The 139,837-nt window shown below is 48.8% G+C and overlaps 6 protein-coding genes and 2 long non-coding RNA genes across 15 annotated transcripts in view; 5 read left to right on the top strand and 3 right to left on the bottom strand.

The window, feature by feature from the left end:
* Nucleotides 1-52,745, bottom strand: part of LOC307207324 (uncharacterized protein) — a gene marked incomplete at its 5' end in the record, with an annotated part of 58,916 nt that extends 6,171 nt beyond the window's left edge. Inside the window, 6 exons of one of the 5 annotated variants that reach the window (XM_079961094.1) lie at nt 34,617-35,567; nt 39,673-39,730; nt 40,992-41,088; nt 43,753-43,810; nt 50,650-50,740; nt 52,534-52,745. In XM_079961094.1, coding sequence (XP_079817220.1) covers nt 39,697-39,730; nt 40,992-41,088; nt 43,753-43,810; nt 50,650-50,740; nt 52,534-52,745 — 492 coding nt within the window. In that variant the 3' untranslated portion in view covers nt 34,617-35,567; nt 39,673-39,696. Of the gene's footprint in view, nt 1-1,167; nt 1,635-34,616; nt 35,568-39,672; nt 39,731-40,991; nt 41,089-43,561; nt 44,988-50,649; nt 50,741-51,723; nt 51,943-52,533 lie in introns of those variants that run through there. The other 4 variants (XR_013834647.1, XR_013834646.1, XR_013834648.1 and 1 more) reach the window with 4 other exon arrangements.
* On the top strand, nt 1,641-43,461 carry LOC307207327. Its single transcript, XR_013834651.1, has 3 exons — nt 1,641-2,770; nt 3,893-3,944; nt 43,404-43,461. It is a non-coding gene; the product is annotated as an uncharacterized lncRNA (long non-coding RNA).
* LOC307207326 lies at nt 23,665-34,854 on the top strand. The gene is made up of 3 exons (XR_013834650.1): nt 23,665-24,173; nt 33,717-33,801; nt 34,768-34,854. It is a non-coding gene; the product is annotated as an uncharacterized lncRNA (long non-coding RNA).
* A 1,077-nt stretch (nt 52,746-53,822) lies between the features above and the next one.
* On the top strand, nt 53,823-73,841 carry LOC307207379 (zinc finger RNA-binding protein-like). The gene is made up of 19 exons (XM_079961155.1): nt 53,823-53,889; nt 54,575-54,812; nt 58,585-58,699; nt 59,730-59,948; nt 60,316-60,614; nt 62,226-62,411; nt 62,687-62,924; nt 63,737-63,897; nt 64,228-64,347; nt 65,024-65,169; nt 66,247-66,391; nt 67,069-67,247; nt 67,534-67,705; nt 68,571-68,712; nt 70,366-70,463; nt 70,768-70,863; nt 71,662-71,773; nt 72,531-72,628; nt 73,512-73,841. The coding sequence occupies exons 1-19, from the start codon at nt 53,843-53,845 to the stop codon at nt 73,686-73,688; spliced, it is 2,988 nt and encodes a 995-aa protein (XP_079817281.1). The 5' UTR covers nt 53,823-53,842; the 3' UTR covers nt 73,689-73,841.
* A 13,497-nt stretch (nt 73,842-87,338) lies between these two features.
* On the top strand, nt 87,339-94,569 carry LOC307207386 (retinal homeobox protein Rx1). The gene is made up of 3 exons (XM_079961162.1): nt 87,339-87,445; nt 92,669-92,924; nt 93,829-94,569. Exons 2-3 carry the CDS (start codon nt 92,682-92,684, stop codon nt 94,270-94,272), a joined length of 687 nt encoding a protein of 228 aa, XP_079817288.1. The 5' UTR covers nt 87,339-87,445; nt 92,669-92,681; the 3' UTR covers nt 94,273-94,569.
* Nucleotides 94,570-99,282: 4,713 nt separating this feature from the next.
* REEP6 (receptor accessory protein 6) lies at nt 99,283-108,414 on the bottom strand. Of its 2 annotated transcripts, XM_079961145.1 has the most exons (6): nt 108,265-108,414; nt 104,318-104,411; nt 103,303-103,441; nt 102,341-102,509; nt 101,748-101,821; nt 99,283-100,495 (listed from the first exon to the last, which is right to left on the bottom strand). In XM_079961145.1, exons 1-5 carry the CDS (start codon nt 108,377-108,379, stop codon nt 101,796-101,798), a joined length of 543 nt encoding a protein of 180 aa, XP_079817271.1. In that variant the 5' UTR covers nt 108,380-108,414; the 3' UTR covers nt 99,283-100,495; nt 101,748-101,795. The 2 variants fall into 2 exon arrangements, with proteins under 2 accessions (XP_079817271.1, XP_079817270.1); XM_079961144.1 differs by lacking the exon at nt 101,748-101,821 and having other exon boundaries at nt 108,265-108,413.
* A 5,282-nt stretch (nt 108,415-113,696) lies between these two features.
* Nucleotides 113,697-127,847, bottom strand: PGPEP1 (pyroglutamyl-peptidase I). Of its 3 annotated transcripts, none has more exons than XM_079960951.1 (5): nt 127,790-127,847; nt 121,183-121,235; nt 116,413-116,529; nt 115,067-115,398; nt 113,697-114,029 (listed from the first exon to the last, which is right to left on the bottom strand). In XM_079960951.1, the coding sequence occupies exons 1-5, from the start codon at nt 127,821-127,823 to the stop codon at nt 113,837-113,839; spliced, it is 729 nt and encodes a 242-aa protein (XP_079817077.1). In that variant the 5' UTR covers nt 127,824-127,847; the 3' UTR covers nt 113,697-113,836. The 3 variants fall into 3 exon arrangements, 2 of the variants coding, with proteins under 2 accessions (XP_079817077.1, XP_079817078.1); XM_079960952.1 differs by having other exon boundaries at nt 115,067-115,299; XR_013834579.1 differs by having other exon boundaries at nt 113,906-114,029; nt 115,012-115,398.
* A 4,995-nt stretch (nt 127,848-132,842) lies between these two features.
* On the top strand, nt 132,843-138,902 carry LSM4 (LSM4 homolog, U6 small nuclear RNA and mRNA degradation associated). The gene is made up of 5 exons (XM_079961134.1): nt 132,843-132,946; nt 134,288-134,329; nt 135,249-135,347; nt 137,060-137,243; nt 137,755-138,902. Exons 1-5 carry the CDS (start codon nt 132,944-132,946, stop codon nt 137,847-137,849), a joined length of 423 nt encoding a protein of 140 aa, XP_079817260.1. The 5' UTR covers nt 132,843-132,943; the 3' UTR covers nt 137,850-138,902.
* Nucleotides 138,903-139,837: the final 935 nt, after the last annotated feature.

Raw genomic sequence — 139,837 nt, 5'->3', positions numbered from 1 at the left:
CGACTTTCCTGGGTTAGGCTGCAACTAACTTTAAGGAATGCTATTTCTTTTTCTTCTTTCTGAAGCCCTTTCCAAAGAATAATGATGGAATATAAACCTCTGGAAGGGACCTCAGGGGTCATCCAGTCTAACCCACTGCATCGCAGGAACATGTAGGACTCCCTTACGGGGAACAATCCCGCAACCTTGGTTGTGCAGCAAATGTTGCGCTCTTAATTGGCACTTTGAAGGCTGCTTAATTATAGCTCAGGGATCCCCACCTCTCCTGCAGTTGCAAATTCAGCCATGAAGCCAACATGGCCATCCAATATTCTGGACTGTAAACAGAGGAGGTGCTGCTTACATCCTCCCTGGGAGCATTTCAACTGTCAGGGGGAGGCCCTTACCCCTAACCCCAGCCCTAATAATGACCCAAAACCCAACTGCTAGACTTACAACAGCAGACTTACAACTTCTGACCTTTGTCAAAGATAAAGAGACGCCTGACCATTAGGTCCAGTCGCGGCCAACTATGGGGTTGTGGTGCTCATCTCTCGTTATTGGTAGAGGGAGCTGGCGTACAGCTTCCAGGTCATGTGGCCAGAATGACTAAGCCGCTTCTGGCGAACCAGAGCAGCGCACAGAAACGCCATTGACCTCCCCGTCGGAGTGGTACCTATTAATCTACTTGCACTTTGACGTGCTCTTGTACTGCTAGGTTGGCAGGAGCAAGGACCCTGCAAAGGGAGCTCACCCCGTCGCACGTATTCAAACCACTGACCTTCTGATCGGCAAGTCCTAGACTCTGCCATCCCCTTTTGCTGACTGGGAGCAGAGGAGGTGCTGCTTACAGTCTCCCCAGGAGCTTTTCAACAGTGAGGAGGAGGCCTGAAGCCTTCGGGGTGATTGTACATCTGCTGTGAACATTTATACCTCCAGAAAAGGAAACAACCATGAGCCTGCTCTAAGGGAACGCTCATAAGTGTATAAAGTGTTTTTTCTTTAAAACACCTCTTGTAACATTACAAACTGCAGCAAATTTCCAAAATGCATACATCTGTCCCAGTATTTGTCAATGTATATGATTCAACTGGCTTTTGGTTTTGGCCCCTGTTGCAGGGGCTCAGCCCACTTAGTCTCGTGCCATTCGGCCTCCCAGCCTATATGCATAGCAGATGGGTCTTAAACCTTTGCACTGTTGATTTTTAAGGGCTGACACACACAAACACCCCCACCCAAACTGCATTAAGAGATTACTAAATGCGAAGGTTTCCATTTTTTGAAACCGTGGGAAAGTGCAATCTCCCTGACCATCGAAGAATAGAGACTGTTCTCTGGGAGGTTGCCAGGGCTACGGGTGTGAGGAGAGGAAAAGAGACTTTTCAACCAGCTGTTTGACCTGAAATCCACCTTTGAAGAAGGCAGGATGCACCTCTGGAAAAGACCAGGCCTTGTGGAAGTGTAAGGACTGCACGGTCTTACCAATTTAGAGATATAGCTAGGTATTTCCCACCGTTCCCTTGGCTCCCTGCTGCTAAGAAGCTTTTCCGGTGGATGGAGGTGGACCTAGGCAGATGTACCAGCCTTTTGCAACTCCATGGAGATGTCTGGGAGCTGCCTTACCTCTTTTGCTTCTCTTTCCTTTGGCTGCCACACTGCTGGGTTAATCAGGTGTTTGGTTAAAGAAGCTGTTTGGATCTTGTGCCCAAAGATCCCCTTTACCCCTCTCGCCCCACAAGACAGCATCAGGAGGACCCTGGCACTGGCACCTTGTCTCAGAAGATTCCCTCTTCTCCCTCCCTCCGTCAGGTGAAGCTTCCCCTTCTCCTTCCCCTTGTTGGGAGCAGGAATTCAGCACGCCCCATACAGCCTGATAAATAAAGGGGGGGGCGCGAATTATTCCAGAAGAACTGAAAGACGGATCCGTGTAAAAACAGACACAGGATCTGCCAAGCTCAAATTAATGTGCAAGGAAGAATAAGGGAGCTCACAGGAAGCGAGGCGACTTTCCTGTGTTAGGCTGCAACTAACTTTAAGGAACGCTATTTCTGTTTCTTCTTTCAGAAGCCCTTCCCAAAGAATAATGATGGTATATAAACCTCTGGAAGGGACCCCAAGGGTCATCCAGTCCAACCCGCTGCATCGCAGGAACATGCAGGAGTCACTTACGGGGAACAATCCCGCAACCTTGGTGGTGCAGCAAATGTTGCGCTCTTAAATGGCACACCTCTCCTGCAGCTGCAAGGTCAGCCATGAAGCCAACATGGCCATCCACTATTCTTGACTGGAAACAGAGGACGTGCTGCTTACATCCTCCCTGGGAGCATTTCAACAGTCAGGGGGAGGCCCGGATCCTGACCCCTAATCCTAACACCGACCCTAACAATGACCCCAACCCCAACCGCTAGACTTACAACAGCAGACTTACAACTTCTGACCATTGTCAAAGGTAAAGGGACCCGTGACCATTAGGTCCAGTCGTGGCGCACATCTCAATTTATTGGCCGGCGCACAGCTTCCGGGTCATGGGGCCAGCATGACTAAGCCACTTCTGGCGAACCAGAGCAGTGCATGGAAACGCCATTTACCTTCCCGCCGGAGCGGTACCTATTTTTCTTCTTGCACTTTAACGTGCTTTCAAACTCCTAGGTGGCAGGAGCAGGGACTGAGCAACGGGAGCTCACCCCATGGCGGGGATTCGAACCGCTGACCTTCTGATTGGCAAGTCCTAGGCTCTGTGGTTTAACCCACAGCGCCACCCGTGTCCCTTCTTTCTGACCTTTGACCCCTAGTTAAAAACTACTTTCCGTGACCACCTTTACTACAACCCCAAATTGTCCAGGCTGTTGTGCACCTGTCTAGAAGTACCAAACATCTCATAAAGAGATTCTTCTGCACCTGCGGCCTCAGGTGTGCATTGCAGTCCCAAAACAAAACTGTCTTCCTGACCTGGGGTTACGGGAATTAGGGCATTTAGGGTATAAAGACTATACTTCTGTGGAAGCCTGTTGGGAAGTGGTTGGCCATCATACAATTAAGCAGGAGGCATGTTTTTCTAGTTCATCTTTGTATGGCACTTTGCAGCTCTTAGAAATATGCAGGCGTCCCTTATGGAGACCCCCCTGCAACCTTGGTGTTCACAGTACCAAAAGGTGGTAGCATTTAACTGTTAGGTGTCACAGTCTAAACTGAGGCAACTTTGCCATCGTAAAGGTAAAAGGACCCCTGACCATTAGGTCCAATCGTGACCGACTCTGGGGTTGCGGCGCTCATCTCGCTTTACTGGCCTTGAGAACCGCCATTAACCTTCCTGCCAGAGCATTTGTCTACTTGCACTTTGATGTGCTCTCAAACTGCTAGGTTGGCAGGAGCAGGGAGCCAGCAACGGGAGCTCACCCCATGGCGGGGATTTGAACCGCTGACCTTCTGTTCGGCAAGTCCTAAGCTCTGTGGTTTAACCCACAGTGCAACCTGGGTCCCACAACTTAGAGGAATGCTATTTCTGTTTCTTCTTTCTGAAGCACATTCCAAAGAATCATATGATGCTGCATATATATCTATATCTGGAAGGGACCCCAAGGGTCATCCAGTCTAACCTGCCGCATCGAAGGAACATGCAGGAGTCCCTTAGGGGGAACAATCCCACAACCTTGGTTGTGCAGCAAATGTTGTTCTCTTAAGTGGCACACCTCTACTGCAGCTGCAAGGTCAGCCAGGAAGCCAACATGGCCATCCACTATTCTTGACTGGAAACAGAGGACGTGCTGCTTACGTCCTCCATGGGAGCATTTCAAAGGTCAGGGGGAGGCCCGGATCCTGACCCCTAAGCCTAACACCGACCCTATCAATGACCTAAACCCCAACCCCTTGACTTACAACAGCAGACTTACAACTTCTGACCTTTCACCCCTAGTTAAAAACTAGACTTTCCGTGGCCTACTTTACTCCAACCCCAAATTGTCCAGGTTGTTGCACACCTGTCTAGAGGTACCAAACATCTCATAAAGAGATTTCTCTGCACCTGCGGCCTCAGGTGTGCATTGCAGGGCAGTCCCAAAACAAAACTGACTTCCTGACGCTGGGGTTAGGGGAATAAGGGAATTTAGGGTATAAGAACTATACTTTTTTGGAAGCCTGTTTATTCTGACTCATTTCTACACTTGTGTATGCACTGCACACTGGTGTTGGTGAAGAAAACCCTCACCCAGAAGATCCCTGGACAATTTGGCTCCTACCGTTCTCTGTATGGGTGCTGCTCCTCTTCCGGGCAGGCGCTGAAGGTGGGACCTTGTCCGCCATGATTAGGTAGGGAAGACAGATTGGGGGGAGTTGCCACAGCGTTCCCTCTATCTCCCCCTTCTGCCCTGAAGTGTGCGCAGGGAAGCCCACTCAGTTCTGGAATCCTCGTTCTCCCCCTCCCTTTCCTTTTCCATGCCTAAGTAGGCTTATGCACGAAACATATGGGTGATAATAGATCCACAAAATCAGACATTAAGGAACACAGCAAACCTGTGGGCCTGTTTTCTTTCAGATGAACTGAAAGACTAGGAGTATAAAACAGGCACCCATCGTTTGTATTGCAGTGCAAGACAGAATAAAGTAGCAGGCTGGGAAGGGGAAGCTGTTTGCCATCATACAACTAACCGGGAGGTATATTTTACTGCTTATTCTGTGTGCCACTTTCTAGCTCTTAGGAATATGCAGGCGTCCCTTATTTAGATCCCCCTGCAACCTTGGTGCTCACAGTACCAAAAGGGGGAAGCATTTAACTGTTAGGTGTCACAGCCTAAACTGAGGCAACTTTCTCATCATACAACTAACTTAAAGGAATGCTATTTCAGATTCTTCTTTCTGAAGCACATTCCAAAGAATCCTATGATGCTGCATATATATCTATATCTGGAAGGAACCCCAAAGGTCATCCAGCACAGCCCACTGCAAGGCAGGAATAAGCAGGAGAAAAAACACCAACCTTGGTTGTGCTGTCAGTGTTACCTTATAAAATGGCACTTTTAAGGCACTTTAAACTGCAGCTGCAAGTTGCGCCATGAAGCACACCTTGCCATCCCCTTTTGCTGACTGGGAGCGGAGGAGGTGCTGCTTACAGTCTCCCCAGGAGCTTTTCAACAGTCAGGAGGAGGCCTGAAGCCTTCGGGGTGATTGTACATCTGCGAAGGACATTTATACCTCCAGAAAAGGAAACAACCATGAGCCTGCTCTAAGGAACGCTCATGAGTGTATAAAGTGTTTTTCTTTAGAACACCTCTCTTAACATTACAAACTGCTGCAAGTGTCCAAAATGCATACATCCGTCCCAGTATTTCTCGATGTAAATGATTCAACTGGCTTTTGGTTTGGGCCCCCGTTGCAGGGGCTCAGCCCACTTAGGCCCGTGCCATTGGGGCTCCCAGCCTGGGTGCATAGCGGGAGACAGTCTTAAATCTTTGCTTCGCCCCTGCTGTGGAGAACATTGCAGAGTTGATTTTTAAGGGCTGACACACACAATCTCCCCCAAACTGTATTCTGAAGCACTTTCCAAAGAATCATATGCTGGTGGGTGAGTGAGTATATATCGGGAAGGGACCCCAAAGGTCATCCAGCCCAACCTGCTACAAGGCAGGAATCCACCCTTCTGCAGCTGTAAGCTCGGTTCCGCCAGGAAGCCCCCCTTGCCATCCCCTTTTGTCCTGCCTGAAGTTCTGATTACAGATATGCTAACCTCCAGGCAAGGGAAAAACCATGAGCCTACTCTTAAGACTCATACATGCAGAAAGTGCTTTTCTTTAGAGCACCTCTCTTAACATTGGATTCTGATGCAAGTGTCCCAAACTGGTGGGAAGTTGCTGGTTTGGAAATATTAAATATTCCTACTTTATTGATCTGAATTACTCAAACGGCTTTTAGTGCTGCCCACTAAAGCAGGGGCTGGTCCCCATTTATTCTTATGCTGTTCAATTCAGAGTATCTGCTCAAAAAATCAAACATTAAACAATGGAGGGTTGCCCTGAAAGCTGGGGTCTTCTATACCCAAACTGGGTTTTGGATGCTCCATTAGACAAACCAGCCAGCTCTGCCTCTCTAATTCACTGGACCAGCTTGCAAATTAATTATCTTTTTAAATTTATGCCTCTTCCAAAACATTTACCTTAAGATTTAACGTGCAAGTGAACCACTTTTGGATCTCTGGTTGGATTATGTGGATAAATCGATAGATGAAAAATCGGTGCCTTGAGTAATTACCTGGTTAAAGCAATGGTTCATCTGAATAAATTAAGTTTCCAACCCATTGCTTTGTCACCTTTTGATAGCCTAACAAGAACAAGAAAAAGGAGACAAACCTCACCAACATGGGTGAAGCCAGGAGGTGCTAGCCTACCCCAATCAAATAAATAAAATTATTTTACTATATTTTTACTGTACTGTACTGTGGTGGTTACGGGGGATGAGGCCAAGCCCCACTTGGGTGGATGTAATATATCAGGAGTGGGTTTTTTTTAAAATGTTCTTATATGTTATATGTTAATAGATATTTCTATTTTTTCCCTTTTACCTTCATGACTTTTCCTCCACCTCCTCTTCTCCCTTCATCACGCGAAGTTTCCTCCTCCTCCTCCTTTCCAGAACAGGAATTCAGCAGAGCAGACCTAAGAAATATCAATAATGCCAATTATTTTCACAAGAAGGGAAAGAGGGGTCTTCGTCAAAGCAAACATGTATGTCTAGCCCAGATTCCAAGGGAAGAAAGATTCAAGTGGGAAAGGAGCCGCACTTACATAGGAGCCATCATACGGACTAACTGGAAGAAATGTGTTTTTCTTCTTTATTTTTTCTTGTTTCTGCTTTCTGAAGCCCTTCCCCAAGAATCACATAATGGTGCATCTCGCTGGAAGGGACCCCAAGGGTTATCCAGCCCAACCCGCCGCAAGGCAGGAATCTACGAAGGAACCACAAGGGTTCATTTCACGATAATAATAATATTAATAATAAGTGGCGGAATTGGGATCTGGAGGAATTAGCTGGTAACAAAAGCACCGCTTCAAGCCGTTTCCAAGACATTCAAGGTGGCCTGAGGGGGAAAGCAATGGAGATCTGCACTTTATTTCATATAAAGAATAAATTTTTATTATTCTCACAGCCAATTACTCTGGAGTTGCTTCTCCCCCCAATTCAAATAAAAATACTATAGTGTTAATGCTTAGGGGGGGAGAGGGCATGTCCCCCTTGGGTGGGTGTAATTAATAATAATAATAATAATGATAATAATAATAATTTAATGATAATAATGAATTACTCTTTCCCAGCCACCAACAGAATATTTTTTTTAAAATGATAAACCGTAATATACTACAAACATCTTTCACCCTTTTATAATAACAATAACAATAAAACTAATGATAATAATAATGTATTACTCTTTCCCAGCCACCAACAGAAAATTAATAAAAGATAAAACATCATAGATTACAAACTACCCTCACCTTTTTATATTAATAATAATAATTTTAAAAGTAATGATTATAATAATTTATTACTATTTCCCAGCCACCGGCAGAAAATTTAAAAAGCGATAAAACGTAATATACTACAAACTTCCCTCACCTTTTTACAATAAAAACCATTATAATAATGTTAACAATTTAAAAATGAAGGCTAATCCTCATTTATTCCCCTTCCCCAACAGATTATTTAAAAAATCGACAAAACGTAATATATTACAAACTTTACTCAGGTTTTTTAATAATAATAGTAAGAAGAAGAATATAAAAATCCATCATGATAATAATCCTTTATTCTTATTTCCCGCCCGCTCCTCCCAAGGCGACCAAACTCACGCGCGTCCTTCGAGAAAATGGCGAGGGAAACGCTGAGGAGAAGAAGCGCCACGCGGCCGGCACGCCCATACTGCGACTTGGGATTGGCCCACAGGCCGACCTATCGCCGCCGAGTTTACTGCTGCTGCTGAGCCTGCTGGGCGCGTGCGCGGAGCGAGGGGCTTCCTAGGGCGGCCATGTTGGACGAGGGCAAGGGGACTGGAAAGAGGGGGGGGGAAGAAAGGGCAGAAGAGGCGCCACCGCCGCCATGTTGGTGAAGGGCCGTCGTCGGCGATAGGTGGGCCTTTGGGCCAATCCCATGCCGGGCTGTTGGCGGGGCCAGCCCTTTCCCGCTCTTTCTCCTCCCAGCTGTTTCCCAGCTACTTCTCCTCAGCTGTTTCCCACGCCCGGGACGCCGAGGCAGCACTTTTGGCGCGTTTTTATTGCAATAAAGAATTATGCGCAGTACTTAAAAAATTATTTTTATTTTTATTATTTTTATTATTAGAAAAGGCTTCTGGAAATTTGCAAGTACGTTTTCTCGCGTTTTTAATATTCTGTTGGGAGTGGCTGGAGAAGGGGAATAAATGAGGATTAACCTTCCTTTTTAAATTCTTATCATTATTATGATGGTTATTCTTATAAAACTTATAAAGGTTTGTAGTATATTATGTTTTATCGTGTTTAGAAATACTCTGTTGCTGGCTGGGAAAGAGTAATAAATTATTATTACCATTAAATGTTAAATTATTATTATTAATCACACCCACCCAAGTGGGACGTGGCCTCTTCCCCCCTAAGCATTAACAGTATAGTATTTTTATTTATTAGAATTGGGGCGGGGAAGCTCCCCTTGGCTACCGCAACTCCAGAGGAACTAAATAATCATTTATTATTTATATAAAATAAAGTGCAAATCTCCATTGCTTTCCCCCTCAGACCACCCTTAATGTATTGGAAACTGTACCTGAACAATGTATTGTGCAGATGAAGCACTGCTTGAAGCCGTTGTTTTGTAACCAGCTAATTCCTCAAGATCCCAATTCCTCCACTTTTTATTAAATGCAGTTTCTTTGTGGTTCTTTTGTAGATTCCTGCCTTGTGGCGGGTTGGACTGGATGTCCCTTGGGGTCCCTTCCAGCTAGATGCATAATAATAATAATAGTAATAAATTATATGATTCTTGGGAAAGGGCTTCAGAAAGAAGAAACGGGGTAAAGCACATTTCTTCCCGCTAGTCGTCTGCTGGCTCCTTTCCCGCTTGATTCTTTCTTCCACTGCAATCTGGGCTGGGAATATTCTATGTCTGCTTGGACGGGGACCCCTCTTGCCCTTCTTGGGAAAATAATCGACATTACTGATATTTCTTAGGTCTGAATTCCTGCTCTGAAAAGGAGGAGGAGGAAGAAACTTCGCCGGACGAAGAGAGAAGAGGAGGTGGAGGAAAAGTCAGCTGCAGACATGAAGGTAAAAGGGGGAAAAATAGAAATATACACATAACACTAAAGAACATTTTTAAACCCCCCCAGTCCTGATATATCACACCGACCCACCTTAACCAGCACAGTAAAAATACAGTAAAAATACAGGAAAGTGTTTTTATTTCTTTGATTGGCACCTTCTGGCTTCCCCCACGTTGGTGAGGTTTGTCACCTTTTCCTTTTCTTGTTAGGCCATCTAAAGGGGACAAAGCAATGGGTTGGAAACTGAATTTCTTCAGATGAACCATTGCTTTAACCAGGTACCATATTTTTCTGAGACGGCCAGGCTAATCTCGATAGCCTTAAGAGCTGGAAACTTGCATGGGCTGTTTATTTAAAGAGGAAAACATGCGCACACGGGAAAGAAATCCCCCAGGTTCCTGGACACAACCCACGCTTGATATTCACTCAGGTTCCATGGGTGGCATTGTATTTTCCTACTGTTTATTTTCCTATCTATGTCTATTCCAGTACTGGCCACACGAGGGCACTGTTTATTTTCCTATCCATGTCTATTCCAGTACTGGCCTCACGAGGGCACTGTTTATTTTCCTATCCATGTCTATTCCAGTAATGGCCACAGGAGGACACTTTATTTTCCTATATATGTCTATTCCAGTAATGGCCACACGACGTCGCTGTTTATTTTCCTATTGAGGTCTATTCCAGTCCTGGCCACAGGAGGGCACTGTTTATTTTCCTATTGAGGTCTATTCCAGTCCTGGCCACAGGAGGGCACTGTTTATTTTCCTGTTGAGGTCTATTCCAGTCCTGGCCACAGGAGGACACTGTTTATTTTCCTATATATGTATATTCCAGTAATGGCCACACGACGTCACTGTTTATTTTCCTATTGAGGTCTATTCCAGTCCTGGCCACAGGAGGGCACTGTTTATTTTCCTATCTATGTCTATTCCAGTCCTGGCCACAGGAGGGCACTGTTTATTTTCCTATCTATGTCTATTCCAGTCCTGGCCACAGGAGGGCACTGTTTATTTTCCTATTGAGGTCTATTCCAGTCCTGGCCACAGGAGGGCACTGTTTATTTTCCTATTGAGGTCTATTCCAGTCCTGGCCACAGGAGGGCACTGTTTATTTTCCTATTGAGGTCTATTCCAGTAATGGCCAAACGACGTCGCTGTTTATTTTCCTATTGAGGTCTATTCCAGTAATGGCCACAGACGTCGCTGTTTATTTTCCTATTGAGGTCTATTCCAGTCCTGGCCACAGGAGGGCACTGTTTATTTTCCTATCTATGTCTATTCCAGTCCTGGCCACAGGAGGGCACTGTTTATTTTCCTATTGAGGTCTATTCCAGTCCTGGCCACAGGAGGGCACTGTTTATTTTCCTATTGAGGTCTATTCCAGTAATGGCCACAGGAGGGCACTGTTTATTTTCCTATTGAGGTCTATTCCAGTAATGGCCACACGGGGGCACTGTTTATTTTCCTATTGAGGTCTATTCCAGTCCTGGCCACAGGAGGGCACTGTTTATTTTCCTATCTATGTCTATTCCAGTAATGGCCACAGGAGGGCACTGTTTATTTTCCTATTGAGGTCTATTCCAGTAATGGCCACACGACGTCGCTGTTTAGATTAGATAAATTTATTGTCATTGTCCGTATATACACAGTATACACAACAACGAAAATCAAACACCCAAGACCGGATTCACATACACATTTGCACGTATCTCCAACACTCTCATCCTATTCAGACATAATCTATTAAAACATACATAATCCAGAATATAACACAACCTATTAGAAGCATAGCATAACCTAAAACCTATCTCATTCCTTACTACTCACTGCTTGCTATTTCTTACAACTGGCCCTGAGATCATTGTTTAGTGCAATCAGAGCTCTTGGATAGAAACTATTCAGAAGGCGTGTGGTTCGTGTTTTCATTGTCCTATATCTTCTGCCCGAAGGCAACAGTTCAAAAAGGTTGTGAGCAGGATGGGTGGGATCTCTCAGGATATTGTGTGCCTTCTTCAAGCTGCGAGACGTGAAGATCTCATCCAGGGTTGGTAGTTGGAGCCCAATAACATACCACGATAATATACTATAGGTTAAGACACTCTCAATGGTACTATGATAATAGGACAGAAGTAGGTGCTGAGATAGATTCAATCCTCTGAGCATTCTCAGGAAATACAACCTCCCCTGTACCTTCCTCACAACCATATTAATATTTGCAGTCCATGAGAGGTCCTCAGAGATGTAAGTGCCCAGGTATTTAAAACTACCAACCCTCTCCACCTCCTCGCCATTTATGTGCAATGGTAAAAATACACTTTTCTTTCGCCTAAAATCAATTATGAGTTCTTTGGTTTTTTTGGTGTTAAGCATAAGATTATTTTCTTTACACCATTGAATTAACCCCTGTACTTCTTTCCTATAAGCAGCCTCATCATTCTCACTAATGAGCCCCACCACTGTTGTATCATCCGCAAATTTGATGATTTTGTTAGACTTATACAGTGGGGTGCAGTCAAATGTGTACAGGGAATAGAGGAAGGGGCTTAACACACACCCCTGAGGGGCTCCTGTGCTTAATACTAGAGTAGAAGAGTGGTAAGGCCCCATTCTCACTGTCTGCGGCCTATCGGTCAGGAAATTCCTTACCCACAAGCAGATCTTCTGATGTATACCCAAATTGGTCATTTTAAGGAATAACCTGTCTGGTAGAATTGTATTAAAGGCAGAACTGTAGTCCACAAACAACAGCCTTGCGTAGGTTCCCTGTCGTTCTAGATGACTCAGTACAGTATGGACAGCGATGGAAATAGCATCATCAGTAGATCTATTCCTTCTGTATGCAAACTGGAACGGATCTAGAGTGGATGGAAGACCAGCCTTAATATAATCTAGCACCAATCTCTCAAAGCATTTCATAACGACGGATGTTAGGGCTATTGGTCTGTAGTCATTGAGAGATACCACCACTGACTGTTTAGGGACTGGCACTATAATCGATGTCTTCAGGCAGGTAGGGACAGAACCCTGCAACAGGGATAGATTAAAAATGTCCGTAAATACACCAGCTAATTCTGCAGCACAGTCCCTAATAACTCGTCCCATAATTCCATCCGGTCCAGCTGCCTTCCTAATATTAATGCTCCGAAAAGCACGTTGTACGTCGGAGGTCTGTAATAAAAGTGGTTGTTTATCAGTAATAGTTCCTGATGGTGTGCTGGTAGCCAATGCTGTAGTGACGGTGGTTCCAGTTCCCACCTCAAAACGACTGAAGAATTGATTCAGCTGATCAGCCAGGTGCGCACTGCTGTTAGCCAGTTCGTTTTTAATATTTTGCCCTGTAATTTGTCGCAGGCCTTGCCATACACGACGAGGGTCGGAGCTCTCAAAATGCTTTACGATCCTCCGGCAGTACATGGCTTTAGCATCCCTGATGCCCTTTTTCAGTTTGGCTCTAGCTTCTCTATACTGTTGCGCATCGCCAGAGTGAAAAGCAGCATTCCTTGCCTTTAGCAGAAGATACACATCCCTGTTTAGCCAGGGCTTGTTGTTAGGAAACACCCGTATTTGTTTGGTGGTAGTAACGACATCAATGCAGCTTTTGACATAGAACAGTACTATTGAAGCGTATGTGTCCACATTATTCTCCACAAAAAGTGACCATTCAGTGTTCCGAAAGCAATCTTGAAGTTGCTCGGGTGCACCTGCTGGCCACACTCGTATCTCTCTAGTTGATGGTCTAATTCTGCGTACGAGAGGTCTATATGATGGTATCATAAGTAAGGATATGTGGTCTGACTGTCCCAAATTGGGCAAGGGCTTGGTCTTGTATCCATGCATGATGTTGCTATATACTCGGTCTAGGGTATTTCCCCCCCTAGTGGGACAATCAACATACTGATGGAACTTAGGAAGCACAGTCCTTAAATCGGCTCGATTGAAATCACCAGCAACCACAAATGCTCCATCCGGGTGGGCCCGCTGCTGTTTGCTAATAGCAGTTAGCAGGTGACCCATAGCTGTAATAGTGTTTGCATCGGGAGGTATATACACCGCTGTTATTATGACAACATTAAACTCACGTGGCAAATAAAAAGCGCGGCACTTCACCACTAGGTACTCCAAGTCAGGAGAACAATGCGTGTCCATTTTTTTAATGTCCGAGCTCCAGTTGTTATTTATATAAACGCAGATTCCTCCTCCTCTACTCTTCCCGGATTCGGCGGTTCTATCTGCTCTAATTACTGAGCGTCCTTTTCCGTTTATTTTCCTATTGAGGTCTATTCCAGTCCTGGCCACAGGAGGGCACTGTTTATTTTCCTATTGAGGTCTATTCCAGTAATGGCCACACGAGGGCACTGTTTATTTTCCTATTGAGGTCTATTCCAGTAATGGCCAAACGACGTCGCTGTTTATTTTCCTATTGAGGTCTATTCCAGTCCTGGCCACAGGAGGGCACTGTTTATTTTCCTATCTATGTCTATTCCAGTAATGGCCACAGGAGGGCACTGTTTTCCTATTGAGGTCTATTCCAGTAATGGCCACACGAGGGCACTGTTTATTTTCCTATCGATGTCTATTCCAGTAATGGCCACACGAGGGCACTGTTTATTTTCCTATCGATGTCTATTCCAGTAATGGCCACACGAGGGCACTGTTTATTTTCCTATCGATGTCTTTTCCAGTAATGGCAACAGCCTTAACCGTATAGTATTTTTATTTATTGGAATTGGGTCGGGGAAGCTCCCCTTGGCTACAGCAACACCAGAGTAACTGGCTGTGATGATAATAATAATAATTAATTTATTATTTATATAAAATAAAGTGAAAATCTCCATTGCTTTCCCCCTCAGACCACCCTTAATGTATTGGAAACTGTACCTGAACAATGTATTGTGCAGATGAAGCACTGCTTGAAGACGTTGTTTTGTAACCAGCTAATTCCTCAAGATCCCAATTCCTCCACTTTTTATTAAATGCAGTTTCTTTGTGGTTCTTTTATAGATTCCTGCCTTGCAGTGGGTTGGACTGGATGACCTTTGGGGTCCCTTCCAGCTAGATGCATAACAATAATAATAGTAATAAATTATATGATTCTTGGGAAAGGGCTTCAGAAAGAAGAAACAGGGGGGAAAGCACATTTCTTCCCGCTAGTCGTCTGCTGGCTCCTTTCCCGCTTGATTCTTTCTTCCACTGCAATCTGGGCTGGGAATATTCTATGTCTGCTTGGACGGGGACCCCTCTTGCCCTTCTTGGGAAAATAATCGACATTACTGATATTTCTTAGGTCTGAATTCCTGCTCTGAAAAGGAGGAGGAGGAAGAAACTTCGCCGGACGAAGGGAGAAGAGGAGGTGGAGGAAAAGTCAGCTGCAGACATGAAGGTAAAAGGGGGAAAAATAGAAATATACACATAACACTAAAGAACATTTTTAACCCCCCCCCCAGTCCTGATATATCACACCGACCCACCCTAACCAGCACAGTAAAAATACAGTAAAAATACAGGAAAGTGTTTTTATTTCTTTGATTGGCACCTTCTGGCTTCCCCCACGTTGGTGAGGTTTGTCACCTTTTCCTTTTCTTGTTAGGCCATCTAAAGGGGACAAAGCAATGGGTTGGAAACTGAATTTCTTCAGATGAACCATTGCTTTAACCAGGTACCATATTTTTCTGAGACGGCCAGGCTAATCTCGATAGCCTTAAGAGCTGGAAACTTGCATGGGCTGTTTATTTAAAGAGGAAAACATGCGCACACGGGAAAGAAATCCCCCAGGTTCCTGGACACAACCCACGCTTGATATTCACTCAGGTTCCATGGGTGGCATTGTATTTTCCTACTGTTTATTTTCCTATCCATGTCTATTCCAGTACTGGCCTCACGAGGGCACTGTTTATTTTCCTATCCATGTCTATTCCAGTAATGGCCACAGGAGGACACTTTATTTTCCTATATATGTATATTCCAGTAATGGCCACACGACGTCGCTGTTTATTTTCCTATATATGTCTATTCCAGTAATGGCCACACGACGTCACTGTTTATTTTCCTATTGAGGTCTATTCCAGTCCTGGCCACAGGAGGGCACTGTTTATTTTCCTATTGAGGTCTATTCCAGTAATGGCCACACGGGGGCACTGTTTATTTTCCTGTTGAGGTCTATTCCAGTCCTGGCCACAGGAGGACACTGTTTATTTTCCTATATATGTATATTCCAGTAATGGCCACACGACGTCGCTGTTTATTTTCCTATTGAGGTCTATTCCAGTCCTGGCCACAGGAGGGCACTGTTTATTTTCCTATCTATGTCTATTCCAGTCCTGGCCACAGGAGGGCACTGTTTATTTTCCTATTGAGGTCTATTCCAGTCCTGGCCACAGGAGGGCACTGTTTATTTTCCTATTGAAGTCTATTCCAGTAATGGCCACAGGAGGGCACTGTTTATTTTCCTATCGATGTCTATTCCAGTAATGGCCACACGAGGGCACTGTTTATTTTCCTATCGATGTCTTTTCCAGTAATGGCAACAGCCTTAACCGTATAGTATTTTTATTTATTGGAATTGGGTCGGGGAAGCTCCCCTTGGCTACAGCAACACCAGAGTAACTGGCTGTGATGATAATAATAATAATTAATTTATTATTTATATAAAATAAAGTGAAAATCTCCATTGCTTTCCCCCTCAGACCACCCTTAATGTATTGGAAACTGTACCTGAACAATGTATTGTGCAGATGAAGCACTGCTTGAAGCCGTTGTTTTGTAACCAGCTAATTCCTCAAGATCCCAATTCCTCCACTTTTTATTAAATGCAGTTTCTTTGTGGTTCTTTTGTAGATTCCTGCCTTGTGGCGGGTTGGACTGGATGACCCTTGGGGTCCCTTCCAGCTAGATGCATAATAATAATAATAGTAATAAATTATATGATTCTTGGGAAAGGGCTTCAGAAAGAAGAAACGGGGTAAAGCACATTTCTTCCCGCTAGTCGTCTGCTGGCTCCTTTCCCGCTTGATTCTTTCTTCCACTGCAATCTGGGCTGGGAATATTCTATGTCTGCTTGGACGGGGACCTCTCTTGCCCTTCTTGGGAAAATAATCGACATTACTGATATTTCTTAGGTCTGAATTCCTGCTCTGAAAAGGAGGAGGAGGAAGAAACTTCGCCGGACGAAGAGAGAAGAGGAGGTGGAGGAAAAGTCAGCTGCAGACATGAAGGTAAAAGGGGGAAAAATAGAAATATACACATAACACTAAAGAACATTTTTAAACCCCCCCAGTCCTGATATATCACACCGACCCACCTTAACCAGCACAGTAAAAATACAGTAAAAATACAGGAAAGTGTTTTTATTTCTTTGATTGGCACCTTCTGGCTTCCCCCACGTTGGTGAGGTTTGTCACCTTTTCCTTTTCTTGTTAGGCCATCTAAAGGGGACAAAGCAATGGGTTGGAAACTGAATTTCTTCAGATGAACCATTGCTTTAACCAGGTACCATATTTTTCTGAGACGGCCAGGCTAATCTCGATAGCCTTAAGAGCTGGAAACTTGCATGGGCTGTTTATTTAAAGAGGAAAACATGCGCACACGGGAAAGAAATCCCCCAGGTTCCTGGACACAACCCACGCTTGATATTCACTCAGGTTCCATGGGTGGCATTGTATTTTCCTACTGTTTATTTTCCTATCTATGTCTATTCCAGTACTGGCCACACGAGGGCACTGTTTATTTTCCTATCCATGTCTATTCCAGTACTGGCCTCACGAGGGCACTGTTTATTTTCCTATCCATGTCTATTCCAGTAATGGCCACAGGAGGACACTTTATTTTCCTATATATGTCTATTCCAGTAATGGCCACACGACGTCGCTGTTTATTTTCCTATTGAGGTCTATTCCAGTCCTGGCCACAGGAGGGCACTGTTTATTTTCCTATTGAGGTCTATTCCAGTAATGGCCACACGGGGGCACTGTTTATTTTCCTGTTGAGGTCTATTCCAGTCCTGGCCACAGGAGGACACTGTTTATTTTCCTATATATGTATATTCCAGTAATGGCCACACGACGTCGCTGTTTATTTTCCTATTGAGGTCTATTCCAGTCCTGGCCACAGGAGGGCACTGTTTATTTTCCTATTGAGGTCTATTCCAATCCTGGCCACAGGAGGGCACTGTTTATTTTCCTATTGAGGTCTATTCCAGTCCTGGCCACAGGAGGGCACTGTTTATTTTCCTATTGAGGTCTATTCCAGTCCTGGCCACAGGAGGGCACTGTTTATTTTCCTATTGAGGTCTATTCCAGTAATGGCCAAACGACGTCGCTGTTTATTTTCCTATTGAGGTCTATTCCAGTCCTGGCCACAGGAGGGCACTGTTTATTTTCCTATTGAGGTCTATTCCAGTAATGGCCAAACGACGTCGCTGTTTATTTTCCTATTGAGGTCTATTCCAGTAATGGCCACAGACGTCGCTGTTTATTTTCCTATTGAGGTCTATTCCAGTCCTGGCCACAGGAGGGCACTGTTTATTTTCCTATCTATGTCTATTCCAGTCCTGGCCACAGGAGGGCACTGTTTATTTTCCTATTGAGGTCTATTCCAGTCCTGGCCACAGGAGGGCACTGTTTATTTTCCTATTGAGGTCTATTCCAGTAATGGCCACAGGAGGGCACTGTTTATTTTCCTATTGTGGTCTATTCCAGTAATGGCCACACGGGGGCACTGTTTATTTTCCTATTGAGGTCTATTCCAGTCCTGGCCACAGGAGGGCACTGTTTATTTTCCTATCTATGTCTATTCCAGTAATGGCCACAGGAGGGCACTGTTTATTTTCCTATTGAGGTCTATTCCAGTAATGGCCACACGACGTCGCTGTTTATTTTCCTATCGATGTCTATTCCAGTAATGGCCACAGGAGGGCACTGTTTATTTTCCTATCGATGTCTATTCCAGTAATGGCCACACGAGGGCACTGTTTATTTTCCTATCGATGTCTTTTCCAGTAATGGCAACAGCCTTAACCGTATAGTATTTTTATTTATTGGAATTGGGTCGGGGAAGCTCCCCTTGGCTACAGCAACACCAGAGTAACTGGCTGTGATGATAATAATAATAATTAATTTATTATTTATATAAAATAAAGTGAAAATCTCCATTGCTTTCCCCCTCAGACCACCCTTAATGTATTGGAAACTGTAGCTGAACAATGTATTGTGCAGATGAAGCACTGCTTGAAGACGTTGTTTTGTAACCAGCTAATTCCTCAAGATCCCAATTCCTCCACTTTTTATTAAATGCAGTTTCTTTGTGGTTCTTTTATAGATTCCTGCCTTGCAGTGGGTTGGACTGGATGACCTTTGGGGTCCCTTCCAGCTAGATGCATAACAATAATAATAGTAATAAATTATATGATTCTTGGGAAAGGGCTTCAGAAAGAAGAAACAGGGGGGAAAGCACATTTCTTCCCGCTAGTCGTCTGCTGGCTCCTTTCCCGCTTGATTCTTTCTTCCACTGCAATCTGGGCTGGGAATATTCTATGTCTGCTTGGACGGGGACCCCTCTTGCCCTTCTTGGGAAAATAATCGACATTACTGATATTTCTTAGGTCTGAATTCCTGCTCTGAAAAGGAGGAGGAGGAAGAAACTTCGCCGGACGAAGGGAGAAGAGGAGGTGGAGGAAAAGTCAGCTGCAGACATGTAGGTAAAAGGGGGAAAAATAGAAATATACACATAACACTAAAGAACATTTTTAAACCTCCCCCCCCCCAGTCCTGATATATCACACCGACCCACCCTAACCAGCACAGTAAAAATACAGTAAAAATACAGGAAAGTGTTTTTATTTCTTTGATTGGCACCTTCTGGCTTCCCCCACGTTGGTGAGGTTTGTCACCTTTTCCTTTTCTTGTTAGGCCATCTAAAGGGGACAAAGCAATGGGTTGGAAACTGAATTTCTTCAGATGAACCATTGCTTTAACCAGGTACCATATTTTTCTGAGACGGCCAAGCTAATCTCGATAGCCTTAAGAGCTGGAAACTTGCATGGGCTGTTTATTTAAAGAGGAAAACATGCGCACACGGGAAAGAAATCCCCCAGGTTCCTGGACACAACCCACGCTTGATATTCACTCGGGTTCCATGGGTGGCATTGTATTTTCCTACTGTTTATTTTCCTATCCATGTCTATTCCAGTACTGGCCTCACGAGGGCACTGTTTATTTTCCTATGCATGTCTATTCCAGTAATGGCCACAGGAGGGCACTTTATTTTCCTATATATGTCTATTCCAGTAATGGCCACACGACGTCGCTGTTTATTTTCCTATTGAGGTCTATTCCAGTCCTGGCCACACGGGGGCACTGTTTATTTTCCTGTTGAGGTCTATTCCAGTCCTGGCCACAGGAGGACACTGTTTATTTTCCTATATATGTATATTCCAGTAATGGCCACACGGCGTCGCTGTTTATTTTCCTATTGAGGTCTATTCCAGTCCTGGCCACAGGAGGGCACTGTTTATTTTCCTATCTATGTCTATTCCAGTCCTGGCCACAGGAGGGCACTGTTTATTTTCCTATTGAGGTCTATTCCAGTCCTGGCCACAGGAGGGCACTGTTTATTTTCCTATTGAGGTCTATTCCAGTAATGGCCACAGGAGGGCACTGTTTATTTTCCTATTGAGGTCTATTCCAGTAATGGCCAAACGACGTCGCTGTTTATTTTCCTATTGAGGTCTATTCCAGTAATGGCCACAGACGTCGCTGTTTATTTTCCTATTGAGGTCTATTCCAGTCCTGGCCACAGGAGGGCACTGTTTATTTTCCTATTGAGGTCTATTCCAGTCCTGGCCACAGGAGGGCACTGTTTATTTTCCTATTGAGGTCTATTCCAGTAATGGCCACAGGAGGGCACTGTTTATTTTCCTATTGAGGTCTATTCAAGTAATGGCCACATGGGGGCACTGTTTATTTTCCTATTGAGGTCTATTCCAGTCCTGGCCACAGGAGGGCACTGTTTATTTTCCTATCTATGTCTATTCCAGTAATGGCCACAGGAGGGCACTGTTTATTTTCCTATTGAGGTCTATTCAAGTAATGGCCACATGGGGGCACTGTTTATTTTCCTATTGAGGTCTATTCCAGTCCTGGCCACAGGAGGGCACTGTTTATTTTCCTATCTATGTCTATTCCAGTAATGGCCACAGGAGGGCACTGTTTATTTTCCTATTGAGGTCTATTCCAGTAATGGCCACACGACGTCGCTGTTTATTTTCCTATTGAGGTCTATTCCAGTCCTGGCCACACGAGGGCACTGTTTATTTTCCTATTGAGGTCTATTCCAGTAATGGCCACAGGAGGGCACTGTTTATTTTCCTATTGAGGTCTATTCCAGTAATGGCCACAGGAGGGCACTGTTTATTTTCCTATTGAGGTCTATTCCAGTCCTGGCCACAGGAGGGCACTGTTTATTTTCCTATTGAGGTCTATTCCAGTAATGGCCACAGGAGGGCACTGTTTATTTTCCTATTGAGGTCTATTCAAGTAATGGCCACATGGGGGCACTGTTTATTTTCCTATTGAGGTCTATTCCAGTCCTGGCCACAGGAGGGCACTGTTTATTTTCCTATCTATGTCTATTCCAGTAATGGCCACAGGAGGGCACTGTTTATTTTCCTATTGAGGTCTATTCCAGTAATGGCCACACGACGTCGCTGTTTATTTTCCTATTGAGGTCTATTCCAGTCCTGGCCACACGAGGGCACTGTTTATTTTCCTATTGAGGTCTATTCCAGTAATGGCCACAGGAGGGCACTGTTTATTTTCCTATTGAGGTCTATTCCAGTAATGGCCACACGAGGGCACTGTTTATTTTCCTATCGATGTCTATTCCAGTAATGGCCACACGAGGGCACTGTTTATTTTCCTATCGATGTCTATTCCAGTAATGGCCACACGAGGGCACTGTTTATTTTCCTATCGATGTCTTTTCCAGTAATGGCAACAGCCTTAACCGTATAGTATTTTTATTTATTGGAATTGGGTCGGGGAAGCTCCCCTTGGCTACAGCAACACCAGAGTAACTGGCTGTGATGATAATAATAATAATTAATTTATTATTTATATAAAATAAAGTGAAAATCTCCATTGCTTTCCCCCTCAGACCACCCTTAATGTATTGGAAACTGTACCTGAACAATGTATTGTGCAGATGAAGCACTGCTTGAAGCCGTTGTTTTGTAACCAGCTAATTCCTCAAGATCCCAATTCCTCCACTTTTTATTAAATGCAGTTTCTTTGTGGTTCTTTTGTAGATTCCTGCCTTGTGGCGGGTTGGACTGGATGACCCTTGGGGTCCCTTCCAGCTAGATGCATAATAATAATAATAGTAATAAATTATATGATTCTTGGGAAAGGGCTTCAGAAAGAAGAAACGGGGTAAAGCACATTTCTTCCCGCTAGTCGTCCGCTGGCTCCTTTCCCGCTTGATTCTTTCTTCCACTGCAATCTGGGCTGGGAATATTCTATGTCTGCTTGGACGGGGACCTCTCTTGCCCTTCTTGGGAAAATAATCGACATTACTGATATTTCTTAGGTCTGAATTCCTGCTCTGAAAAGGAGGAGGAGGAAGAAACTTCGCCGGACGAAGAGAGAAGAGGAGGTGGAGGAAAAGTCAGCTGCAGACATGAAGGCAAAAGGGGGAAAAATAGAAATATACACATAACACTAAAGAACATTTTTAAACCCCCCCAGTCCTGATATATCACACCGACCCACCTTAACCAGCACAGTAAAAATACAGTAAAAATACAGGAAAGTGTTTTTATTTCTTTGATTGGCACCTTCTGGCTTCCCCCACGTTGGTGAGGTTTGTCACCTTTTCCTTTTCTTGTTAGGCCATCTAAAGGGGACAAAGCAATGGGTTGGAAACTGAATTTCTTCAGATGAACCATTGCTTTAACCAGGTACCATATTTTTCTGAGACGGCCAGGCTAATCTCGATAGCCTTAAGAGCTGGAAACTTGCATGGGCTGTTTATTTAAAGAGGAAAACATGCGCACACGGGAAAGAAATCCCCCAGGTTCCTGGACACAACCCACGCTTGATATTCACTCAGGTTCCATGGGTGGCATTGTATTTTCCTACTGTTTATTTTCCTATCTATGTCTATTCCAGTACTGGCCACACGAGGGCACTGTTTATTTTCCTATCCATGTCTATTCCAGTACTGGCCTCACGAGGGCACTGTTTATTTTCCTATCCATGTCTATTCCAGTAATGGCCACAGGAGGACACTTTATTTTCCTATATATGTCTATTCCAGTAATGGCCACACGACGTCGCTGTTTATTTTCCTATTGAGGTCTATTCCAGTCCTGGCCACAGGAGGGCACTGTTTATTTTCCTATTGAGGTCTATTCCAGTAATGGCCACACGGGGGCACTGTTTATTTTCCTGTTGAGGTCTATTCCAGTCCTGGCCACAGGAGGACACTGTTTATTTTCCTGTATATGTATATTCCACTAATGGCCACACGACGTCGCTGTTTATTTTCCTATTGAGGTTTATTCCAGTCCTGGCCACAGGAGGGCACTGTTTATTTTCCTATCTATGTCTATTCCAGTCCTGGCCACAGGAGGGCACTGTTTATTTTCCTATTGAGGTCTATTCCAGTCCTGGCCACAGGAGGGCACTGTTTATTTTCCTATTGAGGTCTATTCCAGTAATGGCCACAGGAGGGCACTGTTTATTTTCCTATTGAGGTCTATTCCAGTAATGGCCAAACGACGTCGCTGTTTATTTTCCTATTGAGATCTATTCCAGTCCTGGCCACAGGAGGGCACTGTTTATTTTCCTATCTATGTCTATTCCAGTAATGGCCACAGGAGGGCACTGTTTATTTTCCTATTGAGGTCTATTCCAGTAATGGCCACACGACGTCGCTGTTTATTTTCTTATTGAGGTCTATTCCAGTCCTGGCCACAGGAGGGCACTATTTATTTTTCTATTGAGGTCTATTCCAGTAATGGTCACACGAGGGCACTGTTTATTTTCCTATTGAGGTCTATTCCAGTCCTGGCCACAGGAGGGCACTGTTTATTTTCCTATCTATGTCTATTCCAGTAATGGCCACAGGAGGGCACTGTTTATTTTCCTATCTATGTCTATTCCAGTAATGGCCACACAAGGGCACTGTTTATTTTCCTATCAATGTCTTTTCCAGTAATGGCAACAGCCTTAACCGTATAGTATTTTTATTTATTGGAATTGGGTCGGGGAAGCTCCCCTTGGCTACAGCAACACCAGAGTAACTGGCTGTGATGATAATAATAATAATTAATTTATTATTTATATAAAACAAAGTGAAAATCTCCATTGCTTTCCCCCTCAGACCACCCTTAATGTATTGGAAACTGTACCTGAACAATGTATTGTGCAGATGAAGCACTGCTTGAAGCCGTTGTTTTGTAACCAGCCAATTCCTCACGATCCCAATTCCTCCACTTTTTATTAAATGCAGTTTCATTGTGGTTCCTTAGCAGATTCCTGCCTTGCGTCGGGTTGGACTGGATGACCCTTGGGGTCCCTTCCAGCTAGATGCATAATAATAATAATAATAATAATAATAATAATAAATTATATGATTCTTGGGAAAGGGCTTCAGAAAGAAGAAACAGGGGGGAAAGCACATTTCTTCCCGCTAGTCGTCTGCTGGCTCCTTTCCCGCTTGATTCTTTCTTCCACTGCAATCTGGGCTGGACATATTCTATGTCTGCTTGGACGGGGACCCCTCTTGCCCTTCTTGGGAAAATAATGGACATTATTGATATTTCTTAGGTCTGAATTCCTGCTCTGAAAAGGAGGAGGAGGAATAAACTTCGCCTGATGAAGGGAGAAGGGGAGGTGGAGGAAAAGTCAGCTGCAGACATGAAGGTAAAAGGGGAAAAATAGAAATATACACATAACACTAAAGAACATTTTTAACCCCCCCCCCCCAGTCCTGATATATCACACTGACCCCCCCTAACCAGCACAGTACAGTACAGTAAAAATACAGGAAAGTGTTGTTATTTATTTGACTAGGGTAGGGCAAAACCTTCTGGCTTCCCCCATGTTGGTGAGGTCGCCTTTTTTCTTTTCTAAGGGTGACTAACAATTTGTTGAAAACTTAATTTCTTCAGATCAACCAGGTAATTGATTCTTCCACCTATCGATTGGTTTGTCGAATTTGAGAAAGGGGCCAGTCTTTTGGCACGCCGACGGGCAGCTCCACGATCCAGACCTGGTCCTGCGAACGCAAAGCGGGTAGTTCAGGGCCAGGCTGCCTCTGGGGCTGGGGGTGGGACAGGGAGTCCCGGGTGCCAGGGCCTCCCCTCTCGAAAGACAACCTTGCCGATGCCCTCGAACTGGGGCGCCTCTCTTCGTGTGCGCCTGTGTGTCTCTCGAACCCCGGATCCCCCAAGCATTGGACTGCCCTCCCCTTCACTATCGCTCTCCTGGCGGTGCTCCTCGCACCCGCCTCCGGCCGCTTATGCTACGTTGTCCACTGCGATGGCGCCCGCTTCCAGCACCGCATGCAAAACATGGGTTCAAAGCAGCAGCTCCTCCTGCCAGGAAGGAATTTGAATCCGACACCTGCTGAATTTCTCACCCTGAGGCGTTCCAAAGTGGCAGGGAGTCCCAAAGGGGAATTGGGAGTCTCTTTTTCGAACTAAAAAGCCCCACGTCTTGATAGGGCATCCAGTGGCAGACAGTCCCAAAGGCCCCAGACTTTCTGAGATGGCTTACCTGCAACTTGCCACCGCTGTCAAGGAGAAGCCTCTCCTCCCGCCAGACCAGGCGCGCTCCCCCTGCGGGCCGGACAGGAGCACCCGGAGGGAAAGGAAGGCAGAGTCAGATGGGCAGGGGGGTTCAGGTCTCGGAGGCTCCGCTAGAATTCCGTTTCCGCCGCAGGGAGTTCCACCGACCCAAGCCAAACCCAACTCACCGCCTTCTCCCCGGAAAGCCATGCAGTAGCGGAAGCAGCCGGCGCCTTTAAGGGTCTTCTTGGCGAGGCGGGCGGCATGGTGCCCGGCGCCCACCTGGATGGAGATAATCAGGAGAGAAGCCCGGTTTCTCGCACCCAAACCCGGCTCAGAGCAAACCGTTCTTGCGACGCTTCCTTCCGATCCCCTTGGCCCACCTCGCAGGGTCGTAAGCCTCCAGCCCCAGACGCATGGGGGTACCGCGTGCGAGACTCACCGTCGGTGCCCGGCCTGGCCCGGCCCAATCCCAGCTCCGTCAGTCGCCATGGGGCTTCCTCCAGCCGCAGGAGCCGGATTCCAAATCTCATGAGAAGCCAGAGCTGTTGATCCCCTGGCCCTCTTGCACCCAGAACCCTTTGTTCACGCGGCGCTACAACTCCCAAGACTTATCTCCAGGTCATCGGGCGCCACAGGACGGCACAGCCCCTCCATCGCTACCTGCGCCCGAGAGAGGGGGGTGCACATGCTGCCCCAAACTCGAACCCGGCACCGTTCCCCCAACCCAACACCGTGACAATATAAAGAATAGGAAAAGATAATACAAAAATGACAATAAGAAATACTATTTGTTCATTAATATTTCTTCATTGGTCTGTGAACCGCCCTGTATATAAAAATTTCATTCCTCTCATCTGAAAAGTCTCCAGCGACACCACCCCTTCGAGGGCATCCCTCCGTCCGCTGAAATCCCTTGCTAGAGCTGAAGCTGCAGGTTCGAGTCCCGCCCTCTTTCGGGGCGAAAATTCCCTTTGTAAATCTAGGCCCGTCTGCCAGCTGACTGAATAGACTTGCAGCGCTTGCCACCCTGGGAACTCCCTGCCACTGGAGACGAAGAAATCCCCGCGCCTCTGGAGATGGGGAAGTCTGCTCCTTGGAAACTCCCTGCCACTTGATTCGCAGGCCAGCACCTTCTGGCGTCCTGGGCCCACCCAGCCTCTTGCTCTCCAACCCGCACCATCTGGGGAACTGCCCGCCACTTGCTGATCTGGGAAGTGGCAGGCGTTGGACGGTGTCCGCAGAGTTTGGGGGGCAGAGACCAGCCTCGCCGAGGGGAAAGAACCTGTGGGGCAACTGGCTCAGGTCCTGGGTTCGAATTGGAGCCACAGCTCAGCTTGCCCTCGAAATCCACCTCCTTGCCCCCTGAGACTTGCCCTCAAAGATCCATTGCAGAGAGCAGCTCCCTCCTTTGGAACTCCCCGCCAAGGGATAGTTTGGGGGGGCAGAAACAGGATCAAGGATGGATTTTTTACATTTGATTTCCAAAATGAGGTTTGAGAAATTTCCAAAAGGAGGTTTCTTGAGCCATCGAGAAATTCTTGGCAAACTGATAGGAATGGTTTAAGTCATTTGGTCGAGCCAATGTCTATATTTATTATGTATATTTACGTATATATTTATTATGTGTGTGTATCTATATATACGAATAATATATTATATACTATTCTCTCCCTTCCTCTCAGGCAGCTTTGAGAAATTTAGGGTTAGGGTTAGTTCTTCAAATTAAAGCATCCTCCTCGTCATCATCATCATTATTATTGATAATAATATTAATAATAATTATTATTAATAATTATTAATAGCACGCATTCCCAGAAAACCCAGACAGGGACTCCCGGCAGCTTATGGATCCAGGCACCCCCAACCTGCGGCCCTCCAGATGTTTTGGGACTACAACTCCCATGATCCCTAGCAAACAGGACCAGCGGTCAGGGATGATGGGAATTGTAGTCCAAAACATCTGGCGGGCTGCGGGTTGGGGGTGCCTGGATAAAATGACAGGATATATAATTATATAATAACAACAATAATAATACTATAATATAATATATAATAATATTGATGATCCATGGGGTCACAAAGAGTCAGACACGACTAAACGACTAAACAACAATAATGTCTATTCCAGTACTGGCCACACAGGGTCACTGTTTATTTTCCTATCTATGTCTATTCCAGTACTGGCCACACGGGGTCACTGTTTATTTTCCTATTGAGGTCTATTCCAGTATTGGCCACACGAGGGCACTGTTTATTTACCTATCTATGTCTATGTCTAACCCTATATCTATGTCTAGCACTAACCAGGCTCCTCAGGCACTGTTGGGACACCTCCCAGAAGGGATTTTTTTGGGGGGTCCCTCCAGCCTTCCCTCCCCGCAGGGACCACAAGAGGCATCTAGTCTGACCCCTGAAACGCAGAGAGGGAACCCCAGAGGCATCTAGTCTGACCCCTGAAATGCAGAAATCTAGTCTAGGCCCCACTGCCCTCAACCAACATGTCGCCACCACTGCCTCTTCCGCCCTTTCTTTCCCCTCCCTCTTTCCAGTCCCCTTGCCCTTATCCAAAATGGCCGCCCTAGCAACTCCCTCGCTCAATCCAATCTTGGCGACGATAGGTGGGCCTTTGGGCCAATCCCAGGCCGGGCGGTGGGCGGGGCCAGCCCTTTCCCGCTTTTTCTTCTCCCAGCTGTTTCTCAGCTGCTTCTCCTCAGCTGTTTCCTGCGCTCTTTGGGCACCTTTTTCATGCTGGGAAACAACAATAAATTATTATGAGCATTTCATTTTAAATCATGATTATTATTCTTATTATTGTTATTATAAAAGGAGGCAAAGTTTGTAATATAGTATGTTTTGTCGCGTTTTTAATATTCTGTGGGGAGCGGCTGGGAAAGGAGAATAAATGAGGATTCTTCTTCATTTTTCAATTCCTATCATTATTATTATAATTGTTGTTCTGATAAAAGGGTGAGGGAAGTTTGTCGCATATGATGTTTTATCATTTTTTAAATATTCTGTTGGTGGCTGGGAAAAAGCAGTACATTATTATTATCATTAAATGTTAAATTATTGTTATAATTATTATAAACCCCACCCACCCAAGTGGGACATGGCCTTAACAGCATAATATTTTTATTTATTCGAACTGTATCTTGGAAACTGTATCTGAAACAATGTATTTCTTGCAGAAATGACAGACGACATGTTACAAATCGGATGCCTGAGTGTATCCTAACCACTTGACAGAGGTAAAAATCATATCAAATCCCCTCCTTTGCCACTTTCCTCCATTCCAAAACCCTTTTCCACTCAAAAAGGGACTCCAGGAAGGGATTCTTGGCCAAGGAAAGCCTTATTATTAATAATAATAATATTATTATCCCATCCCAAAACTTGCCAACAATTATCATGGTTATTCTTATAAAAGGGTGAGGGAAGTTTGGAGTATATGACGTTTTCTCGTTTTTTAAAAATATCCTGCTGGTGGCTGGGAAAGAGTAATAAATTATGAGTATCATTAAATGTTAAATTATTATTATTATTGTCAGGGCTGCCCAAGGTCCCAGCTCATAAAGGACCAACGCCAGTCCGTTGTTATATACAAAAGTCTTTATTGAAGTTCAGTTTCGATTTCAAAGCCGCGGCGTGCAGCCCTACGTCTTAAACCCTAGACCGCTGAAGCTCCGTCTGAATCTCCTCCCCCCAGACACCAGTTTAAGACTCTAGCCTTGCTCCACCTCTTCCTTTGCTCTTTCCTCCTCTGGGTCCGCCTGTCCGCTGGGGTCTTGCCCTTTCTAGACTCTTCTGACGCCGAGTCCCCTGAGTCTTCCCCCTCCCTCCGGCGGGCTTTAGGACCTGGTTCCCAATCCGGGTTTTCTGCTGTCCCGCACGCCTGTACATTTGAACTTGGCGCGCGCACCCAGCCGGCAACCTTCCTTCTGACCGTTACACTGCTCCTGTCACTGCTTCCCCCTTCAGAGAGGCTAGCTGGACCTGACCTCCCCTCCGTTCCCTCACTCTGCGATGGAGGCGTGGCCAGCCCTGATTCATCTTCTCTCCCTGCTGGAGGAGAAGCTGGCCCTGATACATGGGACTCTTCCCCCCCACTACGCTCTGGTGGAGGAGCTGGTCCTGATCTCTCGCTGCTGCTTTGGGAGTCCCCGCTGGCCCCTTGCTTCTGGTGTGTCCCCCCTGGGACCCCCCTCACCCTGGCCGTCGGCGCCCCCCTCTGGGAATCTTCTGATTTGCTGCAGAAGCTTATGGAATCTCTCGGGCCACTCTCATACTCCCCTACGCTGCCCTCAGATTCTTCCCCTTCGCTCTCCATTTCCTCTCTCCCCTGTGCCTCTGCTCCTGAGCCCCTGACAATTATTATTATTAATCACACCCACCCAAGTGGGACATGGCCTCTTCCCCCCTAAGCCTTAACAGTATAGTATTTTTATTTATTTGAATTGGGGGGAGAAGCAACTCCAGAGGAACTGGCTGTGATAAGAATAATCATTTATTCTTTATATAAAATAAAGTGCAGATCTCCATTGCTTTCCCTCTCAGGCCGCCTTTAATGTATTGGAAACTGTACCTGAACAGTGTATTGTTCAGATGAAGCACTGCTTGAAGCAGTGGTTTTGAAACCAGCTAATTCCTCAAGATCCCAATTCCTCCACATTATTATTATTATTATTATTATTATTATTATTATTATGAAATGAACCCTTGTGGTTCCTTCGCAGATTCCTGCCTTGCGGCGGGTTGGACTGGATGACCCTTGGGGTCCCTTCCAGCTAGATGATTCTTGGGAAAGGGCTTCAGAAAGAAGAAACGGGGGGGGGGCACATTTCTTTCAGTTAGTCGTCTGCTGGCTCCTTTGCTACTTGATTCTTTCTTCCACTTTAATCTGGGCTTGAAATATTATGGATCTGCTTTGACATGGACCTCTTTCCCTTCTTGTGAAAATAATTGACATTATTGATATTTCTTAGGTCTGAATTCCTGCTCTGAAAAGGAGGAGGAGGAAGAAACTTCGCATGATGAAGGGAGAAGAGGAGGTGGAGGAAAAATCAACTGCAGGCATGAAGGTAAAAGGGGAAAAAATAGAAATATACATATAAAACTTAAGAACATTTTTAAACAATATATCACACCGACCCCCCTAACCAGCACAGTAAAAATACAGTAAATTGTTTTTATTTATTTGATTGGGGTGGGGCAGCACCTCCTGGCTTCCGCCATGTGGGTGAGGGTTGTCTCCTTTTTCCTGTTCTTGTTAGGCTATCTAAAGGGGACAAAGCAATGTGTTGAAAACTTAATTTCTTCCAGTGAACCATTGCTTTAACCAGATAATTGATTCTTTCACCTATAGATTTATCCACATAATCCAAGCGGAGATGAATTATCATCCCAAAGGGGTACACGAGCACATACACTAGCACACAAAGGATAATATTTGGCTGCTCCCGGTGTTGGGGCTCTGGTTGCTGACTGAGCCTTGGCACCACCTATCTCCATCGGCTCCTCTCCCCCTCCCAGTGGAGGCGTGGATTGAGCGCGCGCTGAGTCCCTGGGAAAGAAAGGAGGTGCTCTTGCTGGTGTGCGTCCCCAACGCCCTTCGTCTTTGCTGCAGGGACGTTCTTCCAGACGCACACCAATCGTTAGCGCTCTCTGGACCACTTCTTGAGTGCTCTGGGGTCTCTCCCCCCTTGTGATTTCGTCTTTCACAGCCCCGTTCAGCCCCTCCCAGAACAGGTCCCTGACGGCCGCTGAATCTTTTTCCCATCCCAGTGCGTTGACCAATGCAAAAAAGCGGGAGTGATATTGCCTCACAGTGGCTCTGCCTTGTTTCAAACCATGAATCTCTCTTCTAGCGACATCTACATCTATCGCTGATAAAAAACAAGCATCCATTGCCTTAATGAAGGCTTTTGCGTTTTGGAGGGCTGGATCATTATCTCTCCACAGATTGCGCAACCACGCTTTAGCTTCTCCATGGAGATGCGTTAGTATGAAGCCTACTTTTTCCTGCTCATCTCTAAAGTCCTTCTCCAGTAACTTTAGCGCAAAAACCACGTCTGCTCTGAAGTTAGGATATTGCTGCAGACTCCCATCGAAATGAGACACAAGGCTCCCTCCTCTCTTCCCGAGCCCAATCCCCTCTGGTCTGGCTCCCGGTAGCCCCTGTTTAGCCAACATTTCCAACCTGGCTTGCAGATCCTTGCAGACAGCATCTGATTCCTCTTCTCTCCTCCTGGCCGCTAGTATTTCTGCGTTAAGTTGTGTCACTACGTTTTGCAGGGCTGCCAGTTGTTCTTCGGTAGTCATCTTGTGCTGCTTTTGTGAGCTCGCGAAGTACCAATCTTCGCCCCTCGCTGCGTCCCCTCACGTTGCGAGGTTTTTAGAGAGACGGTACTTACTGTCAGAGCTGCCTCTAGGTCCCAGCTCACAGAGGACCAACGCTAGGCTGTAGTTATGTACAAAAGTCTTTATTGAGGTTCAGTTTCCATTTCAAAGCCGTAGCGCGCAGCTCTACGTCTTAAAGCCTAGACCGGCGAAGTACCGTCTGAGTCTCCTCCCCTATGACACCAGTTTAAGATCCTAGCCCGGCTCCACCTTTTACGCTGCTCTCTCCTCCTCTGGGTCCTCCTGCCCGCTGGGGCATTGCCCTTTCTGGACTCTTCCGACGCTGAGTCGCTTAGCTCCTCCCATTCCCTCCGGCGGGCTTTAGGACCCGGTTCCCAATCCTCATTCTCTGCTGTCCCGCGCTCCTGTACATTTGAACTTGCCTCTCGCGCCAACCCAGTGACCTTCCTCCTGACCGTTACACTACTTCTGTCACTGCTTCCCTCTTCCGGTACACTGGCCGGATCTGACCTCCCCTCCGTTGTCTGACTCTCCGATGGAGGTGTGGTCAGCCCTGCCTTATCTTCTCTCCCTGGTGGGGAATGCACTGGCCCTGATCCTTGGGACTCTTCCCCCCCACTCTGCTCTGGTGGGGAAGCTGGTCCTGATTTCCAACTACTGCTCTGGGAGTCCCTGCTGTCCCCTTGCTCCTGGGACGTTCCCCTTGGGAACCCCCTACCCCTGGCCACTGGCGCCCCCTTCTGTGAATCTTCCGATTCGCTGGAGAGGCTCATGGAATCCCTCGGTTCACTGTCCTCTTCTCCTATGCTCTCCTCGGATTCCTCCCCCTCGCTCTCCATCTCCTCTCCTCCCTGTGCCTCTGCTCCTGAACCCCTGACAACTGGGCATTCAAATACTTGAGGCAGGGAGCTGGCTGATTTGTCTAATGGAGCATCCAAAACACTTTGGATCTAGAAGACCCAGCTTTAATGGCAACCCTCCATTGCTTTCTGTTTTGCCTGGAGGTATAAATGTTGTTAGCAGATGAGCAGTCACCCCAAGAACTTCAGGCAGCCAAAGGGGATGGTAAGGGGAGCTTCCTGGCGGAACTGAACTGGCAGCTGCAGGAGAAGGGTGGATCCCTCAGTGGATCCCTAAATCGCCCTCCAAGGGCCTTTGAAGAGGGCAGCGTCCAGCTGGGCTGGGGACACAAAGGGGGTGAGGTTGTCAGTTCCTGCCTGGTAGCAGGTTGGGCTGGATGACCCTTGGGGTCCCTTCCCGATATATAAAGAAGAAAGGGAAAGAGCCTTCCTTGAAGGGAGGTGTGGTTGTCGGCAGGCAGAGGGGCGCAAGGCCAGCTGACCACCCCCAGCAGGATCGTCCCCTTCCAGCCGTCCTGCTGCCAAGACCCATCTGCCTCTGCTCAGACGTAAATCAGCGACCCAGGCTTAAAAGCCAGGACATATAAGCCAAGCTAACGGCGCACAGAGAGTGGTGTGAGGCTTGTGGAACCATGGGTTTATTAATCATAAATCAGGACAAAAACATGTCATCATACTATTGTTGTGATGATAAAAGGAGGTAAAGCTCATTTGTATGCTTCAGAATCCAAATGAGAGAAATTAAAAGTTTGAAAGGGGAAATAATTTTAGAGCCATATTCAAATTCCTGCATGGAAATAACTTACACCTAGAAATTATCATGAATTCTATACCAGCACTGGCCACACGAGGGCACTGTTTATTTTCCTATTGAGGTCTATTCCAGTAATGGCCACACGGGGTCACTGTTTACTTTCCTATCCATGTCTATTCCAGTATTGGCCACACGAGGGCACTGTTTATTTTCCTATTGAGGTCTATTCCAGTAATGGCCACACGAGGGCACTGTTTACTTTCCTATCTATGTCTTTTCCAGTATTGGCCACACGAGGGCACTGTTTATTTTCCTATCCATGTCTTTTCCAGTATTGCTGGAGAACACACACCTGGCTGGGACTCTTTTGGGTCTTATGGATAGAAATCATGCAGGAGCCTTCATCTGAAGGCAGCCCTGTTTAGGGAAGCTTTTAATGTTGAATAGGTTATTGTATTTGAGTGTTTTGTTGGAAGCTGCCCAGAGTGGCTGGGGAAATAATAGTGAACAAAATATAGGATCCTGATAGCAGTCTCCTTTGTTGCATTGACTGCATGTTCTTGTGTTGTTGCTTTAGGTGGCCTGCTTATATGAGCTGAAATTGTGCTTATATACTGCAAAATACATGTTTTGACCAAATACTTACTTACTTCTTGCTGCTGCTAGTGGCCTAAATTCATACCTGCTTTTTGTTTCCTTGCAGAGATCACCAAAAAGCAGTTTTTGGTTCTGATACCTACAGAACAAGGACATCATCCAGAACTGCCTACCACTGTCTCCATCAGCAGGTAGGCCATCGTTCTCGCTTTCTCTTAGGGAATCTCCTGGGTGCTGGCCAGGGTGTGATCCGTGGCCTGACTGTGTGAAATACGAGCACCCAGAGAGTGGAGCCCCAAACTCTGCTTGGAGGCGCAAACTCCGTTTGTGGGAGGTGGGAGCAAATGCATTGGTGGGGAGGGTCTGCATGGAAAGGAAGCTCCAGCTCCAAAAGATCAAGAAGACCCTTGAACAGGAATGAATCTCACTTCCTAAGACTCGAGGCCATCCAAGGGGAAATACACAGTTCAAACAGATAAAATATTCCTGAGAAAATTCCATTCCTCAGCAGTTGGAACTGAGTGGTTAGAGGTAGATTTGGGGCTGAACTCAAAGTTGTGAAATTCATTTTTCTGAAGGAAATGCTCCCTTTGAGGCTATGACCTTGACGGGAGAACTACTTTGTGGTGGGAGAGAAGGTTGCTTCAAGTTTGGTTAGCTATTTGTCTTCTCAAAACCAGAATTGGTGTTAATGTGAAGAATCCTGAAACTACACATAATGTGAAATGTTGAGAAATTCGACTCAGCCAGGAAGCTTGGGGCCAGGTCATCAGCATAGCCAGGGTCTTTGTTGGAGGGCAGGACTTTGGAAAGGGGGACAGAGCCAATGGGATTGGTCAGATAGTTAAGGATTTCTAGTGCTGCCCCCCCCCCCCCCCCGCGCTCCCCCTTGGCTACATCAATGGGCAAGGTACTAATTCTTGATCCATTGAGATAAAGTTCATTTGTATGCTTCAGAGTCCAAATAAAATAAATATCTGCAGCAGGTGGGTTTGTGTGCCTGTGGCCTTTGTTGCAGGGAGTAGGCCTGTGTGTGTGTATTTTGTTATTGTTCTGTTCTGGTTTTTTCAGAACAGCTGCCTCTGAGGCTAGTAGTTGGCCAAGGTAGATAAAAAGAACAGACAAAAGCTGTATTTTCTTCTTTATTTTCTTCCTAGATCGGCTGTTCTGCATCTGGCACAACTGGACTGCCCAAGGCTGCCACTGGGATGCAGAGCAGGTGAGGAGCGTCAGCATGACTGTCTAGTTTTTAATTTGTGATGATTTTTTTTTTATATGTACACAAATATCAAAGAAGCACGACTGCCAGACACTTCTCTTGGCAGCTGTCTTCTTTTATATATATATAATGACTGTTATTTATTTAGTTTTAGTTACATACATTAGATACACATAATATATTACACTTTACATTTACACTTGCTCTTGAGAGCTGACTTCCCTCCTTCCTCCTTCCAGTTTCTTTATTTCCCCTCATTTCTTCCTGAACTTTTTTTTATTGTTCCTCTACTGTTTGCATTTCTACTTTCCATTCCTTCATTTGCCCTGATAAGTCTGTTGCAACTTCCACTATCTTTTCCTCAATGTTTTTTCCTTTACCTTATTTCTCTTATGTCTGCCAATATTTTTGCAAAATCTCACTCCCCTTCGATCTCAACTTTGGATGTCCTTCTCTCCCCTGGTGTGGTTGTTTTGGCTATCTGACTCATGTTTCTTTAATTAATACTTTTGTTTCAAGGTGCAATTTGCCCAAAAATGTATTTTTCCTGCTCTTCTCTCTTTCGCCACCGAGTGTCTCCATTTCTCTCACTTTCACTTTTTCCATACCCAATGATTATCTCAATTTCCTTTCCTTAAGCACAGCCTTATAGTCCAAACAAACATATTCAGATACACATACAAATCTCCGCACACACCCTGGTCAGCTCTTGATCGAATCCGTCCTTCTGCACAGCATCTGTAATGAAGAAAGTCTAATAAGGTGGAGAATATAAAACTTCTAATTCCCCCATTGCTTTTCGCAGAGGGTAGCGTGGAAAAGGTCCCAAACCGATCAGTTCTGATACTTCATAGATATTGAGAAGTAAAGTAGAATGACTTCTCTACAGTCCAAAGCTCTTACTAATGTATTTCGGATGTTTCCAACAAGCGTGTTGTTACAATAAGTCTTTGGGCTTAATGATGTTTCCAAGCTAATGTTTCCAAAAGTGTCTTAGCAGTACAGTATATATAAAACTCCAAGTTCCTCCCAAATGGGCTGAGTTTCACGGGAATTCCAAACATTGTCTAGATCTCACATTGAAGTTTGTTTTGTTTAGCTCTGTGTTGTCTCTCTTGCCCCTCGGAGAGCTGAGACCTTTTTTCTCCTTTCTTACTCAGTAGACTTTTCAAAATGCTGACTCCCTCCTCACGATTTTTCCCTGCTCCATTTTCTCCACCGGCATCAGGTAGGATTTCCTGAATTTCTAAGCCATTCAAACTCCCCCCCCCCATACCTCCTTGTTTTTTTACTGCTTTCGCCCTTGACCTTTTTGTTTTATCGGGGTTTGGGGTTTTATCGTAAGCCTTGGAATACTTTGCCGCCTGTGGTTCCTTCGCAGAGAAAAAGTAAGAAACCCCAAGGGCCTGGTGGAAATAAATTCCATAATAATATAAAACACTGAGAGTGTTATCTATGGAAACAGGACTAACTTAGGGAAGTTTGATTTCTCCTCTTGTAGTGCGGGTGGGTGGGAGTCTTTTGGGTCTTATGGATAGAAATCATGCAGGAGCCTCCATCTGAAGGCAGCCCTGTTTAGGGAAGCTTTTAATGTTGAATAGGTTATTGTATTTTAGTGTTTTGTTGGAAGCCGCCCAGAGTGGCTGGGGAAATCCAGCCAGAAGGCCGGATATAAATAATGGCTTATTATTATTCCTCACCATGGGGTTAGTACCTTGTGCAACTTTTTTCTGACATGTGGCTGTGAACGAGAAATCGGATCCTGAGAACAGTCTCCTTTGTTACATTGCCTGCATGTTCTTGTGTTGGCCTGCTTATGTGAGATGAAATCGTCCTTATATACTGGAAAATACATGTTTTGACCAAATACTTGCTTACTTCTCGCTGCTGCTAGATAGTATTAAGTGGCCTAAATTCAGACCTGCCTTTTGTTTCCTTGCAGATATCACCAAATAGGAGTTTTTGAGTTATGATGCCTACAGAACAAGGACATCATCTAGAACTGTCTCCCACTGGATCCCTCAGCAGGTAGGTCATCGTTCCATCTCTTAGGGAAACAATCTGTGCCATTCCAGCATAATCTGGGGAAGAATGCTCTAGGAAAAAGATGCACATGTTCTAGAGCGCTCTGGAACGTTCTAGAACACGAGCATTCTGTCTCGCTCTTCTAGCTTGGGGACGGCTGCGCGCAAAGCCTCTCCAGGGCAGTGGGGTGCCTTCACCCCGCTCTCCTGCAGAGGCCAGCAAGGCTGTTCCGAAGCAAGAACAGCAAGACGGAGGGCTCCGCCTCGCTCTTCTAGCTTGGGGACGGCTGCGCGCAAAGCCTCTCCAGGGCAGTGGGCTGTTCCGAAGCAAGAAGAGCGAGACGGAGGGCTCCGCCTCGCTCTTCTAGCTTGGGGACGGCTGCGCGCAAAGCCTCTCCAGGGCAGTGGGGTGCCTTCGCCCCGCTCTCCTGCAGAGGCCAGCAAGGCTGTTCCGAAGCAAGAACAGCAAGACGGAGGGCTCCGCCTCGCTCTTCTAGCTTGGGGACGGCTGCGCGCAAAGCCTCTCCAGGGCAGTGGGCTGTTCCGAAGCAAGAAGAGCGAGACGGAGGGCTCCGCCTCGCTCTTCTAGCTTGGGGACGGCTGCGCGCAAAGCCTCTCCAGGGCAGTGGGGTGCCTTCACCCCGCTCTCCTGCAGAGGCCAGCAAGGCTGTTCCGAAGCAAGAACAGCAAGACGGAGGGCTCCGCCTCGCTCTTCTAGCTTGGGGACGGCTGCGCGCAAAGCCTCTCCAGGGCAGTGGGGTGCCTTCGCCCCGCTCTCCTGCAGAGGCCAGCAAGGCTGTTCCCAAGCCAGAAGAGCGAGACGGAGGGCTCCGCCTCGCTCTTCTAGCTTGGGGACGGCTGCGCGCAAAGCCTCTCCAGGGCAGTGGGCTGTTCCGAAGCAAGAAGAGCGAGACGGAGGGCTCCGCCTCGCTCTTCTAGCTTGGGGACGGCTGCGCGCAAAGCCTCTCCAGGGCAGTGGGGTGCCTTCACCCCGCTCTCCTGCAGAGGCCAGCAAGGCTGTTCCCAAGCCAGAACAGCAAGAAGGAGGTTTCCGCCTCGCTCTTCTAGCTTGGGGACGGCTGCGCGCAAAGCCTCTCCAGGGCAGTGGGCTGTTCCGAAGCAAGAAGAGCAAGACGGAGGTTTCCGCCTCGCTCTTCTAGCTTGGGGACGCTGCGCGCAAAGCCTCTCCAGGGCAGTGGGGTGCCTTCACCCCGCTCTCCTGCAGAGGCCAGCAAGGCTGTTCCCAAGCCAGAACAGCAAGAAGGAGGTTTCCGCCTCGCTCTTCTAGCTTGGGGACGGCTGCGCGCAAAGCCTCTCCAGGGCAGTGGGCTGTTCCGAAGCAAGAAGAGCAAGACGGAGGTTTCCGCCTCGCTCTTCCAGCTTGGGGACGGCTGCGCGCAAAGCCTCTCCAGGGCAGTGGGGTGCCTTCACCCCGCTCTCCTGCAGAGGCCAGCAAGGCTGTTCCGAAGCAAGAACAGCAAGACGGAGGGATCCGCCTCGCTCTTCTAGCTTGGGGACGGCTGCGCGCAAAGCCTCTCCAGGGCAGTGGGCTGTTCCGAAGCAAGAAGAGCGAGACGGAGGGCTCTGCCTCGCTCTTCTAGCTTGGGGACGGCTGCGCGCAAAGCCTCTCCAGGGCAGTGGGGTGCCTTCACCCCGCTCTCCTGCAGAGGCCAGCAAGGCTGTTCCCAAGCCAGAAGAGCGAGACGGAGGGCTCCGCCTCGCTCTTCTAGCTTGGGGACGGCTGCGCGCAAAGCCTCTCCAGGGCAGTGGGGTGCCTTCGCCCCGCTCTCCTGCAGAGGCCAGCAAGGCTGTTCCCAAGCCAGAAGAGCGAGACGGAGGGCTCCGCCTCGCTCTTCTAGCTTGGGGACGGCTGCGCGCAAAGCCTCTCCAGGGCAGTGGGCTGTTCCGAAGCAAGAAGAGCGAGACGGAGGGCTCCATCTCGCTCTTCTAGCTTGGGGACGGCTGCGCGCAAAGCCTCTCCAGGGCAGTGGGGTGCCTTCACCCCGCTCTCCTGCAGAGGCCAGCAAGGCTGTTCCGAAGCAAGAACAGCAAGACGGAGGGCTCCGCCTCGCTCTTCTAGCTTGGGGACGGCTGCGCGCAAAGCCTCTCCAGGGCAGTGGGGTGCCTTCGCCCCGCTCTCCTGCAGAGGCCAGCAAGGCTGTTCCGAAGCAAGAACAGCAAGACGGAGGGATCCGCCTCGCTCTTCTAGCTTGGGGACGGCTGCGCGCAAAGCCTCTCCAGGGCAGTGGGCTATTCCGAAGCAAGAAGAGCGAGACGGAGGGCTCCATCTCGCTCTTCTAGCTTGGGGACGGCTGCGCGCAAAGCCTCTCCAGGGCAGTGCGGTGTCTTCACCCCGCTCTCCTGCAGAGGCCAGCAAGGCTGTTCCCAAGCCAGAAGAGCGAGACGGAGGGCTCCGCCTCGCTCTTCTAGCTTGGGGACGGCTGCGCGCAAAGCCTCTCCAGGGCAGTGGGGTGCCTTCACCCCGCTCTCCTGCAGAGGCCAGCAAGGCTGTTCCCAAGCCAGAAGAGCGAGACGGAGGGCTCCGCCTCACTCTTCTAGCTTGGGGACGGCTGCGCGCAAAGCCTCTCCAGGGCAGTGGGGTGCCTTCACCCCGCTCTCCTGCAGAGGCCAGCAACGCTGTTCCCAAGCCAGAAGAGCGAGACGGAGGGCTCCGCCTCGCTCTTCCAGCTTGGGGACGGCTGCGCGCAAAGCCTCTCCAGGGCAGTGGGGTCCCTTCACCCCGCTCTCCTGCAGAGGCCAGCAAGGCTGTTCCCAAGCCAGAACAGCAAGACGGAGGGCTCCATGAACCTTGAACGCACCTTGTTTTAGAAGTTCTCCCCCTCCTATGGTCCGGTGCGTCCTATGGTCCGGTGCGTCCTATAAAACGAAAAAGACGGTATTTTATTTTTATTTATTATTCTATTATGATTAGAATGGCACACAAAGGAGGAGGAAAGCCAAAGTGTCAGGATCTAAATGGGCATAATAGGGCGAGATACTGAGTGGATAAAATTGTGGAAGTCTGGGCTAAAATTGACAGCATGTACATTGTTAAAAGAGAATCAGTTAAAAATGAGGTATTTGACTAAATTGTCAAAGGTGTATAAAAAAGGAAAGAACTGTTAGAAATGTGGGGTGAAAGAAGGCAGTTTCCTCCACATGTCATAAAGTGAAAACCTATTGGGAAAACATTTAAATTAAATTAAATATTAAATTAAAGAAGATCTTTAGTGGCAGTACAAGGTTATGGAGTAGGAAGAAATAGCCAAATGTACAGCTAAAATTCGAAACTGGGGCGATGAAACATTTCAAACAGAATGGGGGAAAATTCACGTTATATAGACGGAATATGAAGGGAAATAGCGAAAGCAGTAGAATTGATGCGAAAATACAAAGAAATTTACTGAATAATAAAAACAGTAAGAAATAAAAATATATTATGAGTAATGTCACGAACAGTATTTGTGAATGAATGTAGATGGACGATAAGAACTGTATATATAGGAAGATTATTTGCTTACAGACCTTTTACAGAGAAGAATGGAAGAAGAAAAATGGATAAAGACATTGTGAAAAGTTAGAGGGACATAAAGAAGCTGGAAAGAGGAAAGTCAGCTCTCAAGAGCAAGTGTAAATGTAAAGTGTATATTATGTATATGTACAGTATGTAACTAAAAAAATAATAAAGATCTATTATTTTATTATTATCCTATATCATTTTATTATTATGTTACGATCATATAATATTTATTATCACATTACATATTATTTTATATATAATATTATATATAATATTATTATTATTATCATATATAAAGATATAAAAAAGAAGACAGCTGTAAAGACGAGTCTCTGGCAGTAGTGCTTCTGGGATATTTGTGTACATATAAAAAAAATAATAATCACAAATTAAAAACTACAGTGGTGCCTTGCAAGACGAAAAGAATCCGTTCCGCGATTCTCTTCGTCTAGCGGTTTTTTGTCTTGCGAAGCAAGCCCATAGGGAAATTCGTTTTGCAAAGCGCCTCCAAAACAGAAAACCCTTTCGTCTAGCGGGTTTTCCGTCTTGCGAGGCGTTCGTCTTGCGGGGCACCACTGAATACGGAGTTCCCAGGACAGTCACGTTGACGCTCCTCACCTGCTCTGCGCCACAATGGCAGCCTTCAGCATTCCAGTTGTGCCAGATGTAGAACAGCCGATCTGGGAAGAATGCTTGATGCCTCTTGGGGTCCCATCTGGGAAGAAAAAACAGAAGAAAATACAGCCTTTGTCTGTTCTTTCTAGCTACGGTATATATACATACACACACACACACACACACACACACACACAGTACACACACACACACACATACAGTACACACACAGTACATACATATATATATACAGTACACACACACACACATATATATACACACACACAGTACACACACACACATATATATATGCACACAGTACACACATACATACACACATATATACAGTACACACACACACACACATACACACACAGTACACACACACATACACACAGTACACATACACATATATATAATACACACACACACACATATACGCACAATACAAACACATATACACACAGTACACACACACACACAGTACATACACACACAGTACACACACATCCATATATATACAGTACATGCACACACACAGTACACACACACCCATATATATACAGTACATGCACACACATACACATATATATACACAGTACAAACACACCATATATACACAGTACACACACACACACACATATATACAGTGTGTGTGTGTGTGTGTGTGTGTGTATACATACACCTATATAAGCAGTACATACACACACACACACACACACACACACATATATATAAACATAAAATGAGGCAGCTTTGCCATCATACAATATACTTTTATTTTTCTTTCTGAAGCACATTCCAAAGAATCATATGGTGCTGCATATATATATATCTATATCTGGAAGGGACCCCAAGGATCATCCAGCCCAACCCGCTGCAAGGCAGGAATATGCAGGAGAATCACCACCAACCTTGCTTGTGCTGTCAGTCTTGCCCTATGAAAGGGCACTTTTAAGGCACTTTAAACTACAGCTGCAAGTTGCGCCATCAAGCACACCTTGCCATCCCCTTTTGCTGACTGAGAGCGGAGGAGGTGCTGCTTACAGCCTCCCCAGGAGCATTTCAACAGTCAGGAGGAGGCCTGAAGCCTGAAGTAATGCTATTTCTCATCCTTCTTCCTGAAGGCATTTCCAAATTATAATGATGGCATATAAACCTCTGGAAGGGACCCCAGGGGTCATCCAGTCCAACCCGCAGCATCGCAGGAACATGCAGGAGTCCCTTACGGGGAACAATCCCGCAACCTTACTTGTGCACAGAGAAACCAGCAGGAGAACACTTCAATCTCCCAGGACATTTTATACAAGATCTCAAAGTAGCTGTTCTATTACAAAGGAATTTCAGAAATAGACTGGAAAGAGAAGCTGCTGAATTGCAACTTATTACCACACTTAAAACCATGGAGAGACCTGGTCTGAACAAAGACATTGGATTCTTATCTCATTATACATGACAAAGCCATTTTTCCTGTAAGACCTATTGCAGTTGTTAAGAGTCGTCAACAGGCTCATCACAGCTATCTGCCAATCACCCATTCCCACCACCCTTCTGAGTAATACCCCTCCCCACCTTCTCACTATATAGAAGGGTCTGGTGACTTCTGTTTCAGTGTATCTGAAAAAGTGTGCATGCACACGAAAGCTCATACCTAGAATTAACTTAGTTGGTCTTTAAGGTGCTACTGGAAGGAATTTTTTGTTTTGTGCACCAAATGTTCCCCTCTTAAATGGCACTTTGAAGGCTGCTTAAGTATAGTTCAGGGATCCGCACCTCTCCTCTCCTGCAGCTGCAAATTCTGCCAGGAAGCCAACATGGCCATCCACTATTCTTGACTGGAAACAGAGGAAGTGCTGCTTACATCCTCCCTGGGAGCATTTCAACAGTCAGGGGGGAGGCCCTGACCCCTAAGCCTAACCCCATGCCTCTCCCTAAACCCATCCCTAACAATGACACTAGACTTACAACAGCAGACTTACAACTTCGGACCTTTGTAAAAGGTAAAGGGACCCCTGACCATTGGGTCCAGTCGTGGCAGACTCTGGGGTTGCAGCGCTCATCTCGCTTTACTGGCCGAGGCAGGCATATAGCTTCCAGGTCATGTGGCCAGCATGTCTAAGCCGCTTCTGACAAACCAGAGCAGCACACGGAAACACCGCGACCTTCCTGCCAGAGCGGGACCTATTTATCTACTTGCACTTTGACGTGCTTTCCACCTGCTAGGTTGGCAGGAGAAGGGACCCTGCAAAGGGAGCTTATCCCGAAATGTTAATTCGAACCGCCAACCTTCTAATTGGCAAGTCCTAGGCTCTGCTTTAACCCACACTGCCACCTGCGTCCCTTCTTTCTGACCATTGACCCCTAGTTAAAAACTACTTTCTGTGGCCTTTATTACTCCAACCCCAAATTGTCCAGCTTGTTGTGCATCGGGCTAGAAGTACCATTTTCATTAGAGAAAACATCTCATAAAGAGATTTTTCTACACCTGCAGACTCAGGTGTGCATTGCAGGGGAGTCCCAAAAGAAAACAGTCTTCCTGACCCAGGGGTTAGGGGAATTAGGGTTAGGGGATAAAGACTATACTTTTTTGGGAAGCCTGTTTTTTATGACTCGTTTCTACAGTTGTGCGTGCACTGCAGTTGTGTGTTGGTGAAGGAAAACGCAGACTGATCCTGCTGCAAGCCCACTGCTTCAGGAGACAGGGGTCCCGTCCCAACGCTCACCCCCTCAAACCCAGAGGATCCCAAGACAATTTGGCTCCTACCGTTCTCAGTATGGGTGCTGCTCCTCTTCCGGGCAGGCGCTGGAGGTGGGATGAAGGCCTTGTCTGTCATGATTAGGGAGGGAAGAGAGATTAGGGGGGAGAAGGCAGAGCGTTCTCTCCATCTCCCCCTTCTGCCCAGAAGTGTGCGCGGGGAAGCCCACTCACTTCAGGAATCCTCGTTTTCCCCCTCCCTTTCCTTTTCCATGCATAAGTAGGCTTGTGCCCGATGACACTAAGGAACAAAGCACAGCCCATACAGAGGAATATCAGTGGGCCTGATTTCTTTCAGATGGACTGCAAAGTGTAGGAGTATAAAACAGGCACAATTAAGTAGCTACCAGGGAAGGGGAAGTAGTTGGCCTAACCCCTAACCCTCTAAGCCCAAACCCTAACCCAGTGGCAGTGGAGGGGAAGTGGTTGGCCATCATACAACTAACCGGGAGGTATGTTTTCCTGTTTCTTCTTTTTGTGGCACTTTCTAGCTCTTAGGAATGTGCAGGCGTCTCTTACGGAGATCCTCCTGCAACCTTGGTGTTCATAGTACCAAAAGGTGGTAGCATTGAACTATTAGGAGTAACACCCTAAAGTGAGGAAACTTTCCCATGATACAAGTATTGCTCTTTCTGTTTCTTTCTGATGCACATTCCAAAGAATCATATGCTGCTGCATATATATCTATATCTGGAAGGGACCTCAAGGGTCATCCAGCCCAGCCCACTACAAGGCAGGAATATGCAGGAGAATCACCACCAACCTTGCTTGTGCTGTCAGTCTTGCCCTATGAAAGGGCACTTTTAAGGCACTTGAAACTGCAGCTGCAAGTTGCGCCATGAAGCACACCTTGCCATCCCCTTTTCCTGATTTGAGAGCGGAGGAGGTGCTGCTTATAGTCTCCCCAGGAGCATTTCAACAGTCAAGAAGAGGCCTGAAGCCTTCAAGGAGATTGTACATCTGCTAAGAACATTTATGCCTCCAGAAAAGGAAACCACCATGAGCCTGCTCTAAGGGAACACTCATGAGCCTATAAAGTGCTTATCTTTAGAACACCTCTCTTAACATTACAAACTGCTCCAAATTTCCAAAACGCATACAAATACGTGCCAGTATTTGTCAATATAAATGATTCAAATGGCTTTCAGTTTTGGCCCCTGTTGCAGGGGCTCAGCCCATTCAGTCTTGTGGCATTAGGGCTCCAAGACTATGTGCATAGCGGGTGACAGTCTTAAATCTTTGCTTCCCCCTGCTGTAGGGCACATTACACAGTTGATTTTTAAGGACTGACACACACCCCCACTGCCAAACTGTATTAAGACAGTACTAAATAATAGGGTTTGCGTTTTTGGAGCGACCGTGGGAAAATGCAATCTCCCTGACCATCGAGGAATAGAGACTGTTCTCTTGGAGGTTGCTAGGATTATGGGTGTGAGGATAGGAAAAGAGACACTTCAACCAGCTGTTTTGAGCTGAAATCCACCTTTGGAGAAGGCAGGCTGCGCCTCTAGAAAGGACCAGGCCTTGTGGAAGTGTAGGAACTGTGCGGTCTTACCGATTTAGAGAGATAGCTAAGTATTTCCCACCGTTCCCTTGGCTCCTTACAGCTAAGAAGCTTTTCCGGTGGATGGAAGTGGACTTAGGCAGATGTAGTATTCGACATTAAGGAATAAAGCAGAGCCCATGCAGGCAACCCATCTTTTTCCACTGCTGCCTTGCCTCTTTTTCTTCTCTTTCCTTTCGCTGCCACGCTACTGGGTGAATCAGGTGTTTGGTCAAAGGAGGTGTTTGGGACTTGTCTCAAAAGATCCCCTTTCCCCCTCTCGCCCCACAAGGCAGCAGCAGGAGGGCCATGGCACTGGCATCTTTGGGGCACTGGCATCTCGTCTCAAAAGATTCCCTCTTCTCCCTCCCTCCCTCTGTCCGGCAAAACTTCCCTCTTCCTTCTCCTCCCCCATTTTGGGAGAAGGAATTCAGCACAGCCCATAGAGACCTGAGAAATAACGGGGGGGGGGGCATTTTTTTCAGGAGAACTGAAAGAGCTGTCCGCGTAAAAACAGGCACAGGATCTGTCAAACCCTTTCCAAAGAATAATGATGGTATATAAACTTCTGGAAGGGACCCCAAGGGTCATCCAGTCCAACCCGCTGCATCAAAGGAGTCCCTTACAGGGCAACAATCCTGCAACCTTACTTGTGTAGCAAATGTTGCCCTCTTAAATGGCACACCTCTCCTGCAGCTGCAAGTTCAGCCATGAAGCCAACATGGCCATCCACTATTCTTGACTGGAAACGGAGGAAGTGCTGCTTACATCCTCCCTGGGAGCATTTCAACAGTCAGGGGGAGGCCCTGACCCTGACCCTGACACCTAAGCCTAACCCTCTCCCTAACCCTCTCCCTAACCCCTAGACTTAAAACAGCAGACTTTCAACTTGTGACCTTTGTCAAGGGTAAGGGTAAAGGGACCCCTGACCATTAGGTCCAGTCGTGGCCGACTCTGGGGTTGCGGCGCTCATCTCGCTTTACTGGCCGAGGAAGCTGGCATATAGCTTCCAGGTCATGTGGCCAGCAGGACTAAGCCGCTTCTGGCGAACCAGAGCAGCACACGGAAATACCAGTTACCTTCCTGCCGGAGTGGGACCCTATTTATCTCCTTGCATTTTGACGTGCTTTCCAACCTCTAGGTTGGCAGAAGCAGGGACCCAGCAACGGGAACTCAGCCCGTCGCAGGGCTTCAAACCGCCCATCGGCAAGTCCTAGGCTCTGTGGTTTAACCCACAGTGCCACCCACCTCCCGTAACTTAAAGGAATGCTATTTCTGTTTCTTCTTTCTGAAGCACATTCCAAAGAATCATATGATGCTGCATATATATCTATATCTGGAAGGGACCCCAAGGGTCATCCAGCCCAACCCACTGAAAGGTAAGAATATGCAGGAGAACCACCAACCTTGGCTGTGCTGTCCATGTTGCCCTATTAAAGGGCACTTTTAAACTGCAGCTGCAAGTTGCGTCATGAAGCACACCTTGCCATCCCTCCCCTTTTGCTGACTGAGAGCGGAGGGGGTGCTGCTTACAGTCTCCCCAGGAGCATTTCAACAGTAAGGAAGAGGCCTGAAGCCTTCGGGGAGATTGTACATCTGCTAAGAACATTTATGCCTCCAGAAAAGGAAAAAACCATGAGCCTGCACTAAGGGAACACTCATGAGTATATAAAGTGCTTTTCTTTAGAACACCTCTCTTAACATTACAAACTGCTCCAAATTTCCAAAACGCAAACATACGTGCCAGTCAATCTAAATGATTCAATTGGCTTTTGGTTTTGGCCCCCGTTGCAGGGGCTCAGCCCACTTAGGCTTGTGCCATTGGGGCTCCCTTCCTAGGAGCACAGCGGGGGACAGAGTTAAATCTTTGCTTCGCCCCTACTGTAGTGCACATTGCACAGTTGATTTTTAAGGACTGACACACACAAACAGGCCCCAAACTGTATTGAGACATTACTAAATAATAGGGTTTCCATTTTTGGAGCGACCGTGGGAAAATGCAATCTCCATGACCATCGAAGAATAGAGACTGTTCTCTGGGAGGTTGCCAGGGTTACGGGTGTGAGGATAGGAAAAGAGACACTTCAACCAGCTGTTTGAGCTGAAATCCACCTTTGGAGAAGGCAGGCTGCACCTCTAGAAAGGACCGGGCCTTGTGGAAGTGTAGGAACTGTGCGGTCTTACTGATTTAGAGATAGATAGGTATTTCCCACCGTTCCCTTGGCTCCTTGCGGCTAAGAATCTTTTCCAGTGGATGGAAGTGCACTTAGGCAGATGGACCTGCCTTTTGTAACTTCATGGAGATGTCTGGGAGCTGCCTTGCCTCTTTTTCTTCTTTTTCCTTTCTCTGCCACACTGCTGGTGAATCAGGTGTTTGGTTAAAGGAGGTGTTTTGGACTTGTCTCAAAAGATCCCCTTTCCCCCTCTTGCCCCACAAGGCAGCAGCAGGAGAGCCCAGGCACTGGCATATTTGGGGCACTGGCATTTCGTCTCAAAAGATTCCCTCTTCTCCCTTGCTCCGTCAGGCAAAACTTCCCCCTTCCTTCTCCTCCCCCTTTTTTGGAGCAGGAATTCAGCACGCCCCATAGAGACCTGAGAAATATCAGGGGGGTGGATTATTTCAAGAACTAAAAGAGGGGTCCGTGTAAAAACAGGCACAGGATCTGCCAAGCTCAAATTAATGTGCAAGGAATAATAAAGATGCTCACAGGAAGCAAGGTGACTATCTCATCATACAACTAACTGTAAAGAACGCTATTTCTCTTTCTTCTTTCTGAAGCCCTTTCCAAAGAATAATGATGGTATATAAACCTCTGGAAGGGACCCCAAGGGTCATCCAGTCCAACCCGCAGCATCGCAGGAAAATGTGGAGTCCCTTACAGGGAACAATCCCGCAACCTTGGTGGTGCAGCAAATATTGCCCTCTTAAATGGCACTTTGAAGGCTGCTTAAGTATACTTCAGGGATGCACACCTCTCCTGCAGCTGCAAGTTCAGCCATGAAGCAAACATAGCCATCCACTATTCTTGACTGGAAACAGAGGAAGTTCTGCTTACATCCTCCCTTGGGAGCAGTTCAACAGTCAAGGGGAGACCCAGACCCCTAAGCCTCTCCCTAACCCTGACCCTAATAATGACCCAAACCCCAACCCCTAGACTTACAACAGCAGACTTACAACTTCTGACCTTTGTCAAAGGTAAAGGTAAAGGGACCCCTGACCATTAGGTCCACTCGTGGCCGATTCTGGGGTTGCGCTACGCATCTCGCTTTATTGGCCGGCGTACAGCTTCCGTGTCATGTGGCCAACATGACTAAGTGTTTGGCCATCATACAACTAACCTGGAGGTATGTTTATCTGTTTCTTCGTGTGGCACTTTCCAGCTCTTAGGAATATGCAGGCGTCCCTTATGGAGATCTCCTGCAACCTTGGTGCTCACAGTACCAAAAGGTGGTAGCATTTAACTGTTAGGTGGCACAGCCTAAAGTGAGGCACCCTTGCCATCATACAACTAACTTAAAGGAATGCTATTTCTCATACTTCCTTCTGAAGCACATTCCAAAGAATCATATGATGCTGTATTCATATCTATATCTGGAAGGGACCTCAAGGGTCATCCAGCCCAGTCCACTGCAAGGCAGGAATATGCAGGAGAATAACCACCAACCTTGGTTGTGCTGTCAGTCTTGCCCTATAAAAGGGCACTTTTAAGGCAATTTAAACTGCAGCTGCAAGTTGCACCATGAAGCACACCTTGCCATCCCCTTTTGCTGACTGGGAGCGGAGGAGGTGCTGCTTACAGTCTCCCCAAAAGCATTTCAACAGTCAGGAGGAGGCCTGAAGCCTTGGGGGGGGGGTTGTACATCTGCTGAAAACATTTATGCCTCCAGAAAAAGGAAACCACCATGACCCTGCTCTAAGGGAATGCTCATGAGTGTATAAAGTGCTTTTTTTTCTCTTTAAAACACCTCTCTTAGCATTACAAACTGCTGCAAATTTCCAAAACGCATATATACGTGCCATTATTTGTCAATGTAAATGATTCAATTGGCTTTTGGTTTGGGCCCCCGTTGCAGGGGCTCAGCCCACTTAGTCTTGTGCCATTGGGGCTCCCAGCCTATGTGAATAGCGGGGGACAGTCTTAAATCTTTGCTTCGCCCACATTGCACAGTTGTTTTTTAAGGGCTGACACAAGGAAACCCCCCCCCCTCAAACTGTATTCTGAAGCACTTTCCAAAGAATCACATGATGTTGGGTGAGTGGGCGAGTATATATTGGGAAGGGACCCCAAGGGTCATCCACTCCAACCTGCTACAAGGCAGAGATTTCTGCATGGCTGAGGGATCCACACTTCTCCTGCAGCTGCAAGTTCAGGTATGCCATGAAGCACACCTTGCCATCCCCTTTTGCTGACTGAGAGCAGAGGAAGGGCTGCTTACAGTTTCTCCCGGAGCATTTCGACAGTCAGGAGCAAGCCTGGCGTTCTCGGGGTGATTGCACATATGCTAACAACATTTATACCTCCAGGCAAAGGAAAAACCATGAGCCTACTCTGAAGGCTCATAAATGTCCAACGTGCTTTTCTTGAGAGCACCTCTCTGCTGCAAGTGTCCAAAACTGGTGTGACGTTGCTGGTTTGTAAATATTAAATCTTCCTACTTTATTGATCTGAATTACTCAAACGGCTTCTAGTGCTGGCCACTACAGCAGGGGCTGATCCCCATTTCTTCTGCTGCTGCTCAATTCAGAGTATCTGCTCAAAAAATCAAACAAAAAACAATGGAGGGTTGCCATTAAGGCTGGGGGGAGGGGGCAAACAGGGTCTTATAGACCCAAACTGGGTTTTGGGATGCTCCATTAGACAAATCAGCCAGCTCACTGCCTCTCTAATTCACTGGGCTTGCTTGCAAATTATCTTTTTTAATTTCTGCCTCTTCCAAAACATTTATCTTAAGATTTAACGTGCAAGTGTACCACTTTGGGATGCTAATTAATCTCCGCTTGGATTATGTGGATAAATCGATAAGTGAAAGAATCGGTGCCTTGAGTAATTACCTGGTTAAAGCAATGGTTCATCTGAAGAAATTAAGTTTCCAACACATTGCTTTGTCACCTTTCAATAGCCTAACAAGAACAGGAAAAAGGAGACAAACCTCACCAACATGGGTGAAGCCAGGAGGTGCTAGCCTACCCCAATCGAATAAATAAAATTATTTTACTGTATTTTTACTGTACTGTACTGTGGTGGTTAGGGGGGATGAGGCCAAGCCCCACTTCGATGGGTGTAATATAGAAGGAGTGGGGTTGTTTAAAAATGTTCCTATATGTTATATGTTAATATGTCTTTCTATTTTTTCCCTTTTACCTTCATGACTTTTCCTCCATCTCCTCTTCTCCCTTTATCACCCGAAGTTTCCTCCTCCTCCTTTTCAGAACAGGAATTCAGCAGAGCAGACCTAAGAAATATCAATAATGTCCATTATTTTCACAAGAAGGGAAAGAGGGATCCATGTCAAAGCAAACATATAATATGTCCAGCCCAGATTGCAGTGGAAGAAAGAATCAAGTGGGAAAGGAGCAAGCGTACGACTAACTGGAAGAAATGTGTTTTTCTTCTTTATTTTTTTCTTGTTTATTCTTGTTTCTTCTTTCTAAAGCACTTCCCCAAGAATCATATAATGGTGCATCTAGCTGGAAGGGACCCCAAGGGTCATTCAGTCCAACCCGCCGCAAGGCAGGAATCTGCGAAGGAACCACAAGGGTTCATTTCATAATAATAATAAAAATAGTAATAAGTGAAAGCATCGGGATCTTGAGGAATTAGCTGGTTACAAAACCAGCAGTGCTTCATCTGAATAATACACTGTTCAGGTACAGTTTCCAAGACATTAAAGACGGCCTGAGGGGGAAAGCAAGGGAGATCTTATTTTGTATAAAGAATAAATTATGATTATTATCACAGCCAGTTACTCTGGAGTTGCTTCTCCCCCCCAATTCAAATAAATAAAGATACTATAGTGCTAATGCTTAGGGGGGAAGAGGCCATGTCCCACTTGGGTGGGTGTAATTTATAATAAATAATAATAAAATAATAATAATAATAATAATTTAACATTGAATGATTATTATAATGAATTACTCTTTCCCAGCCACCAACAGAATATTTTTTTTTAAATGATAAAACGTAATATACTACAAACTTCCCTCACCTTTTTACAATAAAAACCATTAGAATAATGCTAACAATTTAAAAATGAAGGATAATCCTCATTTATTCCCCTTCCCCAACAGAATACTAAAAAATTCGACAAAGCGTAATATATTACAAACTTCACTCAGGTTTTCTAATAATAATAAGAAGAAGAAAAATATAAAAATCCATGATGATAATAATCCTTTCTTCTTATTTCCCGCCCACTCCCAAGGCGACCAAACTCACGCGCGTCCTTCGAGAAAATGGCGAGGGGAACGCTGAGGAGAAGAAGCGCCAAAAGCCGGCCATAATGCGACCTGGAATTGGCCCAAAGGCCGACCTATCGCCGCCGAGTTAACTGCTGCTGCGGCTGCGGGCGCGTGCGTGGAGCGAGGGGGTTCCTGGAGCGGCCATTTTGGACGAGGGCAAGGGGACTGGAAAGAGGGAAGGGACCGGAGGGCCTTCGACGGCGATAGGTGGGCCTTCGGACCAATCCCAGGCCGGGCGGTGGGCGGGGCCAGCAGTTTCCCGCTTTTTCTCCTGGCAGCTGCTTCTCCTCAGCTATTTCCCACGCCCTGGTGTTGCTGCAGCCAAGGGAGGCTTCCCCGCCCCAATTCGAATAAATAATACTATACTGTTAAGGCTTAGGGGGGAAGAGGCCACGTCCCACTTGGGTGGGTGTGATTCATAATAATAATAATAATAATTTAACATTTAATGGTAATAATAATTTATTACTCTTTCCCAGCCAGCAACAGAGTATTTAAAAACACGATAAAACACAATATACTACAAATTTCCCTAACCCTTTTATAGTAAGAACAATTATAATAATGATGATAACAATTTAAAAAGTAATGATAATCATCATTTATTCCCCTCTGTGGGCTGCTCCCAACAGAATATTAAAAAAGCGACAAAACAATATATATTACAAACTTCCCTAAGCCTTTTTATGATAATAACAAAAGTAATAATTTAAAAATCAATGATGATAATCCTTTCTTATTGCTGGCTCCGAACAGAATCCAGTATGAAAAAGACGACAAAGCTTACAAGCCTCCTTCACGCAAAGGGCGCGGGAGACGCTGAGGAGAAAAAGCGCCAAAAGCCCGACCTGGGATTGGCCAAAAGGCCGACCTATCGCTGCCGAGCTTTTTATTGTTCCTGTGGCTGCTGGGCGCGTGCGCGGAGCGGGGGGCATGACGGGAAAGAGGGAACCGGACCGGAGGGGGGAGAAAGGGCAGAAGACGCGCCACCGCCGCCATGTTGGTTGTGGGCAGTGGGACCTAGCCTGCCGTTGGGTGGCGCTGGTCTCCCTCGTGAAGTGGGCGCCTCCTTGGGGGGCCCTGCGGAGAAGGAAGGCCGGAGGGCGCCCCCAATCCCCAAGAGTGCCTGAGGGGCCTGGTTTCGCCTTATTCTTCTTATTATTAATGACAATCCTCATTATTCCCCTTATTCTCCTCCTCCTCCTCGCAGCGTTTCCCTGAGCGCTACTTCCAAGCTCCCTCAGGAGCAGCCCAGGTAGACTGCCTCTGGCCCAGGAGGCTCCTCCAGAGCAGAAGAGGCGCCTGGGAGCCCCACAAGGTGGGCTCCTGGCCTCCCAGGGGGTCTTTTGGGGTGCAGGGGCCAAAGCCCTGGGATCTGCCTCCGCTCTGCCGGCCTTTGGCCCGCCCCTTTGACCCCTAGCCAAAAAGTCGACTTTTCCGGGACATTGTTTACTCTGACCCCAGGTTGTCCGGAACTGCCATTTTCATTAGGGAAAAGGTCCCCGAAAGAGACTTTCCCGCATCTGCGGCCTCAGGACACGGGCAGGTGGGCAGTCCGAAAACGGAACTGCTGGCCTCTGACCTTTGACCCCTAGTCCAACTGCTCCGACCTGTGATGGGCCAAGAGCCACGAAAAGAGCGGTCTGTTTCCGCCGAGATCCCGCCCCCCTCCACTTCCAACATAGAGGCGCTTCCGGTGACTGCTTCCCTCTCCCAAAATGGCGCCGGCGGCAACATCCGCCCTGTTTTAACATGGAGACTTCCCATGAACTTTCTTCATTTCATTATTATTATTCTTCTTGAGAAGCGGGACGTCCCTCTTTTCCTTGGAGGCCATGGCTGCTGTGGAGAAGAAGCTGCTGCCCAAGGCGACCTGGTCCTCGAGGTGCCCCCTTTCGACTCCTCTGGGCGTCGCGGTCAAGGCGGACCGGGGAGGGGCGGGGCTTGTTGCTGAGAGAGACGGAGCCACGTCACACGCACGCACGCTCGGATGCCGGCCGGCTCGCTCGCTGGCGCGTCGCCCGTTTCCCGGCGTGCCTTGCGCGCCCTCCGCGCTCCCCCGCCCCCCCCCCCGGTCGCCCAGCGGAGACGCCAAGATGGCGGCCAGCAATTACTACGGCTTGGCGGCCGGCGCCCCGTACAGGTGGGTGGGCAGCAGGGGCTCCGGCGCCTGAGGGGCGAGGGCGGCGGCCGGGGGAGGGTCTGGCCGCGCCCCTTCTGGCAGGACAGACCTCCGCGAGGCTGGGCATGCGCTCGCTTCAGCTGCCGGTGCCAAGGAGGCTGATGCTGGCGCCCCTTCCCCCTCGGGCCCCTCCTCCACTTATGGGAAGAAAGAGAGGCAGCTGAGAGGACAGACAGCCACATTTCTGGACTTGGCCCAACCTGGTGCCCGCCCTCCAGATGTTCTGGACTACCAATCCCACCAGCCCAAGACTGCATGGAAAATAAGGAGTATAGAAGTTGTACGTGACACGAAGCCTGGCAACTCCAACCTGGCTATGTGGGAATCGCTTGCACACCAGTGTGGTGTGGTGGTTAAGAGCGGTAGTCTCGTAATCTGGGGAACCGGGTTCGCGTCTCCGCTCCTCCACCTGCAGCCCCTGGGTGACCTTGGGCCAGTCACACTTCTCTGAAGTCTCTCAGCCCCACTCACCTCACAGAGTGTTTGTTGTGGGGGAGGAAGGGAAAGGAGATTGTTAGCCGCTTGGAGACTCCTGAAGGGGAGTGATAAAGCGGGATATCAAATCCAAACTCTTCTTCTTCTTCTTTCCCCTGGCGGCCACCACTTTTTTTCACCCTCATCAGTCACTTGTCGTCTTCCTTTTCAGTGCCCAGCCTGCTCCAGCTTACTGCCATCCCGCGGCGGCAGCAGCCAGCTACACAGTCCAGCAGAGCCCTGCGATGGAGCACGCTGTGGCCCCCGCCTATACTCCAGCTATACAGACAGCCAGGTCTGTGGCACCTGCAGTATATGGGGGCTACCAGCCACCATCAGCGCAAGACTACGGTTATGGGATGCGGCAACCAGAGCCAACCCCCCAGCCAACTGTCACCCAGAACTATCAGGTAGCTGCTAATCAGTATCCTCACATCGGTGGGTTGGGTTGAACACAGGGGAGGCAACTAGCGGCCCTGCAGACCCCTAAGCTACAACATTCATTCCAAATATCTAGGAATGATGGGAGTGATGGCCACAGGTGCCCCTTGCCTGATATCTTAGGGGCTGGAATAAAAGTATTTTGCATACTGGTGCTTTATAATTGTCCTGCTCCATGGGGTGTTCTCTGGGTCTAGGGTCTCAGTCCCAAACACTTCCCAAGAGAATGGGATTCACAGTGCAGCATTGCCTCAGCAAGCCATGGTCAGGTCCGGGGAATCATTCAGCTGTAAGTCCAGGCAAGGGGGTGGGGGAAGGACCCAGAATCAGGAGCCAGAGACCTGTCTTGTGTCTCGCAAGAGGCACACATTTTATGAGCTAGTCCCCACCACACGGACCAAAGCCCAACTGCAGCTGCTGGTGGCAAATAAGTTCCTGGGCTGGTTCCTCCAGATCTGTGTGATGACTGGGTGAGTCCACATTCTGTTGCTGCTCTTTGGCCAGGACCTTTTGGTGCCAGTGTTCTTGAGGACGGTAGGATAGGTCCACTACCTCCTCCTCCTCCAGCAGGTCTCCGACTGGTGGCAGGAACCTCTGGCACTGGGTGGTCAGGTTTGGCCATAACGAGCAGCTGACTTTCAGGAGAACGGAATGGCAATTGTGAGCCTTTCCATCATATTTCATTGTGGGGTCCAAAGCCCGCATTGTCCCAAGATCCCATATGTGCAGTGGGAGGAGGGGCTGCACCACTTCAGACGACAGAGACTGCTTTATTTGCTCCTCCACTGTGTGTGTAAAAGCAGAACAAGGTGGGGGGAGCTCTTTGCAAACTGCTGCGTTAACAGCACCAAAGTGACTTCCCTGGCACACAAGCCTGGCCAGAGCGTCTGGAAGTCCTGGGCTGCCCAGATGAGAAGCCCCCCCCTTTTTTTTTTTTTTTTTTGCTTCGCTGATGGGATCGAAAGGAAAGGAGAGCAAGACGCTGGGCACCATTCTACTGTCTTAGGGACTCCACTCCAGATTTGTGCCGGGTTTACTCCTGAAGCTTCTCTTCTCCCTTCCCATAGGTATCAATACATTCCATGCAGGTTAGTGAGCAGGTTGGCGGGGAGGGGGAGGACGCCCATGCTTCATCTGGCGGTCTGCTGGAAGAAGGAAGGCCTCCTCCTCCATGCTCATCCAGTCCCCTGTAGGCTAATATTTTTTTCAGACTTATAACCTTTGTGGGCTTATTTACAAAGCTGTTGCAGTGCATGTTTTATGTGTCTAATATACATATAATTGTGGGAGAGGGGGAAGAGTGAGTGTTTGCCATAAGTACAAAAGGGGTTGGAATCTGACCATTCTAAACACGTCTAGTCTGTATCCTTGTTTCAACGAGGCTTGACAAAGAGCTGTGCTGGCTGGGGCTGGACAATGTCTGTTTTAGTTCTTGTATTCATTTCCAAGGCCCTTAGCAACTTGGGTCCAGGTTATTTTAAGGATCAGCTGACCCATTAGTGATCCCTGGGATCTTTGGAGGAGTCTCTGTTGGTGATCCTGCATAGCATACAATGACCAGAAGCCATTAATTCAGGCCCAAGCCTGTGGAACTCCATCCCACCTGAGATGAAATAGGCATCATCCTTGCTGAACTTAAGGCACATGGCAAAGACTTCCATATTCCAGCAGGCATTTTAATGTAGTGTTTCAGATTATTTGGTTTTATGATGAATTTTTGTTTTATTCTTCACATGGTTGGTTTTTAAGAAAACAACTTAGTCGTGCTAATATATCTTACTGGCATCCATCTGTCTCGAGAGACAATGGATTGCCACTCTGGGGGTGAAGTCTAAACGCTGTGTTAGCAGCATCAAAGTGACCTCCCTGGGGCGCAAGCCTGGCCAGTGGTTCTGGGGTCCTGGGCTGTCCAGACAACAAGACCCCCTTCGTGCTGTCGCTGATGGGGTCCAAAGGAAAGCAGACCAAGACATTTGGCTGCAGGAGTTGCTGGAAGGAGGTGTACAAGGTGCCATCCAATTGTCTTAGAGACTCCACTCCAGATTTGTGTAGGTTTTACTTCTCCCGAAGATATCCCTCGAGGCAGTGGAGGTTCTGGATCAGAGTTTTCCTTCTTCTAAATGGGCTCCGTTCCCAGGTGCACAAGCACGCCCTGCCCTGCCCTGCCCTCTACAACACATGCAAAAACCTCTTGGTCTTGTCCACTTAATCTGCTGGAGCCCTAACTGGCCAGTGGCTTGCGGCCTGTTAGCTACCCTCACCTGGTTTAACCAGCCAGTCAAGGCTCTTTCACAGGGTGTGGCTGTTGTCATAGAATCGTAGACTCAGAAGGTATCCCAACCCCCTGCGATGCAGGAATCTCATCTAAAGCATCCCTGACAGGTGGCCATCCAACCTCCGCTTAAAAGTCTCCAAGGAAGGAGTGTCCACTACCACCTCCCAAGGGAGTCCCTTCCTCTCTCAAATAGCTCTTGCTGTCAGAAAGTTCTTCCTGATATTGAGTCGGAATCTCCTTCCTTGTCTCCTCTCTTCCAGGCTAAATATCCCCAACTCCTTCAAGCGTTCCTCACAAGGCCTGGTTTCCAGACCCCTTGGTCATCTTGGTTGCCCTCCTCTGCACTCGTTGCAGCTTGTCAATATCCTTCTTAAATTGTGGTGCCCAGAATTGTCACATGCTGACAGCTTCTAGGAGCCGCAGGTGAGAGCTGAGTGCAGGGGGGGCACCAAAGGAGCATGATGTGTCCCCCACAAAGGTACTACCCCTCCCCTAACACCTCATACACCTTTGCTAACATATAAATACCTTAATAATGATGATGCTTTTATTATTTATACCCCACCCATCTGGCTGGGTTTCCTCAACCACTCTGGCCGGCTTACCCAATGGACCAATACAGCAACTGTTTTGGAGAGCAAGTGAAATCAATTCCTTTCTGACTTTAGTGGGCTACACACACACATAGCTATATAGGTATGATTGAAGCTATAAATTTGTTCTCAGAGCAGCTGGGGAGAATTATTTTCCCCAAGCATCTGAAGAAGTGCACCTGAAGAAGTGTGCATGCACAAGAAAGCTTATACCAAGAACAAACTTAGTTGGTCTCTAAGGTGCTACTGGACAATTTTTAATTTTTTTTATATATTTCAACTGCGTCAGACCAACACGGCTACCTACCTGAATCTTTCCCCAAGCAGTACAACCTGGGATAACTTTTCTTTTTTAAGCATCTATTTATTTTCACAATTAATATACTGCCTCTTCCAGCTGGTCAGAAACTGCATTGCAGGGGGAATATGGAGGAAACAAACAGAAAGGAAGGACTTCTGATGGGATGGAATAATAGGGCAACTTCGGGAGTCATCAGGCATCACCTTCAAATAAGGTTGAGGGCTCCATGTAGATCCTGGACTGCTCCCCTTTGCTTGAGTGGAATGAGAGAACCACAGTGATGTCTCTAGCATTCCCCAGATGTTGCTGCACTAAATTGGGCGCTCCAACACCTGGGTGGATACAAACGTCTCCATCCCTGTCTTAGGAGGAATCAATTGAAGGTGTGTAAAAGTGTCCCTGGCTTTTGTGCCCCCCCCCCCCCCAATATTTCAGCTACCTTAAATAAGCCACCCAGAAAAGGCTCCTATCAGCCAAAAGATGCTCTGGGTTATGGGTCGCCCTGTGGAAGGCATCCGGTCGGCTTGTGTTGCCCTCACCTGCTTATTGACAGCCAAGTTTTGTTTTGGCAGGATGGCTACAGTTACGGCCGATCCCCAACAGCAGGCGGCTATGAGACCAAACCATATTACCAGACGGTGGTCACGCAGCCCCAACACGTGGCCACGGACTCGTACTACCACTCGAGTGAGTTCAAATAGAAAAAAAAAATCACTGTTCAGGCGTGTTCAGAATACTAGAGGCTTGTGGAAGCATTTGTGAAGTAGCTTCCAGTAACAGCTGTGTTGGTAATGGGGAAGGTTTGGGAAGCAGGCATGGCGATGGGGGTCATCTTAAGCTGCCCCCTTCCGGAGCCACTGGAGCTGTCCTGCACTGCAATCTCACGCTGCTTTGAAGCTGGTTTAATAGAACCAAGAAGTTCACTTTGTGTTGGAATAAAGATGAGTGCAGTTACTCCTTTGTAAACAGTTCATACAGGTTTGAAGCTGTCTGGAGGAGCGGTTCTCCCAATATGAGTCTGCCTGGGCTTTGAGATCTGGGGGGGGGGGGGGCCGCGCGTGTTCCAGTTCCTCCACCTTCACAGGCATGTTTGGTGAGGACAAGAGACAAGGCCTTCTTGGTGGCTGCTCCCAGACTGTAGAACTCACTTCAGCCTAGTTGGCTAGGCTAGGTCTCCATCTGCTTTCCTTTTGCCAGCAGGCAAAGACTTTTATTTTGCCATGCCTTTTGCCACCAACTGGCTGTTATGGATGGTCTTCTGAGGCTGAATGTTGTTGGGGTTTTGTGTGTGCTTTCAAAGGGTTTTAAATGTTTCAGCACTGCATTTTTAAAGGGTTGCTTATTTAACCGTTTTTTAATATTTATATTTGTGTGCTTGTTTAGATTTGTGCTGGGAGCTGCCTTGGGTCCCGCATTGGGAGAAAGAGAGGATAGAAATAAAATAAATAAAATAAGGTGGTTTATCTATATGTTGCTGTTCCCTGTTGCTGAGGAGTCTGGTCAGGCAAATGAAAGGAAGGATTGTATGTTAGCTGTTCTCTAGCCTTATTGAAACGAATGGCTCTTAGTCATGTTCTTCAGCTTCACTGGGTCTCCTCTGAGGAGAATTTAGTTGGATGGCAGCCAGACAAAGCCCAAGGAGCTCAGGCAGGCAGAATCTGGGCAGGAGTCGCCTGCTGCTCTCTGGTCTTCAGCGACGGCTCTCTGTCCTTTGTAGACTCCCAGAGCAGCTACAGCCAGCCTGCGGCCGTGTACAGTCCAAGCCAGCCCCAGAGACAAGTGACCCCCGTTAAGCCCGTCCAGACTGTGACTGCTTCCTCGTCCTATAGCACCTACCCAGCCTCCACGACATGCCAGCAGAACATCTCTGCCTCCTCCATCCCGTCGTACGCCCCTTCCTCTTCCACCTACAACTCCTCTTCTGCATCCTACTCTGGTAAGAGCTCCTCAAAGGCCTTGCTTCCTCTTTCCCACTTCCTTTACCGCAAGGGTGCAGAGCCTGTGTGGCCCCAATCCCCATCGTCATTGACCGTGCCGACTGCAACTGGTAGGACTTGGTAGTCTCAACAACATTGACCTGTTTCCTCATCCCTGCTCTAGGAAACATCCCCTTTCTCAGGAGACAGTGCCTCTTCTAAGTACCGGCAGTAAAGAAATGTTGCTTCTTAGAGCAGGGCTGGGGGACCTGTGGCCCTCCAGAAGCTGCTGGGCTCCAGGCTGGCTGGGACTCAGGGGAGTTGGAAGGGCTGCTGCCTGCCCCTGCTTTGCTCGTCGTGCATCAACAGGAGGTCTTCTTTCTCCAGGGTCAAACTACTCCCACTATGATGCCACTGCGTACGCGGCAGCCAGCGCTTCCTACTACCAGCCCCCCCAGCCGTCGCTCGTGCAGCAGCTGCCGCCGCCGCAGCCCCTGCCTCCCACGCAGCAGCAGCCCAAGCCCATGGGGGGCTCACTGTGGAGCGACGGAGGCAGCAGCAACTCCACCAGCAGCTACAGCAAGAAGCCCCAGTACCCCAGCAAGCCGCTCAAGCCCAAGGGGCCCCCCAAACAGCCTCAGCTTCACTACTGTGAGATCTGCAAGATCAGCTGCGCAGGCCCCCAGGTGAGTCTTGCTTCTCCCCTTTTGGTTCTTTGGCAAAGATTTGTCTGCTGTCTCCTGATGAGCTACTCAGGGTGCCTTAACAATCATTTGAAGCCAAGCATAAAAATAGGCCACAATGCAAATGAAAAACTCATGTCTTACCTCCCAAAAAATCCTGGCAGCTGTAGTTTGTTAAGGGAGTTGGGAATTGTGATGGGTTCCCAGGATTCTGTGGTGGAAGCCATGTGCTTCATGGTGTGGCTGAGATACAACAAAGGCGTCACTTTTTTCCTGATAAAAGAAGTACCTGCCTGAAATGGAGAGGTTTTCAGCAAATGGCAAAGCACTGTGAGAGGAGTCCTTCCAAACCTCATGGAGCAAAGAGCTCCATCTTTTAGGTGCCCCCACTCAGAAGGCCCTTCTCTGGTCCCCGGCGGCAGCAGAGCCTCTTCAGCAGACCGTAGGCAGGAACCAGAGGTACAGAGTCTATGCAGATATGGTTCAGGGAGCCCGTGGCCAGGCAGATGTTGTTGGTCTTCAGCCTTGACCCACAAGATGGTCAAATTGTTGAGGCCGTTTTCCCCAAACCACAACCACCGGCGCCACCCTTGATGTCAGTAGTGGAGATGGGACTATCAGTGTACCCATTGGGAGCCTTAAAGTGTGATCCTGATGGCTCATAGGCAAGGGAAAGCAGGTTTGGGCTGATCAAAAGCTGCTGGATCAGCTGCACCAGTGAGTCCCTGAAAGGGAATCCTCTTTCTCGCAGCCGATGCTTGCAGAAAACAGGTAAAGGCAAAGCCTCAGGCACGTGGAAGCTCTTTGCCAGCCCTGCCTTGGCTTTGATGCCAGGACTTCAGAATGCCTAGTGTCCTGACTTCATTGTGACACCAGATGATCCCACCCGTCTTGTCAAATTTGGACCACAAGCCTAGGATCTAATACAGATCTGGACCACTGAGCCCAAAAGGGTTCCTCATAGCTTCCCTGCCCCTGCTTTACAGTGCCAGGCTGGCTTGTCTTGCCCTGGTTGCTTACGAAGCCCCTCAGATTTACTAAGCACTGTACAAATGGTTCCTCTGGCTCCTTGTTCTGTATTCATCAGGATAACAGATGCTTTTGGAAAGCCCTCCCACCCAAACAGTCCTTGAATACAGCAGCTGTCCCCTGTTTACTCCGCAAAAGGATGGTGTTCAGAGATCTACAGCCTTTGAACATAGCAGTTCTCTTTAGCTCTGGCAGGGAATCATTGTGGACAGAGCTGTTCTCCATAAAAGACATTCCTCTTCTCCCTTTAGAGCAAGGCTGAGAAACCTTAGGCCTGGGGGTTGAATGCGGCTCTTGCGGCCTCTCTGTGCAGCCCTCGGGACTCTTCCCCCAGCTGTGCCTTCTCCGCAGGCCTGGCACCTCACTGACCCTGACCAGCCCTCTCCTCGACTGCTTTTGCAGGGCCGGAATGTGTCTTCAGAGGGCCATAATGCCTCTTTGCACCACCTCCAGACACAGCTCACCTCCCTGCACCAACACAAGGCCCATCCTGGATCGCCCTCCACTTCTTAGACGTGCCGTAGGCCATAAAAACGTTTCGGGGCAAGAGGATCCTGCCATGTCCCTCCTCCCACCCCCCTGCAGACTTACCGGGAGCACCTAGAAGGACAAAAGCACAAAAAGAAGGAGACGGCACTGAAGACAGGGAGCCAGGCGGGGGGCAGCGGCCTACGGGGGGTCCAGACCCAGCTGCACTGCGAGCTCTGCAATGTTTCTTGCACCGGGGCAGATGCTTACGTGGCCCATATCCGAGGAGCCAAGCACCAGAAGGTCGAGTGTTCTGGGGGCACCGGGAAGGAGGATCTTATGGGAGACTTTGGTCCACTCCAGGGGGTGGCCCCTCCGCCTTAGGTCTCCTGGGGTGGAGGACAGGGACAAAGTGAGCGTTGGCTGACTGCCTCTGGCTCCCACTCCCTTTGGCCTTCTCCAAGGGGCGCCAGCTGCTCCTGCCCAGAGCCAAGCTGTGGTGAGCTGACGCTGCCCAAGTACTGGGGGGCCTGTGCTGGGCCATGTCTCCCCTCCGCTGAAGGACATGTGTCTTCCAGGTCCTCAAGCTGCACACCAAGTTGGGGAAGCCCATCCCTTCCGTCGAGCCCATGATGCTCAGCGTCTCTGTGAGTCCTGCCAATGGCTCCGCCAGCAAGCCGGCTCTGCAGCCCCCTGTCTCCACCACGGCCAGCATGCTGGCAAAGCAGGCTGTGGGCACAGCCAACAGCACACCCAGCCCGAGCAAGCCGCTTTCTGCCAAGAAGCCCCTGGGGCAGGCAAAGCTCTTGTTTCCAGGTAGGAACTGTGGCGAGGGGGGCTGGGCGTTCTCTGGGGAGTGACCTCTCTGCGCAGTCCGGGGGGTGAGGTGGTCGAGGGGACTCCCTGTTTCTGACTGCAGGGGGGGCTGCAGCCCTCCAGGTGTAGCTGAACATACAACACCCATCATCCCTGAACATTGGCAATGCAGGCTGGGAGTTGTAGTTCTGCAGTGTCTGGAGGGCCACCAGTTCTTGATCTCAGTAGGCATTTCTCCATATCAAATAGAGACAATCTTCCATATTATTGCGTATTATTCATAGGGAAGTGGTGGGGAGGGGTTCGGGGGGGGGTGAAATTGGCAAAGACAAACTCCATGAGGCCTGGTTCCCTTTTATTTCCTTTATCATTGGCTGCGTAGCACACCAGGGAGGGCTAAGCCTCCTCCACGCCATACATTCAAAGCACATGGCTTTCCCCAAAGAACCATGGGAACTGTAATTTGTTAAGGGTGTTGGGAATTAGAGATCTGTAAACTACAGCTCCCAGGGTTATTTTACGGAAACCATGTATATTAAATGTACTTCAAATGTGTGGTGTGCCATTTTACCCTAGTCTACAGTGCAATACTGGTTTTGTCCCTAAAAAAAACCCAGGGCCTTCCAGAATCTGACACACACACCCCAGATCTGCGACCTGAAGCGGTACAGGCCATTCTTAGGACCTCATTCCCCTGCATGCATGGCTACCTACTTGGTCACTGGCCAAGTTGACCTGTACGGGGAAGTTCTTTCATAAAAGCAAATGGTGGCCAGGTCAAGATCTGAGAACCTCCGTGGCTGTTTTATCAGGAGCAGGCAAAGCTCAGGTGACAAGCGCAAAGCAGGAAGGGGCAGAAGGGGTGTCCCCAAAAGCCGCGAGGCCAGCAGACGAGTCCCCCCTCAGCAGCTCCAGAGACGGTCTGAGGGATCTGCTGGACGTGCAGCCTGTGGGTCACGATTATGTTGAAGAGGTAAAGCAAAGGGAAAGGGAGGACGTGCCTCCTTCACGGAAATATTTGCCGGTCATCGGTCAGGGATATTAACTGAGTTACTTCAAATCTCTTTTCCACCAAGGCAGTGTAAATGGGGCAGGAGAGCTCTTTGGAGCCGGGCTTCCAAGGTTGCTCCCTTGGCTCAATCCTGCTTTCCCCTCTGCCTCTCCCTGCATCTCTCCCTATGGAAGATCTGGCACGGTGGGGTGGGGGTTTTCAGGGCCTGGTTTCTGTCACACGGGGGAGATCTGAGCTTTCCTGCCTCTCAAGACTAGCCTGGCTGAGACGATGCATCTTGCGCCTCCCCAGGTCCACAATGACAAAGGCAAGATGGTTCGCTTCCACTGCAAACTTTGTGAGTGCAGCTTCAATGACCCCAACTCTAAAGACATGCACTTGAAGGGCCGCCGACACAGGCTGCAGTACAAGGTGCGAGGGCTGGGAGGGCCTGGTGTGGGCTGGGCCTCCAGGGCTGGCAGGCCCAGTGGGGGAGCCCCTGTCTGGCCAGACCCACCTGCTGTGAGAGGGGTGCAGGGAGCCTGTTTGCTTCTGGGGGGCCAAAGACAGCAATGGGCCTGGGGGGTTTCCCTCCTCTCTTCTACGCATCTTCTGCAACCCCTTTTGTTCCCATCACCCCGCATTCCAGTTAGAGGCAGATTGGTGAGTCTTGAGGCTTCCATTTTGATTTCCAACAATATCTCTGATGTAATCTTGTTCTGGAATGCAGAAATGAATGATGGGAGCGCTGGGGAGGCCTTGGGCCAAGGCCCTGTTTCTGGAAGTCAGTTCTGCCAGTTGTGAATTGGCCGTAATTGTAGCCTCCACAAGGGTGGAAGTCAGGACTGCAAGATAGGAAGGGACCTCTGCTCATGCCCACCATTTTGAAATACAGCTAGCTCTTCTGGATTCCCACACTAGAGAATCCTGGAAAGTGGGCTTTGCACGGGTGCCAATAAATCTTCCTGAATTGAGCAGGCTGCCTGGAGCAGCAGCATCTGGGAAACGCGGATGGGAAACGATTTGGGGCCCAAGTTCCTGGTCCCTCTGGATCTTTGCCCCTGGACACTGCTCTATTCTGAGCCTGATGGCAACAAACCTCTTGCAGAAGAAGGTCAATCCTGACTTGCCAGTCGAGATCAAGCCCAGCAACCGAGCTCAGAAGTTGCAGGAAGAGAAGCTGAAGAAGCAGCAGCTGCGGTCCCTGGGGAAGAGGCGCCGAGAGGAAGAGCAGCGCTGGCACCTAGAGATGAGGCGAGTCCTGGGGAAGGGGCTGGGGCGCGGAGCGTCCCCTTTGCGTGCAACAGCAGGTCCCAGGTTCAGTCCCTGCCTGAAACCTTGGAGAACTGCGCTCAGTCGGTGTAGACATTGCTCAGCTGAATCGGCTGACTCAGGAGACCGGGAAAGCTGCCTTGAGGTGCTGGATCCATGTTTGCCTTCTCTCTTAAATGTCAGGTTCCAACTCTGGCTGGCCTTTTGCAGGTTGATTTGCAGGTTCTTCTTATCTGTGGAAGAAGAGGGAGGGAGGGCAAGAAGCCTTCTTGTGACTGTTCTTCTTGTTGTTATATAATCAATATTATCCAGCACCATCAGAAACCCAGAGGAAATATAGACAGTCTCTTCTCCTGAGCAGCTTACAGTCTAAACTGGGCAGAGTAGGATTAACAACAGGAAGCCAGGAGACGCAGAGGCCAGTTTAGGCATAACCCTCACCGTTGTTTAGCTTTGCTCACATGAGTTCTGGTCTCACATGTTTTCCCGCTTTTCCTGTCAGAGGAGGAGATTGGAAATTTGCTTTTTGAACTAATCACAGTTCCTTGCTGCATCCAGGCACGTAGGAAGGGAGGGGGGGCACACGTCTGGTTAAACTGCTGTTTGTTTAAACAAGCCAGCCTCATGAAGCACAATTTTGATCCTGGTTACTTTGAGCAAGCCATTGTTCCAACTCATCACAGTTTTGTCTGAGTTTGGTGCAATGGAGAACTTGGTTGAGTTTCCTGCTGTCCTCCTCGGAGGCAGGGAGGCAGGATGAAATTTGTGAGCTTGAGGCTGATGCTCAGAATGCGGAATCACAGTTTAGCGTAGCATCTGAAAGGGCAGGGCAGGAAGAATGTGAATGTAGTGTGTCACGGGAGGAAGAGGCCTTGGAGGCAGACCAGGATGGATGGACTGAACAAAAAGATACAGTCCTCACTCCAAGTCCAGAGGGTTTCCTGCTGTTGGTCCATAATCCTGGCTGGTCAGCTGCTGGCTCTGCTTGCTGCTGTCCCTCCTTCCTGTGAGAGAGCCAGGCTGTTCTAATGCAGCATTTCTCCCGCCCTTCCCCTCCAGGCGCTACGAAGAAGAAATGTACTGGCGTCGGGTGGAGGAGGAGCAGCTGTATTGGGAGGAGCAGCGGCGGCAGTGGCACCTGGCGGCAGACTGGCCCCCGCCACCCCTCATGGGCAGGCCTGGAGTGCCAGTCCCCCCTCTCTTGGTGCGTATCCGGATTTGGGTGGCATTTCCTTCAAACCCCAGGCTCCCTGCAAAGCCAGCCAGCTGAATCACACCGTGAATCTATTCCAGTGTAACTCTAGGCCTGAAGAAGCCTGGCTCTTCACACGGCTGCCAGGGGGATCTGGAAGCATCCATTTACTGGTTTGAACTGACCAGTTTCTTGTTGCTCATGAACTGTGGTTATTCTAAACCGGGAGTTTGACACCCTGACATTGGCAAAGGTGAGGCTCACATGCAGCACCAGCCAGGTTATTGGCACTGACAGTGGGCTGAGCACTGACCTCAGGGGTGGGGCAGGAGGAGGAACCTGTGCTAGTTCTAGTTAGGGCTGCAGGCAGGAGGATCCATGCTCTTGGCTCAAACTCTAAATTTATTGAAAGAAGCCAGAATCAAAACTGATTTCTGCTCCTGCCGGGCTTCAATGAAAAATAGTTTAAACATATCATTGTTCCCAGTTTGGATATAATGAGAAACTGTGTTCGTGTGAACCAGGAAGTGAGTGCTTCTGGTTTCTCTTCCTGACTGTTGGAAGAAAAGTGGGGCATGTAAAAGTGCAGGGCTCAGTCATATCGCGCTGAACTGTGATTCACCCTGAAGTCTGATCTGTGCCTTTTCCTTTAGTTGACAGACTCCTTCTGTCCATTTTATCTCCCTCAGCCCAGCCGGCGACCGGACTCTTCTGATGACCGCCACATCATGACAAAGCACTCCAGCATCTACCCAACAGAAGACGAGCTGCAGGCCATTCAGAAAGTTGTCTCTCACTCTGAGCGTGCCCTTAGGCTTGTCTCCGATTGGCTGACGGAGCAGGAAGCAGAAAGAGAGGAGGAAGAGAGGTAATGCTTTCAGGCCGCCTCTGCTCTTGACCTTCACTCGAATTCTGCTCTCAGACCAGCCTGTGGGGTAGAAGAGGCTGGAGGAAGAGGGAGACTGGCTCAAAGTCACCAGGTCTTCCTGGTCAGGCCGCCCACAGGGGAATGACCTGCTCCCCTTACTTGAGGCAGCGGCACACAAGTGCCTTGGACATCCCTGCTGGAACCCTTCCTGGTGCATTTAATGGCCCGTGCTAGGTCGCTAGTCCTCATGAGCACGCTTCCTTTCCTGCCCCTCTCCTTTCAACAGGAAGGCAGGTGACCCTCCCCGGCTCCTGAAAGGGGTCATGAGAGTTGGCGTCTTGGCAAAAGGGCTGCTTCTCCGCGGAGACAGGAATGTTCGCCTGATCCTGCTGTCGGCCCAGAAACCTACCCTGGCTCTTCTCCAGAGCATCACGGAGCAGCTGCCCCAGCAGCTGGAGGTAAGGAAGGCCTCTCTGTGCTCCGCAATCAGACTTGCCAACCTTTGGAGAGTAGGATGTGTGTATTTTTATATATATTAGCTGTTGTTTGTTTGTTGAATTTCTATTCTATTCTATTCAAATCCTGTGTCTGGATGGGCCTGCTGAAACAGAAAAGGTTCCCAGCAGGGATCGAAAAAGAAAACAGTGGTGGGGCCCACCTGACATCAATAGGCAGGGAGTTCCAAAGGACAGCTGCTGCTACTAAACTAAAGGAATGACTCCTTACTGATGCCAAGTGGACCTTAATGATCACATTGGCATCTTACGTGGAGCTGGAATTGTCTCACTCTGCTCTTCAGTTGCTGTTTTTTAGTCTGCCTTTTATTTGAGTTTTATTCTTTGGCACTTTGTACACCACCCTGGAATCGTTTGAAGAAGAGCGTTTAAGAAAAATACCTAAGCATAACAAATGACAAGAGGCATGACACAGTTTCCACAGTAAAAGCAGGTCCCTGATCCCAGTGAATCTAAGATCTGGCCTCTTGGGCCTCACTTCCTGGCTTTGGGACTCTCCCCAGCCTGCCCCGCACCCTCCTTGAGTGCCTCTGCCTGGCTGGAATGTGTCCTTGGAGCTCTTGCCGCTGTCTCCTGCTTGCTAGATGGAGCAGTTGTGTGTAGAAACCTCTGGCTCTTGCACACCTGTGTGACAGTCGTGTCTGTTGGGCTATCAGCCACCACTGGCATGCAGCTCCTGGCTGATTGTCCTCAGGGACAGCAGCCCTAGGGTCAGAGAAGTTTTGCCATCTCTGTCCTAATCTGTATTGGGAAGGGGGGCATACCTCAAAGGTTAATGGAATTCTCTTTTTCTCCTCATCTGTCCCAGAAGGTGACGAGTGACAGTTACGAAGTGCTGTCCAACTCTGAGGAAGCCAATATTGTAATTGCATCATGCAGAGAACCCCAAATGCAGGTCACAGTTTCGTTGACGTCTCCCTTGATGAGAGAAGAGGCCGCTACTGATGCAGGTGAGTCTTCAGAACTTTATTTATAAAAGTTTAAACCTCAGAGTTGTGTATAGGAACATAAAAACCTTTAAAAGCAGAACAGAGCAGAACGTTTGGGTCCTCAAGGAAAGTTTTAAGTAAGTGTGTGGGCCTGTCAGCATGAAAAAAGTCTTCAAGAGACACCTGAAATTCAAATTGGAGGGTGTTTGCCAAATCACTCCTGGAAGAGTGTTCGACAGCATTCACTTCAACTAAATTTTACTCACTAGTAGACCCACTGAAATTAATGTATATCAGCGTAGCATACGGAGCTGGAGATCCTGCTGGTGCTGTTTATGTTGCCTTGTTTTACCTCCCCCCCCCCCTTTAGGAGAGGGGGAAAGGGTTGGCATCTGGGCAGATCTGTGGTCCACCACCAGGGGGCAGCACCCCAGAAAGAAAGGCGAGGCTGTCTCCCTCCAGCTTCCCTGCTTCTCTGCCCTGGGAGACGGCTGGCGTCTGGCTTCCCCCTCAGGAGGCAAGGCGGTTTCCCCAGAGGATGCTGCGACAGGAGTCCTGGGGGCCAGAGACGGGTGCCAGGGTGGCTTACAGCAAAGGAGATCATTTGATCGAAAGGTTGGGCCTTGTATCATTTAAAATAAAAATAACCTGACCTTCAGCTCTGGCTCTGACCAAGTTTCCACATCACCATCTCCAAAGGAACTTGGAACTGACCAGGGGTGTTTTGTGGAAGTCTTCCTAGCTAGAATCAATGCTTGTGGGTGGCTAAGCATTCTGCTTCCATGCCTGCTCTTTTGTAATGTTGCTGAAGCCCACCCATTTATGGGCGGCTGGAAGGAGCTGCTGGGGGTTGGGGGGAGAGAAGGCAAAGAAAATTGCTTTTGCAGCCTTACTGTAGTGGCAGATCTCGCGAGAAAACTCTCCCCCAGCTGTGGTTGCCCATTAAAGCAGGAAGAAAAAGGGAATGTGGTTTGAATGCAAATGGCAAGGGAACCCCTCCTTTGCCAGGGCCGTTTCATACAACGTCTTGGGTGCGCCCATGTCTGGCCAATGTTCCCTGTAGGAAACTCACAGGCTTGTAAAGGAGGGGTGTGGGTGCATCTCCGCTGTGTGGAGGGGCCTCTGCCTTTTGCGTGCTGCCATGTGCACCCCTGTGTTGTGGGTTGAGGAGGGGGAACATGGGGACGGAAGAAAAGCCTGGCTGGACCAGCCAAGGGCCTCTCTGGGGCATCATCCTGCTCTCACGGTGGCCAAGCAGATGCCCCAATGGGACGCCCACAGGTAGACCTTGAGCACAAGAGCAGCTCTTCCCCAACCTGGTATTCGGAGACCTTTACTGATAGTGGAACTAGGAATATCCCCCGCTACCTGTAGATGTGATGCTCAAATGGTTTGTTACAAGGTGTAATATGCTCAAGGTGTGCATATGGTTCTCTCCTCCACATTTTATCTTCCCAACAACCCTGTGAGGTTAGGGAAGCAAGTTGAGGGAAACTGGCCCAAGGGGACCAGGGAGCTTTGTGGCAGAGTTCAAGCCCAGGTCTCCCAGGTGATCCTAGTCCAACATGCTGATTGTTGTACCACATTATGCAACATGGTTTGCCTTCTCTTCTGGCTGACTGGGTTGCAGCCTGCCTCTTCCACCTCCTCCCTCCCTTTCTGCTTCCTTCTTAGAAACATCACCAGAACCTCAGCTCGACTCTGCAGAGACCTTGAACAAGGATAAGTGCCTGGAGTCCCTGGCTGCTCTTCGCCATGCAAAATGGTTCCAGGTAAGAGAAGCCAGTTTGGCCAAGGACTGTGGCCAAGGGCTGTGTCCGCCCCCCTGGCCCCCAAGGAGGAGAGTCCAGTTAAGCCACCAAGTCTTAACTTGGTGTTTTTTAAATCTTATGATTTCAAATCCACAGTGACCCATTTCAGAGACAACCCTCGGCTTTGTTAGAGCATCACCAGTTTCCCTTTTTCTTAATTTCCTGTGCCCTGACATTTGCTTGTTGTGGAGGGGGACAGTTCATGGTTGTTTTCTTTCAAGACATGGATCCGAGATGGATTTGTTTTTTTTCCCTCTCCACAAAGGCCCGAGCCAACGGCCTGCAGTCGTGTGTGATCATCATCAGGGTTTTGCGGGACCTCTGCCAGCGTGTGCCAACATGGGGCGCTCTTCCAGATTGGGTAAGGAGGCGGGGAGAGACAGCACCTTTGGGGAATGCACACGCATGCACACGCTTGTACGATGCACATCACAAGATTAGGCCATTCCCAGAGTCTTGTTTTTAGCAAGTGAAGTAGACTATATATGTTGGGCTTCAGTTCACTCAGGTCGTCATAGGAGCCCCTTCTGCATGGGTATAATTGGGGGGGGGGAGGTGGTATTTGGAAAGGAGGCCTCTTCAGTGATGGCCCCCAATAGTGGAGCTCCTCCCTGCTTGGTGCCACAGGTGCCTTCCGCAACCCGGTGCCCTCTTGACCTTGTTGGACTCCCAATCCCACAATCTCTGAACCACTGGCTGTGTTCAGGGATGGTGGGAGGAGCTTGCCTAATGTTCAGGGACATTGGGAGCTGAAGTCCAAGAGCCAATGGAAAGGAGAATGGGGGGGAAGGTTGGGTTGCATCCTTATTGGTTACTTCTTGCTGCTCCGCAATTGGATTCCTCTCACAGAGCTACAGAGCTACAGTTCCCAGAGTGGTTTAGCCCCTCTTCCCATGGATCTCTGGAGACTGTAGTTCTTTGGGTTGAAGAGTGTCCTCCTCTCAGCACCCTTAACAAACCACAGTTCCCAGGATGCTTTAGGGGAAAGTATGATACTGTTTTAAGTGGGTAGTGCAGACAGGCCATAGTCTGAAGTAAAAAAAAAAATTGGGAAATGCTTAGTGGCATTAAGAAAGGCGCACTTCATTCTCAGCAAGATATTCACATGTTTATAAACTGGACTTTCCATATAAGAAGTTGTGTTCTTCTTCTCTTCCAGGCGATGGAGCTGCTGGTGGAAAGAGCTCTGAGCAGCGCCTCGGGCCCTTTGGGACCTGGGGAGGCCATGCGGCGGGTCCTGGAGTGCCTTGCCACCGGGATGCTCCTGGCAGGTCAGCTCTGCAAGCTGCGCCAACTGCAGCCTTCCTCCCAGTTTTGGGGCAGGACCACAGCTTCTGGCTCAGAGCACATGCTTCACGTGCCAAATAGCCCCCATCTCCAGCATCTCCCAAGTAGAGCCTGGAGAGCCAGCGGCCACCAGGGGGCGGTGTCCCTAGACCAAACCATGTTCACCCCTCCCCTCCTTCTCCCACAAGATTCCTCTCAATGCAGCCCTAAGAAGGTTCTGGAAAACCACTTCCACTGTGTACTAGCTCCAACTTTCTGGATTTGTGCTAAAACTATTTGTTTTCTATTATTACTATTTAAAAACAAGTATCTGGCCTTGACAGCTGTGAGCAACACAGTGAAATCACAAAAGCAGGGGAGCAGACCTGCAGTGCTTGAAATTGGTACTTTGGTGTCGGCACACAAACACCCACAATGCAGCTTAGCAGCCGAGAAAACCCTGGTTGGTGGCTTCTCATTCATTTTAGGTTTGTTCCTTAGTTTTCTAAAAGCTCTAACGTAGATTTGCAGTCTGCAACAACAAGGGTTTGGGGGAGGCTTAGGTTTCCCCATCCCTGTCCTAAGGAGGATTTCATCCCCAGAAATGAACTGGAGAAACAAACCACTAGGAATGCTCCAAGGATCGGGGGCTCTAGGGGCTCCAGCCCCCTCAATATTTTGAATCTGGGTTGGGAGTGGAATCAGGTTGCTAAAAACCAAAGTTTGCCTCCTTCCTTGCTGCCATGTTCTGCTTCCCTGCAGATGGCCCAGGGCTCCAAGACCCCTGTGAGAAAGAGCCAGTGGATGCCTTGCAGAGCATGGCCAGGCAGCAGCGAGAGGACGTCACGGCCAGCAGCCAGGTGGGTGGTGCCTTGGCTCTTGGCCTTGAGCGAGAACTTGCAGCCCTCCAGGCATCTCCATGGGCTGTGCTGGCTGGGGCTGGGGCTGGGGGAGTTGGGAGCCCCACCACTCCTGGAGGACCAGAGGTTCCCGATCTCTGCTGTGGGGCTTGTGAACTTAAAACTAAGCTTATAGGAATATGAAAGGCTTCCCCAGGACCACCTGGACCACGAGTGGCGCCTGGCTCACTTGCACTTAAGTGTCATGAAAGAGAGACTTTGGTTCTCTACAGCTCTTGGTCTCTCTCTCTTCAGTGTGTCATAGCCCATAGTTGGCTGCTTGCCGTCTCTCTCGAGCCAGAGGGTGTCCTGCAGATCTGCAATTTGGCGCTCATTGCCTTCTCTTGATGTCAACCAGCGCCAGGATCCAGAAATGTGGAATTTGCTCTGTCAGCCAAGGGAGCCTAAATTATTAGCACTCACCTAGAAATTCCTCTGAGTTAGGACAGTGTAGTTTAGTAGCAGCAGCAGCAGGAGGAGGAGTCGCTTGTTACCTAAACAAAACATAAACACATTATACCATAAAAGAGAAACCATAGAAAACATTAACATTTTCATGTAGCACCAACATTCATTAATGTTTATCTATATACTTTTTGCTCTAAGCTGATTGGGGAATGTTTGCTCCACCCTCAAGAAGTCATTTATAGATATCCTTAAATTTGAACGCTATTCACTTCTTTCAAAATAGCAATGAAGTGGGAACGCAGTGTGCTGGGAAAGCAGGAGTAGTTTAAAGCTTAAGGCCTGGTTAGAAAGGGAATGATTTTGCCTGGCACCTAAAGATATGTAGGGTTCAGAATCCTAACCCTGTGTGCATCTTTGCCTTTCTCCCTCCCCGCAGCATGCCTTGAGGATGCTGGCTTTCCGTCAGATCCACAAAGTCCTCGGCATGGAGCCCTTACCTCTGCTGAAAAACCGGCCCGGCCCACACAACCGGAAGAGGCGGCGGGACATTGAGGAGGAGGGCGAGGGCGAGGGGAAGAAGGACAAGAAAGAGGGGGAGGAGGGCGGGGCCTAACCACTCTTCCAGAGTTGCAAAATATGGTTTTTGTTTAGTCTAAAATTTTGGTAATTTTAGTGTGTTTCCCCCCCCCCCTTTAAAAAAGAAATAATACTGTAGATTGTTTTAATACTGTGCTTCAGTCATTAAAGGGATTCCATCATTCCATAAGAGTGGTCTTGTTTCTGCAGCCTGGACATACACTTTCCACCTTTCCAATTGCTTATCTGAAAAAAACTTCCTCGCAGCAACATGTGTCATTTTTAAAACAGCCAAACCTCTGAACATTCTCTCCCCACCCCCTTATCTTTAAAATGCATCTTGTGAAATGATGATTCAGGAATTGCAGGCTTAAGGATTAATTGTTCATTGCTCTGCAGCCTGGTCAGAGTTGGAGGGGATCCCTGGGCTGAACTGAACCAACTGGCATATCGGTGCAGCTTGCCCCATAATCCTGCCAGCAGCCCTTTGCTGTGTGCTTTGGGTTGCTCCAGCTTTGAGGGGAGTCGGGTTGCTGGGCTACATCTCCACTTCAGTGGGTCCCCTGCTGTGCCAGTGGATATTCACTGAAGAGCTTGGAAAGGGGGTTGCCATTTTAGTTTCCCACAATGCTTCAGAGGGACGCCTTGTTGCAGACATTGTAGGAATTCAAATGGCCCAGCCTCAGATGGTCTGTGCCAAACCTGCCCCTGCTCCACATGATTGGTTGGTGGCTGGGATGTCTGGGGAAGGACTGAAACCACCTCCACAGAGAGTTGCTGTTACTCAACTGCAGAGAAGAATAAGGAAGTTCTTCATGAGAAATGGTTGTAGACAGAGTCAGACCGTTTAGCTCAGTATTGTCAAGTCTTAGAGGTAGTGGCGCTCCCAAACTTCTGATGGGAGTCTTTCCCAAACTTTTCTGAAGACAGGCTGTTGGCCCGTGTAGCTCATCTGCAAAGGCAGTCTTGGGTTTTAGACTTGGCTGCAGATTTCAGGGGCTGAACATGGGACCTCCTGCATGCAACCCCTGAGCACAGCACCTCCCCAGACTTGGAAAATCCAGGCCCTTCAGGCTCTGTCATTGTGCCTTGGACGCTCTGCTCCCCCAAACTGCACTGCTCCTATCCCTCCACCTGCTTGGGACCCCAAGCCAGAACTGGAAAGCTCGGGCTGGATTTAGCTCTTTGCGTATTAAAGAAATTGGTCCACTGCCGCCTTTATTGCTCTGGTTTAAGTTTAAGCCAATTTGTGGGAGCAGCTGATCCCATCTCATTCTGGAAGAGGCGCACCAGCTCTACAGAGGCATGACAAAGAGAGGGGGCATATGGCTTGAATTCCCCCCCCCCCAGCCACCTCAATTTATGCCTGTGGACACATCGCTTTCCATCCAAAACGTCCCCCCCCCCCACCAACTTCCAGTATCTGGAAAAAACACACTGCTAGTTTGTTTGTTTACTTAGAAAGTATTTATATACTGTCCCCTATAAAAACTTCAGGATGACATAAAGCAGCCTAAGAAAACATTAAAAGCAATGCAGAGCAATAATTAAAATCAGTAGTTGTGCAAGGAAATTTTAAAGAAGTGCATAGTTTCATGTGTTGCCATAAAACAGAATTCAGGGGATGCATGAGAGTCAAAAGGAAGGATGCCCGCAGAATCTGTGACATGGGGCCAGCAAGGCTAGCTTCTGGTTGAGGTTCCCTGGGCCTCTGTGCAACACAGGCGACAACCCTCAGCAGCTCTGGATCCTTTTAGTGATTGGACTACGACAGAGAAACTCAGGTGCTCCTAAGGTATCCTGGGCCCAAGCTGTTCTTGATTGCCTTAGTAGTCTGGTACCTTCGGACTAGTATTCTCCCAGCAATCCTTTCCCATGCCTAGGGATGGGAGACCTGTCCTTTTCTGCTTCTATCATTTCATAGCATCATAGAATTGTAGAGCTGAAAGGGACTCCCAAGGACCATCTAGACCAACCACCTACAATGCAGGATTCACAACTAAATGTTCCCATATTCTAAATAAGGCAGTTTTGCATTACATTTGCACTGATGTGTGTGCACGTTATGCATGCCATTAGTAGAAAACTGAATCTGGCCAGTTGACTGGATCCTTACGTTCTCCACTTCACCACTCCAAGCTGGCCAGCTTGGATAGGGGCCACCCACCTGTCAACCCCACTGACATCACAATGAAATCAAGCTTTGTGGGACTTTGCAAGCACCATCCAGTCAGCAGCGTATCTCACCCTTGCTTTTGGCAATGAGCTAATCTGTGTTCTCTTGCAAAATCCATAAAAAGCATCAGTTCCTCTCAGATCCAAGCAAAGCACTCATTCTTTGAGGCAGGGCTGCCAACCTGAGTAAAATATTGGGGGGGGGGCAGGTAAGCCCTGCCCCACATAATTGATCCCATGATGCAGTGCATGCACACCATTTGGATGGCAATGTCCATTGGGGGGGGCTCAAATATTTCATTGGCAGCTTCTTTTTTTAAATATATATCTAAAAAAAGCTACCCCTTTTTACAAAACCACAAAGACTAGAATATTTTTAGGGGCAGATGAGCTCAATGGCGGAGCACCCACTTTGCATGCAGATGGTTGCAGGTTGCCTCCCTGGCGTCTCCTGCAGGGACTGTGAAAGATGCCTGGAGATGCTGCCAGCCAGTGAAGACAGCACTGAGCAAGATGCTCCTGATGTCCTGACTCAGCCGGAGGCAGCATCCAGGCTTCCTGCAACCAGAGCCTGACTTCCAGGTTCCATCATCCCAGGGGCTGCCTCTACTTCCCTGGTAGGAGACTGAGCTAAGGCGTTTGCTGACAATCCTGTGGTCTCAGCCAAGCAAAGATTAGCGAATCAGTCCAGGCAGCTGTGTGTGTTTCTGTTGGAAGCGGCCTCTCCTCTCTTCCAATCCCTGTCTTGTCTCCCATCCAGACTTTCGATCCTTGATCAAGTCTTTCGACCTAATCTGTTTGTGTCTCTCTCTGAGCTGGATTCCGGCACCTTGGTAACCCCAAGGTATTCTGGCCCCTGCTCCTGTTGCCAGCACATGCCATGGAGGGAGAGGGGGGGATTCTGAAGTGGGAATCCAGCTTAGCTGATGGGAAAGACTCAAGGCTATGAAGCACAAACCTTGCGGCCAGGCTAATGCCACCAATGTCCAGTTATCTAGCTGCATTCAGCAGCCGTGCAACAACAGTTCATCTTGTAGCAGTTAAGAAGAAAGGCCTCCCGTTGGTCTGTCTGCCCCCTCACCGCACCCAGCCCTGGTGACTTTGCATTCATTGGACAAAACACTGGGACACAGCAAGAGGGCTGCTTCTATTGGACAGTTGGGTTGAATTCTGCACCTGCACTTTTCATGACAGGCCCGCAAGTAACGCGGAATAGAAACATACTTGTTGATACAGTAATAATTAGCCAGAGGATGGATGGATGGCTACGCTTATATCTGTATCTCGAAGGTGTACAGGGTTCTCATCCTCACAACAGCCTGGTGATGTGAATCAGGCCAGGAGACCCTGAGTGGCCCAAAGTCACCCAGTGAGCTTAAGGGATCTAAGGGTCATGCCGCCCAAGCCTTTACAATGCAGGAATCACAGCAGGATTTGAACCCTGGTCTCTCCCAGTTCCTTTTCCCACACTCGTAGCCACTGCACCACACAGGTTCCTCAGGTGTCAGTTTGCCCAGACCTGTGATTGCCTCCTATGCAGGTGGAGGCCCATCTTTTGGGGGGGGGCAGTGCTGGGAAGGGCATTTCATATTTTTTTGTACTGTCCATTGTATTATATATATATTTAATGTTTCAATTGCTTTTTGATGCAAAATGACTGATCAATGTAATGATAGCTAATAATAGTAATACTAATAATGCCAAACTTTTCAGGGAAGGGGCTTGGCTTCTCCCTTAGCACAGGCCCTGCTGCAGCCCTGACTCTTGCCTGTTGTCGGGGCAAGCCAGGCGTCCCCTTGACACTCTCCGCAGGTACCGTGAGGCTTAAAGGTAAGCGTTCGCAGGAGGTTGCCAGCTACTCAGATGGCTTAATGCCTGCCTATTTTTGTGAGGTCTAATCTGCCTGGAACTTCTGTCCCCAGCAGACTAAGCCAGCTGAACCCTTTTAAAATATACTGTGGGATTCCAGAAGAAGAGCGTGGAACTGGGCCGGAGGGAGGTGGGGTGTGGGATTTCATTCTAGACCCTTCTCCCCATGGGCAACACCCCTGCCATGTTTCTATAAAAGACTATCAACTGCTCTAAATGCAACTTGAAGGGGCAAAAATGAAGTGATATGGAATGAATGGATATAAAAGCTATCAGTTTGCTGCAGTGTTTTATGGTTGAATTGCAAAGGATCAGAGTTTTCCTTCTCCCTGATGGCCTCCCTTCCCAGGCGGAAAAGCCCCATCTACCCCCCCCCTTCCCTCTCTAGCACATGCAGAAACTGCCTTCTTGACTGCTGGACCCCCTCTTGGTCTTTTCTGCTCCATCTGCCAGAGCCTGTCTTTGCACGCAGGAGAAGCCCCTAACTCCCCGAGGGTTTGAGACCCATTGGCTACACTCACCAGTGGAAGCCATTCCGGGGATTGTGGCCACTGTGGCATCCTGGCAGCTTCTAGGCGCTGCTGCAGGTGAGAGCTGAATGCAGGTGGGGACCAAAGGTGGTCAAACTGCCCCAGAAGGAGCAGGACCTGTCCCCCACCAGAGGTACCACCCCTCCCCTAACACCCCATAGAACCCAAAAGAACATGCAAACATGCATTATACTAGGGGGCATTGCTTTGCAAAGATGTACATATTGTGCAAAATTGCATGCACAAACGTGTATTAGAAATCTGGAGTAAAATGCTGCTAAACTTTCATGATTTTTTTCTTTAAAATGCAAACGGATGTGGGAATGTGGAGAACCGAACTAAGGGATGGGAAAATGAGAAACTGAGAGAAAACAAAATTAATAGATTTGCCAAACCCTAATTTCAATTGCCACTAAAGTCAGGAAGGCAGTGGAGGTATATAACACAGATAAGAAACTGGGCTTCCAGGTGGAAAAATCAAAATTGGAAACAGAATTGTTAGATCCCAAAACTAAGAACTTGTCAAGAATATATAACTTGCTGTTGAAATGGAACACTCAGGATGAAATGGTGAAATCTGCTATGATTAAATGGGCACAAGATGTTGGACATAACATAATGATGGCTGACTGGGAACAGTTATGGACCACAGGTATGAAATTTACGGCATGTAATGCCCTAAGAGAGAATTTAATGAAAATGATTTACAGGTGGTACATGACACCAGTCAAGCTTGCAAAAATTTATCATTTGCCCGAAAACAATTGTTGGAAATGTAATGAGACTGAAGGTACATTCTTTCAGCTTTGGTGGACATGCCCAAGGATTAAGACATTCTGGGAGATGATTTATAATGAAATGAAAAAGGTATTTAAATATATCTTCCTGAAGAAACCAGAGGCCTTTCTCCTGGGCATGGTCGGCCAATTGGTGCCAAAGAAGGATAGAACATTTTTTTATGTATGCAACAACAGCAGCAAGAATACTCATCGCGAAGTATTGGAAGACTCAAGATTTACCACCCGGGAAGAGTCGCAGTTGAAGTTGATGGACTACATGGAATTGGCGGAAATGACTGGCAGAATCCGAGACCAGGGAGAAGAGATGGTGGAAGAAGATTGGAAGAAATTTAAAGATTATTTACAGAAATATTGTAAAATTAAGGAATGTTAGAAAGGTGTTGGAATCAAGTTACATGGCTTTAGCAGAAATGTTATAAAGAATTAAGTACAATAGATTGTAAATGGATTAAAGGAAAAAATAATGTTAGAATTTGTTAAGTTAAATGATAGGACAGAAAATTGAGGAAGATGGAAAGGATTTGCTGAGATAATTAATCAAAGTGGAATACAAAAAAAGGGAGGTGTGAGGTCGCTGAAACAAGTAAATGAAAGTTAATAATATTGAAAGTATTGGATGTGTGGTTTTTTCTCTTTTTCTTTTAATTGTTTTTGGTTTTATTTTTGTTATGTATATGTAGTATTTTTGTCTTTGTATTGTATTGTATGGTTTTGTTATGTTTAATTCTTTTTCTTTTCTTTCTGTAACTTTTAAAACTTTAATAAATATTATTTAAAAAAAAATAAAGTCAGGAAGGCAGATCTGATCCCTTCTGAGACAAATCCATCTCCTGGCCACCTCTCTTGGCTTGCAGAAATGGGATGCTTGTAACAACGTCATGATCTATTACACCTGGACCTCGACCTTGCCAGAGCCTGAATGAAAACTGAAATGTGTGAGAAAAGGGCTGAGAGAGCAAAGGCTGGAATAGGAACTTTGAGTTTGCAACCATGAGAGAAGGACAGAAGGTCACAGACGCAGGAGCTATTGCTAAAACTCTTGAGGAAGCAGGATGGAAGGAAAGATAAGAAAGTAGCTGTGTCTCATGATTAAGCCAGTAGATGCTAGTAGAATGGATTATTGCCACACATGGCAGCTGGGGGAAATTGGAGGGCAGGTTCTGCAAATCCCAATTTCTGGCTGACCCCCGATTTCACTGCATTTTCAGAAAATGCCAGCCCGTGTCTTACGCTTAGTTTCTGCAAAGTGGAGGATCCTGCTCCTTCTTCGGCTGTCGATCCATACGCAGGGGCCCCTGGCCTCCCTTTTGCCGGCCCTTCTCTCTCTCTTCACCAAACAACCCAAGATTAAGAATCGTAATGAAACAATGAGCTAGTTAATAAGACCTGATGGGATTGATTACCGAGAATGATAACACATTCTCACCCCCTCCAAGCCCATTTCGTCCAAAGGTCCCAAAAGCACGTCAGCAATATATTAATTAATTGACTAAGCCCAGTTAACTTCCTCACAACACAAGCACTGCAAGGGGAGACTGCGCGACGGTTTTGGATTGCAGTGGAGCTCAGGCTCTGGGGACGATGGCCGGCTGCTGCGGTGATGGGAAAGCAGTGCAGGGGGAATCCACACCTGCAAGAAAGACCAGCTCAACCTGCTCAGGCCTTGCAGGTTTGCTTTGGGACTCGGCCTGCACCCAGAGCAGCCGAGTGCAGGAGCCAATAAGGGCACCTCTTTGCCTCTGGGGATTATTGCCGCTGTGGCCGGACTCAGCATCTGTGCCAGGAGAGGGTATGGAGCGGGGGAACTGAACGTTGTGTGCATGTGTGTGTGAGCTTGTTGGGGGTGGGCTGGGAGATCTCTGGCTCAAGGCCACAATCCCACATCTTCACCATCTGACCTGCACCTCTCCCGGACACAACTGTGCCAGGACGGCCGCAGGGCTGTGCCAGCGCTTGGAGCATGCAGCTGTCACCTCCAGCTTAGCCCTGGATGTGGCGGAAATGGGGCTGGGGTGCGTGTAATCAGATTGATTTCCCAGTGTAATCTCGCGGGGCTTAGACATAACTCAGGGGAACTGGGCATATTGTCATGTGGGAATGCCCCACACTAGCGGCTTTGGGTTCCAGGTGCATGTCAGGAAGAAGAGCGGTACAGAGACTTCTTCCGGGTGCAGTTGGCCAGAGGTATCAAAGCTAGTTGTGTCTCCCCTTCTGATGCTACAGGCATGGAGAGCACAATTTTGTAGCCACAGTCCTAGGCAGGCCTTCTTCAGAATGGCACAGTCCCTTCAGAACGGTGCGTGCAGAACGATGGGCTGGCTGTGGGCTTCCTGACTGTCCACTGTTGGAAGGAGGGTGCTGGGCAGAGCACCAGGTCTGATCCAGGAAAGTTATTAATCAAAAAGAGCAGAAGGCAATTGGTGACTACAAGAGGGATCCACAGCAGCCAGCTGAGATCTCTTTTTTGTGTTTCGATGTTTGTCCAAGGGTGTTTTAATTGACACAGGGATTGGTGCCACGGGTTAATTAAATGTGCGGTGTGGGGCTGACCTGAGTCTGATCTAGCAGGCTCTTCCTAGGCCCTCACTAGCTCCCCCCCCCTTTCCAGGGCATAGAATTGTAGACTTGGAAGGGACCCCAAGGGTCATCTAGGCCGAAGAGGGGCAGCTGGCTGGTTGGCTGGCACCCCAAACAGGAGCATTCCTCACTGCATTCCACATTTTTATGATTTCTAAATGCAGGGGCAGAAGTATTGCGGTGGGAGGAAGCCTTGAAGGACCTGTGAACCCCTCTAACTAGTTTCTTTCTCCCTGCTGCTCACCTTTCTGCCCAATAAACTGCCCTTGGATGTTTTGGGGCCCTTCTGCATTCCACCCCACCCTGATCCAGCCTTGTCCCATCCAGCAAAGTTCTCTTAATGAACTGAAAAAGTGCTAAGTCCTTTTAAGAGCTGGTCACGTGGCCACCTCCCCCCCCCAGGCCATCCAGCTCTTGGCCTTAGCCCCCCCCCATCTCCCCAATCCTTTGCCCCCCCTCCAGTAAGCTGACACAGCGTCTCTAAGTGTTATCAGCTTTGGTGTCTAATAGGCTTAGTCAAGTTTAAAACTGTCATTTGAGTGAACTAAACCCCCTTGATACCCCTGCCTTGCACCTCTTTAGCCAATTTGGCTTCAATTAGGGTAATTGGGAAACGAGGAAAGAAGTGTAGCATTAATATTTTAAAGTGATGAAGTGATTACAGGACCCGGCCTAGGAAGGAAATCAATTTGCTATCTGCGTCTTGGGAAGGCAATTATCATCATTGGGCAAATAATCGCCCTCCGATTTCTTCCTCCTCGCTGCTCAACACCCTCCTTTGACGACACCTTAAGGAGGTTAGGTGGGGGGGGGCAAGGAGGGGGAGCCTGGCAGGGTGTGGAAAAACTAAATCCTCATACCGCTCAGACTGGCAGAGGGCAGCTGGGTTAGCCGCTTTCCTTTCTGCCAGAAACGGAGCCCTGAGATCCGTGGCTCCAGGACAGTTCCCTTTACCCTGAGATCAACCACTGTGCTTTCTGGTCCCAATCCGCAGCAGATCCACCCCCAGGTGCATCAGGGGCATTGTGAAGCACCTCACAGGCCCTGCACCCCAGCAGAGGGCTTGCCTCACTTCCCCAGAGCTTCCTAGTGGTGCTAGCAAAGTCAGGTGCTAGTCCTCATGATTCTGAATGGGCAGGAACCTGGGAAGCCATCTTACATCCAGCCAGACTATTCATCTGTTTCCCCCAGTATGGTCCAGTCTTCAACCTTTTCAGAACCACAACCCACTTTTAACCGAAACATGCATGGGGGCAGGACATTTCTTCCTCTTTTGCCCTGTATTTGGAACCCACCTTGGGTCAGGCTGTGGGTGTCTCTGCTTAGGAGACCAGCATTTTCTGCAGGGCAACTTGCAAGCATCTTTCCAGCTCATCCTTCTGTCTCCAGGGACAATACGGACAGCTCCTCCCTCTCTTTTTTAACTGACTCTCAGGTTTACAATCTAAGAAGAATGACTCCAAAGTAGGTTGGGAGGGAAGAGGAAATGTGTGAACTCAGGTTTAAGTTCTTAGTTACAAGTTATTCTAATAACTTTATATTGCCTTGCAGAAAAAGTGTATATTGGCCAAAATTGCATCTGTAAACATTTATAAATTGGGGAAAATGTACACTAAAATGCAGGTGGGTTTTTAGGAGGACTTTACAAATTAATGAATCTCAAACCAATGCAGAAACATGGGAAAATGAATTTTAAGACTGGGAAAATGAGAATCAGAGAGAAAGGAAGGCTAATCTTCCCTGGTCATCCTGCACATGTTGTCGGCTCCCGTCACCCCCCACCCTGGTAAACGGTGCCAGCCTTATGCTGAACGACTTGGCCCTGGGGGCTCTCAAGTTCCCTCACCCCCAGAACAAGGAGGAAGCATCTAGCTTGCATTGGAGTCTCACTTTGTTGTGACATTAAATGCTTCCCTTTGAAAATAAAATAAAACAACAATTATTTTGAAAAGAACTTTTCTTCTTTAAAAATTGTTTTGCACATGCATGTGTTGCAGTTGGTGAATAATAATGGCTCATTTGCTCTCTTTCTCAGCTTTGCGGGTGGGCTGCTTATTACGCCTAAATAGTTGATTTAATTGAAATGTCATTTAATTAATGAAATGAATTTAAAGGAGCCCAACTCCACTTGGGACAGATGGTGGAAGCTCAGGGGTGGTAAAATCAAGACAAAATTGCCTTCTGGTTGAAAGAATGCCAGCTTTGCACTTCTAGGGTTGACAGCCTCTGTTGCTGGCTAGGGGGGGGGGCTGTACAAACTCAAAAGCACTCTGTTCCCCAGCTGGACATTCGAGGGAAAGCCTGCTAGTCCCAGCAAGAACACGGAGTGGGAGAAGGAGGTACAATGAGCGGCATCAGAACATGATGCAAGGTTCTTCTTGCACATTTCAAATCAGAAAGGCCCATGGAGTCCAGCATCCTGTTCTCCCAGTGGCCAAGCAGATGCCCCAATGGGACCCCCACAAGTAGGGGGCATCTAGTCCAACCCACTGCAATGCAATGCAAAGCATCCCTGACAGATGGCCCCCCAACCTCTGCTTAGAAACCTCAAATATAAAATCAATACATAGTATATATTTTCATTGAGAGAGAGCTGTTGGAGAATCCAAACTAAGCCTTCGTTATTTGAGGGGGGAGTTGTTTTTTGGAAAAAGCTATTTGTGCACAGAAACACGAAGGCACAAGGCAGAGGAGCATCTTCTCGCGATACAAAAACTTTTGAATCTTTTAATCCTCCACAGGCCAAACAGCAGTGTCATTGCTGGATTTTGCTGTTCTCACCAAAGAAAACCTGAGTTTGTGTGGGTTGTGCTTCCCTTAAAATCCATTTGAGAAACCAGCCTCTGGAAGACTAGCAGGAGACAGAGTGTGACCAATTTGTGTACCCTGAGCCTGCTCTGCTATATCAGTAAAGAAGGACACAAAAACAGTTTTAAAATAGGCCACAAGCTTGGTGGTTACAGATGTAAATGAGTTTAGTGTTGGGCAAATGGACCTCCCCACCACTAAGGAGGCAGAGGGAAGCAGAGGCTACTATTCTCCCTCTGCCAAAGACCAGGAACGAACCCAATGCCATATTCACCAAAGTTGTGGGCAAAACCCTCAGACAGGCCCTATTCGCCTGAGGGGACAAATTCCTCCCTGGACCCAAAAGTGGCATCCATGAAACCCATCGCAAGGTCCCTCCAGGAACAGCACAGAGCAGTATTAAGGTGTTAAGCTGACAGCCGTTGATTGGTCCCAGATGGCAGATGGGCAGATTTGAATCCTGCTGGCTGGCGGTAAAGGCTGGAGCCCGAGACCAAGCCATGGTGGGTAGGAGATGGCGCTGGGATGTTGCCAGGCCGCAAGCATCACCAGGAAGTGGTCAGAGGATATTCCGGGGGGGGGGCATTTCTCAGACCAAAGGGAACCTGCAAAGCTACCTTATTATTTTTGCTGTGAGATGCTGGAGGCCCTTTATGTCATCTTGCTATATTTACAGTGCTGCACTGAAATATTGCCTTTTGCATGCTACTATATGGCGCTGTGGGTTAAAGCCTCAGCGCCTAGGGCTTGCCGATTGAAAGGTCGGCGGTTCGAATCCCTGCAGCGGGGTGCGCTCCCGCTGCTCGATCCCAGCGCCTGCCAACCTAGCAGTTCGAAAGCACCTCCGGGTGCAAGTAGATAAATAGGGACCGCTTACCAGCGGGAAGGTAAACGGCGTTTCCGTGTGCGGCTCTGGCTCTGGCCAGAGCAGCGATGTCACGCTGGCCACGTGACCCGGAAGTGTCTCCGGACAGCGCTGGCCCCTGGCCTCTTAAGTGAGATGGGCGCACAACCCCAGAGTCTGTCAAGACTGGCCCGTACGGGCAGGGGTACCTTTACCTTTACCTTTTATATTTGCTATTGTGTTGTTTTGCTGCCTTCATTTCATAATAATTAAATTGTTTTTGCAAATGTGTTCGTGTTTTCTTTGCTGTAAGCTGCTTTGAGCGTGATGTCTGTGTGTGTGTGTGTGTAAAAGGCACAGAAGCACAACAAACACAATGTAACTACGTTTTAAATCCTATGCTCACAGTTTATACAAAATAGAACATTTCAAAGCTTACATTCTAAAAAGCAATCATGTTATGAGTTCCATCAGATTCTTTACTTCCCCAGTCTAGAACAAGGCTGGGAAATCTCAGAGCCACCCCCTTGCCCCCCCCCAGAAGCCTGCACGGAAGAGATTTTGGCCCTCACACTGAAAAAGGTCACTAGGAAAACTGCATAAAAACTTGTATATCATTCGGAGGAATTTGCACCAGAACACTCATGAATTTTCATGATGAAATAGCAATAATTGCAAACTGATGTCGAAATTTGAAGAACCGAACCTAAGACTGGGAAAAGTGAGAAAGCGAGAGAAGCCCAAACTAACACAGCTGCCCCACCCTAGTCAGGATCTGTTAGTCATGGCAGGTGAATGGGAGCTGCGTAGGGAGAGGCAGAGCTCCCACCCACAGCGTGCATTTAAAGCACCTTGAAAGTGCATGGCTTCCCCCAGAGATTCATGGGAAGTGTAGTTTGTTGATGGTCCTGCAAATGGTAGCTCAGGGCCCAGGGTTCTTTGGGGGAAGCCATGCACTTTCAAGGTGCTTCAAAGGTCCACTGTGGATGTGACCTTTCTCTCCTGAGGGACAAAACGTGGGGCAGACCCTGGCTTGTGGGCTTCCCACAGATGCATGTTTGAGAGCAGGATACCGGCCTCTCACCCAGCCGGGCTCTTCGCAATGGTCAAAGTATCTCAGGACATTTTGGAGGCTGAGGCCGTGGTTGCCATGCCTGGTGTCCAGATAACGGACTCAAATCCAAGGGCCACAATAGTTTCTCCATCCTGGCCACACACAGCCAGGCATCAGGCAAGCTGCCCATGTGGGGGGGGTGTCAGAGGGAGGCCCACCATAAGGCCTGGTCACTTGCACTTCGGAGGACGAAACTGGGGCGGAGGGGGAGGCCTGTGGGCCATGATCCTGCCAGAAGCTTCTCTCCTGCTGCATGTGTTCCTTCAAGCAGGGTCTCCCTACACTTTGACACACATTAGGGCTGCTGAACCTCCTGCTCGATTGTGCCCAGGGTTCACTAGTGGCATTACGGCACAAGCCACGTTCAGCTTCGCACCTGACCCCCCAAAGCATCCTTGGTGGTGCTTCCAGGCTCTGCCATGCCAGTTCACACATCCCTTGGCTGCAGAGCAAGGAGCTCCCCCCCCCCCCGGCCCTGGGATCCATCCCTTCAGCCTGCTGCTCAAAGACAAAGGCCATTGTTTCCACCCTCCCTCCATTTCTGTGGTGCCCCTTCTTTTCTTCTCTCTGTGTCTAATCATTCTTTCCCTCTCCTGTAATGAGGGGATTAGGAGGGGAAACTGCAGCGGGGGGCTTTTGTGTGGAAGACAATCCAAGTGGGGAGGGGGCGGGCGCCGCTTGGCCCATCATTGCGGTGCCTGGGTGTCCCCTCCGCACTGCCAGCCGCCCCCAGCCCAGCCCAGCCCAGTGGATGAACCAAGGGGACACTTAGAGCAATTACTTAGCCAGAAAGTAACTGTCAATCATTCTTAAAGGGGAAGGCCTCCAATTAATAACCTCGTCCTAATCCGCTGGACTCATTTCCAGTCTGCAAGGGTCCAGTGACATCTGCAAGACTAAATAAAGAATCTCCTTGGGGCTTTAGGCGAGGTGGGCTCCGTGACAGCTAAGGCGACCACTGAGCATCTTGGCTGCCAAGCGAGAAGATTGTGAGCGAGTTAGCCGCTTGTTTGGCTTCCTGAAGGGGACCGTCAAAGTTAAATACTTCTGAGCAAATCCAAGTAGGGCCGGGAGCAGGTAACAGAGCCTTCGTAACCATCTTTCTTTTCTCTTGTTTCCTTTCGATATGATTATATCCATCGCTTGTTAATGTTGCTGCCCTGGGGGATTTTGCCGAAGATTCATACCAAATCCTGACAGAAAATTGAGACAAGTAGATTGTTTTCCTCTCCGTTCCAGAGAGTGCTAGAGGTTTGCTATGACTCCCAACCCCTGAAACAGGGGCTGCAAATATAGAGGATAATTGCTTTTTTTATTTTAACAATTTGAAAGGGAGGAAGGAGAGCATAGCAGTAAGTTGCAGAGGGGCCCAACCGTAACCCCTCGACCCCACCTAAATAAAATTGCCACTGAAATCACGGAATCCCAACATAGATGTGAATAATAATACAAATTAAGGTCATCAATAGGCAGTTCAAGCTGATCAGCTGAAGCAAGAATATAACACCCAGCCCCAGTTGACCTGATTTCTACATTCCAGGAAGTGTCTCTCTCCTTCCCAAGAAGGCTGGCTTCACTGAATTCTACAGCTGGGAACTTTTATTACTTTCCTCCCCAATATTAGACCATATTAGGAGGGCATGGGGGACCCCCCCCAATATTCCAGAACTGCTCCCCCTTTGCCACAAGTGGGCCCAGCAAAATGCCCTTTCTGCCCCCCCCATCCCGTTTCCAGTCCCTGTAACATTGCCGGAAAGCAAAAGTGTCTTTTAAGAATAAATCAACATTCGGATAGCAACTAAATCCCCAAGAGATTGTGCGTCTCGGCGATGCTTTTCCTTTCAATCTTCGAGCTTAAGAACTTAAAGCCAAAAAGGGAAAAAAAAACCTGCTGTGGATAAGGTGGAGTTGATTGTTTCAAAAAGAAAAAAGATATGAGGGGGAAAGACATACTGAGCCTGGCTAGGACAATCAGGCAGGAAAAAGTGGATAAATAAACTGTCTATTTTTCTAACTACATAAATTTTAGCTAAAACCTTTTGTTAAGAGCTTGAAAATAAATAAATAAATTCAGCACATCTTTTGACATCACCTCTGCCTTCTTGAGTACTGTGAAGGCCAAGAGGCTGAATTGTGGAAGGAAGTGTTGGACAAAGAGAGCTGAAACTGACTCAGTTTCTTTTCCCAGGAAGTCACTTGTGGACAACTCCACCCAACCTGGCCTGGGCACAAACCCTGCAGGGCGGGGGGGGGGGGGGCTACAGATGGAAATGCAACAGGGTGTCAGAAGAATTTTGTTGGGGCGGGGCGGAGAAGGGAAGATGCCTAAGAGACAAACTTTCTGTTGCAGTGTGAAATTTTGTACAGGGAGGGGGAAATCCATTAATTTCAGTTTCTCAGATTTTGCGGGGGGGGGGGTTTGCGTCATTTCCATTCTTAAGTTTGATTCTCCACATTTCCAGTTTGTGGCTGGGCGGAGCAAGTATTGTTTCGTTTTAGGGAGTGTGACTTAGGCAGGTTTGCCTTTAAACATGAACCAAATTAGATTCCTTCCCCCTTCTAATTTTGTGTAGGGGATCCAGAGGTAGCTTGGCCTGAGGGCAGGATCCAGAGCATCGCTGAGGGTGATGGATCCAGTCCAGGGAATGGGGAAAGGCTTAGCAGACCCAACAGGGACTTCTCCTGCACAAACGACAGGGCTATACATTTATTTTTTGCAATTATGTTTATATCCCACCCTTCCTTCCTAAGGAGTGGGGGCAGGCGGGGGGGGGGAGGGGGACAGGCATCAGTAAGTGATCAAACAGTCTTTAAAAGAATTGCAAAAAGCAATTCTGATGCAGATGCAGATTGGGAAGATCTCTACTTCAAAGGCTTGTTGCCAGAGGAGGTGCCCAAAAGACATTTAAGGGAAAGGGAATTCCAAAGGGCCTACATTGTGCAGAAGGAGACTCCTGAAAAGGTGGCATCACCTACAGAGTAAATGGGACTATAGCGGGGGAGACAGCCTTTCAGGTCTCCTGATCCCACACTCTATAGGGCCTTTTACACCTTGAACGTAGCCCAGTAGGTTGCTAAGTGGCAGCTGGTGAGAGCGACACATGCGGGTTGCACAGGAGAATTTCCTGTTGGATCAGGGCCCATGCAAATTACTCGCCACCTCCCGAATCAATATAATCCCAGGAGGCCACAAATGCTTACGCCACAATAAGGTGTGCAAGGCCAGTTTTTCAGGGAGCAAAAATGATGGCTCAGAAACACAAACATGCCCCCCAGCCTCCCCCCCCCCCCCCATGAGCATTCATTTCAGGCCACTTTAGAAAAGCTTCCCCCTTCCAAAAATCATTTGCTGTGCAGCTGAGACTGGGGACAGTTTTCAGCCAGTGAGTCGCAATGTCATCGTAGGAAGTCTTTGGAACAGCAGGACACATGGCGCTGGGGGATGTGGAGGGGCTCAGATGAAAAACTGGGTGACTCTTCTGCACAAACAGCTACATCCCAGCCGCACAAAGGTTCACACATCCACCCACCCACACCCACCCCATTCTCCATCCAGGCCAGGGAGAGGCAGCCTCAGACGATGCTGCAGGGCCAGAGAGGAAGGGGGTAGCCCTGAGGGCCCCACAGAATTATAGCGGGAGGCATGTGGCCCCTGGGACTGGGGCTTCCCACCCAGATGTGGGGAGTGGGAGATTCATGTCCCTACCCACACTGTGACAGGAGAAGTCCTGTTGAAATCAATGCACCATTGAGCCGCTCTTTGTACGGGACACAATCCTGCCTCCACTTTCTCTGTATCTCAAAGCTGCAATGATTGCTACTCTCCCACAACCCTCCCTCCCTCTCTCCTTTTATACCTCACCCTCCTATCACCATAATTAAGTTGGCTGCGGAGGTCCTGGGGGAAAACGCAGAAGGGAAAGAACAATCCACAGCATGCCATTGGGAAACTGAGGCTCAAAATCCATAAGAGCTCATTCTGCCAGGGGGCAGAAACTCGTTTTAAAAGGAGAACATCTCTGGCTGCCTGGAACAGGACATCTGATTGCAAGTCCCCGTTGTGTTGCTATGTAACTGAACGCTTTCACCCTCTCCCTAACAGTTTGGGGGACATTGTTACAAGGGCACAAACTGGGGGTAGAGGCTGGTCCATTCACGGAAATGGGACATTGCCCCGCCAGCCTCAGTCCACTCTCATCCAGCCCCCCCCTTTCCTGCCTTGCAAGCCTGCCAGCTTCCTGCTGCTCCATGGGCTCAGTGTCCCCCTTGCAGAACTCAGAGGGAGGCAGGAGAAGAAGGGGACTCCCAGTGGGAGCTTCAATCCCTGGTGGGGCTGTGAAGGGACTCCCTGTCTGCAGCCCTGCAGCCCCTGTTGCCCCACAGAGTGAGAGGGACCCATGGCCGCTTCCTCGGTTCCTCTTTGAAACAATTGCCTTACTCAAGGCCATGAGGTCTAGAATCTTTGCCTTTGGGAGCAGCCCATCCCTTGGCTTGGTAGAAGGTTATCCTAGATGTGTGTGTGAGAGAGGGGGGGGAGGAAGTAGTGGCACGAGACAGGTGTCTCCTCATCCGCCTGATCCAGGGATTTAGCCAGGATCAGGGCTCTTGTAGTGGAGCTTGGCAGACACAGCGTTGTGCCAACTTGGAAAGCAGCAGGCAGACCAGGAGGCTCTGGCCGCTTCCACCTGCTGGCGTCCCCCTTGGACCTGACATCTCAGGAAAAGGGACCAGGTCTGGCTTGCTCTCCTGCCTTCTTCATTTTCTTCACCAAAAGATTTCAAACCTGAGGTACTAGCACCCCACCCTGCTTTTAAACAAATTTTGGGAATAATTAAATTGCACTAAACTGTACCCGAGGTAATGAGCTGGTCTGGGATTCTACTCCCAAACTGTTGATATTTTATTGTTGTTAATTATTATCTGCAAAAGGGGCATTTTTTTCTTTTGCCTTAGAGAGGCAGGAAAGATGGCCCTCTCCTTAGGGGACTAAGGATTCCCTTATTGCAACCCTAAAGGAGGGATGGAAAGACCCTTTCCCATTTTAAATTCAGCTTTCCACATTTCTGCCACAGCTTGTAAGAGAAAAAAATTAATCCTCATGAAAATTCCCTAGCATTCTAATGCAAATTTATGCTAATAATCATATTTTGGTATGCAGTTTATACTTAACAAACACATTTTTGAAAGAAATTTATCCTAACGTAATGTATCATTGAATGTTATTTTCATATGCATATATGCACACTTTCCTGTAATATGTTCATTTTTTAAAAGGTTGGTTGGTTGGAGACCTGCTTCCTAAACAGGGTGTTGTGGATCTCATGCAGCTTTGAAAACTGCAAATCTGATAGAGTCCTCTTTAAATGCATCAAATGCTTCCTTAGCATCAAGTCATAGATGACATTCCAGGTTGGGGTCGGGATGCAGAAGGGAGACACATGCTCTAAGTTTGACCCTTAGCATCTCCAAGCACAGACACCTGCTGCCAGTCAGTGTGGGCAACAGAGCTATGAGGACCAGAAGACTCTTTCATTTTTAGGCGAAGGATACTAGCTCAGAGCTAGAACACTTCCTTTTCACGCAGAATGTGGCGCGCATTAATGGGTTAATTGCGATTTCTCCCAGTTTCTCATTTTCCAATCTCACGCTCAGTTCTCCATGTTTCCACCTCAGTTTGCAAAAATATTGTTTAAAGTGAGTCTTCATGAAAACCCATCAACATTTCATGGCAAATGCATCCTAATATGCACATTTCTGTATGCAATTTCCCCAAGCGCCCACACATATTTTTGCAAAGTGATTTTTTCTGATATAACGTGGGTTTCGTGGGTTATTCTCACTAGTTTGTGAATTTCTGAGACACACTCTTAGCTCAGTACAAACATTTTTGTACAGCTTGCTTGGCTGTACAAGGAAAGCATTGCATTGCAAAATTCGGGTCAGTGGAAAAATTCAAACGATGGCTGTGTTTTGCTTTGTGCAAAACACCAGAAAGTTCTTTGCAATGTTTAGCCTAGACACTCGGTTTACTAAACCTCTTGGCTAATTGCAATCATTCATATAGAAAGTGGACTAGCCCTTGGCGGGCCCTTTAAATTTCTGCACTGGCTCTGCAGCCACCACTGACCAGCGAAGGAGGAACCAAGCAACCCATCACTCCTCTAGCCATCTCCTCTCCTAATTGCCTGCCGGGAATTCCTGGCCACCACTATGTGACCCACTATATCTGCCCCTGAAAAGTACACTGCTCAGAACCACCCGGAGCCCTCTGACTTTTCCCCGTTTCCACGGTCTGCGCAGGTCGACGGCCGAGATGTTCCTCAGCAAGTGCGAGGGGGAGCTGAGCGAGCTGCCGAAGAGCGTGGACAGCGAGGGGACCACGCCGGAGAACCTGGAGGAGGAGCAGCCCAAGAAGAAGCATCGCCGGAACCGGACCACCTTCACCACCTACCAGCTGCACGAGCTGGAGAGGGCCTTTGAGAAGTCTCACTACCCGGACGTCTACAGCCGCGAGGAACTGGCCATGAAAGTCAACTTGCCAGAGGTCCGGGTTCAGGTGAGCAAGAACAACGAGGAGCTCTTGGGACAAAGTGGTGGAGCTGATGGCGCTGCCATGATGGAGTCAGACCACTGGTCCATCGACAGCAGCCTCTCTCAGCCGTGGGTCTCCAGGTGTCAGGGGAACTGGGTGCTTTTAATAAGGGGGCCGGGCTGTTTCTTCCTCTTCTTCTTTGAATTTATATACCACTCTGTACCCGGGGGTCTCAGAATGAAATCAAGATATAAAACCACAAAATACATAATAAAAATAACAACAACCCAATAGCTTCCCCCCCCCCCAAAAAAACCCCACATTTTAAAAGGGCATAGGATGTAAATCAGATCAACCAAAGGCCTGGTTAAAAAGGAACGTTTTTGCCTGGCGCCTAAAGATGTATAGTGAACTTCCCTGGGGAGACCATTCCATAGACGGGGGAGCCACTGCAGAGAAGGCCCTGCTCTCGTGTTGCCACCCTCCACACCTCTCAAGGAGGAGGCACATGAAGAAGGGCCTCGGAAGATGATCTCAGGGTCTGGGTAGGTGTATATGGGAAGAGGCAGTCCTTGAGGTATTGTGGTCCTGAGCCATTTAAGGCTTAATTGGTCAGAACCAGCACTTTGAATTGGGGTCAGAAACTAATTGGTAGCCAGTGCAGTCGGACCGGGATTGGTGTAAGCTGCTCAAACCGTCTTGCTCCAGTGAGCAACCTGGCTGCTGAATTCTGCCCGCTGAATTTATTGCAATTATCAATGTTTATTTTTAATAGATATATATTGTTTTTCTGTTTTTAGCAATTCTTGTTTTTATCTGTAAGCTACCTTGAGTGCCATCAGGGGAAAAGGCAGGGTGCCAATAAATATATAATAACGATGCTGATGCTGCACTGGATGCTTTGAGAAGGTGCTTCTCCTTTTCTCAGGTCTGGTTCCAGAATCGGAGGGCCAAGTGGCGCCGGCAAGAGAAGATGGAGGCCAACTCCATGAAGCTCCACGATGCCCCCATGCTGTCGTTCAACAGGCCCCCCATCGCCCCCAACGTGGGGCCCATCGGCAACTCCCTCCCCTTGGACCCCTGGCTGACCTCGCCCATCTCCAGCGCCACAGCCGTCCACAGCATCCCGGGCTTCATGGGCCCCACGCAAGGCCTCCAGCCGGCCTACACAGGGCACTCCTTCCTCAACAGCCCGCCCGCCATGCCCCAGAGCATGCAGCCCATGGCCCCCGCCGCCTACCAGTGCGCCACCACCTTTGTGGACAAGTACCCTCTGGAGGACGTGGACCAGCGCAGCTCCAGCATCGCTTCGCTGCGGATGAAGGCCAAGGAGCACATCCAGACCATTGACAAAACGTGGCAGCCCATTTGATGGCGGGGCAGGTGACCCACCATGCCAAACACTGGCCAGGAAGGGGGACAGAGGAAGGAATCGACACCGCGTGGTCTCTCGCCAGGCGGCTCTCAGCTTCTTCCATCGCGGCCAATGACTATGACGTGGCCTCTCAGGCACTGCAGACGGCGTTTCTGCTTCAAGCCAGCTGGGTTTACGCTGGATAATGGCGATGGTTTTGCAGTCATAGTCGGGCGTTGCCTCGAATGAGAGAATTTAGCACCACGGACTCAAATACTGAAGTTCTTGCTCTCCCCACTTTCACTCTGACTCTGGTTGGGGGAATTCCCCACAGGGGATCTTCTCCTTGCATGGGGGCGGTTCCAGTTGTTATGGGGATGAAGGACATCTCTCCACAGAAGTTTGGCAGTTTGGGCTCTGCCATATTCCTCTTCTAGCAGATATCTGGGTGATATTCTGAGTTGTGGATTGGACTGGTTGGATTCAGTGATTCCTGCACCCCCTGGAAAGGGGAAATCAAAAACAAGAAAACGAAGGTTGTGATGGAGATTGAAAAAACAGGACCAGATGCCCTTGGCAAGGCTGTGACATTGCACCAAGTCACTAGTCCTCATAGAGGGCAGATTCAGTCTTGGAGCAACTGATTTGTATTGATTGCAGGAGAACAAAATGACTATTAACCATCCCGACTGGCACCCATCAGTCGTAAATCCCTCCAGGCCAGATGGACAGCCCCTTTGTTTCGACCCAAAGCAGATTGCATTCCAAAGTGGGCAGACCACTTTCTGTTTACACATCCATTTTCCTTTCTCTCTGTGTGGGTTTCACTTGCTCTGCTTTTTCTTGGGTAGACATTTCTCTCTGATGTTTGTCTCAGAATTGCCACATTTGGTGTGATTTCTATGCAGCAGAGTTCAGCCAACAGAATGAAGGAAGGGAAAATATTTTCTTTAATAATTTCTCACTTTCTCACTTCTTTCAATCCATCTCAGCATAGTGAGAAAGACTGATGTCTGCTCAGTCTGCTACTCTGACGCCTTTTGCTGGTCTCAAGGCGGGACAGAGAGGTTTGTGCGTGTGTTGAAACTCGCTTACTGTACAAAGGTACCGGGGGCATCCACTGTTCCACACATTTTGCCTTCACCCACCCCTGGGACTCTCCACCCCGCAGCGAAGAAGGAACTGAGACACTCTGGCTGCAAAACGCTGCTTACCTGCCTTCAGCAACCGCTTTGCTCCCCAGGCTCACATTCCCAATCTGTCAATATGCAGTTAGCAGCACTGGTGCCGACTGGTGCTTGTTGCCCCAAAAGAACGGGAGCTGGGGGGCGGGGGGGGGTTGGGAACTAAAGGCCGCCTCAACTGCCTCATTTCTCATTTAAGGTGGGCTCACCCAGAAAGTTGCACTTTGCACATGCTAACTGCTCCAATCTTTGCTCTTATAGCAGCTCCCCACCCCCTTAGATTGCAGAGTATGGGGGGGGGGCTGTAATCATCATTAGGAGTGCAATCCCACTTAACCTTTCCCCTGTTATTAATCCTAATGAAAATTGCCCCCGTTCCGCCAGAAACATTTGCGACTGAAGAAAGGGTCCACGGCTGCAGCAAAGCATTGCAGTTGCTCCAGAAGCTGGGGAGGACAAACTCAGGCCCTCCTTGACCACTGGGCAGGCTGGTTGTTGCTGGGAGCAGGAAGGTTGCGGGTTCCTCATGCCTGTAAGCCACCCACTTCTGCAGTCTCCTTCCTTCCTCTCCCGGTCCAGCTGCTGCCTCTCACCTCGTCTCCCCTTCCACCGGGTGGGGGGGTGTCAGACCCGATTCCATATTGCACGCCTGGCTGCCCCCACAACAAAAGGGGCCTGGCCAGGGCTGCTTCTCCCAAGCCCCACCGACCCCCACGGGCCACTATTGTTGTCTTGCAACAGATGCGAGACTCTGGGGTGCCCCACGGCGCTCGTTAGGGGGAATCTGCTCACCCATCACTCTGCCGGAGTTTCCCAGGTGGGGCAGGGCCGCAGCCGACCAGGCTGTCACACCAAGCAAAGGGCTCCCACTTCCTTATGAACCTGGGGCTGGGAACCGAGTGCTCTTGGGCTCAGATCCTTCTGGCAGGGATCTGGCAGGGATCTGGTGGGCCACTGTGAGACCAGGATACTGGGCTGGAGGGGCCACAGGTGTTCTGGAGGCCTGGAGGAAGCTGCCCAGGTCCCCTGTCCCTTGTGGGGGGGGGGGTGCAGCTGCGGCCGGCTGTGGTCTTGCCCTGGGCCCCCTTGAAGAGAGCAGCTGGATCAGGCCAAAGTCCCACCTGGACCCGCTTTGCGCCCCCATGGGAAGCAGACCAGCAGGGTCCCAGCAGGGGATGGGGCCGGAAAGCTGTGAGGCTCCGCTTTGCAGGTGAGAAACAGGGCTGGGTCTGTAGCCAATGCTTGGGGGGGGGGCTGCCTGGGATCCAGAGTGGCAAGGGGGCTATAGATGTACACCCCACCTAGGAGGCGTAAAAGAGGCAGACACCGAGAAATAGGAGGCTCTCAGTGGCTCCTAACCCAGCCAGAGGGAGACACGCTTCTGAGAACCAGCTGCTGAAACTGCGGGGAGGTGTGTGTGTGTGTGTGTGTGGAGTTTTCCTGCTTAGTGGTTTCCCTTTGGGTCATCTGGAGTTGATGGGCCTTTATCTGAACCAGAAGTATTATTTTTTATCATTTATTGAATTTATATACTGCCCTATACCCAGGGGTCTCAGGGCGGTTCACAGCATAAAATTAAGATATAAAACCACAAAATACCTAATAAAACTAAAAACAACAACCCAATACCCCCCCCCAAAAAAAACACATTTTAAAAGGGCATAGGATGTAAATCGGATCAACCAAAGGCTTGGTTAAAAAGGAATGTTTTTGCCTGGCGCCTGAAGGTGTATAATGAAGGTGCCAGGCAAACTTCCCTGGGGAGAGCATTCCACAGACCGGGAGCCACTGTAGAAAAGGCCCCGTTCTCGTGTTGGCAGCCTTTGGACCTCTTGAGGAGGAGGCACACGAAGGAGGACCTCAGAAGATGATCTCAGGGTCTGGGTAGGGCTCTTCTTATGGACTTAATAATAAAAAAAGTTCTGTGACCAACATATCTACTTGCAGTTGCCTGCCTTCCCAGTAACACCACCGTGACAAAAACCATTTCCTCGATTTCCTGAAAGGCTGGTGGTTCTCCCTGGCCCCGTTAGATGACAGGACAATTCAATGGCACAGCAATTCAATGCCTCTCCCTCCGCCCTTTGCCACACCCTGTCCAGCAAGGTAGCCCTTCCCTTCACCGGGCACTGTGGGATACGTGCTGGGGAGGGGGGACGCAGAGGAGAGGAACACCCGCCCACCCCAGCGGCACTAATGGGATTTGATTGCTGACAGCCAGAGCGGGCTCCCGGGTTCGGCACGAAATGGGGGTGGGAGAGCCTTTGTACATCTGGCGCCAGAGTCCAGCCTGTCAAGACCTCGTCAAAAGAGGCGGCTTGGTGGCGTGTCCCTTCAACAGCTGGCCCTTCCCCAATTAACGGCACCTTAATTAGGTCACGGGCTTTGCTTTCAGGAGTTTGGGAAGGAGCCTGCACTCCTTCAAGGCTGGAACCTCAGGCACACCTTTTCTTTTTCCGGGAGGCTCTATAGTTCAGGGCAGGGGGGGCGTTGGCATGCAGGAGGTCCCTGGGTCCAAAAAGGGCTGGGAAAAACTAATAAATAATAATAATTTTATTTATTCATTCATTCATACTGCTTTCATCTGGCTGGGTTTCCCCAGCCACTCTGGGTGGCTCCCAACAATATATTACAAATACAACCAAACATTCAAAACTTCCCTAAACAGGGAATCTGCCTTCAGATGTCTTCTGAAAGTCTGATAGTTGTTTATTTCCTTGACATCTGATTGGAGGGCATTCCACAGGGCGGGCGCCACCACCTAGCAGGTCCTCTGTAACCTCACTTCTTGCAGGGAGGGAGGCCCTCGGAGATGGACCCCGGTGTCCGGGCTGAATGATGGGGGTGGAGACGCTCCTTCAGGTATCTTGTCTGAAACCTTGGAGAGGTTGTGGCCTGCCAGCGCAGAGCAGGAATGGCCAGGTGGGAGGGGAGGGGGATGAGAGAAGCAGCTCAGGGTCCCAGTGCAGCTGAGACAAGCCTCTCTGAGCCTCAGCAGTTGCAGTGGACGCAATCTTGCCCTCGCAGGCTGCATTTCAATCACACAAGAGTTGAATGGTTCTACACACAGACACAGAAACAAGCAAGAAAGATGGAGCACACTGCTCAGAACACCTTCCCATTGCGGAAAAGCAGAGGCGGGTGCAGAGGTCAGCCCTGAAGGGGCCACATTTCGACTGAGGTGCCCAACCATTGCTTCTTCCACTGCACCTGCACTCAGCCCATGGCAGCCAGAGGCCCTTCCAGAGACAGCTAAACCAGTCATTGCAGGAATCACACCTGTCTGTGTGCCCCCCCCCCATATCCCCAGCCGCATTGCAATATGCATTCAATGATTTGTAGAGAGACTTCCAGGGACGCAGGTGGCGCTGTGGGTTAAAGCCTCAGCGCCTAGGACTTGCCAATTGAAAGGTCGGCGGTTCGAATCCCCGCAGCGGGGTGCGCTCCCGCTGCTCGGTCCCAGCGCCTGCCAACCTAGCAGTTCGAAAGCACCTCCGGGTGCAAGTAGATAAATAGGGACCGCTTACCGGCGGGAAGGTAAACGGCGTTTCCGTGTGCGGCTCTGGCTCGCCAGAGCAGCGATGTCACGCTGGCCACGTGACCCGGAAGTGTCTCCGGACAGCGCTGGCCCCTGGCCTCTTAAGTGAGATGGGCGCACAACCCCAGAGTCTGTCAAGACTGGCCCGTACGGGCAGGGGTACCTTTACCTTTACCTTTAAGAGAGACTTCCATAATGTCGTTTTGCTTTCTATAATCCTAAGTGATCGTACAGAACCGGAAAGTGTGCCAAATGACTTGGCAAGCATCCACCTCTTAAAAAATAAAAAGCAGCCAGACACAAAGGGGGGGGGGGACACTGGATCACTCCAACTTTATCAGCAGAAAGTACAAAGCTCGCAATCTCTCAAGTTCACCCCGTAGAAAAGCGTCAGGAGTGTTGTGCGGGTGTTTCAGGGCGATGTCTTTTCTTGGCAGATCTTCCTGCTTTGCGGGGCTGGGACTGAAGTTCAGAGCAAGAAATGAGAGTCGTACCAACTTGAGAGTTTCTGGAATTTGTCAGGGCGTGTTTCCCATCACTGCTCCCACCCACCTCATCCCACCAACGGCACATTAAGGAAGTAGCAGCTTCCCATTAAGCTCACCATCAAGACTGGAGGTCGAACATTGGCTTTTATTTGCAAGCCTTGGCATTTTCCCAAGCTGTGTATTAAGAAGATGGAGAGGACACCAGGCCTTGCGCTGCTTTTTTAATGCGTTGCAAGATGTGAGCTCAGGACACAAATGTAGAGAAGGACAAGGGAAGCATTTAGGATGATATCGCGGTGGGGGGGGGATCAAATCTGGATTGCTAGGTGCTACCTCCCCATGGAGACCCAAACCAGAAGGCCAAGACCCCCAAAGATTCAGATGAAAGAGCCCACCTTTTTGTGGTTACAGGTTTTCACGCACAGATCTGCATCCTGGCCGTACTAGGAAGCAGGGAAGCAGTTAACCAGCTGGTTCCTGGCATCTGCTCTCCCAAAGCTCAGAAGCAGCAACCTCTAAAACCTTTTTTTGCACAGCCGGAGATCCAACTGGGGGGGGGGAGCAGCCTCATCAGGTCTCTCTCCACCCCAGGAATAGCCAACTGCAATTGCCAGGGAGAATATTCAGGGATGGAAGGATCTCTCTGCTCTGGAACTGATCACAGGTTGTGGGACCAAAGAAATAAGAATGTGGTTGGAGTGTCAGATGGGGATTAATCCAGGCAACCTCTGAAGTCACAGCACCCTCTGCTGGAGTTCAGAAAGGAAATAAGGATATCTTGGGGCGCTCAGTGAACAGGCAATCAAATCACATTGGTGGCATCGCTACACATTTCTGGAATTTGGTGGCGGCGAGGAGGGAGGGGAGCCAAAGGAATGATATTTTCGTAGGTGCGCAGAAAAAACCCCAAAGTCTTTCCCAAGCTTCCAGGGTATTCCAGAATGTGGGCATCTTTTCTTCTGCTTGGAAGTTTAAAACGTCCACTGCTCAGTCCTCTGTCCGTAGGGCTGTTCTCATGGCTTCTTTGGAGGCTGAAAATAAACCGAGAGAAAAGGGCGTCTCATGAGAGCAAGACAACAAGGGAGGGGAGAGACTGTTTCAGTCCTTAAGCTCAGATCTCCCCATTCCAAGAAGACCTTGCGGGTTCCTTGAAAACCTTCCTTGAAAGTTCACATGCAGGTTTGTAGGTAATTTTGTCCAATACATGCATTTTTGCCAACCGTTTCCCCTAATGCAGTCCTAGCCATTACCATATTGGCCTGAATAAAAGCCGCACTTTCCCCCAAATTCCGAGTGCGGCTTAAATTTGCAACCTTACAAAAATGGGCTTTTACGATATCGCTGTAGGATTTTCTTCTACATTTGTCATTCACTGGTGTGAGTGCCAGTGGAATTTTAGGGGAGTGGCTTATATTTGGGTACTGTATTTCTTTCTTTTTTCCCCCTTGAATTTTAATGGTGTGGCTGTCTCATACAGAGTCAGACCCTGGTCCATAAAGCCCAGTATCGTCTGACAGCAGCTCCCCAGGAATCCAGAAAGGGCTTCTCTCCTAGCCCTCTGGATGTGGCAGATGTTCTCCCTCGGAGCCACAGATATTCCCCATAAAATATCGATTGGAATCAGAGCAAGAGGTGTCACTGCCAAACAAGAGCAGGCAAAGAGCTAGGAGATTTTCTGCAGCGGAGAGACTTAAAAATAGCCTCTTTCTCCACCAGGAAATCCCAGCCTCCATCTCTTGCTGGCAGCCAAGAGCTCCGCCATCCTCTAATCCACTTTGTGCAAAGGTAGAGAGATGGGCTAAGCCACATCTAAACTTAGCTGGCAGCTGGGGAGCCCATTTCCCTATCAATAGGTAGTGGTGGAATCTGGATTTATCTTTAGAGACAGGAGCACGTGCTCAGGGGCATATTACGCTCATCAAGCCGATCTGGGAGTAGGAAAACTATTGCTGACATTTATTAATAAAAAGGAAAATTAATTATATTGGGGTCAGAAGATTGGGAAAAGATCGCCTAATCGAAAATAGATCTGTTGGGTCTCATTCTAGAGTCTTTTATGTAACTGAGAGATGGAAAATCACAAGTCATTTTTATTTCTCTTCTCTTCCTTGGGTATTTTTCTTTTCTCTTCTCTCTTTGCTTTAGTTTTTATTTAGATTGGTTTCTCTTATTTTGTTGCATTGTGGACAGAAAGCTTTAAGGAAATCTTAATAAAAGCCACTTGAGAGACATGGTTTCTTGAACGATGACAGCTGATGTTATCCTTTGGGGAGGGCGACCTACTTGCGAGTAAAGACAGTGGTGGAAAGCTGCCTGGCGCACAGGTGGAGGTCAGCTGTCAGCCAGAGATTGCAGAACTAAGAAGACAAAAGACAAAGGAAGGGGAAGAGAGCAGAGGGAATGAAAAGGTGCAGAAGAAAGAGCGAGAGATTGCGAAAGAAGAAGGAGGCCCGGCCTTCGACTGCTTGCGCACAAGAGCAGAGCAGAGTCGGGACGCACATGGCAAATTTCCAGGATGGTTGCTTTCAGGTGTGTTTTTTCCTTTAATTTTTTTGGGGGGGCCCAAGAGAGTGGGGCCCAAAGCTATAGCTTGTTTAGCTTATACATAAATCCGGCACTGGTCTGGACACAAACGACAAATTTCCAGGATCATTGCTTTTCAGAGTTTGCCTAGAACAGCTTTTACCCCCCTGGGAATATTTCGAACCCATAAAGGCACGGCTGCAGCTCAGCTGCCATCATTCATCTTGCCTGTTTAAAAGGCTTTTAGGGCCATCGTTTTTTAAAAAGGGCAAAACCCTCTCTAAGCAGCTTCTTGAATTAAAACACGATGCCACCACAGATATAAAATCCATAGCCATAATTGACACAATTACCTTCCCTGGAGACGGTGGACGCGACGTGAGCGGCTCGGCCGCCGAGGTCGCTGAGGACGCTGTCGACGGTCTGGTGGTGCTTCAGAAACCAGGGGCGGATGACGTTGCGGTAGAGGACCTGGGAGCCGTTCCACGAGACGGGAGCCATGCACCACAGCAGGAAGAGACACTGCAGGGCGGGGGAAAGGAGGGCAGCTCAGCATCAAAAAGAAGGGCGCTGCAACAAGGGGGCGCAGCGCATCACCACCAGCCACAGGCGTGCACTTCGAGGGGCCCAGCCACATATACACTTTCCCAGGATACTCCATTTCCATTCCCACTGCTTTACCTGGGAACGTGGGCATCTGAGATGATATTATTATTATTATTATTATTATTATTATTATTATTATTCCCCGACCATCTGGCCAGGCCTCCCTAGCCACTCTGGGCAGCTTCCAACAGGATATTGAAAACTCAATAAAATATCAAACATTAAAAACTTCCCTAACAAGGCTTTGTGTGTGTGTGTGTGAGAGAGAGAGAGAGAGACCCACCCTTAAACGGCTTAGGATCGCACCCGTGTTAGAAACCCAAATGGCACTTTAATTTTTTTTTTGTTATCTGCTACTGTAAAAAAACCAACAACCTTCAAAGCAATTTGCAAAAAGACAAATAAGGAAAATTTGGGAAAATTTACAGCTGTAAATTTTTCCCAGTTTATCTTTCTGCAAACTGCTTTGAGGGTTTTGGATTTTTTTTACAGTCAAGTAGCAGATAAATCTTATGATAAATAATTGCTCTTCAATTTTAGACATTTAAGTATAGACATATGTTTATACTGTATATGTGTTTATATCTCTATCCTGCTGTTCTTAAAAAACCTCAAAGTGATGTGCAATAACCATATATAACTTTCATTTATTTTATTTTTTTAAAAGAACAGCAGGATACAGATACTTTTAAAAAATGAACGACGTTACCTTGCCGGCATAATAAAAGGGAAACCAGTAAAGGAAGGTGTCTGAGAAGAACTCCGCCACGCTGAAGAGCCCGTAGACGACCCAGTAGGTCAGCCACGTCGTGTCGTCGTCCTTCGTGGAGCTCTCAATGGCTTTGATGCTGAGAAGAACGGCTGGCTGTGAGAACGTCCCTCATTTATGCAACACTTTGGGTCCCCCCCAGGAACCCCCCATCCCTTCTGGTCCCAACCATGTTCACCCGCAAGACGCCTCTGTCGCGAGCGATGCCAGAGCAGCCAGGGGGCCGGAGGGCTGGGCGACTGAGCCAAGGGGAGCCTTTCAGAGCTGGAAGGGTCCTCAGGAGATGGCTTCCTTATAATCTTCTAAACATGCCCAGTACTTCCAACTGCTCCTCTTCAGGTGAGGTTTCTAAGCCCTGCTCCTCCTCTCCTGAACACTCTCCTTTTTGGCAATGGCCTTCTGCAACGGTGGAGCCCAGATGCAGCGTAGAACAGAAGTAATCATCCTGGCGATCTGGACTCTCTGCTTCTATTAATTCATCTCCAGCAAGCGAGCCAAGCTGCATGTTGCCATCTCAGCCCTCCTCTGCACTGTACTTCTAAAGTACGGTCCCACTTCGACAGTCATGGCTTCCCCAAAATAATCCTGAGAACTGGACCTTGTTAAGGATGCTGAGAGTTGTTCGGAGACCCCCCACTGCTCCTACAACTGGGAAGAGGGATTGACGGTTAAAAAACTCTGAGAACTGTAGCTCCGTGAGAAAAATAGGGGTCTCCTAGCGACTCTCAGCCCCCTTCGGCTCCAAGGATTTTCAGGGCCGCCGCAACTGTTGGGGTGGTCTGGGACTGCTTTGGATGCCAGGTGCAGGGGGGCCTCACTCTGCACCTCGATATTGGTTGCTGCTTTGGGGCAGCAGCTCTGCAGAACAGCTCCAGCGCCAGCCAGCAAAAATACGCCCAGAGCGGGAGGGAGGGAGACGAGAAGACGAGCGTCTGGCTCTCAGGATGGTACTCACGAGACATAAGCAGGATAGACAAAACCGATGAGATTGCAAAGCAACGAGGCGCCATAGCCAAACATCAGGTAGAGTCCCAGAAACGCAATTGCACCTAAATGGAGCAAAGCCATACTCAGACCCTGGCAAGTTCATTTTACAAAAGGAATTTGTTCTACTCCAATATTTCCCAGAAAGGAATTAATTCCCCTTCATTCTTGCCTCTTTACATAAAGTATTTGTATTATGTTCAGTTCATGTTATGTTCAGTTATGTTCCTGAACTCTAGAAGCGTCCGGCACCCACAACAGTCTAATCTCCCCTTTATTCACAGTTATGAGGATAATAATCTTTATTAATAATTGGGGAAGAACCACAGCTTGGTGCCAGAGCATCTGCCTTGGGCGCAGGCGGTCCTGGGTTCCGTTCCCAGCACCTCCAGGCCAAGGTGGGAGCCGCTGCCTCTGTCCCTTTCGAAAAAGGGAAAGGGGGCAACTCAACACATGCAGAAGAAAACAAAGGAGTTTAATAAACATGCTATGTTTTGACCATTATCGTAATGTTCAGTGAAGGCCAGGAATTCTGCTGCTGTTTCTCTTTAAATCAGGCCCCTTTCCCTAACTAAGAGCACTGGGCTCTCTTCCTCAGCTGGAGGCTCAGGGCAGGTGAGGCTCGCCTGGTCGTCAGGACCAGATGCTGGCATAAAAGGGAAGCAGAGGGGCAGGGGCTGCTCAACTGCTCCTGTTGGACTTGGGCTACATGGATTGACCCTCAGACGGTGTTTCCCGACTGCTGCACTTTGGACTTGACATACAGGACTTGGTGCCAGGTAAGCTGGGGGTTCAGGACTGCTTTGCCCTGTGCCTGTTTTAAACTTTGCTGGGGGGCTTTCTCCTGCTGGAGAGAGTAGAATGGCCCATGTTTTGAATGCAGGCGTCCTGCTATTTCTTTTGATAACTAACCCACACATACATGGGTCACAGATCTTCATTCTCCCACAAAAATTGTACCTGTTTGGCCTCCTCCTGCCTCTGTACAAGAGGCTTCTATTTGGCAAGCCTGACTAATATTAATAATAAAGCAACCATAAAACCATTTTTAGAAAGTAAACAATGAAGCTAAATAGAAGAGCAAATAAAAGCCATTTCGTTTGTAGTGGCAAGGAGCTTAAAACATTTTAAACCACCACAAAAAACAAGGCTTCACCCTAAAGCCAGCGACTCTCCATGGCAGAAGAACAGCTGAAATGCTGAGAATTTATTTGTTCCTTTCACTTGCTTAGAATGTATGGGGGAAAGAGAATGCAATAAAATGGGGGGGGGGCACACTTAGCACATACACACTACACATTTACAGCACATCCCCCCTTCCTCTAAAGAATCATGGGAACTGTAGTTTATCCCTCAGAAAACTACAATTCTCAACATACTTTTTTTAAAAAGCCCAGAGTTCCCAGGATTCTCTTTCTGCTAGAGGAAAAGTGCTTTAAATGCATAGTGTGTGTTTGTGTGCAGCCATAATCCACCTGACAAGGCTGTTTCCAAACCTGGGCCAGAACAGGCCACTTTCCTCCCACACTCGCAATGGCTGCAGGCTTTTGTAAATTCTCCATTTACGAAATGGCCCTGCACAAACCGCTGCAGTTGCAACAGGACTCTGCTCCATGACAAACCTGATATTCCGGTTTAAGATTATCCCGTTCCCCCCTAGCTGTTCCTCAGTTTTGAGCGGCAAGAACCCTTTGGGTATCTTGGCAGAGCTTGGTCAGCTTCGAACGGGGGGGGGGGGGCGCTTGTGATTTTCCTTGCACTAACCTGGAGCTCAGGAAAAGTCCCTCTCCCTAAGAACAAGGGGGTGGCATTCCTGGGCAGAGCAGTGGCCTACCTGACCCCCAGATGGGGCCACGATCCCTGACAGAGCAAGTGCATCTTGGGGAGAGGATGCTGGGTCCAGCTCTGCGGCTAAAGGCACCTGTGTCCTCAGGGACTAAATAAAAGTTAATGCATTTTTGGAAAGTGTCAAACAGATTATCTATCCATGTGCGAATTTGGACAGATCTGGGACTTCTTGGGTCAGTTTTAACAAGCGGTGGTGGGTGTCTGTTTAGTGCAATGTGTCAGAAAAGGAACAGAGATGCAAACAATCACACACACTTGGCATGTATTAGACACGAAAAGGGCCATTTTTATGGGTTTCTCTAGGGAAGGGAAGATTGCAAGATGCTCTGATAAAGGGATGTGGCAATTTCAGTGTGACTTGCTGCCTCATCTGCATGATATATGTTTAAAGCAGTAGCGTTTCCCAAATGATTCTGGGAACTGTCGTCCCTTTAAGGGTGCTGAGAGTTGTCAGAGACCCTTATTCCCCCAGCAGAGCTAGAATTCCCAGAGTAGTTTAACAATCAACGCCTCTTCCCGGGAAAAGAAACAGATTCTTGGGAGGGGAATACAGACTCTGGGTAGCTCAGCGGCAGGGAAAGATCTCCCAAGATTTCTCCCACTGCATCACATGCTTAAGGAGATTAACTTCGGCACGTGGAAGGAGCGAAAAGTCGGCTCTTGCCAATTTCGGGAGGATGGAGGGACTGCAAAACACCCCACAATGTCCCCATACCTGGAAGCAACACCTGAACCTCTGTGCTGAAAACCTGTTGGAATTTGCAATTAAAGTTTCTTATCGCCTCCCGTTACTAAAGGTTAGAGCCAAGACTCCACCCATCAGCTTATTCCCATGCATGCAATACTAACCTTGTGGAATTAATTACTGAATTTGGGAGATACATACATACCCAAGGGGACCCCAGTTTAACCCTGCAGAAAAGGGGGTGGAACGTGCAAGGGGGCAAAGGAGTGCTTTGTTTGGGGGCAGAGAGCCACAGGAGCAGACCAGCCTTCTCCAGGGGCTTCAGCATTCCTTATTGCAATATATGTCATTGCTTTATTGCCAGCCCTTTGCCCTACAGTCCTAGTGTGGGGGCAGAGATCAGGGTGTTGTACTGGGACTGGGAGACGGGATTAAATCCCCACCCAGCCGCAAAGTTCACTGGCTGACCTTGGGCCAGCCACTACCTACTCAGAGTAGACCTACTGAGATGCAAAGACATGGCACGCTTAGGCCCACGATTCTCACACAGACACCCCAACACTGGCATGTTTAACAGGGGTTGCATGATTTTATTTAAAAATGCTCTATCCCAGTTCAATATCCAACTTGAACCTCAAGACAAATTGTGGTTGAGGAAGTTTTGGGTTACAGAGACTACATGCCTTCTGGGGGGTGGGCTATGATAATAGTGATTAATAATAATTAATAATAATAATTTATTATTTATACCCCACCCATCTGGCTGGGTTTCCTGACCACTCAGCTAGGAGACAAACAACGTTCAGAAAGCAATGAACTTTAACAACAATGTCGGGGATTTAAAAAAAGGGGGGGAGAATATTAAGTACCATATGTACTAAAAGACAACAAGTTAAACAATATTTGAAGGACAATTGTAAACAATTAACAACACTAGCAGGGTTGATTTAAACAGACTTGTAATGTTAATGAATTTTTAAAACTTATTCAAAATATGGGACAATTATAATATGTGAAATGTCAATTGGAAGAGGTACAAATGGGATGATACAGAAAGATTGACGAAAACCATGAAGGAGAGGGAGGGAAGTCGATTACCGTAGCTGCTATGAGCAAAGAGATAACAAAGAAGGATGTACTTAAATACTCTAAAATGGAAATTTTCTAATAATAAAAAGAGACCAAGTTCCAGAAGCCTGCCTTCTGATGGGGTCCCTCCCCGGCCCTTTTTTCCCAGGGGCAAAGGGGTGCTTCTGAGCATGGACAGAGTCCTCCCCCCTCCCCGGAGGGATGAAGGGGGCTTGGCGAGCCTTGAGCCTCTATTACGCACGGCGCTCTTCCCCCGGCTTGGCTGGGGAAGTCTCCCCTGGGGCGCCCCGGCTCACCTGCCGCCAGGTAGTCCCTCTGGACGCCCGTCTGCGCCTCCAGGCGGCCCAGCAGGTCGCCCACGAAGCCCGGCCGCTGCAGGAAGGCCTGGAAGCGGAGCTGCGCGGAGCCCATCGCCGAGACAGAGAGAGAGAGAGGCGCGCACCTTTGCGCCCCGGAGACGCGGCTGCCCGGCGGGGGGGGGGGAGGGAGGGGGGCGGGAGAGGGGCGGGGCGGGGCGGGGCGGGGCGCCGGGCCAATGGGGGGCGAGGGCGGGGCCGACAGGTGCGCGGAAAGGGCGCCAAGGCGCGCCAAGGGGGGCCGAGCCAGCGCGCCGCGGAGAAAGCGCAGAGAGGCGGCTCTCCCGAAGCAGGGCGCTTTCTTCTTCAGCAACTCTAGGGTTGTTGCTTTTTGTAGAATCATAATATATTTTATTTATTATTATTATTATATTATTAATTAATTAATTAATATAATCAACCATCTGTTGAGGTTCCTCTCTAACGTTCTGATTTTGTTTTGTTTTGTTGCGTGTTTATGTATCTTTAATCCTCCACCGTAACTAAACCATCTTCGGTTTCATTTTATTCCACTGGAGGGCACTGGATCTAAACGTCTAAAGACATTATTCTGGCTTAAAAAGTCGATAATTTCTTTTAAAAGAAAAAGTTTACGCATGGTGTTTTTGTTTTAAAAATGAATTTAGAAACAAATCTCTTTTTTGCCTGGTATTTTTGTTTTTGTCTTTTAAAAATGAATTGATTTTAATTGTGTTTCCCCCCCAAAAAAACTTTTTTTTGCGTTTTTCTTTTGCCTCCCCTGTCGAAAGCGGGGGGGGGGCGGGGGCCTGGGTTACTTGGACCCAACTTTGGACCCCTCCTGCTTTCAAGGCAAGGCTCCTGAGCAGCTGCAGAGTTCGCTTCTCTGCGCCCAAGTTCCCTCTCCGAGCGAGGATGGCCTGTAACGCAGCACCACCTGGTGGTGTGGAAAGGCAGCGCACCCGGATGCGAACTACTCAGTCAGGGATCAAGCACTCCAGCCTCAATTTTAAAGGGAAAAAAGAAAATATCTTTTGCCTCCGAGCGTGGGGAACAAGTCCTGCAAGAATGCGCAGAAATGGTTGGCATCCTTGCCGAGGGATGCGCCTGCTGGCCCTGTTTGCAGAAGCGCAGGGGGGGCTGGCTCAGCTGCCCCCCCCAAAGGTCACATTGCACCATCAACATTTTGGGGGGAGGCTGAGGGGGATGAGAAAGGCACAGAGGGGAAGGTCTCCTTCCCTGGTCCGCTTGCACCCCACAAATGGTGTTGCCAGCCTCCCAGGGCTGCTCCCAGACATATATTACGTAGCAGCGGGCAAACATGTCTGAATCAAGTGTCTGTCCCGCTCAACGTCTCGTTTCTCCACTCTTCAGCTCCGCTCGCCACATCCCGGCATCACTTTTGCTATCGTTTTATTATTATTTTAAGTGTCCACACACACAAAATGCAACAGTGCTTCAGCACAGATTTCTCCTAAATATACATGTTTTTGTATGGAGATTCAGGATAAATCCACTCTAAAAGGCTGGCAAATTTTCTGAATGGGCTTTATAATAATAATAATAATAATAATAATAATAATAATAATAATAATAATAAATTTGTACCCTGCCCATCTGGCTGTGTTTCCCCATTAATTTTTATATGCATTCCAGAGTACATTTTCGCAAGCAATTTTCCTCTATTTTTATATCATAGAATCAGAGTTGGAAGGGATCAATCAAGTCCAGCCCTCTGCAATACAATAGAAATGCACTGGTTCCTGAATGTCTCGGGAGCCAAACAAATTGGCTCCTGAACGATCAAAAACCGGAAGTGATTGTTCCGGTTTATGAACGTTTTTTGGAAGCTGAACACCCAGTGCGGCTTCCTGCAGCCAGTCAGAAGCCGTGCCTTGGTTTTCGAACCATTTTAGGAGTCAAACAGACTCCCGGAACGTATTAAGTTCAGGAACCAAGGTTCCACTGTATTATTATCATTGGTATGTTCTTTTCACCAATATATGCGTTTTCACACATGCTTTTCCAGCAGTAGACACATTTTTCAGGTTGGAGAACTGAAGAATTATCAGAAGCTTTTTTATTTCCATTCAAACAGGGATACTTTGAGTCTGCAAACTTAACAGGACAGGAGAGAGAAGGTGAAAAAGGGGAAATAATAACACAAACACACGCATTTAATTCTGTAACGGCTTAAATAAAAATGACTTTTAATGCAACTTTAAAAACAAATCAGCACCCAAGTGAAGGTTATTCGGAGAAAGAGTAGTGGGCCCTCCCTCTCCCTCTCCCCTCCACCCCAAATCAAATTATTTGTGAAAACTGTAAGATTATAAAATAAATTACATATTCTAGCTAGCAATGTAAAAGTGAGGCGGGGGCAGTGTGGAGCTTTTGTGGGATTCCTGAGATGGAAAAACAGAAGCAACTTCATAAAAACAGGTGAAGGCATCTGTAGAAGTCGGGCTCAGCGCTTCTGACTGATGGGGAGGGTTTGCAAAAGGGAGACATTCCCAGCACTGCATTTTGGATCCTCAGCTCTCAGCCAGAACAGGAAGGGTGTAGCTGCTGTTCGGCTTAATTTTTATTGTTGTTTTGTTAATAGTGCTTTACAGAAAATAGTTGTTTTACTGACGATTGGTAATTATTCTATGTGATTTACGCTGTCGTCGTGATGTTCTGTTCTTGTTTGCAAGTCACTTTGTGACTTGCGCGAGTGAAAAGCGGCCCAGAAATGGAAGGAACAGAATGAAATGGTGGGACTTTCAGGAGCGAGAGCTTTTTCCCTTACAAGAAATGCCCTCTGCGAAATTGCCAGCTGGAATATGCTATGAAACAGATCAAAACCCATTGCACATGTCTCGTTTTACTGCAAAAGTCCACAAGAAATAGTTAAACCTCATGCTTGAAAGCAAGATTAAATGACACCAACTTCTCCAGGGTTTCCTTTCTACTGAACAATCGTAGGCATATTCCACTAAAGGAGACGGGTTGATCGATTGACTGGCGATGTTGGGAGATGGGATTCCTGAATATCTGGCACTCTCAAGGTTGAAGGGGGCGATTTAGGGCACTGGAAAAAGGGAGACAGATGGCAGATTGGAAATTCTCCGGGAAGCCCAGAGCCCACAGGACTAAAATGGGCAGACACAGGAAAAAGCACACTGCGCAGGCCAGAGAGACTGAGGACTGCCCTGTTTGCAGGAGGACAGCCATGAACTGCTGGATTAGGCCCAGCACCCTGTCCTCACGCTGAGAGTGCAGCCGCCGCCTTCTGCTCTTGTTCTCCACTGTCCTAAGGCTAAGCTGGCTCTGTCTATGGAGGTTCCACAAGGAAACTAAGAGCATGCCGGATCAGGCCCACCCAGCCCAGCCTCCCCTCTCCAGGAGAGCCCAAAAGGAGGACCCAAGTGGCAACAGCACGCTCCCAAATTTGTGGCTCAGGGGAAGTCAGGAAGAAGCTCCATGGCGGATCCCTGGGTCCATTGAGCTCAGTTCTACACTGACTGGCAGGAATTCCCAGCTCCGCCTGGAGAAGCCAGGGCTTGAAACTGGCCCAGTCTTCTCTCACTGAGCTAATTTGGACCATGAGGGGGCTACTTTGAAGGCCAGTAAGGCATGTATGTTCAAATATTTCTCACTGTCCGATTTCTGTGACCCTTCACCGAACTTCCTGGTCACACCATGTAGGACTGGAGAGCTGGACAGGCAGCTGTCAGGGGCAATAGTGACGAGGGGAGATGGGCTCCAACGACATTTGGCCGGCCACAGATCGCGCCCCCCACCCAAATCCCTGGACTAAACAAAAACAGGAGCCATTGTAGACTCTACGAGCTCAGAGTCAAGACACTTCAGATATACAAGGGTTTTCACATTCCAGAAAGCCGCCCACCACCACTTGTCCCATTTGCGAGGCCAGAAAGCGGCTCTGCTCAGGCATCCGAACCCCGTGGCTCTCGCTCGCAAAGACAATTCCACCGGGCTAAGCAGGCAGGCCCTTGGGGAACTCTCACTGAGAGTTACTAGAGAAAGCAGAACCAATTAAAGATTTTAAGAGATTCAAATAGCAATCAACTTTTCTTTTACAAAAAGAGAGAAAGGGGAGGGGAGAAGAGAAGGATCCACATATTTCCACTTGAACAGATTCCTCCTCCTCCTTCTAAGTCAAGACATCAGTCATTTAGCTCTATTTTGATGGGAGAGTCTGCGACACCCAACTCCATTCGGGATTTTTAAACACTCAGGTTCGTCTCCTTTTAAGTCTGCGACGCCCCGTGACTTTTTTAGAGCGAAGTTGGCGTGCTGGTTTTGAAAACGAGGCTCTTTGAGCTCTCTGCTGAGCGTGGCGCCCTCATCCTGCCATGTTCAAAAGAGGAAAAATGCATTTTTTTCCCTGCAATACTTGTAAGGGCAGCCCTTCTTTGCCGGAATCCAGAATGTTTTTCAGACAGGGGCCGTTGGATCTTCTGTCCCAAACACAGAGAAACGGCTCTGCCGGGCAAGAAAAGGAGTCTGGGCAAGTCTCACGTGTCTCTCCCCGCCGCCCCCCCAAAAAAAATCATCTTAGGAAGTGTCATCAAGGAGGCGACACCATTCCAGTTTTACTCCAGAGGCGCCCCCAGGACACAGCAAAAAAAGCTCAGAAAAGGGATCCAGTACCACGCTGAGATTCTAAGGTACAAAGTGGTGTTTGGGGTGGGGGTCTGAGCAGCATCTAGTTTTTGAGGCACTGGAAAAGAGGGCTTGGGGTGTGTTGGGGGGGGGGAAAGGCAGCCCCCAGTTGCTGGAGCAAGACCCAGCCGAAGAGAAGGTGTGCGCTTCGGTATGCAGAGGTATGTAGTTGCCAGGTTTGAAAAAGGCAGTAACGCAAAGAGGTCCGTTCTTTAAAAAAAATTCATAATGGGAGGGGAACCCAAGAGTCATCTGCTCCAATAACCCCCCCCCCAAAAAAAACCTAGGTCAGAGCAAAGGAGGCCTCTCTCCACCCCACCCCCTTTCCTGCCCCAAAGCATTCGCCAAGAGGGCATCAGAGGCGTTTGGGGGGCTGGCAGAGTGGAAAGCTCTGACCCCCTTGATGAGGGGTTAGAAAATTCCCCCGGGCAGGAATAGATTCTGCTGCCCTCTTCTTTAAGCTACAACGTTTTTGTATGCACCCTTTTTGAAAAACCCAAGTCGAGACAGGAGGCAAAAATTTTCATACAAATTGGGGCTTGGATTTGTGAATATTACAGGAGGCATAAGCCCCCCACACACACACTTCTCCCTTCCAAAATCCTGGACACACAATTAAAAAAACAAAAACGCCTCGACTCCTCCGCAGCGATCCAAAAATAAAAACTGCTCCGTTGTGTCTGGAAAGGGGGGACCTGGAGAATTGAAAGAGGGTGCAAAATCGTTTCTTGGGGAGATATCGTTGATCACCGGACACAGAGAGGGCCTTGTGGCTCAAAATCAGGAAGGAAAACCCACCCACCCACCCCCAAGGTACTGTGAGAAAAGTTTCTTTTCCAGAAGTGCAACAGCGAGGGATCAGGTGGGACGCGGCGCTCGTGCCTCAGTGCTCGTTGTGGCAATTGATGTTGCTGTCTGAGTGTTTCAAGTCGCTGAGCATTGCCGCGATGATGGCCTGCAGGGCTCGCCCCAGCTGCTCGGCGCTGTAGGGCCTCCCCAGCGGGGGAACGTGGACGAAGGCCGAGCGGCCGTGGCTGTGGTACAGCGAGGTGTAGTAGGTGAAGTCGCAGAGGTACCTGCAAGGAGGAGAAGCCGGGGATTAGAACTCGGAGCTAAACGGCAGAACTTGGCTCTCTGAAGAGATGGCTTTCTCGCTTCGCTAGCATTAATTTGATTTACAGTGGTCCCTTGGATCTCAAACTTAATCCGTCCCAGAAGTCCGTTCCAAAACCACAGCGTTCCAAAACCAAGGCGCGTTTTCCCATAGGAAGACATGCAAAATGGATTAATCCGTTCCAGACTTTTAAAAACAGCCCATAAAATAGCCATTTAACATGAATTTTACTATCTAGCGAGACCATTGATCCATAAAACGAAAGCAATGAACAATGTACTGCAGTCTCAAAACGGACGTGTGGCACTCAAAGCGGAGCACGTTCGGCTTCCAAAAAAAGCTCACAAACCGGAACACAGTTGTCCAGGTTTGCAGTGTACTGCCCTCTATTCAGATAGCCAAGAAGGGCGGGCGCAACATTAAGAACTCATAGTAGTAAAAACACAACAAAAAGCATAATAAAATAATCATAACAGTCCCGTGTGTCCCCCCCCCCAGCTTTAATAGGCAATAGATTATTTCATGGGTAAAGAGGACTGGTTTTGCCTGCAATGCTGTAATGCAATGATGGCACCAGGTGAGTCTCTCTGGGGAGAGCATCCCACGGAGGGGGAGCCACCAAAGAAAAGGCCCTGATCTCGTGTTGATTTGAACTGCCGACCTTCCAGTCAGCAAGCCCAAGAGGCTCAGTGGTTGAGACCCCAGCGCCACCTGCATCCCTGGACGACAAGGGCAGGGTCCGCATCCGTTTGCATGGGGAGAGGCGCTCCGTAAGACATTGAGGTCCTGAGCTGCTTTGGCCTTTGCTTAACTGATTTTAATTGTCCTGTTCAACTATGGAACTCCCTGCCACAACAGAGAGGACCTGACCCTTCCCTCCGCCTAGTTCTGTACCGCCTGCACTGAGGGGCAGAGGCTCTCCAGGGTTGGGAGCTCAGCCTTACCACTGAGCCAGGGGGGCTTCCTTCTGTCGCCAGCCGGGGATTCTGCCCCGCCTACCTGCCGGCATCCTTCGATATCGTCACGGCGACGTCCAGCCCCAGGGTGGAGACCCTCTTGCAGACGGCGTCCATGTCGATGACGGAGTCGATGCACTCGGGCCCCCCCTCGATGCAGCACTGGGAGCCCGGGCAGAAGCGGCAGTTGTCCAGGCCGCGATAGCCCATGTTGTGGCCGCACTTTTCCAGCGTCACCGTGGTGGCCATGCCCGACAGGCCCACGTGCACCACCAGCTGCAAGGGGAACAGGAGCTGCGTTGTGCCAAGCGCCCGCCTCTCCAGGTCGGGCTTGGGATATCCCCCCCGCCACATCTGGAAACCCCTGGAGAACCGCTGCCAGGAAAAGGGGGTGGCTTTCATAGACAGGCAGAAAACTGGATGTCCTTTTTATTTTTATTTTCTATTTTTGGTTTTCCTTCCCTTTGGTGTTTTCCCTTTCTCTCTTTCTTTCTCTCTTTGGGTTTTTATTTAGATTAGTTTCTTTTATCTTATTGTATTATGAAAGAGAACTGGTCTGAGTGAGATGGACCCTGCTCAAGCAGACAGCGTCCTATATTCTTAGCGTTATGAATTACGGAATTGTAGAGCCCAGCAACCCCTGCAATGCTGGAATCTCAGCTAAAGCATCCAGGACACTTCATGAAAACGGGAAACGGTTCCAGCACCTTCCAGCAGGGTTTGGAAAGATGTCCTGTCAGGACCCCAGAGAGCAGCTGCTGCCAGCCAGTGTGGGCCCAATGGTCTGACTCCTGCTTGGACTACTGCCATGCGCTCTCCGTGGGGCTCCCTTGGAAGGTGACCCGGAAACTGCAATGCGGCAGCCAGACTGGGGACTGGGAGTGGAGACCACATAACACCGGTCCTGAAAGACCTACATTGGCTCCCAGGACGATTCCAGGCACAATTCAAAGGGTGGTGCTGACCTTGAAAGCCCGCAATGGCCCAGTAGACCTGAAGGAGCGTCTCCACCCCGGACACTGGGGTCCCTCTCCCGAGGGCCTTCTGGCGGTTCCCTCCCTGCGAGAAGTGAGGTTACAGGGAAGCAGGCAGAGGGCCTTCTTGGTGGTGGTGCCTGCCTTGTGAAACACCCTACCACAAGATGCCAAGGAAATCAACAACTACCTGACTTTTAGAAGACATCTGAAGGCAGATTCCCTGTTTAGGGAAGTTTTTAATGACTGATGTTTTATTTTTAATCTCTTGTTGGAAGTCGCCCAGAGTGGCGTGGGGTCTAAATAATAAATGATGATGATGATGATGATGATGACTCGATGTAAGGCAGCTTCCTGTGGGCACCCAGCTGCTGTGTCGTCTGTCCCCCCCCCCCCCGGCCATTCACTCACTCACTTGCGGGCTGTGCTTCTTCCACAAGGCAGGGATGAGCCGCTCCACAGCCTGGTATTCCACCGGGATTTCGCAGACATGGAGGTCAACGTCGTCTCCGAGGCCCAGCTTCTCCAGCTCCTGGAAGGGAGAACAAAGTGCGGGGGGGGGGGCGGGGGGGAGGACATTTTTAAGCAGAGAGAAAAACAAACTGAAACAAGGGACAGGGCTTGTTTGCCGAGGACTCACTATCGGGAAGAAAGGGCACAGCTTAAGGAGGGTGCCTAGTGGGGAGATGAATTGGGGAGGGAGCCACCTCAAGAATGCCCTCCCCTGCCTGAAGGTCAACAGTCCTTTCCCAAACACATTTGGAGGATGGAACTTGAAGCCAAACACCAGAAAATTCAGGGCAGGCAAGTCGGACATGACTAAACAGCAACAACAAAAGACAACGGACTTATTTGCGCAGCAGTTAAACTATGGAACTCCCTGCTGCAGGAGGCAGCCAGCCGCCAAGCTATTTGGCTCTGAGAGAGGACTAGCCCAGTCCATGGAGGAGGAGGGGGCCCCAACGCTCCCATGGAGGAGGCAAGGCTGCTGAATCCCAGGTGCTGGGAACCACGGAAGAGGGACGTGCTCTTCTGCAAAACCCTGCTTGCAAACTTCCTGTTGGAGATTCTGGTCGGCCACGGTGAGGACAGGATTACCGAACAGATTTCTGTTTAGACAAGTCTTCCAGATGCTCAGAAAGCTGGTGGGACGTTTGATCTGTTCCTAGCCTCCGTTAACTTTTTTGGAAAGCTTTACCAAGGGATAATTATATGGTTTCAGCATTTTCATGAAGCGCTTTGGTGTGCGTTTTACAAGCGGGATATGAATTTCGTGAAATTAAATAAGTTGGATATTTGAGGGGGGGTCTCCTTTTTAAACACCAGCATATCTGGGGTGCTTAGAGTTCAAGCAAGAACCCACAACCCCCTTTCCCCCTCTCTCTCCTTGAGGTTTGAACACTTAGCTTCCTCTCCTGTGTACTTTACTAACTCCTTGCCAAAAGATATACTGGGTTTGGGTTGCTGTTGTTTTTTTCTGCAAAATCTGGAAGGAACAACACTTGTATTTTATTTTTTAAAACCACGCGTGGATTATTAAAAGGGGGGGAGAGAGAAAGAGACCACATTCCCCGCCACCAAACATTCTTCCCCGCTGCCTTGGGCATACCTGACAAATGCAGAAAGGGGGAAACCACGTGTGTGACCGATTCCCTGACCTCTCCACAATGGGCCGCTTTGTGCGAATCTAATATCCTTATCTGGTCTGTCTAGACGTCCTGACAGTGATTGTCTAGGAGGGATGGGGAGACTCGCTGCTCTGACCTCCCTCCTCCGAGGGATTTGGAAAATGGGGGGAGCAGGAGCCCCCCCCATCTTCACAGTCCGCAGGACACACCTAGGCCCCTGGCAACCTGCTGGACCACAGGCCAACTTTTTAAATAAAAGAAAAAGAAACGGCCCGCTTGCCAAAAAGCCTGTCCCTGCAAAAAAGAGCAGATTTGGCTTGGGAAAGGGAAAGCCTTTGTGAATTTTGCAAACAGCAAGCTGTGCGCCTTTGCTCTGCAAAGATGCAAAAATCCACCTTCAATGGGGTAAAAGAGCCTGGAGGAGCAAGCAGGCTCTGGGCGCTTTCTAATAATTCCGTCAGCGCTAGCAGGGTTGTAAGAAGTCTTGCAATGTTCAAGATTGACGCCTTTTTACACTTATTTAAAACTGAGAGCAGCAGAAATGGAAAAAATGGAAAATGGAGGGTGTGCAATTGCTATGATATAAAGATGAGTTTGGAAAGCCAGGAGGCAGGAAGTCGATAAGCTCATGAACAAAAAGTAGGGTGAACAATAAGAATATGTTTTAATATTAAAAAATGGAAATGCAATATAAATATTATATAAAATAATCATAATTCTAATACTGTCAGGGCAGGACAGGGGGCTTTTTGGATCTCCCCAAGATCCCTTGAGCACTTTCAAGTTGGGACAGTTCTAGGCTGGGTTGGGGGGGTGACAGACACGCATTCAACCCTGGAGGGGAAGACAAAAAATAAATCCCTTAAACAGGAGAAAAGGAATTGGGGGGGGGGTCTTTCTCCCCCCCACCCCTCCGTTCTTTTTTCCTCCAAAAGCTTTCGGATGCAGGACGCCCAAGACTTATTAAATCAGGAACCTGCTTAGCGTGCCCCCCTCCAAATGCCGGGGGAGGATTTACAAAGATTGTTTAATTGATTTTTGTGTCTATTAAAATGCAGATCACACCGTCTGGAACTCAGAAACTCAGACACAGGTCTTTGTGTCCAGTCAGCTCCATGAAGTCCTGTCTGAGACAGACACAAAGGTCCACTTTGCACGTGTTCAAAAGCCTGCTGGGGTGGGCTGCCTCCTTTTTTGCAGGGGCCCCTCCAGGCTGGGACAGGGGAAGAGGCAAAAGAAAATCCCACCTCGCAGCTCAACGCAGGGGAAAACTTTTGGCTGAGATGGTGCTGGAGACTCAAGATGAAACCAGCCAGGGATTTTTCTCCATGGAGGGGTCATAAACATTTAGGGATTGTCCCAGGCTTAAAAAAATTAACCGTGAACAGCCCTTCCAAAAATTCATCAACATTTTACTGCCGATTCCTCCAAATTACCATATTTTTCCGTGTATATATTTTGGGGGACTCAAATTTATGAAAATGGGGGAAGATGACCCCCCATGTATAAGACGACCCCTGTTTTTTAAAATTATTTTACAGTAAAAAAACCCTAGTCTTATACATGGAAAAGTACAGTAACATGTTTGTCTGCACCCTTTTCCCAAAGCAATTTTCCCTAACGTAGCTCGTTTTTGAACGCTCTTGTCTCCCGAACGAACACGTTTCACGGTAAACGATACCAAAGCATGCAACTTTTTCCTTCCCCTTAACACAGGGGGGAAGAACTGTGTTGCACAATGTTTGAGAAGCGCACCTTTCGAAGGATGGCTGCATCCGAGTCCACCTGGGAAGCAGGAATGAGGAAGGGACGCCTTTAAATGGGAGCTCAACCAAATTTCCCTCCGATCCAGACTTCAGATATACTACGGGGCTATTAAGGCAACCGCAGCAGAGGGGACACCCCCACTCTTTGCATGCACACAGACGACTCCTTATCTTTCCTTTTAACAAACATGTCCTCGTTTTGAAGGACACAGCAGCAAGGAACTTGGCTACATTAGGACTGGAGTCCGCTACTAAAATATAAAACTTGTCTTAGTTTCCCCAAGTGCAAAGAAACTAGGCTGATAAAATTGGGATCTGTATTTTAAAAAGCCGACTACGGGGAACATGGGCTAAGACCTCAACTAACACCAGAGGTCACGGCGCTGAGCAGAGAAAAGAAAGTCCTCCTTCGTGCGCAGTTGAACTGTGGAACTCACTCCCACAGGAGACCATTTCCTGGGGTTCAACGGAGCCACTTTTGCAAGCTCACACTCTCAAATGCCAGTCCACCTCTTTAGCTGGCCCAGTAGACCTGAAGGAGCGTCTCCACCCCATCGTTCAACCCAGATACTGGGGTCCCTCTCCCAAGGGCCGCCTTCTGGTGGTTCCTTCACTGCGAGAAGAGGGAACCAGGCAGAGGGCCTGAATCACCTTAAGAAGGCAGGCCTTGGTCCCTTCTGTGGAACTGCCGGCTGGCGCAACTCAGTTGGGGAAGAGCAGGCGGCTCTTAATCTGGGGGCCTTGGGTTTGAGCCCCACACTGGGCAAAAGGTGGATTCCTGCAAGGCTGGGGGGGGGGTTTAACTAGATGGCCCTTTCTAAACTAAAGTCAAGATGTATTCCATTAAAGAATAATTCTAGGACGCATGTCCAGTATGGCGAAGACTTGATTAAGAACAACGCCCCCCCAACACCATTTGTTCTCTTCTTGGTGCGCCCCCCCCCCACCAGGCCACCCACCCCTTATTGTTGGACATCTAGCTAGGAGGCAAAGTTCAGGTGTCAAAACACCTTTCCCCAGGCATTCTGCACCAGAGGCCGGGAGGCAGGATCCGTCTCACCTGCAGCCCAGGGCCTTGCCAAATACAAGAAGCTGGTTTTGAAGGAGGGGAGGGGGCAGAATAGGAGAGAGGGGAGAGAGAGAGATGCGAACACAGTCATGGCTCAGACATCTGCCTGGCTGTCCATTAGTCGGCTGCAATTGATTACGGGCTCAGAGTTTAATTTGAAAGCATTCGGAAAAAGGAATATTCCCAGAGCTCCTGACTTAGAAGGGGAGGGGACCCTGCAACCGGGATGGAGTGGGGGGGCACCAACTTCCTGTTCAGCAGGTCGGCTGTGCCTTAAATTCGGAGCCAGGCTTTCGGGCGCAATTTTGCAATTCGCCTTGCTTAGAATCTCAGTTGCTACGTGGCCCAGGGGTTGGACTCGGTGCAGAAGCCGAATGTGCTTCGTTTTGAGTGTTACGCGTCCAATTTGAGTGCCACACTTCCATTTTGAGCGTTACGCTGAGGTCTGTCTGTCTTTGCTATTTATTTTGTGTTTTTGTTTTTGCGGCTCTTTTTGTTTTGTTTTTGTGACTGTGCGGAACCCAGTTCAGGTACTGGTTGATTGATTGTGTGACTGCAGTACATTGTTTATTACTTTCATTTTATGGGTCAACGGTCTCGTTGGATAGAAAAATTCACGTTAAATTCTTGTTTTAGGAGGTGTTTATAAAAGTCTGGAATGGATTAATCCATTTTGCATTACTTTCTATGGGACAAAGAACTTGAGAACTCGCGCCAATTACCTGAACCGCGATCCAGCTGGCATTGACCGAATGCTCCCCGAACGGGCCAAACCCTGGAACGACACAAGCAGAGGTTTCACCGACGTGGCTCTGGGCTCGCTGGCGGGTCTGAACGTCCCCAGCAAGGCTGACTCCCCCCTCCCCCCATCCTGTCCCATTGCCATCCTCAGCTTGGCCGAGTGCGTACCTGGCCACCTCACAGCTGAGGGGGGATTTGAACTCGGGTCTCTCCCAGGTCCAAGACCACACGGGCTACATCCCAGCACGGCTGGCAGCCTGGATCTGGGGGGCTCCAAATCTTGGACGACTCCAACTCCCACCATCCTGACCGCCAAGCCGTGATGGCTGTTGAGAGTTGGAGTCCAGCAACATGGGCAGAGCCACAGATTGTCTCCCCCAACCATGCGCTGCCCCTCCCCATCTCTCACCCATAACTTCATACTCCAAGGAGTTCAAGGCAGTGAGCAGACTTCTCCCCATTTTATTCTCACAACAGTCCTTGGAGGGAGGAGACAGTGACTGGTCCAAGGGGACCCAGTGATGGGGGTGTTGGAACCCTGGTCTCCCGGGTCCTAGTGTGACACCCTAACCGCTAAACCATGCTAAAATTCTCCATCCTATGCAGGTCTACTCTGAAGTAAGATCTACTAGATTGTTTTTGATACTGTTGACCTTGATAGTCTCCTGGGACACACCACTTTCCGCCCCATTTGGGAATACATTTCCTGCCACCTCCCCAGGCCCCCCCCCCAAAACAAAACAAAAATACACCCTCAAAACTGATTCAGAGAGATTTCAATTTCCCCCTCCCTCATGCAAGTGATGGGGACACAAACACTGATATTTGTACCAGCAGAAGCACCCTTCTCCTGAAAGAGAGAGAAAACTCAACTTCTACATGCTCTGGAGTGTCTTTGCCAAAACAAGAACTGTTTTAAGCAGGGAGTTCTGATCAGTTGCTGAGAGTGTGGTGCTGATGACGCCCAGGTTGCAGGTTTGGTCCCCGTAAGGGCCAGCTGCATTGCAGGGCGTGGACTAGATGGTCCTCAGGGTCCCTTTCCGGCTCAGCTCTATGGTTCCCTGAGTCCAAGTGTGGGTCCTGCCACGCCAAAGGACTCACTTCTTACAAGAGGGGAGAGACTTCATCAGGTAAGGCCTTGCCCCGCCCTCCAGTCTTTGCTTCTCAATTTGTATTGTATTAGTATTTTATGCACTGTGGCTTGCCATTGTTTTACTGATTGTAGTTTAGAAATTGTTTATTGTAATTGTCAAGAGTGAATTTATGTTTACTTTTTATATGCTGATATTATGATTCTATACTATTCTAATGATTGCTGAATGTTAATTTCTTGATGTGGGTTGCTTATTTTAAAGTTGTTTTATTCTCACTTTTTTGTATTGCATTAGATTGTTATAAGGCATCAGTAGGCAAACTAAGGCCCGGGGGCCGGATCTGGCCCCATCGCCTTCTCAATCTGACCCGCGGAAGGTCCAGGAATCAGCGTGTTTTTACATGAGTAGAATGTGTCCTTTTATTTAAAATGCGTCTCTGGGTTATTTGTGGGGTATAGGAATTTGTTCATTCCCCCCAAAAAAATATAGTCCGGCCCCCCACAAGGTTTGAGGGACGGTGGACTGGCCCCCTGCTGAAAAGGTTTGCTGACCCCCCCCCCCCCGGTGTACATTCTTTGTTTCTTCAGCTTGTAAACCATCTTGAGTATTGCAAGATAGAAAGACGACATACAAATTAAAAGTGATGATGATGATGATGATGAATTGCAAAAGCAAGTCTTTGCCAACTCAGCAGATCAAAGAGATCAAGGCAATAAGCTGGTCCTAAGCAGCTATGGACTTTTATATGCAGTATTAAAATTAACACCTATGCAGAGGTGTTCCTGCAGACAGGGACCTGTCAGCAACTATGCTGCAGCATTCTGCACTAACTGCAGGTTCTGGATCAAACCCTCACAGAGAGTGGACTGCAGTCATCAAACCCTGAAGTCAGCAACTGCTGTGGTCAAGCTCTGCCAGCCCAGGCATGATTGTACCAGTTGCCAATCAAATCCGCGCACAAGAATGCAAACACACACCTGCACTCTGGCTTCACAAGAACCCTAGAAGGCAGGCAGAGACTGGCTTTCTCAGCGAACCTCTTACCCCCCGATGGAATCTGAACTCAAGTCGATGGGGTCTGAAGTCCAACGCTCTTTCCTCCAGACCAGATTTTTTACTTAGTAAACATTTCCTTTGACAAAGCTGCGTTACGTAAGAATTGGCCCAAGACGCAAAGGTTACAACAGCATTCTGCGAAGAATGCTCCTTTGGCTCAGTAATGAGTAACTTTAGTTAACTAGCAACCCATAATTGTAATTACTGAATGAGAACGTCTTGGATTCTGCACCCCAGCTAATGGTTAAGTCACCCAGGGCCCGTGAGAGGTCAGATTTTTCCTTACTGTACTGGAGGAGCTTGCTGACATGGCAATAATTTTTTATTACAAGCACAAAGTATTGGTACCTGATCGTCTGGAGGCCTGTTTCTACTCACCATAGGCGAGCTGCTATTTGCAAGGCTGGTAAAACCGCACAGATCGGGCAGTAAGCTTCTGTTGACATGCCCATAAGTGCCAGAATTTGCCTATCCCCCCCAAAGATCTTGAGTTTAGGGGAGACCAGTTACCCATTTACAGAAAGCATTAAATTGGGGTCTGGGCACCCTTAGGAGAAAGGGATGCTAGATATTAAGGTGAGTGTCAGTTTCCTGGAGTGAGATATCCCAAATAAAAATAAAAAAGCCTAGATTCAGGTAGGTAGCCGTGTTGGTCTGACGCAGTAGAAATAAAAAAAAGTTTAAAAAATTGTCCCGTAACACCTTAGAGACCAACTAAGTTTGTTCTGTGTATAAGCTTTCGTGTGCATGCACACTTCTTCAGAAACTTAAGATACAAGGAAGGCAATTCATACTGGCAGTTCTACGCAGCTCCAGACTCATAAAAAGGGACCTGCAGGAAGTTACATGGCTCTAATCTGCCTGCCCACCATTTTTGACCCAGAACGAGGGAGGAAGACAGCCAAACTTTAACCAACATTTCCAAGTCCGGTCACCCAAAGGTCATCCTACAGACGAACAGGGAACCTAAAAACCGGATCTATTTGTTCCAAGAAAAGCATCGTCAACCTTTCCTCTCCCTTTTTCATTAAAAAAATAAGGAAAATTACAGCCATAACTCCGAGAGCACAATTTCAGCCTGGTAATCCTACAGGTGCCGGCCTGCTGCATAGCTGCAGAGAGTGTGTTTGTGTGTGCAGGGAAGACAGCCGCCCTCCCTTCTCCCCCCCCCCCCCGACAGAGGGCTCCTTTTGTGTTCCATTCTTCCTTCCACAACCAAGGAGAGGGGCCTGCCATCAGATAAGAATTCAATAGAGTGTTTCGGAGTCCTTCTGGGTGCTTGGGCTCACCAAAGGCCTCCTTGGCTACCGTATTTTTCGCTCTATAACACGCATCTGACCATAACACGCACGTAGTTTTTAGAGGAGGAAAACAAGAAAAAAATATTCTGAACGAAACAGTGGGTGCATGATTTTTATGGTTCATGCTGTGGCCACAGACATGTGATCTGATGGTGAGTTTGGGGTAGCCCAATGCAAAAATCCTGAGGATCCATGTGGATCCGTGCTTTGTAACCACGTTTTAAGTGGGGAGGGAAGGAAAAGCACTCAAGGGACAAGGAGCACGCGTGGAGAAGGAGCTTTTCGGCGAGCTGAGCGGGGAGGAGGGAGGGAAAGAGCACTGTTGCTTTAAAGGTATACTTAAGGTACTTGCCCTGTGCCTGGGTTTTTTCCATTTAACAGTTTGCAGCCTTTTCCTTCCGCTCCTTGTTTTGAGGCAGAATAGATTTGAGCAAGTGAGGAGGACTTGGATGGCAGGGGATTCACCATTAGCTGTGTAAAAGCGCTCCTCCTTGTAGCCTGAGTGATAAGCAGCCACCAGCAGCAATAGAGTGGAGCACAAAAAAGTGGTAGGGGCACTAGGACCCAGACAATGCTCGAATCTATCCTGCCTGAAAACAAGCTGCTCGCTCCCAGCGGATCAGCTGAGACTCCTCGGGGATTTGCGAAGTTTTCCCCTCTCCCTCATCCCCAGCCTTTTTTTTTTAACTTCCTGGTTTTCACTGCGTGGCTCAGAGCTCGAGGTTGGTTTTATTTTGCTGCTGGTTGCTTAAATTTTATCTTTCCTGCCGTCCCTCTGCAGCCTCATTGCTCTGTTTAGAGAGCGCACGGACCTTTGCTAGCGTCTGTCCCTCCTCCTGTGTAAGCGGCTGCTGCCCGCTTTGCTGCCATGGCTCGCCTTCCCTCCCTCCGCTCCAGGTCACTTTAAAGCAAGCAAAGCGAGAGCCTCCTAGTGTGTGTAAGCGGCTCCCGCTTTGCTTGACTGACGGCAGCCATGGCTCCGATCCGTGCATTCGCTCCTTAACACGCACAGGCATTTTCCCTTACTTTCTAGGAGCAAAAAAGTGCGTGTTTTGGAGCGAAAACTACGGTAATTAGCGGGAATCCAGCTGCTCCCAAATGCCAGATTATCTTGACACAGAAAGAGAGAGAGAGCGCGCACTTGTAGACATGACGCCTGTGGCACTCAGTGCTCTCCTCTTGCGGCAAGAAAAGGAAGGTCTCCTCTGCAAAAAAAATAAAAAATAAATCCAATTTTACTTTCAACACGTCTGCAAGGCAGTCGTGCTCCACAGGTGTGCAAGAACAGCTTCACAGGCTCGGCTGGAGATCTCAGCAATGGGGCTCCAAAGACCAGCACCTCTTTCGCTGCCAGGAGCCAAGTCTCTGGTTCGAATTCAGGCCACCCCAGCTGGTCCAGAGGGTGCTGCTCTGACTCCCATGACGGGGAAGCGCAGGTGGGAAGTGTGTCACTCCTCTGAGCCCCATCCCCCAGTCCAGAGGCCGTTCCCATCTCTCTGCTCACCCCCCCCCCAGATCCCACCCCCTTTTGTGCCTCATCCCCCCCCCCAGCTTTCTCCGGCCCCTCCTCTCTCTCAGACACAACTCTGCTGTTTCGAATAACCCACTGCAGGAAAACTCCCGGGAGCAACATTTTTGGACTCCTTTCTTGCAAGTCAACTCCACTGGCTTCCCCACCCCCAACCCGTCTTCCCCTAGGCGTGATTTCAGAGCTGGGGTTTTTTTTGGGGGGCGGGAGAATCTGGGGAATTAAGGAGGCTGTGCATCCAACCACTTGTCGGAGTTTGCATTTGATTCCAAGGTCTCCAGCTGCAGCTGCAGGGAAAAAGGAGAGGGGGGGAGTTGGCGAAGAAGCCAGCCCCCCCCCATCTCAGACAAGAGACACAACAACGGACGGTGAGCCAATTTCTACGGGACTTTCCCAGGGCAAGTTAAGCTAGCCTTGAAACACAGAGCATGACAACGGGAATCTGATTTTCTTCCAACACACAAACAAAAAAACCTGACTGTTTCTATGCCACCTTAAAATGGTGTCAGTAACACTGAGCCTTTATTGTTAATAAAAATAATAATTTATGAATGTTAGCCAAGAGGACACCCCCCCTCAATAACACACAACGAAAAGAGCTTTGCTCAACCACACATACAACATAATTCTCACACAATCGCCCTAAATTACCCAGGGATTACTTTCACAAAAGCACAACTAGGAACCTTCTTCTCCTGCCCCCCCCCAAACCACCCTTCACGCCACTTTCCCATAAGATCTGGTTTAAAATTTCAGTAGGTAACAATTCAAATGAGGCGATGATAAATATAGTTTATTGGGGGGGGGGGTTAAGGAGGAGGAGCTTTGGAAAGGCTGGAAGGAGAGAAGGCATTCAGGGGAAGAGTCAAAAGAAAATGAGTAAGAGGGAAGGAGAGATTATTTCAGGGAGATGATGATTCAGGGGAGGGGAGTTAAAAGGGCTGGAGAAGCAGCAGAAAGAAAGGGGGGTGGGAAAAAAGGAAGAGTTTAATCCTAGAGGGCTCTGTTGGGTGGGGCTGACTGTTGCTTCTGCAGTCACATAACGGGAAATCACAGCATTTATTTATTAATTTTGAGAAGAGTTAAGTTTAAAAAAACAGGAGAGAGAGGAAGGATCTAAAGAGGGAGGGGCCAATTAATTAGCATTAATTAAACTGTTGCTTCTTCAATCACATAACGGGAAAGCGCACCATTTATTTATTTATTTATTTAGAATTTTCAGAAGAGCCAAGTTTATACAAAAAAAAAAACACAGGAAAAAGAGAGGAAGGATCTGAAGAGGGAGGGGCCAATTATTGAGCATTAATTAAACGAGGCAAGAGTGGATTTTTTTAATAAAAAAAAGTGGAGGGGAGGAAGAGAAACAGAAACAAATTGCAAGTTAGTGACAAGTTCGAACTTTCTTTGATTTGGAAGGTGGAGGGAGGGGGAACCAAAGGAGGGGGGAACCAGAGGCGGCGGGGGGCGCGGGAGGTGGGGGCGCATTTCGAGGGGGGACCAAGTTCGGCCCTTAAATGCTTCCCCCCGCCCTCAGGAATTCTGCCCCCCCCATAAAAAACCAACCCCGGCCCCCCCCCTCTGGCTCGGGGCCGCCGCCCGCCGCCCTTACCCGTCACCACCACGAGCCTCCGCGGCTTCTCCATGGCTCCTGCCCGGCCAACTTGAGGCGACTGAGCCAGCCAGCCCGCCGCGCCCCGCCCCCCGGCCAGGCCCCGCCCCCCGCACGTGACTGCCCCCGCCCGGAGCCCCGAGGAGGACGCGGCGAGAGGGAAGCCTAGAGCGGCACCCGAGCGCCCCTCTCTATGCTCTCCGCGGGCAAGAGCGGCTCCCAGCAACTCCCAAACTGTCCTTTTTAAATTTATGACTTACTGTAATTATCTTTTCATAGCTCTGTGGCCCCTCTGCCCCCATTCTTCCTCTGAGACCCCTCTACCCTTTTCATAGCTCTGTGGCCCCTCTAGCCCCATTCTTCCTCTGAGACCCCTCTACCCTTTTCATGGCTCTGTGGCCCCTCTGCCCCTTTCCTACCTCTGAGACCCCTCTACACTTTTCATAGCTCTGTGGTCCCTCTACCCCTGGGGCCCCTCTACCCTTTTCCTAGCTCTATTGTCCCTCTACCCCTTTCCTGCCTCTGAGGCCCCTCTACCCTTTTCCTAGCTCTATGGCCCCTCTACCCCGTTCCAACCTCTGAGACCCCTCTACCCTTTTCCTAGCTCTGTGGCCCCTCTACCCCTTTTCTACCTCTGAGACCCCTCTACCCTTTTCCTAGCTCTATGGCCCCTATACCCCTTTCCTGCCTCAGAGGCCACTCTACCCTTTTCCTAGCTCTGTGGCCCCTCTACCCCTTTTCTACCTCTGAGACCCCTCTACACTTTTCGTAGCTCTATGGCCCCCTCTACCCCGTTCCAACCTCTGAGACCCCTCTACACTTTTCCTAGCTCTATGGCCCCTCTACCCCCCGTTCCAACCTCTGAGACCCCTCTACCCTTTTCCTAGCTCTGTGGCCCCTCTACCCCTTTTCTACCTCTGAGACCCCTCTACACTTTTCGTAGCTCTATGGCCCCCTCTACCCCGTTCCAACCTCTGAGACCCCTCTACCCTTTTCCTAGCTCTATGGCCCCTCTACCCCGTTCCAACCTCTGAGACCCCTCTAGAATTTTCATAGCTCTGTGGCCCCTCTACACCTTAGAGCTATGAAAAGGGTAGAGGGGCCACAGAGGTAGAATAGGGTAGAGGGGCCATAGAGCTAGGAAAAGGGTAGAGGGGTCTCAGAGGTTGGAACAGGGTAGAGGGGCCATAGAGCTAGGAAAAGGATAGAGGGGTCTCAGAGGTTGGAACGGGGTAGAGGGGCCATAGAGCTAGGAAAAGGGTAGAGGGGTCTCAGAGGTTGGAACAGGGTAGAGGGGGCCATAGAGCTAGGAAAAGGATAGAGGGGTCTCAGAGGTTGGAACGGGGTAGAGGGGCCATAGAGCTAGGAAAAGGGTAGAGGGGTCTCAGAGGTTGGAACGGGGTAGAGGGGCCATAGAGCTAGGAAAAGGATAGAGGGGTCTCAGAGGTTGGAACGGGGTAGAGGGGCCATAGAGCTATGAAAAGTGTAGAGGGGTCTCAGAGGTAGAAAAGGGGTAGAGGGGCCACAGAGCTAGGAAAAGGGTAGAGTGGCCTCTGAGGCAGGAAAGGGGTATAGGGGCCATAGAGCTAGGAAAAGGGTAGAGGGGCCCCAGGCGTAGAGGGATCACAGAGCTATGAAAAGGGTAGAGGCGTCTCAGAGGTAGGAACGGGGGTAGAGGGGCCACATAGCTATGAAAAGGGTAGAGGGGCCTCAGAGGTAGAGGGGCCACAGAGCTATGAAAAGTGTAGAGGCATCTCAGATGTAGAAAAGGATAGAGGGGCCTCAGAGGCAGGAAAGGGGTAGAGGGGCCACAGAACTATGAAAAGGGTAGAGGCGTCTCAGATGTAGAAAAGGGGTAGAGGGGCCACAGAGCTAGGAAAAGGGTAGAGTGGCCTCTGAGGCAGGAAAGGGGTATAGGGGCCATAGAGCTAGGAAAAGGGTAGAGGGGCCCCAGGCGTAGAGGGATCACAGAGCTATGAAAAGGGTAGAGGCATCTCAGAGGTAGGAACGGGGTAGAGGGGCCACATAACTATGAAAAGGGTAGAGGGGCCTCAGAGGTAGAGGGGCCACAGAGCTATGAAAAGTGTAGAGGCATCTCAGATGTAGAAAAGGATAGAGGGGCCTCAGAGGCAGGAAAGGGGTAGAGGGGCCACAGAACTATGAAAAGGGTAGAGGCGTCTCAGATGTAGAAAAGGGTAGAGGGGCCTCAGAGGCAGGAAAGGGGTAGAGGGGCCACAGAACTATGAAAAGGGTAGAGGCGTCTCAGATGTAGAAAAGGGTAGAGGGGCCTCAGAGGCAGGAAAGGGGTAGAGGGGCCATAGAACTATGAAAAGGGTAGAGGCGTCTCAGATGTAGAAAAGGGTAGAGGGGCCTCAGAGGCAGGAAAGGGGTAGAGGGGCCACAGAGGTAGAAAAGGGGCAGATAGGCCACAGAGGTTTGAAAAGACATCACCTTACCAAGAAAGGTCCGTATGGTTAAAGCTTTGGTTTTCCCAGTACTGATGTATGGAAGTGAGAGCTGGAACATAAAGAAGGCTGATCGCCGAAGAATTGATGCTTTGGAATTCTGGTGCTAGAGGAGACTCTTGAGAGTCCCATGGACTGCAAGAAGATCCAACCTCTCCATTCTGAAGGAAATCAGCCCTGAGTGCTCACTGGAAGGACAGATCCTGAAGCTGAGGCTCCAAGACTTTGGCCACCTCATGAGAAGGGAAGACTCCCTGGAAAAGATGGAGGGCACAAGGAGAAGGGGACGACAGAGGACGAGATGGTGGGACAGTGTTCTTGAAGAGACCAACATGAGTTTCACCAAACTGCGGGAGGCAGTGGAAAACAGGAGGGCCTGGCGTGCTCTGGTCCAGGGGGTCACCAAGAGGCGGACACCACTAAACGACTAAGCAAACAAGCAAAAATATATTCAACAAAAAAAAAGAGCAACAATTTGTTGTTGACAAAGCAAGCTGGACATAGAAAGGGCCCCCTTACCTTCAGTAACTTAATTAACTGACATCATCAATAAGGGACAGCAGCGGGACATGGCCCTGGAATAAGGGACTGTCCCGCCAAATCAGGGACGCTTGACAGCTATGGCTGGTACCTCTGCCAATATACAAGAACGCCAATCCAGAATTATTTCCATTCTTCTGCTGAGGGGAGCTGCCAGAGTTCTCATCCAGTCAATATTATAATTCAACCACAAGGGCAGCAGACCTTTGCCCACTCTCTGAGCCGCTTAAGTCGAAAGGGCAGCGGAGTCAGTTTGGCAGAGACAGGCAGCAGGTGCCTGGCCCCACGGCAAAGGTGGGGTTCTTTTCTGGGTGCCATTAAATCGGCGTGAGTGTGATAGGAATTTTATGGTCTTAGATATACGGTAATGTTCATAAGTTACCAACCAAGCACATACATAGATCAGCACAGGAAGACCAACCTGGAACCATTTTGATTCCTAAACTGAGCAAATGTTTTCTCTGCAAGGTCAAAGTGGGAAACCTCCCCATTGTCTCTTTCCTCACAAATCCTGTCTTAAGGGCACATTTAAGATATGAACAGGGTGTGAGCCTGTGACCTGGCCAGGAACTAAGTATTTATCACTACAGAAGACTGGCCAGGCTACCCAGGCAATCCAATCAAGTAACCTTCCAGATAAACGACAGGAGAAAAACAATGTTCAAATTTCTGTTTTAAGACCGCCTTTTCTGTGATGTAGGTGTGATGTATCTGAGGGGTGGTCTTAGGTTACACCCCTTCTGTGATGTATGTATGATGTCTTGATCTACAGGGTGCCAATTTCAAAAGTCATTTTTCGCCATTTTTCGGGGTTCCTCCTCTCTCCTGCGTGTGAGGGGAGCACCCTGTTGCAACAGATCAATAAAGATCAGGCTTACTAGCTGCTTTGCTTCTCAATATTCTCTGCTTGGCCTCTGTTATCTTCTCCTAACAATAGGGAACCTATGTAAGGACTCTTGGATACCCCATAAGGGAAGAAGGGCATTTTTTTTTTTTGTTTACAGCATGAGTCAGCCTTGTCCTTTTCCTCTCTCCCTCGCCTGCTTGCTGCTCAAGGCCGATGGATATCGCTCCATCTATTCTGCGCTGGCTTCCTTGAATTCAAGCCAAGGTCATCCCTGTCAGCCACTGTTTGCTACTGAAGCAGGAGGGGGAGATACATTCAATACAGTATTGTGATTTGTGAGACTCCACCAGGCAAGCCTCCTTCCACCTGCCTTGCCCCACCCTCGGCTTCTCAATGTGTACTGTATTGTTTTATGTACATGGGGGCGGCTTGCCGTTGTTTTATTGATTATAGTTTAGATATTATTGTAACTGTTGAGTGGATTTCTGTTTCACTTTTGTAAGTTGATATTATTATTTTATACTATTCTGATTGATGAATGTTACTTTTTTTGATGTAGGCTGCCTATTTTAAAGTTGTTTTATCACATTTTTGTATTGCATTAGATTGTGATAAGATGTGCATTTTTTGTTTCTTCAGCTTGTAAACCGCCTTGAGTATTGTAAGATAGAAAGGCGGTATACAAATTAAAAATGATGATGATGATGATGATTTTCCTGCTTTTTCTGCAGAAAACAATGCGAAGCCACTTGCAAAAAAGCCAAACAACTATGAAAATCACACACACAATGATACAGTAGTGCATATTTATTTTCCATTTTGCAACACACTAAAAAGATAAATTGTGGTTTTAGTTTAAAAGTATTTAGAAAAGAAAATGAGCTGAGCTCATGCCAAGTAGGAGCTCACCAAAAAATTGCTTATTATTCTTTATTTTAGTTGTTTTTTTTATTAAAGAAAGACCGCACCACAAAATAAAACGAGGCCAATCTTTCTTTAATGTATTTCCTCCTCCTTGGCCAGAGGCAGAAGCAGCCGCCGCGCTGCATTGTGGGCAAGGCGCTCCTTGATCCGCCGCGGGGCCTGCCGGGTAAAGCGGACCCTCCGTCCCGCGGCGTTTTTGCGACACTGTCGCGCCCGCCGCTCCCGACGTCGCTTTACGGTCGCCGCTCAGGAGGCTCCCCATTGGACGGGCGCTGAGGCCGAAGCCTTCGGCGGGCGGAAGCCGGAAGCGGAAGTCGACGTTGCTGGGGCGGCGGAGCAGCAGCAGCAGCAGGAGCAGCAACGTGAGGGGGAAGGAAGATGGTGAGGCTGGGCAGAGGGGGAGGGGGCTCGGGAGGGTCTACTCGGGAGGAAGCCGGGGGGAGGGGCTTCTCCGCCCCAGGGCCAGCCAGGGGGGGCTCACACAGGGATTGGCTAGGGGGCAGGACCCACTCAGCTCAATGGAGGCTCCTGGGAAGGGGAAAGTGGGAGTTCTCTAGCCTGGGAGGCTAGAGGAAGGCAATGGAGCGGCCTCTCTCCACCCACCCCCAGTAAGGCAATGGGGGCTCCCTCCGCTGCCCCCACCCCAGGTAAGCTGAGTCGCTCAGGGGCAGGACCCACTCAGCTCAATGGAGTGTCCTGGGAGGGGGCGACGTGGGTGCCTGGGGGGCTAGAGGAAGGCAATGGAGCAGTCTCTCTCTCCCCACCCCAGATAAGGCAGTGGGGGCTCCCTCCGCTGCCCCCGCCCAGGTAAGCCGAGTCGCTCAGGGGCAGGACCCATTCAGCTCAATGGAGTGTCCTGGGAAGGGGAAAGTGGGAGTCCTCTAGCCTGGGGGGCTAGAGGAAGGCAATGGAGCGGCCTCTCTCCACTCACCCCAGATAAGGCAATGGGGGCTCCCTCTTGCTGCCCCCGCCCAGGTAAGCCGAGTCGCTCAGGGGCAGGACCCACTCAGCTCAATGGAGTGTGCCCAAAGTAGGCATGTGCTTCGGATGGCGGTGCAAATGTCCAACAAGGAGGTGGGGGTTTCACATGGGGAGGGGGCTTGGGTCAAGCAAAAGGGGTTTGCTCCTCCCTGCCTCCCAGGTAAGCCGGTTCCTTTAGGGATGAGACCCATTGAGCATTTACCAGATTGCAGCATTAGTGTGAAGCAATGAAGGGGGGGTTGTGTGCCCCCCCTTGGATACAGTCAAAGTGGTTCACTCCCCACATCTTCCAGATATTCACACAGCAGTCGGCCCCATTGAGTTCAGTGGATTTTACTGGGGTAAGACTGCTAGAGTAAGGCAGTGGAAGTGGGGCTTATTTCCCTCCCTCCAAGGTAAGGAAATGGGGGCTGCTGCGCTCCCTAGATGCCCGGTAAGCTGAGGTTTATGTTCAGCTGGGAATCACAATTCTTCTTATTTATTTTTATTTATTGAATTTATATACCGCCCTATACCCGGAGGTATCAGGGTGGTTCAAGCGGGGAGAGCTGCGGCTGCATGCTCAAGTCCTGGTGGGGTGTCTGGGTGGGCAGTGTGAGGGCGGGACCCTTTGGCTTGATCCAGCAGGGCTCTGCTTAGGTTCTGAAAAGCATGGCAACGATTAAGGTCGGCTCGACTGTGAAGACTCCTTTACCTGCTAGTTGTGTTTCTCAACCTGCCCAATTTGCCCCCCTCTTGCAGCTTCCGCTCTCCTTGCTGAAGACGGCGCAGAACCACCCCATGGTGAGTCCGGGTCTCGTCTAGCCTTCAGTCAAACTGCAGAGGAGGAGGCGGACGCGCTGCTGAGCTGTACAATTTCAGACTGTGGCTGGATGCACCTCCACTTTTATTCATTTTTAAATCCCTGCATACAGAAAACTGGCTTTCGGGGGGAAGACACTAATCTAGAACCAAACCAGAGCCAGCCAGCAATGTGTAGCGGTTAGAAACCTGGGAAACCAGGTTTCAAATCTCCCCTCTTGGACTAGCCTGCTATGAGTGCTGCCTTGAACTCCTGGGAGGGAAAGGGGGGGTATACAGTGGGACCTTGGTTCTCAAACTCCAAAAACCCAGAAGTCAGTTTTCCAGTTTTTGATAAAAATTTGGAAGCCGAACATCCGATGCGGCTGTCAGCTCTTGTTTCCGGGACACCTGCACCAATCAGAAACTGTGCCTTGGTTTTTGAACATTTCAGAAGTCAAACGGACTTCTGGAACGGATTAAGTTTGGCACTTTTGTTTTTGCTCTTTATTTTGCATTTTTGTTTTCGGAAACCATTCGGAAACCAAGGCACGGGTTCTGATTGGCGCAGGTGCCTGGGAAACAATCATTGACATCAGATGTTCCGCTTCTGAAAAATGTTGAGGAACCAGAACACTTCCGGGTTTTTGGGGAATTTGGGAACCAAGGTCCCACTGTCCTGGGCTTTGGGAAGGCAAAGCAAGGGCTGTGGGGGTGTCAAATATTGCCCAAAAGGCCTCCAGAGCTGTGAGAGAGAGGGAGGGAAATGCCTCTTTAGATCGGAGAGGTGTTTTTGGAATGCGGAGGGGGGTTGTTGTCCGACACCTGGAGGGCCCCAGGTGTTTCCCCATCCCTCCTCCCCAATATCTTGGTGCTCTGGGTGCCCAGTTCCTTCATCTAATCTCCCGCCTTCTCTTTCCAGCTGGTGGAGCTGAAGAATGGGGAGACTTACAATGGTCACCTGGTCAGCTGTGATAACTGGATGAACATCAACCTGCGCGAAGTCATCTGCACGTCCAGGGTAAGCATTATTATTTTTATTATTATTATTATTATTACTATTATCTTCAAGTGATACTGCAAGCTCACACTTCTCCCTCCTTAAGGTACACACGTAAGAGGCTCGTTTCTAATTTTATTTTGGGACTGATGCCCTGCATTGCTTCATACTTTCCAAATGGCCATTTTATAACGCAGTTGTGCTCTACATTGTAAATCAATCAGAGCTAGGAGCTGCTCCTTTTGTTTTCCAATGTATTTCTTATCCATAATAATGATTTTGAGAATGACTGTGGCACGAGCAGATTTTCATTCCAAAAGTGTGGTGCAGAAGTTTGAGAGCAGGCAATGGATGTTATGGATAATTTTCATTTTGTCTTGTTATTTTTTAAAGTTCAATAAAGTAAGTTAAAAGCAGAAAAAACCCAGTCTGAGGGTCATCCAAACCTTTGGCGCCAGCCCATTAAGGGCCTCTTAGCACAATCCCAGGGAGCGCTCTCACAAATTTGGGAACCCCTCTCTAACCCCTGCGCCACACTGCCTTGCAAACCAGCATCCCTTTTCTGCCTTTTGGTGGGGTGCTGTTTGCCCGCTGTCCATTAGGTGGCGCTGCCTTCCAGCCCAACCTTCTCGGAGATGGGAGGGCTGGGCTCTGGCATTGGGGAGACTGCAGTCGCAAGCGGGCGGGCGGGGGGGGGGGACTCCTTTTATTTTTCAGCTCAGCAGGGGAGGAGCCATTTTTGCACAAAACTCAAGTCTCCTCCGGAAGAGAGGGAGGTAAATGTTAGCGCAGAGCTAAGCAGGTTGGCAGAAACCACACTGGGGGCAGGAGTAGAAATGGGGTTTCCCCTTCAGCTTTAAAAAGACGGCGTTTGTGTCAGCCGGTTTTGCAACAAGAAGCACGAAGCTTCCAAAACAAAGGGGCTGTAGGCAGCCTGCCTGAGATTGCCTCCAGTTGGGCAGGAAAACGTTCAAAGGAAGAAAGATAGGGAGAGAGCAGTACATTGGTCCCTTGGTTCTCAGACTTAATCCGCTCCGGAAGTCCGTTCCAAAGCGTTCCAAAACCAAGGTGCACTTCTTTCCCATAGAAAGTAATGCTAAATGGATTAATCCGTTCCAGACTTTAAAAAACAACTCCTAAAACAACCATTTAACGTGACCATTGATCCATAAAGTGAAAGCAAGAATCAATGCACTGTACTATAAAATAAAGAGGACAGTATTGTAGATGATAAAAATTAAAAGTATTATTTTTTTCTTACCTGCACTGATGACAGTCATTGTTTGGATGGGGGGCTTTTATCCATTTCCACAGTCACACAATCAATCAATCAATCAATAGCTGAACTGGGTTCTGCACAGTCACAAAAACAAATGAACCGAAAACACCTCAAAAACAAAAAGACAAAATAAAGAGCAAAAACAAAAGCGCCAAATTTAATCCATTCCGGAAGTCTGTGTGACTTCTGAAAAGTTCGAAAACCAAGGCGCGGCTTCTGATTGGTGCAGAAACAATAGCTGACAGCCACATTGGACATTCAGCTTCTGAAAATCGCTTGAAAGCCAGAACACTTACTTCCATGTTTTTGGAGTTTGAAAACCAAGGCGTTTGGGAACCAAGATACCACTGTATTATTAAACTCGCTCTTTTCATTCTATTTCTGTCTTGAGTCTTCTCCTTTTTTAATCTGTTTTGGTCCTGGTTTCCCCCGTTCTTCCTTTTCTCTCGTGCAGGACGGAGACAAGTTCTGGCGGATGCCCGAGTGCTACATCCGCGGCAGCACCATCAAGTACCTTCGCATCCCGGACGAGATCATCGACATGGTCAAGGAGGAGGTGGTGTCCAAGGGGAGAGGGCGCGGCGGGATGCAGCAGCAGAAGCAGCAGAAGGGGCGCGGAGTCGGCGGCACTGGCCGGGGTGAGCCCCTCTCTGGAGCTCGGGGGCGGCAGGGGAATCTCCCACTTCAGGGGGCTCCTGGCCTTGATATGTTCTTTATTAATATCCTTCGTAACCCGTGCTAGCAAGTTTCCCCACTTCGCAGAGTGCATTCCCCTTCTTACGCAGCAGAAACCTCGTTGCAAACTCGTGTGAGTTTCTTCAGAAAATACACAATTCAGTCTGGCTTCTTCCGACTGAAATGCCTTCTAATATTTTCCTGCTAAAACCCCTTGAATCCCTCCTAAGAGAATAAAGACGCCACAGTCTTGTCCAAACTCCGTATCGGGGGCCTAATCTGGCCCACCGGTCAATTTAATCCGGCCCCCATGGCAGACATCTGAAGGCAGCCCTGTGTTGGGAAGTTTTTAAGGTTTAATGCTGCATTGTGTTTTTAATATTCGGTTGGGAGCCGCCCAGAGTGGCTGGGTGAGTGGCAAAGGGATTCCCCTGAGCTCAGCCCCTTCCTCTTTTCTTCTCCCCCCCCCCCCAGGTGTGTTTGGCGGCCGTGGACGAGGGGGGATCCCAGGCAGCGGCCGAGGAGGACAGCAGGAGAAGAAGCCCGGGCGTCAGGCAGCCAAGCAGTGAGGAGCCGAAGATGGCGCCCCAGACTCAAGTGCCATGCCAGGAAGGCTGGTCTGCTGTCCCTCTTCACCCACAAAAGAAACTCCTAGGTCCCTCTGTTTCCATGCACCTTGGGGGAGATGGAAGCCACTGGCCTCAAGTTTTGGTCTCTTTTTGCTTTTAAGTTCCAGTTATTAGAAATGAGTGTTTAAAGCGTCTCCCCCGAGCGCATACACACAGTTTAGCTCTTAATTTGAGAATCCAGGTAACCTTTTGGAGGGGCGATTCGACTTCGCCTCTTCCCTTTTTTGTTTTTTGGAATCGTTTGGGCAAGAGAATCGCCTTGCCAGCCTTTGGAACGACAGTAACAGAGAGGACGAGCGAGGCTTTCCGCTCAGAGTGTCAGGATTAAACGATGTAGCTTTCTTTTTATTAGGAAATGGGACTTGTCAAAGGCAACTTCAGCTCCGGGTTCAGTTTTTGGGGAGCGGGGTTGGATGAAAAGGTGTTGCCGAGCCAGGGAATTCTGCTGCTTCCACCTGGGCTCTCATCACACCTGTGGGGACATACCTTTTCAGCCGGAGTTTAGTCTCCCAGCCTCCCTCTGCTCCTGTCTCTCTTGTTCAGCCTTCCCCCCAGCCCATTGCCCCCCAGATATTTCCCAGGGATGTTTGGTGAGCAGGAGGTGATCTGCGTCCATTCATCCCCCAGGATGTTACCGGACTCCGACTCCCATCCGCACAGCCGATATTCTGGGATGCTGATGGGAACTCCAATCCAGCAACATCTGGAGGGAGTCGGGCTAATCTCTGCTTCCAAATTCTCCACACACCCATTTCCCTCCCAGGTGGAATTTTTTGCCTCAGCCTCAGATCTAAAGCATCCCGTTTGTGTGACAAGTCTGAGAATCTCTCGGGAGGCTGCATCAGCCGCCTCCATGATATCACCAGCAGTTGGTCGGAGCCAGAACAAACGAGCTGCAACCATTCTTTCTTTTTCTTCTCCTTTTTTTAAATAAAAAAAACGTGCTTTGTAACCCAGTTTTAAGTTTACGAGCAGAATAAACTTGGAATCAGCTGTTTGGTGTCTGCGTTTCTGCCGGAGGGGCCCCAGAGAGCTCCCGTTCCCCTTCGGTTCTCAAAACACAGCTTGCAAATCTGCTTTTGCTGTTTCACAATCTTGCAAGAAGTCCGTATCATGGCAGTGCCCCGCCTGAGCTGGCAGGCTCAAGGAGCGGTCAGTCTGCTAGTGGAAGTCGCCTGTCTCGGCCCCCTCCACCCACAGGCAGCTCCTGCCCTGGAACACTTTGCCCTTTGCGAAATTTGGTTCTGGAAGCTGGCCGGATCCAGAAGCGGGTGTGGCGCTTGGATTCCCAGGCAAAGCTTGTTTTTGAAAGATTTCTTAAATAGATGAGGACTTCCCAGGACGTTTCTGAGCACAATTCAAAGGGTCAGTGCTGACCTTAAAAGCCCCAAACGGCCCAGTATCCCTGAAGGAGCATCTCCACACCCATCGTTCAGCCCGGACACCGGGGTCCCTCTCCTGATGTCAATGAAATAAGCAACTACCTGACTTTCAGAAGACATCTAAAGGCAGCCCTGTTTAGGGAAGCTTTTAATGTTTGATGTTTTATTGCTTTATTATTATCAGTAGTAATATTATGTTGGGAACCACACAGAGTGGCTGGGGAAACCCAGCCAGGTGAGCAGGGTATAAATAAGAAATTATTATTATTATTATTATCATTATCCAAAGAGCCCTGCGGCAGCTGGCTCACCCAGGCCATCATCGTGGCCCCACAGTGGCCAGCCAGGCACCCCAAAGCGAAGCCCCCATGCAGGGCATCTTTCCTCACTTGCGGCAGCCGATATAGAGAATCTGCTGTGCATGCAGGGGCTCCCATCCCCTGCCTGAAACCCTGGGGAACCTCTGCTGCCAGTCTGGCTGGACAATACTCAGCTAGATAGGCCTGGAACGTGATGAGCTTGAGCATTTCCTCTTCCCTCCTGAAC

The sequence above is a fragment of the Podarcis cretensis genome, assembly GCF_951804945.1.
Source record: "Podarcis cretensis genome assembly, chromosome: 18".
Taxonomy (NCBI): Eukaryota; Metazoa; Chordata; class Lepidosauria; order Squamata; family Lacertidae; genus Podarcis; species Podarcis cretensis.
Note: the sequence above shows the minus strand (reverse complement) of the source record. Positions and strands in the feature narration are given on the sequence as shown.

Coding starts and splice junctions, on each gene's coding strand:
- LOC307207379 (XM_079961155.1), top strand. CDS start 53,843: ATGGCGGCCAGCAATTACTACGGCTTGGCGGCCGGCGCCCCGTACAG. Junction 54,813..58,584: donor CTGTCACCCAGAACTATCAG/GTAGCTGCTAAT, acceptor TTGTTTTGGCAG/GATGGCTACAGTTACGGCCG. Junction 60,615..62,225: donor TCAGCTGCGCAGGCCCCCAG/GTGAGTCTTGCT, acceptor ACCCCCCTGCAG/ACTTACCGGGAGCACCTAGA.
- LOC307207386 (XM_079961162.1), top strand. CDS start 92,682: ATGTTCCTCAGCAAGTGCGAGGGGGAGCTGAGCGAGCTGCCGAAGAGC. Junction 92,925..93,828: donor TGCCAGAGGTCCGGGTTCAG/GTGAGCAAGAAC, acceptor TCCTTTTCTCAG/GTCTGGTTCCAGAATCGGAG.
- REEP6 (XM_079961144.1), bottom strand. CDS start 108,379: ATGGGCTCCGCGCAGCTCCGCTTCCAGGCCTTCCTGCAGCGGCCGGGC. Junction 104,412..108,264: donor GAGGGACTACCTGGCGGCAG/GTGAGCCGGGGC, acceptor TGCTCCATTTAG/GTGCAATTGCGTTTCTGGGA. Junction 102,510..103,302: donor CCTTTTATTATGCCGGCAAG/GTAACGTCGTTC, acceptor CCCGCCCTGCAG/TGTCTCTTCCTGCTGTGGTG.
- PGPEP1 (XM_079960951.1), bottom strand. CDS start 127,823: ATGGAGAAGCCGCGGAGGCTCGTGGTGGTGACGG. Junction 121,236..127,789: donor GAGGCTCGTGGTGGTGACGG/GTAAGGGCGGCG, acceptor GTGTCGTTCCAG/GGTTTGGCCCGTTCGGGGAG. Junction 116,530..121,182: donor CCAGCTGGATCGCGGTTCAG/GTAATTGGCGCG, acceptor TCTCCCTTCCAG/GAGCTGGAGAAGCTGGGCCT.
- LSM4 (XM_079961134.1), top strand. Junction 134,330..135,248: donor CGGCGCAGAACCACCCCATG/GTGAGTCCGGGT, acceptor TTCTCTTTCCAG/CTGGTGGAGCTGAAGAATGG. Junction 137,244..137,754: donor AGTCGGCGGCACTGGCCGGG/GTGAGCCCCTCT, acceptor CCCCCCCCCCAG/GTGTGTTTGGCGGCCGTGGA.